The following is a 144,179-nucleotide window of genomic DNA, read 5'->3' on the forward strand; positions in this document are numbered from 1 at the left end:
AAACGGGGTCAAATAATTAATTAATAAATCAAGTTCCTTTCTACCTGTATTAGCCGCTGGCGGCTAGAGATATCGATCGCTGGATATGTCGATCGCGTGCACGCTTGGTGCATCTGCTTCATGTAACTCGATCGATCTCTGACGACGACACGCGTACTCTATGGCCAGCCGTGCCGTACTTACGATTATTATTCAGGCTAGGTTCGGTTCCCACAAATTTTTAGAGAGATGTCACCACAAATTTTTAGAGAGATGTCACATCGACGCATACAGTAACATATTTGAAATATTAAACGTAGTCTAATTATAAAATAAATTTTAGATTTCATCTGAAAACCACGAGACGAATCTTGTGAGTATAATTAATCCGTCATTAGCACATGTTGGTTAATGTAGTACTTATAGTTAATCATATACTAATTAGGCTTAAAAGATATGTCTCACGATTTTTCTCCATAATTATATAATTAGTTTTAATATTCATGTATATTTAATACTTTATTTAGGTGACCAAAGATTTGATGTGATGTTTTAGAAAAAGTTTTCGACAACTGCCTCAGTTTGAATGTTCCATCGCGTCGTTGTTCATGGGAGAAACGAATATATCTCGGCGCTTTGACGAAGGTAGTTGTAGCTAGCTAGCAGAAAGCCTAACTAAAAACCTCTTCCAAATACCTACCGTGTGCCGCCACATCGATATATCGATCTGCATCGCAGGTTTGCAGTGCAGCTGGCCGGGGGCCCTGCCATGAAACGCGCGCACGCAGGAGAGACGGTCAAGAGATCAGCATACGTGTGCGTGCGTGCGTGCGTCCAACCTAAACTTAATCTAATTTACTCGTGGGTTCCCGCAGTTGTTCGGTGAGCCGACCTCCGGTTGGCTGCCGGCCGGAGACTGTCCTAAAGTAACGTTACTATCACATGTGTCGATGGATTTATTAGAGCATCTTTACGAGAACGGCTGAATTTTAACTCTTCAAATCAAAATTTAGTTATTTATTTTAGTTTTGGCAACTCGAATTCTAAGGTCATCTGCAAGAGACTCTTAATCCTCACTTTCCAAATACTGACAAGTGGAGGATGACAAGAGGATCCACGCACGTGGGACTCACGGATAACAATTTTGCTAGTGGGTGAATGAGTTGCCAGATTTGATCATGGAGGACTCAAGTTTAGCTATTAAAGTAGCATGGCAAGTCAAATAGTCACTCTTTTAGAGGATATTTTTTTTTGCAAAATTATCAAATTTAAGTATGACAAGTGAGATTGCCATTCTCTTCGAGATGCTCTTAGGGTATGTTTAATGGTAGAGCCCATTACCTCAAGCCACGTCAGCAACAAGAGTCTATTTTATAATGATACGTACAAAGGTAGAATCATGTATGGTTTCTTCATTAATGCAATAAAATATTTTTTTATTTCGCTAGTTTTCTTATTATACACCCTCATGCCTAGTTCCCTTTAATAAATGCTAAGAGTCAACTCTAAGCTGTTATCATGTATGACAACAACATTTCTATCTCATTTCCTCTCTTTCCTCCACATCACCAAATTTACTTACATAACGATTAGGAGAATCATCTAATAAGTATCTTTATACGTGCCCTTAGCTACTAAATTGATCGGCATATTAGCGGATATATAGCAAGCCAGAATAATATATTGCTCTGTAGAGGATGCCAAGTCGCATGCAGTTCGGTACTTATGTGTACCTTGACACTTAACTCTTTAAGCATTGGGGTTTACAAATATATTTTAATTACATTAAAGAAACATGTGAATGCCTCATGCCAACCATGCTCTATAGTGGAATTAATCTAGATCGTTTATTTTTCTTTTCTAATTCAATGGATCATATCTTACACCGTCACAAACTCATCAATTAATAAATCAATGATTGATATTACTTATAATACGATAGTACTAGAAAGAAAATACCGAACATAGAGAGCAACCATAAAGTACGTATACTTAACAAAAAAAACACTACCGATGGTCTTAAGAGCATCTCCAAAAGATGCCTAATATAATTCCTAAAATACAAATTTTGGCATTAGAGGCTAAAAGTATTCCTCCAACAATTACCCAAATCAGCTCCCAAATTTTTAGTAATCCCAAACACTGATCTGTTTTGACCCAAATTTTGGCCTTCTTGTACGTTGCGCTAAAATTTTCAGCTGGTGCTAAATTTTTTCATCTCTGTCCCGTCACCCTCAAGCGTCCTCCCCACCGCCGCGCCATCAGGCGTCCTCCCCACGCCGCGCAAGCCGGCCTACTCCCTGGCCCCACAGCCGTCGAGTGTCCTCCCCACTGTCGTGCCCTCGGGCTCCCCGCGCCACGCCAGCTGGCCTATTCCCCAGCACCGCGCGCTGCGGCGCCCTCTTTCACGCCGTCCTCTAGTCTCCTCCCTGGCCCCATGGCCCTCCGGCCTCCTCGCCGGCCTCGACGTCCTCCGGTCTCCTCCCCAACCCCGCCGCTCTTCGGCCTCCTCCCTGCTGCCGCGCGCTGTGGCCTCCTCTCCTTTGTCAGTATTTTGGTAGAGTGATGTAGTTTCGATTACTTCTCTTTCCATGAATCTGAAAGATGCAATGAATGTTTCTAACACCTTTTTGTGTAATCCTTAAGCACACGTTCAAGCCACCAAAGATATGTGGACTAATTGTGTTGCTTCTCCTCTACCCACGAGAGATTTTATAGAATACTCTATTTGTTCTAATCTGTTTTACTTTGACAAAAGAAAACATAGTATATAAAAAATAATGACACTAGGGTTACATTTGCTACATGAATTGTCTGAGTATATGAAGAGCCATTTCTGGTGTCTGGTATGCCAAATTGACAAGATTATGGATTTAAAATGTGTTTAGGGTAAAACCATTCATGCATTTGTTGTAAGACTACTAAGTTGCCAAGTGAATATGTATCATTAGTGACTATGCTGTTGTTATTTGGGTGGTAATTTCTCAACATTTTGTGTGGGATAGTGCTAATTTTGTCTTCTGGACAGTCCAGTTGAGCTGAGTGGAAATATCAAATATACTGTGTTTGTGACTTTTCACAATGTCTTCCCTTTCTCTAATATACTGCTCTGCATCTAGTTGCTACCTGACTGTGCACCCCATTATGTGGATTACTTCATTGAGGTTCTGGGCTTGCGAAATGTGCTGGATGCAGATTTTATCGAGCAAAATATATGTGAATTCATCAATTAATTAATGATGTGGCAAATTTAAAGTTTTTAGGACACTTTTTTAGGTAACTCTTGGAGAATTCAGTGATTTTGATGCCCAATAATTATTGGGGTGTTCCCAAAACATGAATTTTGGGACTCTAGTTTTGGACATCTATTGGAGATGCTCTAAGACAGTTTACTGAGAAGGTTGCGAATGTTGGAAACAATAATTAGATATAATCTTAGGCTATGCATGATCACCTAGTTTTTATGCAGAATTAGGGTGCTACTGACCGGTGACACTTGATGAAGTCATATATACACCGATTAGATGATGTCATGTAATTTGTAATCTTAAGTGAGGATGATTGGAGAATGAAGGTTCTAGAATACAGAGGTCCTGGTGAAATGGGTGATTTCAAAATTGAGTTCGTTTTCAAATATTTAGTCCATTTTGGACCTTTTTGCCCTCATGCATGCATAGACGTTTCGATATTTCCAAGGCTATGCAAAAAAAAAGTCACAAAGCGCTAGACTCAAACCCACGACCTCAGCCATTCAGCCATATTGCGCTAGACAATCAAGTGAATGGAGGTGCTACGCTGTAGTAGTTCCGAGATATATTTAATATAGACAAAGATAAAAAACTAAGGTCGAATTAATGATTTTTAATATACTAAACCTGATCCTAAACGCTCTGTATTCCAAGACGAGAGGGAGTACTTTTTTTTCGTAGGCTAGTCACGTGATCGTTACCGGGAACGAAGCCCCGGTGTTGAGGGGATCGAGGAATCGGCGTGTCCGATCATAGCACCAAGGGAAAAAAAACGTGGGTACGAGTTCCTCGCCGTTATAAGCGTACGGGCCAAGAATGGACTGAGCCCTTTCGACACCGGCGCGCCGCAACCGGCTAACGAATCTACGTGTTGTACCTACACTTACAAGCTAAAACAGTAAGGCATGCGCACGAGATCGAGTAGCGCGAGGATGGATCAGTCCATTTGCAAAGCCTAATTATGTATTCGTGAGATATTTCGAAAAGCTTGGTCACTTTCGCATCGATCGTGCATGCATCCATGCATGCTTATCGCGATCTTGAGTTCTCGGATTAACATTCAGCCGACAAAAGCTTGAATTGACGTTCGAATCGATCTGGCACACCATGCATGGATGCATGCCCACTGTTAACCTTGTTTAGGGTACAACTTCAAATGAGAGCAAGTTAATTCTTTGCTCTTTTATGCTAAGTTTGTGACGGAGGGAAATAAGAAAAGCAAGATACGCAACGCAAAACATACATTAACACATAATTAATTTATTTTTTGTTAATTTAAAATTTAAAATAAGTTAATATGATTTTAAAACATCTTTGTATATATTTTTAAGGTCACCGTATAACTGGTCGATAAACGTACTTATTATACTTATTACAGGAGTTTTCACTCCACTTGCCAAACGAACGCCATGCACGGAAATATTTGATAACCAAAACCGTACGATTAAAGCATCTACCAGTCACACGCATACGTGCAAAAAAAAATGATACCCTATTTTTGGCTTCAAAATTTAAATTTATAATCTTAAATTTAGAGTTGATTTTAAGGTTTTTACAATATATATACTTCATTTTCAGCCTTATCTTCTAGATCTCTATAAAGACGTATATAAAGTTTTATTTATAAATTATTTTTCATTTACAAATATGTATTTGATATTTTTCTTTGAAAAGCCAAAAGATGAGCCCTTGATGGATCAAATCAAACAGCTAAATAAGAAGCCCATCCGGCAGCCGGCCGGTCAATGTAGGTATGGACAGCACAAATGTTCCCCTTGACAAATCTGGGAGCTCGGTTAGGCGCGTACGCGTACGTGTGCGTATTGCGGCTGGATCGTGGCATGGGTGCCGTAATGTTTGAGTGAGACTTGACCCAGTGAAAATTAAGCACGGTTGCAGCAAAAACGAGCGACAGACAGTCTGTCTGATTCTTCTGTCTCTTTTGATTAATTCCGGCATCTGAATACCTTGACTCGGCTTGATTACCGTACGTACGTCCCATATAGGTTCGGAATACTGGCCGGAATTTTGATTAGTACAAATAAACACTGCACGCCTAGAATATATGATTTTTTTAACTGTGGTAATTTTAATTACTTTGCTTTACCGGCCGACAATTGTCTGGAATTAACACTTCTAAGCTTAGATTTTAAGTTGGAAACATAAATTCAATTTAAATTACATCCCTTTGGTCGCGGTAACCCTCCCTATAAATATTTCATCTCTGAGGAAATACTAATACTTCACTTCCCAAAATCTTATCTTGGGTTCATCAGAAAATATTGGACATGAAAATTACATCATCCTCCAACGGAAGCCCCAAATTGAGTAGCTTGTATTAGAAACACGTATCTTTGCCTTAAATTTAAGATATGGGAGGGTTGATTTTAGGCATAAATAAATATCGAGAATAGACTTAGGAACCTATTTTTGATATGTTTATAGCATAGAATTTAGTTTTAGGGATCTTAGACACCTCTTAGAGATACTCTCCTGGCGGGAACTCTTCTTTTTGGCATGGCTACAATTGGTTGAGTTTACGGGTTAGATAAATAGATAAAGTAACAAAAAATAATATATGTTTTTCATTTTACATATGTATTATTCGTGGTTTAAGTAATTACCATTGCTCTCCACGTAGTAATATATGGTTTTCATTTTAAATAATATATGGCCCTAAATTCCCCTGGCTTGTTGACTACGTAATTAAGTACTTACCATTGCTCTCCACGTAGTTCCTTCTCCAAGAAGTTCAAGTTAAAGTGAAGTGAAGATTAGGATCTCGTTTTGGCTCCTAGCTGTTGCATGTGCTCTTGGTGTTAGTTCGTTGGTTTCGCAGCCGCTGCTTCTGAGCTATTGGTTGCACCATTAGGTAGACTCGAAGCTGTAATCTATGGCAAGTTAAGGTATAAGTTCTATTATCTAAGTTAAGGTTTGCAACAATTCCTAAATATTACTATTGATACCAATGCCACGTGCTGAGATTGGTATCTGTGTTAACCGGTCTATGGGAGATGGTTTGTGTCATTCTTCTACTACATACCCTGTCTGGTGCCGTTGTATGAAAATACTGGATTAGGGTGTGATGGATTTCAGCGGAATCTCGATCAATTAGCTGGCCACTGTTTTCAGAAATTTGTTTCCCGGTTCGAGGAAGACAAGAACCACATATAACTACAAGCCGATGGAGAAACAACGGGTATGCAATCTCTCACCAAGTCTAGTTGAAAGTGCATGTTACCTCAGTCTTTAGACCGGTTTCCTAAGTAGTTTATCTTAGTCAAATCATAAGAGGAATTTTACAGTCATTAAGTAGTTACCGAGAGACAATATTAATGCAAAATTTGGTAGCTTCTAGTACCAAAGGTACAAAAAGATATCAAATTTTACACTAAAATTTTGGTACATCTCGATACTTTCTCAAGGACTGTAAAATTGCTTAAGCCATAATTTTGTTAGATCAAAGTCATTGCTTTTTAAAGCAAAGACCAGAATTAATTCTATTATCTTTTAAAAAATACCTCGATTCTCATATTTATTCGACCCAAGTACGCCATGCATGTGTCCTCTTCATGCAACAACGTACAGCCACACGTACTGCACGCAGCCACGCAGGAAAACATCATAGAAATTAACAACAATTTATTCAGCTAGCTGGAAACATATACAGAAAAAACGAAACAACAAAACCAATCCAAGTTACAATAAACACACGCAATCGACCATGCATGATGCATGCATGGCATTCTAAACACACCGGCCGCCGGCCGGCCGGCCGTGCTATCCGTCTTGCTCGCTGCCGGCGAGCATCCCGCGGTGCACCCTGTCGATGTACTCGGAGGCCCTCCGGTTGATGTCGCGGTCGGCGTACCAGTTCCGGCCGTAGTAGTCGTAGCCGTCGTCATCGCTCGGCCGCACCTTCCTCCCCCGCGCCTGCTGCTGGTACCCGTAGTACCTCTGCTGCTGCTGCCTCCCCGCCGCCGCCTCTTCCTCCTCCTCCTCCTGCCGCCGCCTTCCGCCGTCGCCGCCATTGCATTTGCTCTTGAACCCGAACAAGGACGCGAGCACCGACCTCTTCCCTCTCCCCATCACACACGATCTTATAATATCTATCGATCCCTAGCTCAATCTATCGCTTCGAAACACAAGATTTGTTTGGTTTGGTTGCGAGGAGACAAGGTGCGGCCATGGCGTATTTGTAGTGGGGCGCCGGCCATTGCCGGTCGGCCACACGCACGCGCGGGCGTTAGGCGTATAGTTCAATTAGGGTTTGGTTAGGCAGCTTCAGCTAACTTACCGCCGCTTTGTATGATTAATTGCAGGGTCTCCTCTCTCAGTCTCTCTCTGGCTAATTAATTTGCTCTTTTTGACTGGCCCATACGCTGTTCGGACCGTGTAATCAATCCAATCAGACCCGTTGTTTGTTTAACCCTCTGGTGATTATTTGCATGAATGTGATCGATCTCAAGTGTGTAAATGAAGACTACAGAAAGCAATCAATCAAATGATGGAAAAGTGTAGCAGTCGAGGTCTCTAGCTGTCAGTTGGAACAGCCATCTCTTCCATGGAGAACGGGTGAAATGAGAAGCACACGCAACTGTATATATATATTGAGCGCATGTCAGGACCACACGGTGGCCATGGCAAACAGAAACCATGCGAAGATCGAGTTGTAGAGCACAAACTACTTCAGCTGAAACGAGGACGAAGAACTAGCTAATTATAAATACAGCGCTCAAGTTTCTGAATTTGACACTTGTCTGAGAGGACTCGATAATCAATTAGTAGTAGTAAGTCAATGGGAAACAGTTTTTAGCACACGGGTGTATGTACACCCATGTGTTTGTATGTCATCTAAATAGTCATTAAAAATATGAAAAAAAATTGACTAGATTAATATGAGTTATATCACTTCACAAACATGCAAATTTAAATTGAACTTCTACAAGTTGTAGCAAAAAAAACAAACAAAACTGAAACTAAGTATACCCATATTCATAATTGTTTTGTTATTTTTGCTACAACTTGTAGAAGTTAAATTTAAACTTGCATGTTGGTGGAGTGATATAACTCATATAAAACTATCTTGTTAATTTTTTTCATATGTTTTGATGACTATTTAGATTACATGCAAGCAACGGGTGTATATACGCCCCTGTGTGCTAAGAAGCTTCTTCCGTAAGTCAATTTGGACTGCACAAAACATTTGTAAATTAAAGACAAGAAGATGATGAATGGAAAACCAGGTAAGGTTCAAACTTGAAATTTCGGCGCTGAAAAGATGTGGAATAGAAAAGAAACAGCTTCTTGATCCAGTCAGTCCGTTGTGCAAGATGAGACGACATATATAGTCAAGAAAGCATCAGAAAAAGCATGCATCAAGTACTCAAGTTTAATTGCCCGTGGCTGGATTCCTCGAGCTGTTGGACCAATTAAGACGATCGAACTCCCGGTTGGTTAGTTAATTAGCTCCTGCATTGCAGCAGAAATTTCCAAAAGCTAGCTGATCGAATGTACGCATGCATACTCTCCCTATTAATTAACTAGCTATAACTTATAGACAGCATATACTAACCATCATGATAGTATTATCCTGCTATTAAGTAAACCCTCCGTATTTTTATGTATGACACAGTTAACTTTTAGAATTACGTTTGACCATTCGTCTTATTTAAAATTTATATTCAAATATACAAAATTATAATGCATACTTAAAGTTCCTATAATAATAAATCATATTATAACAAAATAATTAATAATTATATAATTTTTTTAATAAGACGAATGGTCAAACATAGACTTAAAAGTCAACAGCGTTATATAAAAAAATTACTTTAGTTTAAGTATCACGAATAAACTACATGCATTCAATTAGCAGATTCGATTAGGGGGGGCTTCGATCGGAAGTCGTGGTTAATTCGGTACGTGTGGATCTAGTGTAGTGCACGTTCAGAAAGGAGCGCGACGTGCAGCTGGGAGGAATCAATCAGCTGAAAAGGGAGACATCCTTTTTACGATCGATCGATCGATCGAGGAGATAGAGCAAAGTCCACACATATCTGTCTGCCTCTTCAGTATAACAGAACATATGCCCTGATTAATTAATATATTAATCCCCAGAGTGTTTCTTTTAATTGTCAATCACTTACTACTATGACTGCAGTAGGCTGGCAACTGTACAGACTAGCTAGTTCCATCAGTACTACCGTATTAATTTACTGGTACATTGACGCACTGTTCCTTCGCCTCGAGCTTCCTTTTCTCGGGGTGTTAGGCACCGCATGGCAAATTTAATAATCTCACTTCAAAATTCTTTGCATTTTATCCGTACATACTCTCTTACTCCGATCCATTCCTTATATATTAAAAAAAACTATATTTTTCTTCTTCTCGACCTTAATTTTTGCAAAACAATCTAAAAAATCTTATATTTTAGAACAAATACCTTATATACCAAAACTTAATCACCAAGTTACCAACAGTAGGTTAGCTAGAGACTCTAATTTTCTAAGGCATGCATAGCTGTTGTTGTGTTGGTAGGACTCATATATATATATATATATATATATGTTCTTGATGATTAGTCGTGATAAAAATTTGTAAAAGGCGATGGGCTTTAATTAAAGAACGTTTATTCAACAAGCGGTAGTGGTGGAATCGTAAGACAAATAAAACCAAAAGTACAAGGAATTGAAGACAACTTCAGTAAAAAAAAAACGTTCTTAGATGCTCCTTCGTTCTTATCTAGTTACATAGGTGACATACTAAACTACTCTATATGATTCCAAATGTGAGTTGCTTTAGACTCGTACAAAGATTAAGAAAATATCCCAAACAACAAGAAGATTTGTCATCGCATCGAGCACAAAAAAGGCCGTGACCTCATCAGAGCCCACGGTTCGCAGGACGAAGCCCACCAAGCGGGCGCTCGTAGGCTGACGGGCCCTCGTGAGGAGACTCTGGGCCTGTATTTGCGCGAAAGCCCACAACCGTGATAGGCCGGCACTTGTAGCCTCTCTACCTTTTTAGGTGTGGATGCTGATGGCCCGGGAGGTTCGTCCCCGGGCCTAGTTTTTATGGGCCAAATGTCATCATTGCGAAGTAAACTTCCGGCCCGTTGAGATGGGATCACCAGCCCCCCCCAATGGGAATAATTAACTTTTTGCCACTCTTAAAATTGGTGCTATCATATTTGCCACTAGACCCATATGCCATAGACACGTGAGGGCCCACATGTCATAGACAGCGGGTGGCAAATATGTTAGGTGCCATTTCTAAGAGTGGCAAAAAGTTAAATGCCCCGCCGCGATGGCTCCAGTAGCTGCATATGATGGTGTGAGGAATCCCTGAGCCTCTCAGAGCTCGCCGAACTCGTAGCTTGGCTCCCAATATGCTTCTTGCCAGCTCCACCATCTGCCCCGCTAACTCCACGTCGCAGCCGTACTCGGATGGCAAGAATCGGTTGTTTTTCGTTTACACCGCTCATTATCGTAAAATATCTCTATATTCACGGGTTATTTGTTTTCTAGCTTTATTTTAACACAATCATGTTATATTTTTGAAACTTTGGCTATCAGTAACTTAATTTTGAAGTTATTACCTTGACATTGCCGGCATCCTGGATGGTCGCCATGATGTTAACACTGCGCCAGAACGCCACACCTATGACAGGATACCACTGACGGGCCAATGGCCCGGTCAGTACCATCCCTCACCTCTGATGGGTTGTAACCACATCTGTCACAAGTGTGGCATCCTACCTCGGCCTAGCAGCGGCCCGTCACTGGTGTTCGATACCACTGACGGGTCAACTTGAAAAGCCGTCACAGGTGATATCCCATCAGCTGTGACGGGCCGCGTAGAATAAGCCGTTTCTGGTATGCCGTCACCTATGACGGCTTTTCCAGTTGCAAACCGTCACAGTTAACCTCCCACCACCTTTGGCGGGTATTTCTTTAAATCCGTCTAAGGCGTGTGTTCGTGCTATAAATACCCCTAACTGCCAACTGTTTTCTGTCCCGACCAGTGCATTGTTCACAGTTGGGTTGGGAGGATAAAGGGGGTGGATTTTTGCAAAAAATAGAGGTAAAAATAAGATGTTTGACTTTTTTTTCTTTCAATGTTTGACCATTCATTTGTCTTATTCCAAAAATAATGGACATATTCTATAATATTTTTTCAATCAAACATCATATAATATTTCTTTATGTTATTTATTGCAGATTCAAAAGTGGATGTATCATGTTCATCGTTCATCCACGGAGTATAGGGAGGAGGTCACTGAATTTGTTAAATTTGCGGACAATGACAGGAAAAGCAGGATGAGCCTGTATATATCGTGTCCATGTAATGATTGTAGGAATGAAAGGATGATCCCTGATAGTTCAGAAGTGCATTCTCATTTGATAAGGAGAGGATTCATGGAGAATTATACATGTTGGAGCAAGCATGGAGAGCAAGAGGCAACTGATGTTGATGCTGATGAAGAAGTGTCGGATCAAAATACAGTGAACGTCGCCGCAGCTCCAGAAAACATGTTTGCACCGTCTCCGTTAGGCGGAGATACCATTGATTTCGACACTGAATGTCTATCTCAAATGTTGCATGACATTGAAGACGCAGATGACAACGACAGAGACTTTGAGAAGTTTAGTAAGTTGGTGGAAGATTGTCAGATGCCCTTGTATGATGGATGTAAGTCGAAGCACACCAAGTTGTCCTGCGTGTTGGAACTCATGAAGCTTAAGGCAAATAATGGATGGTCCGACAAGAGTCTTACAAAACTTCTTGAGCTGTTAAAAGACATGTTGCCAGAGGGGAACAAATTACCCCAGACGACATACGAAGCTAAGCAAATGTTATGTCCGTTGGGCCTGGAAGTTAGAAGAATTCATGCTGACCTGGATGCTTGCCCTATATGTGGGGCTTGTAGATACAAACGAGCAAAAAGTGCAGGTGAAGGAAGTAAGTCAAAGAGGGGAGGACCGGCAAAGGTTGTATGGTATCTCCTAACTGCAGAGCGCATGAAGAGAACATTTGCGAATAAGGAACAAGCAAAGCTCGTGCATTGGCATGCCGAAGAACGAAAAGTCGATGGCAAGCTTAGACACCCAGCAGATTCAGTACAATGGCGAAGAATCGATAGGATTTACCAGGAATTCTTAGAGGATCCAAGAAACATGCATTTTGCCATGTGTACAGATGGAATTAATCCATTTGGTGATTTGAGCAGCCGTCATAGTACATGACCAGTTCTTCTTGTAAACTACAACCTTCCTTCTTTGGTTTGCTTCAAAAGAAAGTATATTATGCTTGCCATGCTAGTTCAAGGACCAAGACAACCGGGCAATGATATTGATGTGTTCATTGAACCAATAATCGATGACTTCGCGACACTTTGGAATGAGGGCACACGTACATGGGACGCATATGCACAGGAGTATTTCAACCTCCATGCAATGGTTTTTAATACCATCAACGATTATCCAGCCCTTGACAATCTTTCTGGCCAAACAGTCAAAGGGAAATAGGCGTGTTTGGAGTGTATGGACGAAACAAGAAGTAAATGGTTGAAGCATTCACACAAGATGGTCTACATGGGTCACAGGAGATTTCTCCCACGGTATCACCCTTATAGGATGAAAAAAAATTTTAATGGCCATAGAGATACAGCCAGACCCCCAGAACACCTAACAGGGTCATATGTGCATAACTTAGTGATGAGAATAACCAACGAGTTTGGAAAAAATAGAAAAGCTGTAAAGGCAAAAGATAAGAGCATGTGGAAGAAAAAGTCAATATTTTGGAGACTACCATACTGAAAGGATCTTGAGGTTTGCCACTGCATAGATCTGATGCATGTTGAGAAGAATGTATGTGAGAGTTTGATGGGGCTACTGCTTAACCCAGGTATTACAAAGGATGGTCTAAACGCTCGACGAGATCTGCAAGACATGGGTGTTCGTCCGGAGCTACATCCCGTTACCACAGAGTCCGGCAGGGTGTACCTTCCTACAGCCTGCTACACTCTATCGAAAGATGAGAAGATGAATTTGTTGACATGTCTTAGTGGTATAAAGGTTCCATCTGGTTACTCGTCAAGAATTAGTAGGTTCGTTTCACTGTAAGACCTTAAGCTGGTAGGAATGAAGTCGCATGATTGTCACGTTCTTATAACACAATTGTTGCCCGTTGCAATAAGGAATATTTTGCCTCTTAAGGTGCGACACACGATAATGCGTTTGTGCTCCTTCTTTTATGCTATCGGCCAGAAGATCATTGATCCTGAGGAACTAGATGAACTACAGGCAGAAATTGTGAGAACGCTATGTCATTTGGAGATGTACTTTCCTCCAACTTTTTTTGATATGATGGTACATCTTCCAGTGCATCTTGTTAGACAAACAAAGTGTTGTGGACCTGCTTTCATGACGCAAATGTATCCTTGCGAAAGGTATATGGGGATCTTAAAGGGTTTTGTACGGAACCGATCCCACCTCGAGGGAAGCATCATTGAGAGTTACACCAGCGAAGAGGTCATCGATTTTTGTATGAACTACATGTCGGAAACCTCTTCAGTTGGATTACCACGATCTCATCACGAGGGGAGGCTTGATGGTGTGGGTACTGTTGGACGGAAAATAGTAAGGATGGATCGAAAGGTGCATGATCAGGCTCATTTCACGATACTCACGCATATGATCGAGGTAGTGCCGTATGTTGATAAACACTTGGGATTTCTCTGACATGAGAACCCAGGCCGATCAGATAGTTGGGTTAGAAACAAGCACATGTCTTCCTTCAACGAGTGGTTCAAGAATAGAATTGCGAACGAGCAGAACTTGTCCAGTGAAACATTGAAGTGGTTGTCACAGGGTCCTGAATAGAGTGCCACAACTTGGCAAGGATATGACATAAATGGATACACTTTTCACACGATCAAGCAAGACAGTAAATGCACAGTGCAGAACAGTGGGTTGCGCATTGAGGCTGGTACCGACGACGGTGGTCGCCGTGATCAGTACTACGCTAGAGTAGAGCAAATATTGGAGCTAGACCACTTGAAGTTCAAAGTCCCGTTGTTTCGCTGTCGATGGGTCGATCTTCGCAATGTAAAAGTTGATACGGAAGGTTTCACCACTGTCAATTTGGCTAACAATGCCTACAAGGATGAACCTTTCGTTCTTGCCAAACAAGTTGTTCAAATCTTCTACATACTTGATCTGTGTAACAAGAAGCTGCATGTTGTTCGTGAAGACAAAAGAAGAATATTTGGATTGAACAATATCCCAAACAGAGGAGTCACTAGGGGTAGAGCACAACAGCTGCAGTGAAGAAATGAAGCTGCAATGGCAGCAACAAGGTGAGAGTGTATGTATGTGAGAGAGAGAGCAGACAGGAGGAAGAAGAAGATAGAAAGAGGCAGAACGATCGATGCAGTAGGTGAGAGGTGCAGTGAGCATTCACTACTAAGTTAATTAGTGCTTTGGCTTAAAGAAATTGATTCCAGAAATTAGAGTTTTAAAACTTGAGTAGTTGAATTGGTTCAGTTTTCCAAACTATAATTTGTAAGTTATATACTGTACTATTCAATTATTTAAATTCTTAATTTCATCATATTGTTGATTAAATAAAGTCTATTTTTAAGTATTATTCAATAAATCACTTAAGCATCATAATTTAAATATCTTAGAGTATACATTTTAAATTAACAATCTGAAACAAGGTTTACTTAATAAAATATATTGGGTTTAATATTCATAAGACACTGTTCATGTGCATTGCATGCGTGTATATCATACGTTCGGAATACGTTTTTATTTGGTCTTTCGTATTTTTAGAAGTTCGAGTTCCCGAGGAATCAATCATTTCGACTGAATCCGGAGGCACTCTTGGTGTTTTCTATCCAGGCAAGTCCATCTCTTGATCATATTGCTTAGTTATTTCAAGTATTTACAACCTATATAACCCTCACCATTGCATAGAAAACCAGAAGTTTACTTTTAAATGTTAATTATGTGCATGGATATATATGTGGATCAGTTCCTTGATGATCTTATTTGTTGGCAACTGGTACTTGTGTGTTGTGGAGTATATCATAAGGTTAACTAACAACTGCCATCTGGTATGCAAGCGTCGTAACGATCGTGTCGACCACATGACCTGGAATGGGACGGGCTGGCTTAGTAATGCTTTCTTAATGGCTTTATCCTGTGGGCTAAGGACTTCCGTGAACCCCGTGAGCGTGGGCTAGCGATGAGGATTGCTGTTGTTGTAGGATCCGACTAGATGATGTGGATTGCCGTTGTTGCGGGATCCGATGATTGATCTGCTGTTGTTGCGGGGATCACCCACAGAGATAACTGACAGATGGGATTGATGAAAGCTTGTGATCTTAACCTTGCCGGCATACAACGTGCAGTGTGTTTAAAGCGCCGACGGGCGTGGGCATTAAAAGGTTTAAGACGTCTGTGGGTACAGCGACACACCTCTGCAGAGTATATTGAATTGTGATGTGTCACTCCCTGTTTCGGGTAGAAACTGCAAACGCGGCAGGAAAGGAACCTATTGGAGGTTCTACCCTATGGTACCTCATGTGCAGTAGATTTTCAAATTAAAATTGGAGATTTTCAAAGAAAGAGTTGCCAAAATTATTAGGAATTCCTTGGAGGATCTTGGATACTATATTATTGCATTCAAACACTTCATTGCTATTGATGGTCTTGTTGAGTACCTTTCGTACTCATCCCTATGTTAATTCCTTGGATATAGATGTTGAACCATTAGATACAAATGAAGAAAAAGATTATACTGAAGGAGCGGAAGAAAAGCAGGCGATGGATGAGAACCCTGAAGGTCTCTATGATGACGTCGGGGTCGACGAGCAGTAGTGTGTGATGCGTTGTCACAGTAGGGGTAGTAGTAGTAGTAGAACATTAGTTTTTCTAATACCGGTAGTTGTACGAGTAGTTGGAGTGCTTTTGTTGTTTATATTTCTAGCTTCTACCTTGTATCTTTTGTTGTCATTGCTTGAGTTCGGTGTTGAGCTAAGCTTTTAGGGTATTGTAATAATCGGAACCATCGTAAAGTTTCTGCTATGCTACTCTGATGGATATATTTCTTGATGAACGGAGTTTATTGAGTAATGTGTCATAGACCGGTATTCTACCTCGGGAGTGGAATACGTGGGTCGCTTCAGTTGGGAATTACTAGTATATGTGAAGTTGGACAATATGTCAAGTTGGAGAGAATATGTAAAGTTGGGCAATATTTGAGTATTTGTGACTTACCTGTGATTTTTACTGCTATGTATATGTCTATTCTTCAGAGGGCATGGCTAGCGAATCCTGAGGCTAGCCAACTTTTAGCATTTATTTTTTATTTCTAAATTTAACTTATCACTGACGGGTTAGAACTAAAATCCGTTATAGGTAGTAACTCCTCTGATGTGTTCTCGCTAACGAACTGTCAGAGGTAACTTGTCTATGACGGTCACTACCCTTTGGGCCCGTCACAGGTGTGTTATCTATGACGGGTCCTAACTGGCTGAAGGGTACGGGCGATCAACACCTTTGATGGGCCGGAAGGTATGTCCGTCAGAGGTGTGAATCACTTTGGACGACTTTCCACCCTTCAGAGGTGACTCCACTTACCAGTGACTACTGATCACTGACCATGGCAGCATCCACATGTATGCGGCCGTATTCCAATTAACGATAAGATCAGGGGCAAGTTTTGGATCATATATCTCTTCACGTACTCTTATCCATTGACTAATCACGAACGCGTTCCACTACTAGCTAGCAGAGAGATTCGGTATTATAGCAATTAATTATATAATTCCATCGTGTAACTCTACAGTACCCTATGCATGATGTGTAGATGTCGTCATCGATCTCTGTCGTAACGTCATCACACGACTGGCTGACGAACGTCACCCCCCCCCCCCCCCGGGGCCATGCATGACAAATTGCTGCCGGCCTGGCACAAAGACCGCACGCATGCGTACGGCCGTTTTGCACGTGCACATACAATAATCGGTCACATATATAAATATATAAAATATGGCCTGATATATATAATGTACGAACTTGGTTTAGGCAGCGTTTAGTTACCAAAAAATTTGGATAAAAACGTCAAATCGAACGTTTGATTGAAAGAGATTTTTAGACACGAATGAAAAAATAAATTTTAGATTTCGCGTAGAAACCGCGAGACGAATCTTTTGAGTCTAATTAATCCCTCATTAGCACATATTGGTTAATGTAGCACTTATGGCTAATTATGTCCTAATTAGGCTCAAAAGATTCATCTCATGATTTCTCCCATAACTGTGTAATTAGTTTTAATGTTCACGTATATTTAATGTTTCATTTAGGTGTCTAAAAATTCGATGTGATATTTTTAAGAAAAGTTTTTGGTAACTAAACAGGGGCTTAGAGCAGGTACAATAGCAGGCTATAAGCATATTTTAAAGAGATAAGAGCAAAGATAAGAGGAGAGAGAAAAGATGTTGGCTACTAATTTGTAACCAGCTGCACATAGACTTCAAGATAAAATATGTGTATGATATGTGGGACCATGTATTGATGTTTTGTAGATAACTATTATATGAATTAGTTATTAGATTGAATATAAATAAATTAGAGCTAATAGTTGACTATACTATTAAACTTGCTAAGTAGGTACATGAATACGACCATGCATGGATGGATCAATCGATGCGACTACATCTGCAGTGGTTAGTTAGTCAGTCCATCCATACAAACACCTAGGGCCAATTTTTTAAAAAACAAATGATATATTTATAAACGAAAAATAATTTATAAATAATACTTTTATATGTGTTGCTATCAATTTAAAATTAAAAGTGGCAAAATAAAATACGATAAAAAACACTAAAATCAACGCTAAATATGTATAAACCTGAAAATTCAAATTTAACTAATAAAAAAAAACAAAAAGAAAAGGATGGGACTGATAACATATATTATATATATCTGCACAAATCAAACGTCGATCGATCGAGCAAGCTACACCATACATATATACACAGTATTACACACATATGTCCATACTTGCTACCTACCAATAATGTATATCTACGTCTACTACAAACCTAGACAAGAAAGTCAAGACGAGATCAATCGAGATTCCAGACCCATCAACGAAAGGTCAGGCCGAAGCATAATCGTCACGTGTTTGTTTGGGAAGCATAACGATGCTGAGATTTTGTTCGTATATTTCTCTTAAAGCATCCCAACAGTTCATCTATCTCATCTTTTATATCTAAAAATAGAGGATGAAAGGTAAAGATTGAACTCCAGCAGAATATTCATCTCATTCTCTATTTTTAAATGCCATCCATATTTGGAGAGAGAAACTCCATATTTAGATGTTCTTTCTCCATCCTCCAAAGAAATATAGAGGATGTCATATATGGATGATCGGCTGGAGTCCAAAGAGATATAAAGAATAAAACTATTTTAGATGATCATCTAAATGAAGATATAGATGACCAAATTTAGATGATCTGTTAAGGATGCTCTTACTCTGCCACCACAAATGCTTATAAGTAAGGTAAAAAACAATCTAAATTAACTGTCCAGTGGAATTGAAGGTTCTAAGAGAAGCTACCCACAGTCAATAGATGCTCTGTCAAATAGACCTCCAGCTAGCCGGCCGGTGACCTAAACGTAACGTAACTGCACCGTGCCAACGAGATGGTGGTCGCTGACGACTGCGACGGTGACGACGCGCGCGCGTTGACGTTCGACGTGGGGGATCCGTATTGAGTTATGATTCAAATCCCTAGCAGAAAGGCCGACTTCGATGGAGCGAAGCGGAGGCCCGTCACCGGGAGGCTTAGGCCGGAGCGGTGCGGTGTTGTAACCTCATCTTGATATAGTGAAGATATTTGCTGGCTGACGTCCGTGATTTTTTCTCTCCTATTTTAGAAAGGTTTTCCACGTTAAATCTCATCTTCTATTATTGTACGTGTTCGTTGTTTATTTGCCTATGGTTTCCTAACAACCAGAGACACGGCTCTCGCTCGCGTGCGTCCAATATTGGCCAAAGAGCAGACGTAACGTTGGATCGATGGATGGATCGGTAGGTAGGATCGATCGAGGAGAGGAGGAGGGGTTAGGTCCGAGGTCGTTGCTCCACAGATAGGTTTCTCTGCGAGTCTCTCCTCATCCATCATATCCCGTCGTCTTCGTGGGAAAACTTTTCTCGCGCGCCGGACGAAGACATGAGCTATCGAGCTTGGACGGAGATCGATCGATGATATCGACGGGGATTCAATTCTGGACAAGAGGATCAAGATCGAGACCACAGGTCCACACATGCATTGGCCCAGCTAGCTTTTTGGGCATATATAGATCGATATGATCTTCTGCATGCAATAGAAGGCCGAACTTATATATGCATGGAATACAGGAATAGTATGCTCGTGCTAGCTGTGGCTACAGTCTCTCGCTGTACAGTATTTACTAGTGGCATTCAGTCATCGGTTCTTGATTGTATGGTTCCGCTCTGTTCTTTTAAAAATATTAGTGTTTCTAAATTGTTTACTGATTAAGATCGATAAGAAAAGATTATTATGCTCCCTCGGTAAATGATGAATTAATGCAACGATAGGTCAGGATAAAATGAATTTTTATTTGAATGAGAAGTGATTGATGTGGAAAATTATACTATGAATAGCGCGAAAAACGCTTACATAATTATGGTATAAGATTTAAATCCTACGAATATGTACATCAACCATCTATATTTTAAATTTAGACACGCGAGTGCCGAATTTGATCATCAACCATCTATATTTTGACCTCACCTTCATCTTCATATTCGTTAGAGATGAAGATGACACGGAATTAATTGTGGAGTACATTTCAAGGTATAGTGATGTTTCCTAACATTTTTTCTATCGATTTTTCTTAACTATAGTTATGTATGGGCCCCACGCACCTAAATGGAGCATTAATCATAGATGAAACAAAAAAACTAATTGCATAGTTATATAAATCGTAAGACGAATCTTTTAATCCTAAATTAGTCTAGGATTAGCCATAAGTACTACAGTAACCTACATATGCTAATGACAGATTAATTAGTATCAAAAGATTCGTCTCGCGATTTATAGGCTACCTGTGAAATTCGTTTTTTCATTCGTGTCTAGAAACCTCTTCCAACATCCGATCAAACGTTTGACGTAACATCCAAAAATTTTTATTTCACCAACTAAACACCCCCCTAAATATGGTCGCCACTATTTCAAACACTCGTGGAAAAGAAGATCCAACAAAATAGATGCAGCACGTACCACGTTGGCGAGCAGTCATGTGGTCGTACTTTCAATCTGAATGAACCGGCCGGCCGGCGAGATCGCGTGACTCTCGCCGGTTGGTTGTTGCACTGTCGATCGCTTGCTTCTACCAGTGGGGGTTGATCCATTTGGAGATGATCGATCGATGTGCGTGGTGACCAGTGTGCAACTGTGCATGCTCGATCGTCGATCGAGATGGATGGATCGACATGCATGCACAAATCAATCGAATTGTTTATTTTGATTGTTTGTTGTCTCAACATATAGATATATTGAACGAAGCAGATTAAAAAGCTCTGCATTCTAAAACAACGGGGAGGCGTAAAATTTCGAGGAACGATTTTCTTTTGGTTTCTTTAGGCAAATGATATATTTGTAAATAAAAAATAATTTATAAATAAAACTTTTGTATACATGTCCTAAGTGATCTAAAAGCAAATGTTGAAAATAAACTACAGCGACCTCAAAATCATCTCTAAATTTAAGGTTAAAAATTTAAATTTTAGCTTATAAACATAAGAAAAATCAAAAAAATAGTGCTGAAAGCACACTGTGCATGTGGAGGTATCTGTCTTTCGTTTTGCAGACCCATACCAGTCGACACCAATATGTCTTGGCCCACTGTGTCATCATCATCGATTTCTCTCTTAGGAGAGGTGACCTCAATCACTAGTTTGTATTGGAAGACTGTAGGATAGAAATATAAGACACAAACCTGTCATAAGAAGATGAATGGTAATAAAAAGCAACAAATTAAAACTTGTAGTGAAAATAAAAGAATCCCAAAATTAATACACTAATATATCAATAGTGACCATCATTATGTCGTTGGTCCGACCGCTAAAAAAACAAGGTAATATAACTGGATAATATATCAACTTTATTGCACCAATATAATTTTACAAAGTGCATACAATGTACTCCTCACAAATCCAATTTTTCTTTCTTACAAATAGTGGCGGATCCACCCAAAAAAGATCTAATATAAGTATATATGTATGTGAAAAAAATAACTCTTATGAAGAGAAAAAAAGAGGAATACTCTCTTCGTCATATGTGATAGTGATTTTTTTAATTTTAAACTTGTATATTATATTTTATATGATACATTTATGGTATTTAAACAAGACCACCCAAACTTGAAATCCTAGATGCGCCACTACTTACGAGGGTTATACATACAGAATCTCAACCACTCATCTATTTATATCATTTTTACCTGAATAATATATGTCCATTCATCTTTTTTTACCTAAATAATATAATAATTTAGGTATTAGGCCCTATAAAAAAATGAATGGATATATATTATTCAGGTAAACCCGGTCTTCTCCTCCAGACATTAGATGACGATGAGTCAGCCGCATTAGCCATGGAAGACGCACCTCGCTGCCACCCTCCAAGCACCTCGCCGCCACCCTCCGTCGCACCCCACGAATTGCTTCTGGATAAGCTCACAGCTGGTAAGCCTTAGGAGCAATGGTGGAGAATAATAAGGTTTGGTAGCCTGTGGTGGAGAATAATAAGGTTTGGTAGCCTGTGCAGTTAGGGTGTGAGAGAGGGATTAAATGGCAAACTCAAGGGAAAATGCAAGAATCATGCCCGCGTGCCATGCCATATCGGCGCCTAGACTGAGTCAAACGAGTTTTGGACCGCGATGATATATTGAAACAAAATTTTAGACCTCAATGTGCATTTTGGAATATCATGGATCTACGTGATACCTCGCTGCAACTTTAAGGACCGGCTATAAACATTACTCTATTTATAAATTCTATGATAAATGTGTAGTTCAATGATACAATAGCTTAAATCTATAGTACTATAACATTTTTGCCAAAATACTTGTATGTTTGCAAGATTTTATTCAATAAATTAAGATTTAGTTGTATAATACCCATGTATTGCAAGGTTATATATATTATTACTGAAGAAGGACTAAAGTATTGTTTTCCAAATGTAACGTCACATTGACATGCAGGTCATCTAGTATTGATCTCTATCAAAATAAACTCGACGATTGTAATTAAAGTGTATATATGTCCTTCTGTAATTTGTGCAGTATGGGTATACAATATAGGACAAGGGATTAAGTTTGGAGTATGGGCAAACAATTCTATTGTAGAAACAAGATTAATTAAGTTATCAGTTTTTCATGACCTAATAATCAATACATGCATATATAGTTTGTGGGAACCGAACTAAATTTTGGTTCTACAGGCCATATATATAGAACAAGAAAGAAAGTAAATCTGTGGCACAAATAAGCTCAGTTCTGTGATGTCATGACACATTTAGTAAATTGTACTATTGGTTCTGATCTCCATCTGTCGTACACACGAGTATAATAATCTCCCCTCTCCATTCTGAATAAATCCAAAACCAAGGCATAGAAGTACGCAAAGACAAGTAACTTACGTACTCCTTTGACACTAGCTACATGTACAAATCCGCTTAATTAATTGGCCGGGAGCAAGACAAATCTGCAATCCTTTTCATATTTTCTCTAATTTCTGACCTAGCTACATGTTGTTCTTCCAATTCAATGTAGCATAAGAGTTTTGGATTGTGAAGTATCTGCTGGAATTTTTAGCACAGCTGCATGAAGGTACTTCTCTTAATATAATCAGAGCTAGGGAGATCAGATCGATCCCACCGTCAACATTTTCAATTAATTGATGCCTCCAGAGAACCTCTTCTCGCTCAGCATTTTTTTCAAGCAATTTTACGGCCCTTAAAAATGTACCGAGAGTTACTAAAATTTTACGCTGAAATTTTGGTACCTTTTGTTACCTAGGTACTGGGAGGTACCAAATTATACACTTGTACTAAAATTTTGGTACCTCTGAGTATCCACTTAAGGATTATAAAATTGCTCTTTTTTTTAACATCTTCTTTGAGAAAAAATCGACACCGATCAACCTCAATTCTTCAAACATCAAGGGACGTTACGTAACGCGCAGCACTAGAGGTCATGGTCAGAATATATGCTTTGCCTTGTTGCTTTGTTTCATTGTTTGGTTGGTTGCTACAGCGTAAGTTGTGACTCATACTCTATCTGGACAAATCAAAGGCTGTGCAACCTAACCCTTTCTCTTATCAATATGCCATTGACAAATTTCGTCGTGAGGGAAAAAACACAGGCCGGGAAGGAGACATCAACAACAGGCCAAAGCTGTCAGTGTTACTCAACCGAATGGAGGAGTTAATACCGGGGACCAACAATTAATCCCACGCACTAAACTATACTTGAAAAAAAATACTTGGTTTATATTTTATAATGTAAATTTTTTAAGTATTATATAGATTTATACAGATGTTAACTCATTTAGATATATGTATATATAATCTATATACATTATATACATCGATCAGTAAATGAATATATGTAAGACTACGAGGCCCCGTGATATAAAACGGAAGTATTTAATTTATACAAGTAGCTCGAGAGCCGACAAGGTCGCTGAGAGATGGCGTTTTGCTCTCACAGGCATAACATGTATACACATCTAACGACGGTGCCTTTCTTGTAGAATTAAGCAAGCTAAGCTAAGCTAGCCTACACCTACGTACACACATGGTCGATCTACATGTGAAATAATCAACGTCGATCCAGTCGCATTCCATAGCCAAGACCGTCGTCTCTCGGTTGGTTAACCATCTTTCAGATCTTTTTTTTTTTTCAAAACAATCTGTTCATGTGTTGGTAAGATGTTGACAATTATTAGCATGGGTACGGTTGATTAGCCAAGGTCTCTTCCATCTTCCATCTTGTCTTCTGTGTCTTGATTTCAACACCTTTCCACATCCACTAATGAAGGATAATGTGAAGTAAGCAGCGTGTGGCAGATGAAGTACGTGGGTTTCATCCATGGAGAGATAGCTACTACATCCGTTCCAAAATAAGATCAACTTTTAGTTTTTTATATGTTTTGACTCTTTGTCTTATTTAAAATTTTTTGTGATTAATATTTTTATTCTTACAAGATGATAAAACATGAATAGTAATTTATACGTCACTAATTTTTTTAAGTTTTTATAAATTTTTTAAATAACACAAATGGTCAAATGTTGGACATAAAGAAAAAAAATAAAATTATTATAGGACGAAAGCAGTAGTTCCCATGTTTTGATTGTGGTTGTACCATGCAACGTGCGCCCTCGGGTGTTGGGAACACGTCAAATAATTAAACGAGCACTACATGTATATGCCTTCGATGGGAAAAGAGAGGCCAAGTTGTTAACACAGACTGTCGATAAAACGGCTGCTAGCTTTTGAAGAAGCCAATTATTGTAAAATAAACTCAGTGTTACTCCCTCCATTTTAAAATATTATCTGTATTTTATTGTATTAAGATAATAGTTTGATCAAATATTACTCTGTTAGTATAATATTACTTATGTGACACAGAAGTGTATATAGTCATCAGATTTTTTAATATGAATATAATAATATTAATTTTGTATTATAAAACTTATATCCTAACAAAATAATCTTTGGTTAAATATTTATCCGAACGAAAAAATACATCATGTCATATATTTTAAAACAGAGGCAGCAAGTCCCAAGGTGACATGTAACCGTAGCTTCTATATTTCTACTCCTTAATAGAGCTTATTTTCTATTATACTTGAGATTGTATCTTAAGATACACTATTTTCTATTGTAAAAAATTAGTATTTTAAGTACTACGTGTCTTAAGTGCCAAAATTTTGCTCTAAAAGTTTGGTACTTCTAAATACTTTCTTAAAGGACTTAAAAAATTCTTTCTTAATAACCTCGATGTTTGAGTACAAATGACATGGTACCACAAGTTTTTTTTCCACGTCATACAGGCTTACCTATTAAAAAAACTTTACCCTAAGTTGTTTTACATCCTTGAATGATACTTAATGTACCACATCTTCTAATATAAAAATATGATACCTTCAGGTCCTAGGTATCTTGAGGTGCTTTCTTAATTACCCTTAAATTCTCTTTTTCATCCTTAAAAAGATAAGTTGAGGTATCACATATTCTAGTGTACAAAGTTAGTATCTCCAAATATATTAGATACCTTGAGGTACTAAAATTTTACGCTATAATTTTAGTATATAACTAGCACTTTCTTAAGATCCATAAAATTTCTTTTGAGAAAAAACAAGTGACTTTAATTACTTAGGATTAATTCTTATAAATATCATTCGATTTGTAGTAAGGAAATATAGGAAAAATAAAGAAAAAATATTTTTTTCTACAATTTGTAGAGAGAAAATAATACGTTCACTCTTAATCTTGGAAAATTTTCTACAAATTAGTGCGTAGATGAATTTCCATTATTCTATTTTTCTATTTGTATGGGTAGAAAATCCTTTTAACCTAAGGAACCTAAGTAAATGATCCGTTAGGTTTGTATTATAGTCAACAGAGGCATCCCCTTATATGAGATGGTTTCTGGTGATGATCACGTAGGGCAAGTACAACGGTGTAGATAGGTGTTGTCTATTTGATACACATGGACAGTTGAATAGATAACTTGTACAATGACTTGTCTATTTGTTTGTCTGCAAAACATTTAATTTATTCTTTGACACATAAATCAAGGTAATTAATAGTACTAGCAAATAGACGAGACGCATCGTACAACAGTGCTAATGGTGTCGGTTTGGCATTAGAGCATGCACCCCTACCGTCTCTTCTCGAAGAGATGCTGTGGTCGTCTGTTAGATAGAGAGGGTTTTTTTTTTGCAAATTCCGTAACATACATATGGCTTAAAAGACAGGCGTTGTACATGCCCTTAGCTGCTCGCGTGCAGGGAAGAAGACATGCTGCAGCCGCTTCAAATCCCCCTGCGTAAGCTCATCTTAATAAGGCCGTGTTCGTTTGCCCCCGTTAAGTTAACTTACCCCCTCATTTTTCACGTGCACGCTTTCCAAACTGCTAAACGGTGTATTTTTTAAAAAAATTTCTACAGAAAAGTTATTTTAAAAAATAATATTAATCTATTTTATTTTTTTAATAATTAATAATTAATTAATTATATACTAATCTATTACTACGTTTTTTTACCTAACTTATCCTCAAGCCGAACGCGGCCTAAGTCAGGTGCTTGACCTAGCTAGTATGTTAGCCCAAGTGACGTGGAGAGATTATTGCCATGTATTGTGCTAATTCCACAAATTTAATTAAAATCTATGGTGATGTGTTATCTGCATGAAATTTTGTACCAACCGTAAGAATTTACATTAAAATATCATATTTACAGTGTAAAAGATTGATACGTTAACATAAGTAGATGTATCAAAATTTACGTAAATTTTGGTACTACTTTTTCAAGGAACATAAAACATATCTATCTCGATATACTCAACACAGGGTAATAGCTTAAAAGAATAAAAAAACACACACGTTCGCACACATATACCCACGGTTATGTATTACATTGGCTCTAAACATAGTGTTAAGGTTTTTACGGTTTACTCTTTTCTCTACTCTAAAATATAATATTAATTAAGGTTTGTACAATCTATTATATATATAAAGTAATAAAAAAAATGAGTCGTCATGTCGTCTTTCATGGCTAAAAATTACCACGTTAATCGGAGAAAAAAGAGAAAAATACACACCGTTAGATAATGATGGGTCCAGATTATAACGGTATAGATTGATACTAGGAATTCTAAATTAATCGAAGAAAAATAAGAAAAAAAGGTATACTTTCTCAATCGGACATCTACAAGAGAGTGAAAAAAAAGTGAAAAAAAAGAAAGGAGAAGAAAACTGCCATCCGTGGACGGACGGACGATGAGCTCCTCCTCCTCGCCTCACCCCGCCTGCGTGCGTGCCTGCCGCCTTGGCTTGGCCACGGCCAATAATAATAATAATAAAAAGGCAGAAAGAGCTATCATCACAATTCACACTATAATTACAATTTAGAAACATACAAAATTTCGATTAAAAAGAATCAGATTAAAAGCACAATTTAGAAATTAAAAATAAAGAAGAGTTCATGTGTAAGTATAGTTAAAAAAAATCAAATCTTGATTAAAATTTTTAAAATAATTGAGGTTGAGGGAAGAACCCATCTATAAATAATTTGAAAAGATCTAAAACTTTAAAAGAACCAGATTAGAAATACAATTTAGGAATTAAAAATAAAGAAAAAAGTCCATGTGTTAATATAGTTTAGAAAAATTCAAATCTCGATTAAAAATTTTAAAATAATTGATATTGAGGTAAGGTTCCATCTATAATACAATTTAGATATAAAATTTTAAAAGAACCAGATTAGAACTATAATTTAGGAACTAAAAAATAAAGAAAAATAAAAAGAGTCCATGCGTAAATACAGTCTAGAAAAATTCAGATCCTGATTAAAAAATTAAAATAATTGATATTGAGGAGAAAGTCTATGTATAAATATAATTTAAAAATTCTGTTTAAAAAGAATTGGATTAGAAATACAATAAAGAAAAACAAAAGAGTCTATGCTTAAATAAATCTCAGATTAAAAATTTTAAAATAATTGATAATGAGGGATGAGTCCATCTATAAATACAATTTAAAAAGATCTAAAATTTCAAATCAACAATTAAAAAGTAATAACTATCAAGGTAAAAGACCCTGTACAGCTAAAATTTATAATGATGCTAGTCGCGCAATATGCGCGGGCCACCATACTAGTATCTAGATAAAGGAAACCATTACATAGTAATTATTACAATAAAAGATACCGTAACATTGTCCTTGTCTTTACCTAATAAAAACCCTTTTTTTTAGGAAATGTACGGTAGGAGATGAACAAAATCCTCTTGACGTGTTTGGTTTCCTGCATCGAGACTGGGTCGCATCCACGCAGGCAAGCGAGCGTTGTTTGGTTGCCTGGATCGACGGCGCGTCCTGGATCCGCTCATGCAAATCGAGCCCCCAAGCCAGGCCTGCTGGAAACGCAAGATTCGACCTTCGCTCCTGATCTAAGCTGAGCTCGTGCAGCCGCGGGGACGAGCGGGTGCAGCCGTGCAGGAGGCCCGATGCGATTCGCCGCCCTCGACGCCAAGCCGCCGCCGCTTGATGCCGGGCCGCCGCCGCCGCTCGACGCCGCGCCAAATCCGTCGCCACTCGACGCTGCACCAGGTCCGCCGCCGCCGCTCGACGGCGCACCAGATACACCGCGACTGCTCGACGGCGCACCAGATCCGCCGGCGCTGCTCGACTATTCGTCTCCGCCACCGCCGCAGCTGCTCGACGATTCGTCTCCACCGCTACCGTAGTTGCTCGACGCCGCACCGCGCCAGATCCACCTCCGCTGCGCCTAGATCCGCCTTCGCCGCCGCTTGATGCCGGTGGACGCAGGTCGAGCTCCCCCACGCGCGCGCGACCGTCGTTGCTGCCGTCCTTGCCGTCGCCGAGCTTCGCCGACTCCGAGCTCAACTCCTGTATCGTCTCCGGGCTTGTTTCCGACGCAGCTGTTGCTGTTGCGCTTCAACATCGCTTTTTCTCTTTTTTTTAGCGTCAGTTTGTTGTTTAAAAATATTATGTTGCATGTATATAGTACACTGTGAACAATGCTACATCGATTTTTCTAGTTAATTTTACCATTTGAATTTGGTAGTGAATGATAAAAAAATACATAGATTTAATTAAATGATATGTCCATTAATGTCATTTTCATATGTGTACTTTTCTCTATGATATAAATTTTTCCTTCATAAATTAATCATTAACCAGTAGTATACAATAGTTACACATGAAATCCATATATCCGATACAAGTAACCAAACACAATCCTGTGTCAGTCAGGCTAACTGATATAAGCAACCAAATAACAGCATACGTATCCTCACAGGCAGGCTGCACTTAGCCTGCATAAGTGAGATGAGCCAGACTCAGACGATGCATAATCAAACACACCCCTTAGCTCTGACCATAGATATGTAAATTGACTTGCATTTGAGATCAGGGAGTACTTAACTCTACTACGTACCATGGAATATATTTCGAGTTCCACGTGAGATGTCGACATAGTCGACTCGCCAAGCAATAAATCAAGCCACTAATCGCACTAGAGCCCCTTACCAAAAACGAAAAATATATTAAAACTTAACCATCCAACAAGTAAACCATAGAGTAGGTGAAGACTAAATGTACCTTCTCGAAGAAACAAAGTCATCATGGAATAAAGCACACAAAGAAAGAATCAAGACGCTACGTTAAGCTAGCTTAATTCTTCTCTTTGCAGAAGAAAACCCATGCATATCATATCCTGCAGGAAAAAAGATGGATCGAGCATGTCACATAAACCTGTCCTGTGTGGACCAGCGTAGTTAGAACGTTCGCATCAGTGCGATATATACCGGTTTGAATCATCTGAAGGTCCTTGTACCGTGTGTTAGTTGCACAAGAAAAATACACAAGATAACAACGGGTGAGCGTGTAGACTCGTGTAGAAGTGATTTTGTGGTATTAGCTAGGCGCGTTTATATATTACTAGCTAAATATCCATACTTTGCTATGGAGAAATATGAATTATACGTATGTTAGTATTGTTTGGAACTTGTATTTTAGAGATGAAAAATAGAACCAACATATAGGATTATTTTTAAATACTTTATATACGTACAGAACTAATTGGTATGACAATATATAAAATATAGTTGATGGATGGTAGATTCAATGCCACCACTGTTACCTTCTTTTAGAGTAGTATAGATTAAGGAAAATATAGATTTATTTTCATGCATGTTTCATACTGTGAATTAGGGGTGGGTGAACACCAAGGATTGCTTATTGTTTTTTTATTTTGTTACATGAGATGTTTTTTAATAAAATCCTCCTATAAGAGCATGCATCTGCATATGTGAAATAATAGTGGACGTCAAAATTTGAACCATAACGGATAGAGCAGCGCACTCGTCATTTAGCTACCACACCACCAACTACATAATGTGTGTGTAATACAAAAGGTGATTTTAAAACTATATATTTTACCAATTCTAGACAAATGAAACTTCCAATATTCTAGAGTTATCTATTTGTGATATTATTATTAAATTATAGAAATCAGCCAATTAATTCGCTCCCAACCAAATTATTAATACAAAATACATACACTGATTGACCATGGAAAAGATATGTTATTTTGAATTCTAAATTCCAATTATTCCAAAAGTTTCGACCAAGGCTTGAAACTAAGTATTCAACAAGCAAGAATGTTAACGTATAAAAACTTAATACCAATAACCAGACAATACATCGACCGACGATCATTAATCAATACATTTTTCTATCATTAAAGAGTTATTATGAGGTATCACTGTTTTCTAAGTAAAATTTGATATATTCTAATATCTAAGGTACTAAGGTACCAAGAGGTACCAAATTTTATATAGAAAACAATAGTATCTCCTGGTACTTTGTTAAGAATGGTAAAATTGCTTTTAAATAATCTATATGATGTAATGTACAAGTTATGACGAGTAACACTAATAATATATAATGATCTATATAGATCGAGGGTAATTGTTTGGCTGTTTTCTGGTGGAGAGTAATTTATGAACTAAGAATAATTTGTTGATAAAACTTTTATATATGTATTTCTAGCGATCTAAAAGGTAAGGCTGAAAAATAAATTATGATGAACAAAATCTTAAAAACTCTAAATTTAAGGTTTAAATTTTAGCTTATAAGCATAAACAGTGGGTGACAAATTTGTTAACATAAAATTATCAAACTTTATGGCACTAATATACATGGCAAAGAGGTGATCAAACACAGAATTAAGGAGCTAGGCCCGCGCAACAGCCTGAGATAATTGACCACCACCGTAAACCAAAACCACAGAAACAAAATATTCACGGGCCTGATGAGATTAAGAAGTCATCGTCGTGTCGTCCTCCGGCGGCAACTTGATCCCAACTGAAATTGACTTCCTTGACCCAACCAAACCCTGACCTGACCACCTCCCTCCAATCCCATCTCGTCTCTCGCTTACGTACGTGGCCACGTGGAATTACCGGCCTACCCCTCTCGTGCACACGTCACGGCGCGGCCCGCCCGGGCCGGCCCACCTGTCATGCTGACGTAGCCCCCCGGCGTGGCCCACCGCCCCTCCAGCGCTTCCCATTGGTCCACGTGTGCACGTGATTTTTTTTATTGTTTTCGTGGGGGTGCAGTCCAAAGTCCAAGTCCTCAGCTCAGCTTTTTGGCGAAACTTTGACCTCCTAACTGATAAAGCCCGTAGCTTTGATTGATCCATCTTTGCCTTTTGGAGTGGTGCAACTTTTGCAATGGAGCTGAGGCCGCCGCCGCCGAAGCAGCACCACCACCACCGCCGTCGCGGCCCCGGCGAGGAGGTGGAGGAGGAGGAGGAGCACGGCGGCCGCCTGTCGCTGCGCTCCGGCACCTTCTGGCGGCAGGCGGACGGCGAGGAGAAGGGCGGGAGGAGGGGCGAGATCAAGGAGGTGGACTTCTTCTTGGCCAGCCGCGACGCCGCCGCTGCCCGGCGGCACGACGACGGCTTCCGCGGGACGCACGGCGGTGGCGGTGGCGGTGGTGGCCGTGACGACGTCAACGTAAGTCGCCGCCGGGCGTTGATTTGGGCCGTATCGATTCGAGCGTACGTTGCTGAAACTTGAGCTTGATTGATTGCTGGATTGATGCGTCTGCAGATCGGGCTAGACTTGTTGACCACCGCGACTGGTGGGGCAGCTCCGGCCGTCTCAGGCGAGGGTGACGCGGCGGAGAATCATAGAGTTAGTTAATTCTGTCGATACCCTTTTGTACTCCTCCTCCATTTCTCTCGATTCTTTTGGTTCTTTCTGCAGCTAACTAGCTACAAATTAAGCTATATATTATTGATGTGTTTCCCTGATTGCTGACACGCGTCTATATACACATCCGTATGGCGTAGAAGGAGGCGGCAACGGCGGCGGTGGATGCGGAGCTCCGGCGAGTGGTGGAGGAGAACCGGCGGCTGCGGGGCATGCTGGACGAGCTCACTCGGAGCTACAGCGCGCTGTACCATCAGTGGCTGCAGGCCACGCAGCAGCAGAACCATCGCCATCCTGACCTGATCATGAGCAACAACCGTTCATCACTGTCCCAAGTGAGCGCCTCTTCTTGATCGATCGAATTGCATGCTGTTATCACGCACATGATACATGTTTGCCTTGATCCTTTTCGATCGATCTCCTGCGTGCTGCAGAGATCGATTTCCTTGTATCCCTTGGTTTGGATCTCTTAATTGATTTCTCGAGATATGTTAGTAACTGTTTGTATGCCTTTCTTTGATTTTCAAAGAATGAATTTATTCTTTGCCTCGCTTGTTTTTCTGTTGGTCTTTCAGATTCAATTCTAAAGGTTGCCAGTGATTTTCTAATTACACGTGTTATCTACTTACGGTGGTCTCGATTTAAACTTTTTTTTCCAGCTGGTTCATTGTATTTTCAGAATTTGAACGTTTAATTTCTCGATACATACATGAGTTTAAGAATTGCCGATCTGGCTGCAATAATAGGAGGGCCAGATTTACCCCATGATCATCAAGATCAGTGCAACAATATTGTACTGGTCATCACTAAGAAGGCACGCATGCCGAGGTGAAAGATTCTGCAGAGATCAAAACGAGCTTTTGTCAATGCCTCGGTCTGCTAATTAACTGATTAAATCTTATAAAAACCTGACATTTTCAAAATCGAATAATCTTTGAAGAACATGGTGGAGTAGTATTAGATAGCATGAAAGGGCATAGTACTAGAAACGTAGGAGCATGGGCATAGCATGGCTTCAAACTTTGCTGCTCACTTGCAAGTATACTTTAGTACATAGTAGTATAATACATAATTTCCTCCGAAACTTTGGGGATCTTCCCAAAGAGACCCATTGTTCTAGTCATCATTGTTTAAAACTAGTACCGTGCTATCACAATTAATCGTGTGAACAATGTTTCCAAAAGTCTCCTGCGTTAGATCCTCCTCCTCCTCAACTGCTAAGCTAGCAATTTGCTTTGCATAGGAAAGTACGTACGGGCATAGTCACAAAGGTACAGACATGTACTGTACAGTGACACACTAACACGATCGATCGAGAGCTAGCTAGCTAGCTAACAAGCAATCTGATCTCTGCTTATAACTGTAGGAGTACTGGAGGAGTAGTAGTTAGCGTGTGCTAATCTCATGCACGTAATTTTCATTGGCTTTAGCTTTTTTTTTCTTTGACTAACGAACACGTACCACCACACGTACTCACTTCGTCTTCCCGATCCTACCAAACCTGGACGCAGACGCACCGGACCGCGGCCGCACTGATGAACCCGTCCACGGCGACGGCGACGACGCAGCAGTTCCTGGAGCCGCGCGCGTCGTCCACGGGGCAGCAGATGGTGCCCGTGGCCGACGCGGACGCCGCGGCGGCGTCCGACGACGAGGCCGGCGGCGGCGCCGGGGATGATGCGTCTCCTTCGCTGAGCAATGCCGCCGGGGGCGGCGGCAGCAAGAGAAGGGCTGGTGGAGACGAGACGGCGCCGGCGAGGGAGAACGGCGATCAGGCGGCGGCGGAGCTGCCGTGCCGGAAACCGAGGGTGTCCGTGCGCGCTCGATCCGAAGCACCAATGGTATGTACCAGTGCATAACTGTTTTTGACCGAGATGATCTAGCTAGCTATCATGTTATGGCAACATTATTTTGTTTAATTTGTGCATTACCTTCGATTTAATTAACTATTGAGTCAAATACAAAACTAAACAAAAGTATAGAGAACAGTCAGTGATCGACAATTAATATTACTTTTAGGACTGCATATGAAACAATTTGGCATATGTATATATATTGCCCATCGACTGTGATCTTTAATTGTACTGTTGCTGTTACTGTATTTGCAGTTACAATTATTCTGAAGATGGGATGTTTCTAGCTTAATTATTTTGACCTTTCTTGCGTTCAATTAATGGTGATCGATCAACAACTTAATTACTACCATATATACTCCAGATTAGTGATGGGTGTCAATGGAGGAAGTACGGGCAGAAGATGGCAAAGGGGAATCCATGCCCACGAGCGTACTACCGATGCACAATGGCTAACGGATGCCCAGTCAGGAAGCAGGTAATTCATTATTTACTCTCATAATTTGCATTTTCTTGTGTACGTTTTAACATCATAAGTGCGGAGCTAATTGAAAACCAGCGAATTATATATCATTGCAAGATTTTTAATTGAAAATTAAAAATGTTGATCTAGTAAATTGATGTGTGATCCAATTTTTTGGAACATTGAGACACACGTTAAATTTATATATTAGTTACATACATATTTTTATTGCGTTTGTGTTAAGAAAATGTCGATCTCACTATATTAATGTCCCTTGCCATACACTATCTGCTTCACTAGGAAAAAGAATCTAATTATGTATTAATTCTTTTGGTAACGGATTTCTAATCTTTTGGATAGATAAAATCGTTAACTATGGGTATATATGTGTTTCCATTGCTTTACAAACTAATATATCTGGGCATATCAGTTATTCAGGCGGGAAAATATAACTAAGGTCCTGTTTCGCCGGTCCAGCTGGACACCTTACTGGAAAAAAAAGGAATAATTGGAATATATTCAATGTGAATATCATATAAATATATATTCCCTCACCTAATAATTAAAATATAACGGAACAAAAAGAAGCAAGCAATATAATCAAGAACCTACTGATTGAGTCAATATAATTACTAGCTAGCCGGTATTATGTACACGATGACTACATGCATTATTGACTTTCAACAATTAAATGAAATTAATAAGAAGATGGTCTATCGGCACTGAGAAGAAAACCAGTAGTTATGACATTCCTAGTCAAAATTAAGCTTCAATTTCATGGTTCAGTGCATAATATGTTAAGCTTCCATAGTCATGGGCATGTCTTTAATTCATTGTGTTACGTACGTTAGACTTTCTTTTTTACACGGGAAAGCCCATTTCCATTTGATCAAGAACTTACAATAAATTGTATATATAGGAGTATAAAGTACATACCGCTTGAGTTTTTTAGATAATAATGGAATTGGTATCCCAGCCTTTGCACAAAGAAGCTATATATAGAACCAATTATACACAGTTTATACAAAACTAAAACCACAATCCGCAAGGAGACAAGATACTGATATATTGATGGCCAACATAAAGTCAGAGATAATAACATTAAAAATATACCATATTGCTAAATCTCCGTCCATGATTAGTGAAGATGTGTGTGACCGTTTGTTTCCAAATATCACGCTCTGTACAAAAAGTCCTTGTCCTCCTCATGACTTTGAAACATGCCCATTGACGAAGCCAGTGCTTTCTTGTACAATATCCTATATATAAGATTAAGATGTAGTAATCTAAATAGTACTGGACGACGAACTGAGATTACATATTGTATATATTTGATCTCCTATGATCTTGTGTACTGTCACATACAAGTACCTGTTATCTGACACATGTATGTAAATTAACTAAGAACAAGGAATCATGATACAGTTGACTTTCAACACGTATAGTAAATTATCCTGTAAATATCAGTTCATATACACATCTATATATTGTAGGATACTCCATTAATTCTGATCATTGCATCCAGTGAAAACTCCGCAGCTGCATCTCCTTGCACTGTTGCACACGCTATATATGACTTCTATCATTGATGCTCCATACATGTGTTACCATCTGTTTCTCCATACGTCCATCCAGCTAGCTAGGAGTATACTATAGCAATTAGCAATACATACACGCACACAAATACTATGAGCTGTGCACACAATATATATATGCTGCGAGGAGAAACTTAAGTTCCTGTTGTTTTCCGTGCTGACATGACAAGATAGAACGGATACATGGAATGTTCACCCGTTGCTTATATGTCATTTAAATAATCATAAAAAATATATAAAAATTAACAAAATAGAGTTATATCACTGTGCAAACATGTGAGTTCAAATTTAACTTCTATATGTTGTAACAAAAATAATTATAAATGTGTGTATACTAGTTTCAGTTTAATTTGTTTTATACAAACTTGCAGAAGTTGAATTTAAACTTGTATATTGTGGAGTACTATAGCTCATACTAATCTATCTTGTTAAAAAAATTATATTTTTAATAACTATTTAGATAACATGAAAGCAATAAGAGTTTCCTGAGATAAAACACCAAATGAAGCATTAGCAGTTGGAGCCAAAGATACAAGTGCTTGTGAGAGTATTCACCCACTATATGTATTAATTCGTGGTAGCATCTTATCAAGATCAATTGGCCAATTAAGAGCGGAACACCCATTAGAGGTCTATACATGCCTAGATCAAATTTGGGTTTGAAATTTTTCTGAGTTGGTAGATATGGTTTGGTATTAACTATATCAAGACGTTAATATTATGTTTATAATTGCATGCTTCATTAACAGTGGAAATGAGAACACACCTGCCCTTACAGTATGAAATTAAATCCACCTCCAGAATAGTAACATGATTGCATGCAGGTGCAACGGTGTGCCGAGGACAAGACCGTCTTGATCACGACCTACGAGGGCAACCACAACCACCACCTGCCGCCGGCGGCCACCACCATGGCCAACACCACCTCCGCCGCCGCGGCCATGCTCCTCTCCGGCCCGGCGGCCAGCCGCGACTGCGGCGCGCTGCTCGGGCACCACCACCCGGCGGCGATGTTCCACCAGTCCTTCCCCTACGCCTCCACCATGGCGACGCTCTCCACGTCCGCGCCGTTCCCAACCATCACCCTCGACCTGACGCAGACGCCCGCGGGAGGCGCCGGCGGCGCCGCGGGCTTGCTGCACGCGCTCCACCGCCCGCCGCCGGCCATCCACCCTGCCGCGGCAGCCTCGGCGATGCCGTTCGCGGTGCCGCCGCAGCTGGCGATGTACCTCCCGCAGAGGACTGCGCCGGGGATGATGCCAGCGGCCGCCGGGCTGGGCCTGGGCGCGCGGCAGCCGTCGGTGATGGAGACGGTGACCGCGGCGCTCGCGGCCGACCCCAACTTCACGACGGCGTTGGCGGCGGCGATCTCCTCGGTCGTGGCAGGAGGAGCTCATCAGGCTCTGTCCACTACTCCCCGTGGCAGTGCCGGTGCCGGTGCCGGTGCCGTTGCCGGAGATGGCAACGCAAACGGGAGCTCCGGTGCCGCCGCCTCACCATCGCCGCCGACGGCCGAAGCACCTGCGACGTCCGGATCACCTCCTCGGCTGGCGACGCAGTCCTGCACCACGTCAACTTGATCACAGAAATATATGGAGTATACATGACATATATGATGCATGATGAGTGCAAGATGTTGACACATACATGACATATCCATACTTTTTTTTTGAGATTTGAGATACACACTTCTTGTATTATGTACAGTATATTATATAATGCAATACTAGATGAATTGCATATACACAGACACAGAGTTAATCCTGATCGATATAACTGTCTTATGTTCATTGTTCATTTCATTAATTCATTGCGAAATTTAATTCCTGCAACACCAAGCATTGCACGCTGTAATGAAGTAATGAACTCGACAATTCTTCCCCGATCAAACTATTAAATGGTCTGGGCCATCTTCAGTTTCGGCCCACTAGGAACAAGAACAAACGTGCGTCCAACTAAGAGCATTTTTTATTCAAGCTTGGGATTATTGTTATCTGGATTATTGAACCAAGTTACTATAATATATAGATTAGTGTAAGTTGAGGTAGAATAATTTATGAGCTATTTATTTTTCTGCATTAGTGGAGTCCTAGATTAGTGGGTTTGTAAGGCTAATGTCCAGAATGCCCTCTAATTTGATATACATTGTTTATTCTTTAGTGACTTTATACAACAAACCCACTGTCCCGTGCCCAATATGCAGCCGCCACTCACCGTGTATGTCGCTGTAGCCCGATATGTTGTACATGCCCTTATTATGTGTTTGGCTGGAGGGTTTTGGTGGGTTAAGTTAGGGTCATCCTATTTTTACTGGTGTTTGGTTGAAGAATGAAGTGGGTTGGGTTGGGTTCAAAAAGCAATATACTCTCAATATTCAGGTTGGCTTGGCCCATGAAAAAGGTGGCGGACTACTCCGTCCCACCTCCAGAGTCGAGTGCGAGAGAAGGTAACCCTATCTCTGTTCTCGTTCCCTTCACCGTATCGTGAGAAAAAAAGAAGGCGGCGGCGGCGGCGGCATCGCACTCAGCAGCAGCAAGGCGGCAACGCCGTGCGGCTGACGGGGCCAGCGGCGCCTAGGCCGTCCTCTCTTCTCCGCCCTCCGCTCTCTCGTACCCCCTTCCTTAGCATCTCACATCCGGCAGCGGCGACAGGAACGGAAGACTGTGGTGGCGGTGGGAGGAAGAAAAAATCGGTTCCCGGAGCATACTGCAGCATCCTAGGGCCCTCCTCTCTCATCTGCTGCTGCTGCTGCTTGCATCTTCCGTCAGCCTCCACAGCCAAGGTAAGGAACCGTAGCACACTAGCAGTGTGTATGATTTTTTATTTTGTTTCCAATGCCAGATCTGTGTGATTCAATTTGCATGAGATGAATGTACATTGCTTTCAATAACATATGTTCAAGCACCACTGCAATATTTTTTGTTTCATCAATTTTTACACGGTAGACAGTATCCTAATGTTAACAAAAATTACTATGTGATGTGGGCATGTATTTTATGATGAGATGATTTATGCTTAAGAATGACATGGCAACCTGTTTATTTTTTCTTTAATTGTTGTATTGTAGATGGATAAGAGGATCAAGCTTTTATTTTTTGTTGCTGCTGCCAATCTTTTGTTGTCAATGATGGCCATGATGATTCAGTCTAGGAAAAGAAAGAGTTGTGCTAGGAGAGAAGGTGTTAAATATGTTCCAATGGTTGAAAGGGATAGGATAAGAATTGAGTATCAAGCCTCAAAAATCTAGAGGAATGATACCACCTGTGTGAACATGCTTAGACTTAGAAAAGATTCTTTTTTTCGGTTTTGTAAGTTCTTTAGAAATCGTGGGCTGCTTGAAGATACCATCCACATGTGTGTTGAGGAACAAGTAGCTATGTTTCTAAATACCGTAGGGCACAACCTTAGAAATAGATTAGTTGGCACTAATTTTGATAGGTCCGGAGAGACAGTTAGTCGTTATTTCAACAAAGTGCTTCATGCTGTTCGTGAGCTGCGAGATGAACTAATCAAGCCACCCTCATTGGACACCCCAACTAAAATTGCCGGGAACCCTAGGTGGGATCCTTACTTTAAGGTGTGAGATTCATCCATGTCTCATTTTCAATTTTATATTTGAACAATTCTCAATTGCCCCTAATCTTTTATGGTGTTGAATATAAAATAGGATTGTATTGGAGCTATTGATGGCACACATATTAGAGCCTCTGTTCGGAAGAATATGGAGTCCTCTTTTCGTGGTAGGAAGACTCATGCCACCCAAAATGTTATGGCGGCGGTAGATTTTGATCTTCGATTCACTTACATCTTGGCTGGTTGGGAGGAGACAGCACATGATGCTGTAGTTTTAAGAGATGCATTGGACCGTGAAAATGGCCTTGTTGTTCCCCAAGGTAATAGATTAATTTAGTTCATCAATTCTCCATCTCAATAGAAATGTGACCAACTTGTCCATCATATGATAGGAAAATTCTACCTAGTTGATGCTGGATATGGAGCCAAACCAGGATTCCTCCCCCCTTTTCGTGTTGTTCGGTACCACTTGAATGAGTGGGGGAATAACCCGGTGCAAAATGAGAAGAAGTTATTCAACTTTAGGCATTCATCCCTTCGTGTCACAGTTGAACGTGCATTTGGGGCACTAAAGAGGAGGTTCAAAATTCTAGATGATGCCACCCCGTTCTTCCCTTTTCCAACTCAAGTAGATATTGTGGTAGCTTGTTGCATTATTCATAATTGGGTCATAAATGATGGAATTGATCAGTTCATTACAGATCCATCAGATTGGACAAGTGAACCCACAATAGAGCCATTCGAGGAAGCAAACGACCATGCATGGATGGTTCAATTCAGACAAGCACTTGCTGATGATATGTGGGCTGACTGTCAAAACCATCATGGGAACTAATACATAGCTGTACTATTTGTATTCCTAGTCATTTGTGTGCTGAATTTTAGTTGTAAGGTCCATTTGTGTGGTGAATTTTATTTGTAAGGACATTTCTGTGCGGTTTTTTTATTGTTGATGCACACCATGTGTGCTGAATTGTATCTTGTATGCAGATGCAGCCCCTTGTGCTGAATTTTATTTGTATGAACACCTTGTGTGCTGATTTCTCTTGGTTATGGACACCTTGTTCGCTGAATATTATTTGCATGAAAACCATGTGTGCTTTTTTTATTTGTATGGATATCTAGGAAGGTATACTATGATAAACCACATTGCTGAATTTTTATTGTTGTATGAAATTTTTGCACTGATATATTATGATATGTAGGAAATGGATAGCAGCAATGGAAAAGGAGGAAGCACTCATGCTTCCTGGACATCAACAATGTCCTCTTTTATGCTATCTCATCTAGCTAATCTTGTGGCTAGTGGCATTAGGACTTCATCATGCTTCAAACAAGTCCATCTCAATGCATGTGCGAGGGCTCTCAACGAGATGTTCTGCACTACTCTCACAGGTGATCAAATTAAGAATCATTTGAAGACATGGCAAAAAAAAGTTTGGCAAGATAAATAGGCTAAGGAAAGTGAGTGCTGCTGGTTGGGATGAAGAAAAATTCATTATTACTCTTGATGCTGAGCATTACAATGACTATATCAAGGTCTGCTTTATCTTGGTCTTTCAATTTTATATTGCAAATGCATGATTTTGTAAATTTTGTTTCAATGGTAGGATCACAAATCTGATGCTGACTATTTTAACAAACCTCTTGTGCACTATGGTGAGATGCTTACAATATTTGGGAGCACAATGGCTACGGGAAAATTTGCAAAGGACTCAAGTTCCGTTCTTGGCATTGAAGATGTTGAAACTGAAAATGAAGAGGTCAATTATGGTGCTGCCACTAATGATCCTGATGCTAAAACATCATCTGCAAGCAAGCCAAAGAAGGCGAAGGTGAAGATGATGGGCTGATTAGCGCATTCACTAGCGTTGGTGACAAACTTGATGCTGCTATAGTAAAGGCTTGTGAGCCTGACAATAAACTACCTGAAGGTTTATTTGATACCCTGAAAAGCCTTCCTGGTTTAGATGAAATAGACAGATCTTTGTACTATGCTCATTTGGTGGCCAACCCTCACATTGCTAGAGCTTTTGATGGACTTCCACTTGAAAACAAATTGCATTGGGTTGGCATGTTCATTAGTGAGAAATTCTCTGGATCAATGTAGGGTTGTTGGACGTGTTGGGTAGTTACTTTACTATTATGAACCATGTTGCTTTGACGGTAAGGTTTCAACTTTTGCTACTATGAACTGTATTGCTTAAACTAAGGTGATAAACTTGCTATCATCTACAAAACTTCCATTTGCTACTTTGTGTAAGACTTTAATTTGACTTGAACTCCTTATTATGTATGGCTTGAACTTAATATGCATACAATGATGCAATGATTGATTTATGCTAACTATTGGTATTTTGCTTTGGTTTTTGGTTGGCTATACGATATGAATGTATTTTATTTCCAAGTATAGTTATATGAATGTATTTTATTTCCAAGTATAGTCATATGAATATATTTTATTTTCAAATAAATGTGGTCTTCATGTTCAATTTTTATTTTGCAATGTGTATGATATGTGAGAGGTAACCTTACCGATTAATATGAGGAGGTAACTCTATCTAGGTAACCCATCTACCTCCCTCCAACCAAACAAGGGATAGAACCATTCCAACCCATCATATTCTTCAAACCAAACAGAAAACTGGGTTCGTTCCATTCCTATAACCAAATAGAAACTAGGTTCATCCCATCCTAAAAAAACAGGAATGAACCTAACCCATCCCACTTCATCCCCAAACCAAACACATGATTAGTTTCATGATTCATCCCCAACAAAGTGGGATTGTGTGTGGCCACTGCCAAACATTCTTAGTTGTAAGACTTTGCTACCACCTCTTGCTAGCGCTTTAACGCAACCAACAGATTATCAGTGAAGCACTCTAATCAGTTTGACTAAACACATTATTGAGATGCCCTGTTAGATAGGGCATAGGAGTAATATATTAAGCTAGACTGTACTTCTATATTTCAATAGATGACATGTTGATTAATCAACGTGTTTGATCATTCAAATTTGTTTTATTAAAAACATTTAGTTTGTTTATTTAATAAAATGAATTATCAAATATATATAGAAAGTCAATAACATTATCTATTAAAATACGAAGAGAATATTTCGTTTTTGTTATCTGTCTTAAGAAAAATCAAATGATACCCAATGTTTCCCATTGAACACATTTACATGTCACCAATCAAGAAGTTGTGACCTGAACGCCGGACCATGTGCTCCGGGCGGAGACACGCCGAGACATGCATGCTCGCCTCCTTCCTCCCGCCGGTCACCACCACCATGCCCTCGGGCGTGCTCTCTGACACGAACTCCACCGGCGTCGTAGGGCCGGAACCGCGGCGAGGCGGTCACCGCCACGAACCCCGGCTGCCGGAGCATGGCGCCGACGGCGTCGAGCCACGTGTCGAACGCCTCCATCGGCCGCTCGGCGAACCCGTCGACTGCGCTCCGGATCGCGTCGCGCACGCGCAGGACGCCCCGCGGGGCCTCGGCCAGCTCCCGCGCGGCCGCCGAGGCAGCGCAGCCCCGGACGCAGTTGCCGAAGTAGGCCACGTCGACCGGCGGGTCCAGCCGCGGGCGGCAGTCGGCAGGGAAGACGAGGTGCGTGCTCGCGTCGCCGGCGCCGGCACCTGCGCCGTCGTCCCGCTGGGGCGGCGACCTGGCCCGGACGACGGACGACCAGACGACGGCGGAGACGGCGACAAACGTGGATGGGAGCAGGCGGCGCTCCCTCCCGGGGCTCGTCGTTGTGGCTGCCTCCTCGTCGAGCTCCGCGATGCGGTTCTTGATGTCGGCGATGCGGTGGCTGTCGAGCTCTAGAGTGGTTGTGTCGTGATGTTGCTACGTTCGCCTCAACAAATTTGCGGTGGGGAGCTACGAATTTCGATGAAATTTTACTTGATCAGGCAAAAATCACATATTTTGATGAGATTTTTTATCGGAAAGGAAACACATAAATTGCATTACTAGTGGTAGATCAGGTGGAAAAAAATTAGGTGGGCCGGGGGCTCACGCCCACCTCCCTGCACTCTGCCTCCCGATGGCGGACACGTGAGCAGTCCACGGATCAGATGACGACACGCGCTCAGCTCCCCATCGCACACGGTTGCGCTCGGCTCCTCTTCGCATAGCGTCGGCTCGCCTCACCGCAACGCGTCAGCTCGCCCATCGCCCGACTCACCCATCACCCACGTCGGCTTGCTCAAAAACATCTCGCATCGTTTTCTTTCTTGGTGCGATCACTTCCCGTCCCATATCCCGGATACTATCGTCGCCCATGGCGGAAGGGCGACACGGCGAGGCCCTAGCCGGCGATGGCCACGACAACGTCGGTAAAGGTGAACAAACGGCAGTTCACATCACGGCGCCCGGGATGAAAGGCGACGCGGCAAAGCCCTGCCCGACGACGTCGGTGGAAGCCCTAATGGATCGCATGTACGTTGCTCCATCGTCGTCGGTCCTCAGGTAACTGCTACCGCTGCTCCTCGTTTGATCATGATCGTCGCCATGTTGAGGACCAGCCGGCTGATTGGTCACCACATGATCTCTTCTTGATGTAGATTACATGCTTCGTCTGTGAATGATGCTATTGGTTGTGATCATGGAGAAGAGGGACAACAAATGACACATGTTGGATCGGTGGAGAATGAAGTGCCTAATGTGGTAAAAAAATATAAGTAACAAACTTGACAGAATATATATATTTTTATTTGTTGTAGTATAAATTTAATTGATAATTCATATGTATAGGAGGTGGTTGATAAATCTGGACAAAATTTGATCACACCTAAAGTTGGAATGACTTTGAATCCGAGGAAAAGGCTTATGAGATGTACAACACCTATGCTGGACAAGTTGGGTTCAGTGTTAGAAAGAGCAAGACGAAGCACCGCCAAGATGGTAGTTTATGTCAGAAACATCTAGTTTGCAGTAGCCAAGGATATCGAGAAAATGAGTCATCACAAAAGGATATTACAAGGACCAGTTGTGATGCTCGTGTTCAATTTAGTATCAGCAAAGAGAGGGTTTGGACAGTGTAAAAAGTCATACTAGAGCACAACCATTATCTTGCTAGTCCAAATAAGCCACATAAGTTGAGGTCCCAGCGAGAGATTATAGAGGCAGATAGAAAATTAATTGGGCATATACGACGGGCTGGAATGAAGCCAGCCCAAGTTTTTGATTTCATGAAGGAGCATTATGGAGGGGAAGACAAAGTACCATTTTCTAAGTTGGATTGGATTGCTATAATGAGATTGGTCGCGAGCGCAGACAGTACTTAGAAGCCAATGATGCACAAACATTATCTGAATACCTAAGAAATAAACAGTTACAGGATCCAACATTTTTTTATGCGGTTCAGGTGGACAAGGAAGATGGTCGTATAGCAAATTTCTTTTGGGCAGATGGCCAATCTATCATGGATTACAAATGCTTTGGTGACGCTGTGTGCTTTGACACCACATTTCAAACTAATAAGTTTGAAATGTCTTTTGCTCCGATTCTTGGCACCAACCATCACAAGCAAACAATAATTTTTGGGTGTGCACTTATATTCAATGAGACCATTGAATCATTTGTTTGGCTCTTTGAGACCTTTCTAGCAGCAATGTCTGGAAAGCACCCAAGCACAATTTTCACAGATCAAGATGCGGCAATGACAGCAGCAATTGCTTATGTATTCACAAATACAACCCACCACCTTTGTTTGTGGCATATTTGCCTAAATGCTGCTAAACATCTTGGTCATGTAATTCATGCGTCGGAAAACAAGTCAGAGGACAAGTCAGATAACAAGTTCTGGGCAGATTTCAGAAGATGTATCTACGAAGACAGGGAAGAGATTTACTTCATACAGAATTGGCATGAATTGTTGGCTAAATACAACCTTGAGAATAACTCATGGATGGAAAACCTATATGGTTTGAGGGCAAAATGGGCTACGGTATACCGTGACTCTTTTACAGCAGACATGAACTCGACCCAAAGGAGTGAAGGTATGAATAATGTCTTCAAGAAAAGATTTCATAGGAAATTGGGTCTTTCTGAACTCCTCGTAGAATGTGAGAACATTGCAGTTAGTCTAAGGTCGAATGAGTTGGAGGCTGATTTTAAGTCACGTCGAAAGACCCCAGTTTTCTACATTCCAAATCTACCTATGTTAAAAACTGCAGCTGAATCATATACAAAGAGAATGTATTCAGAGTTTGAGGAAGAATTTAAAAAACAATTTACATTGTCTTGTGAATTGTTGGAAGCTACGGGGACAAACTCTACATTCTTTGTTTGTTAAGTATATGCAATCTGATCGTGGAGCAACAGTAATATTGAATACTGAGAATTCAACCATTTCGTGCACTTGTCGGATGTTTGAATGCATAGGTATATTTACTATTATCTTACGTGTCGCTTAAATTGTATTTTGTATCCTTTAATATAGGTTGTTTAAACTGGCAACTATATCTTACAGGTTTATTGTGTAAACATACTCTTAGAGTCTATAATATGAATGGAGTATATAATTTGCCAGCGCAATATATACTGCCTAGATGGACAAAATATGCTAAAAGTGGATTTTATATTTAAAAACCAGGAACTGAAGAGGCAGATTTGAAAACACAGGCAGCACTTATATCTAGACAGGCCACATCACTTGCATTGAAGTGTTCATCGTCAAAATAACTTCTGAATAAATTGCAGAAAACCATGCATGACTTCAACTTGGAAGCGGATACTTATCTAAGTGAGATGCATAAAAAATTCAATGAGATTCCTCCTATTCCTAATAAATGTGTCTGAGAACCATTAAATGGTGTAATATCATTCAAAATTCCTCAAGTAATAAAAGGTCCAAAGAAGACACGTAGTAAAAATATTGTTGAAAAGAACACGGGGAAGAAGAAGGGTGCCCAGAAGAAAGGTAGTGACCAGTCCAATAACTTTTGCTTATGTGTGTAAAATTTCTTTTAAATATTCTGTTATTATATATATTGCATTGTAGGTGAAGATCTGAAACATAATAATGTAGAAACAAGAGATGAACGTGCTGAGCCAAACCAAATAATTGTAAGACATTAGCTACTTTCACAATTCATTCCATTACAAGCATGATTTGTGAACACTTTCTTGTGATATGACACAGGAATTTAATGTTGGGGCATCTTCAAACATAGATGTTCCTTTCGTTGAAGGTGGATATGCTAATTCCACGATGCCACACTTCAATTTTTTAGCAAATCCTTCTGCAATGGTTGCTCCATACATACCAGGAGGATACACAAGTCTCTTAATGGGAGTTGGTCAAGATGCCACAACTCAAACAACTGTTAGGAAGTTGCATTTTGATGGGGTGCAAAATCATGAATCTTAGAAAGTTACATTTTATTTTTTTTTACTGGACATGTTCGAAGGCTTTGGATTATACAACTGGCTGACAATAAAATTATTAGTGTCGTGGGTGATTTTGGTGCACTCAACAGGTTAATCCCAAATTATATTTCTTGTTCAGGTCAACTCATCATAAGAAAGTTCACTTATTACAGACTTTACTCCAGATTACACTACAGTTCAGATTTAACCAAATTGGTACATGTGTGCTATTATACATGGAGATCATAATTTGTCTGGTTACTCCAAATATACTTGCAGTTTAGATCAACCCGTCCCCTTCTAGATTTTAACCCAGATTACATGGTATTTAGACAATCACATTTTGTTTAACACATCCATCATATTGCATATTCCAGAACAACAAACATACCATATGTATTTCAGATAAAAATGTACAGATTACAGAAGTATATGAGTTTGTGTCCAAGCTCCAAAACCTCAACAAACTACTCTGATATAAAAAAAAATATACATATTACAAAAGGATCTGAATTTGGATCCAAGCTTCAAAGACCATACAACAGAGTACTCTCATCAATCAAGGCAATTCTAAACAATGCCCAGTAAATACATTCATCACTGGTTTGCTGACAATACCCAGTAAATATGACTTCATCTGCAAACAAAATTCCACCCTCACCACCCATCCGTACAGTAGATACCACATTATCATCTATTTTGTTGACAGACTTCATCCACAGTCAAATTTCCACCCTCAGCATCATGTATCTGTATAATAGAGACCATGTTATGATGTCAGTTCATTAAGTACAATGACACATTTTATCATAACTCCAAAGTAATCTACTAGTGTATATGTTCCATAAGCACAAAATTTTGCCTCTGTTAATTGAAAACTGAGTCATTTTGACCAAAGCAAGCATTTACAAAACATAAGAATCCAAATATTAAATTTGTTTTCTAACATATGAATCCAAATATTAAATTTGTTTTCTAACATATGAATCCAAATATTAAATTTGTTTTCTAGTTTTTCTGTAACAATTTTGGAGCATATATCACTAGTTAATACAATAGAACTAGTAAACAAATATACCATAGTTTCAATCCAAGCTGTAAATGTTGGAGCATATATTTCATTAAGGAAAAAGGATAGTAAGTACAGGTCTGATCGAGAAGATCAGTAGTACAATTGACAGGAAGCTGTCAATCGGTGATTTCAGGCATTCCCAAAACCGGACCATGACTGAAAAAAGAACAGGAAAAAGGCTAGCCCTCCCTTTCTCTGAATATTCCTGCTTCGTTGTAGATTATGACCTCTGCCCGGATATCATTGAAAAACTCCACCTCTAAGTTTGATTTGTTCTAAAAAATCCTCAGGTTTCTCTGTTTCCAAATCATCCAAGTGAGAAGCATAAGAAGTGAATCAAACGCCTTACTGTGCAGGCCATCTTCTCTTCACAAGATTATCAGCAGCTTGGCCCTTATTTTTGACTGATGCTACTAGCACATAAGCACATTTGGAAAGGCAGAAAGCAACAGAAACAAGCATCTCGAAAGCAGCAGGAAACATATTACTACGAGTAGCTTCCTACAAAATTGAACACGCCAACATCTTCATCGACAAGGCAAATATGATGAGCAACTCTGTGGACGTCGATCGATCAGATATATGTGGGCGGTCCTCACCATCTCCACCGTTGCCGATAGCGTCCTTGGCAGGGGAACACCGCAGGAGAAGGGATGAGGCGCGGCCGCATCGACGGGTGGGGGAGTGAAGCGCGGCGGCGCTTCTGTTCGATGGCAGGTGGGGGAGGGGTAGCATGGCGGCGCTTCTGTTGGATGACGGAGGGGATGCGCTTTCCACCCCGAATCGAATCGGGAGAACGATAAAAGGAATCGAGTCTGGAGGAGAAGAGCCGAGCGCGATGGGCGATGGCGAGCCGACGCGGTGTGAAGTGGAGCCGAGCGCAACCATGTGCGATGGGGAGCCGAGCGCGTGTCGCCGTCCGATCCGTGGACTGCTCATGTGTTCGCCATCGGGAGGCGGAGTGCAGGGAGGTGGGCGTGAGCCCCTCGCCCACCAAATTTTTTTCCGATCAGGTGTCACCTTCCGGAGGATGCGCCGTGCCACGTCGGCAGCCATGGGGTGAACGATCGCCGACCGGTCAAACGCCGGCGCAGCTGGGAATGGACGTCCGCGCGCCGCCGCCGACCACGCGTCCATGAACCTCCAGAAGCTGTGGCCGTCCACCACGGCGTGGTGCATGGCCACCCCGACCGCAACGCCACGGCCGTGGACGAACCGCGTCGCCTGCACGGCGAGCACCGGCGCGGGGAGCTCGGGGGACTCCAGGCTGGGCACGAGCCGCAAGAACGCGGGGACGTCATGCCTCTCGGCGGCCGACAGCACCCGCGCGTCGCCGTCGGCCTCGGCCTCCAGGAACGCGACCCCGTCCCCGACGGCGGGCGGCGAGCAGTCGACGACGACGTCGCCCGTGGAGGACAGGTGCGTGAGCTTCCCGGCGAGCGGGAAGAAGATGGCGATGGCGTGGGCGAGGGACGACTTGAGCGACGCGTAGTCGGCGCCGTCGTCGTAGAGGAAGAGGCGCTGTATCGGCGGCTGCGGCAAGAACCAGACGTCGAAGAGGGAGAGCGGGACCTGCTCGAGGTGCGGCGGCGGCCGGCGCAGGAGAGGGACGCGGGTGGTGGCGACGACTCTCACCACTTCGTTGCCGGAGGCCATTGATGATCCGAATCCGATCGATCTAAGCTAGCGGAGTAGGAAGCTGATTGGTTGAGCAAGCTACTCGTGTGTGGTGTGGATGTGCAGAGTAGCAATGGTGGCTCAAATTTGTCGCTGTGATCTTGTCGCGTTGCCTGCCTCGATGTCTGTACGGAGCCAGCATTATTTTGCAGTTGGGGATACAATAATCCAAAATCCCATTATAACATAGTAGTAATAAGTTATCTTGTTGACGTTAACATTCTATCTGGGGTGCTAGAATCTTTAAGTTATGTTGATAAAAATAGGTAGGCAAAAAGAAAAGACCGAACCAAAAAATCACCGAGAAATTCGGTTATCAATTTGGTCCTCTATAATAAATAACCAAACTTTATTCGGTTAATTTGGTTAGCCTCCTCGATTAACCAAAAAGACCGAGTTAACAAAAAGATGTCCAGATGCGACATATCATTAACTAAGTTCAATAGGATTAAACTTTAATTTTTCACATTTCTACTCGCATGCAACCCAATAAGAGGCTTTACTCACACGTGGTTACGATTTTTTTATGATTTTTGTGTTGAAAATTTCTATGATTTATTTACATACGTGAAGTTGTTGCTAAATTTTGATCATGACCGAAACCAAATTGACTGGTTCTTTTTTTTTTCAAGACCGGCAATTCTGAGTTTCTAGTAAACATAATTTAGTTGAAGACCAAAGATCAAAACCGAATTAGGTGAATTAATCGAATATTTACCCCTATTTATAAAGACAACATTATGTATATGTACTACAACCTATATTAATGTATAGTACTTACGGTATTAAGTATGGTTCCACAGGTATCATATCGTTCTGAGCGGGTGATAGGTTTGGTATACCAGGTGGAACAAACTAACTTAAGACCTTGAGTTTCGTGTGAATTATATATTCCTCTTATTAACTGCATCCATCACAATTTGTTTAAAGGGGAAAGATGGCCTCCTCATACTAAGATACATAAACAGTCAGCACAACCATTGTTAAAATCATCAAAAGTTGTACAGCTCATCATTATATATCTATATGCCAAATAAACCATCCATTATATATATATGTGTGTGTGTGATGAGATCAGATGAAAAGGCCTAATTCTCATCATGCTCCATTTGTTCATTACATCTGCATTGTATCATCCAGATCCATATCGAGCCATAGCTGATAAAGCTCATCGTGAAAGCATTTTATTCCTTCACAAGATTCGCTATAGACATCCCAGCTTACAATACCGTGGAGACAAGCTTCCTAACAAACATTACAGTACAAGCTATATGTTGCATGATCCTCAAGCAGATTCAGCGAACCCAATCCTGTTCTCGCCGAAGTCGAAGACAATGTGGTATGCACCCATAAACACATCTCCAAGTATCCTGCAAAACACAAAATGCAACAAGATGGGTCAAACGTCAAAGAACCTATCAACATGGAGCTTCGCTATTTAGGGCTTATTCGTTTTGGAGGAAAAAAAACAAAGGATTGAAGCCATTTGGTTTATAGGAATGAAGTATATTAAAATCAATGGAAATTGTCCTTTCTTACATGATGTTGTAGAGGAAAAACATAAGAAAATTTTCATCCACTCGAACCTTTTGAAAAAATTCATATGAATTAATGTGGGCATGTGTTTCTAATCCTACACTTTTCCTATTCCTACAGGTTAAAATTCCTCCAAACCGAATGTCAGTGTAATTTGCCTACCAGAGAGGGCCGCGAGGTGGTGGCACATCGAATGCCATGAACCCGCTGATGCAAATGGTTTGGCCTTGCTGCTCCAGCTTCACTATGTACTGCATCACAGAAGAAGGCAAGATTTAAGAAAGCATGATGTGCACAGCATAGAGGATAAGCCCAAGTGTGTCACTGAGGAGCCACCTGCTCTGGTGTCAAGGTGAAGGTCTTGTTCGCTATGGTGAACGCAAGGTTTGGCATCTTTGAGATCTCATCGCAGTCGACTGCTGATTCACCATTGGGGCTTGGGAGATGCTCGCAGAGCTGCATGATAAATTGGAATGGGAATGTTATGCTTCGCAATCAAGAAAGCCTGGTGTGACGGAGCAAAGGATGTAATAACCACTACTAACCTGGTTAGCATACTGCAGAATGACATCTCTTGTTTTGTTATGTCGGAGTTGATTCTGTATCCAGACAACAGCCATCTCACAGGCAGTACAGGAAAGATCTGAACCCACCTTTTCTTTATCAATGACGGACTCTATATTGTTGCTGCATATATATTCACGGAACAGGTTTGTCATGAAAAGGGGAAAAACACAAATATATTAAGATGGCAATTAAATGCCATGTATGTGTTGTGCTGACCTGACCAATCGTGTACCATCAAATTCACAAAGTCCGATCTGAGAGCACAATCTCAGAGGGTTTGCCTGGCCAGCCATAAAAAGGTTTATATTTGGTCAGAGAATTCAAGATCAATTAAAAAACATTAAGCATCACAAAAACATTCAATCCAATGTTCAGACAAGTGGCAAACCTGTTCTATGAGCATCTCAAGGATCATATCCCATACTCCCGCACAACTTCTTTACATTCCATACTAACAATTCCTTCAGCCCCAATTGCATGGTTAATTTGAGCAACAATAGTCTGTTAGCAGTAGAAAAGGTAAATACGTAAGCTGTACTGCCATTGCGAAACAATTTTTCTGATGTGTATTCCACCAGCTAGGAACATAGGATATATTTTTTAAGTCCTTAAGGAGATACTGCAAGGTACCAATTTTTTAATGTTAATTTGTAGTACCTCCTAGTGCATACTCAAGGACCATAACATCAGTTAGAGATTCAAGGGTACATACCGTTGGGCCACCGAGCAATGAAGTGCCTGAATCCGCAATCGCGGCGCAACCACCAGCACAGAACCCAGTTGAGTAGTCATCAATAAGAAGATCCCCCATCTCAAACTGCCAGTAGCCCTTACGGGTAACAGGAACATATGTATGGTTCCCCTTGTAATGATTTGGGTCTACACCACCAAAGATGAGCTCACCCCCTGTCGGTGCATCAGGATCACGGTTAAGCCAGAAGGAGAAGATGTCCTTTGCAATCAGTTTCTGCTCTTTCATTCCCTCCCTGTTTTTTTTTCCATACCACATAGAAGAGTGTTAAAAGAAAACTATCACTTAGCTTGTGAAGTAATCACAATTTATAATAATAGCCTGAGTAGGTACCAAATTGGAGGGGCTCCTCCCACAGAGATTTCCGGAAATCCAAGTCCAAGAATTCCATCAAACTTTCCAATGATGAAAGTAAGGCTTGGTTCCCTGGTTGTCTCAATGAACTTCTGAAAGAAAAATGGAACTGCAGCATTAGCAATGATGCATAGAAATGGTTTACCAAGACAACTGTGTAATAACTGACCTGGTTTTTTACAACAAGATCCCCAACTAACACGCTATCCTCACTGAAGAAACCAGCAATTGATCCAGAGCCATAGGAAATGGTGCAAGATTCTCCTGAAAAAAAATTCGAATAACAGTATAAGTGTTTTAACAGATTGTTTTACTTTCCGAAAGGATCTATAATATTGAGATGCAGCCGGATCGACCATACCATTCTTTTTGTAACTGCTTGACCCTTTTGACTTGTACCTGTGGTGTAAGTAGCATGCTATCTGGAAAGCATAGACATCAAAACATCAAACGTTCTTCCTTACGGAAAGAGAGTCATTTTCTACTGTAAACGTGTATGTCTTTTAGGTAATAAACCTACCGAAAAATAGCATTTCGTCGATGGAACCCACAAGTTCGAGCTTCCAGTGTCAAAGATCACTGTGAAGTTCTGTGGCGGCGTGCCAATACCGATTTCTCCAAAGTACTGAGTGTCCAGGTAGTTGTCCAAAGGAACTGTGTCGTCACCTAAACCGTCGACTCTCAGACGATGGCTCTCCCCCCTTGCCAATTTTGCACCGTCCAAGGTTTTCTTGTCCAATTTCTTCTTACTTAGGTTAATTCTTACCAATCCATCAGAAGAAGCATGAAGCAGAACAGCGCAGGACAGAATCCACAAGCAAGTCACCAGCAAAAGATTTTTCTGTCCCATCGTACTAGAACAGAACTACCCTGAGGTTAGAAATTAAAAAGATGATTCTGACCATAGTTTATCCATTAGATAATAGATAGAAGGGATCATGGATATATTCTTGAAACTGTAACCTAGTATCATTTAGAACTTCGAAAGAGTTCCTCTCTCGGACTGTTTGACTAGCAGTGCAGCCATGAGAAGAAATTGAACATGTGATTAACTAGTTGACATGTAAAAACAGAACTGCGATTTTCAGAATCCTTGGAGACACGGAGAAAGGCATCAAACTGCACAAGAACACAGCAAGAGAATCGAAGAGCTGCTATGTCATGGTCAATACTGACGCATCACAGCAGATACTCCATTATGCAAGGCTGCTTAAGTACTACTACTACAGAGTGATAGGATCTCAATTAACTTAACTGCAGACCAATAGCAAGTAATTTAAGCAGCTAGTAGGTATGTAATCGTACCTTTCTTGCACAAAGAGGTTAGCTGCTTCCCGGTCCAGAGAGGAGGGAGGGGAAAGCCCGGTGGAGAAGAACTCGAGGAGAAAGAGTGGCCTCTGTCTCACTGCCGGTGAGATGAATTCATAAAAGCGTTGGTCGCATGGCCCTGTCCAGAAGAAACCAACCGGAAGATATTTATTTTAGACTTTTTCGAGCGCACCAACTCGCGACTTCCCAGGTTCCACTGGCATCTGGGCTCCAAATGCAACCTGCCGTCCTGGCCTACATGTCAATGACAAGAATTTGTCTTTATGAGAACCATGGAGGTGAAAAAGATTGTCATTGCTGATTGTTAATTAAGAGGCAGAAAAAAGGACGTGCTTTGGAAAGGGATGCCGAGTAAATAAATTTCTTTTAAGTGGGGGTGCCAGCAAAATTTGAGAAAGCGGCAGGGAGTTGAGATCACTGTGACTTGGTTGAATAGTTGATGCCTTGATGGCTTGATGGCATAGTGCAGGCACTTTATTTTGCAATGACTACAGAGGCTGGCGACTGATCGGATAGACCAAGGAAGAATATCATATCCACCCGATGTTTTTAGCTTATTATTATTATTATTTTGCTGGGAAATAAGAATACAGGCGAACGGAACGTCCAATGACAGCAAAACCAGGAAACGTGTTCTATTATTTTAGTCGTCTCTGCAGTGTAAGTAAATAGTCGGTGTTCCCTGGATTTCCTTCGATTTACCCCCTTCGGTTCCAAAAAAATAATAATAATTTCATAGTAGTTATATCTAGATCAAGATTTATATATTTTATGACAAACAGAGAACTCTTCAGGACTAAAGATATCTAACACTCTTATTTCACTTTTGCTTATGAATATAAGTCCAAATTTAAATTTATAACCTTAAATTTAAAGTTAAATTTAGGGTTCTTTTACTGAAATTTATTTTCTAACCTAGGCTCTTAGATCGCTAAGAATACGTATATAAAGATTTTATTCATAGATTATTTTTTATTTATAAATATGTCGTTTGCATGAAAAAACCAAACAATCACTATCTAAATCTTTGGAAAAGCTACTTTTTAAGTCGAGCGATTTGGCAACATATCATTTAGTTACTTACTACCTACAATTTTTTACTTGACACACTTAACTCTTGACACACTTAACTTTTGGATCGAGTTATCATGGTCTTATTAAAAAAACTCGTAACTATTAATCATTTTAGTGTAAATATTTTATTATTAAATGTATTTTTAGAATGACCTATAATTTTATGTATTTTAAAAAAATGAATGAGACAAGTCAAACTTAAAGGACCTTAAATAGAAAAACAGAGAGTATAATCTAATTTTAGAGCCCCTTTCCTTTTCCGGATTCCGGAAGGACTTAGGATAACACGTGCTTACTTTGGTGCGATCGAACAAGTCCTCTTCCGCGGCCTGGTCGCCGGCTCGCCGGAGAGCAGGCTGCTTGCCGGCAGAGGAAAATCACTTTCACATATCACAACTTCATAAACCCATGGCAAACTCATCCAAATCGAGTTATTAGTGACTGACCCTAAGGACCAGAAAGCAGCACCATGAAAATGAACTGGGACGTCAACCCGTCCCCAAGAGATCACCACAGGCCACAGTAGAAGAAGACATCAACTCCCAGCAATGGTGACACCCCAACGCTAATCTTTTACATGAGAGCTCCAGGCCTGAAAATGTTACATGTCTCTGCATCTGCATTCTGAAGTTCTGGAGACTTTTTATCCTTGAAGATGGTTCACTGTCAATTCGCTGCTATTTGACGAAGACACCATCGATAGCTAGCAGTCAATTCAATCTACAGCGGCTGCAATTCTTCTTGGATTCAGATTATTATTGTTTTTACATTACAGCTGGAAAATGAGGGAAAGGGGGGAAGACATGCCAGTGCATTATTGTGACGGACGAATTGCAAATACAACACTTCTGTCAGTTTCTGGAAGTACACTACATGAACTGGCGACGCCATTGGGTGAGACTACAGTAGGGAACTAGACCTCACTGCAGCACTGGCTGTGACAGCGATCCACATCTAAGTAGTCGGCCACAACATCTTCCAACAGAGTGCTGGTTGGTTGTAATGTCATCACACAATTGTTTCCTGCGGCAACCATAAACATCAATTTTAAGATCAAAACATAGCTTGTCTGAAAACTATAACCGAATGAACTATTAAGTACTTCTCACAAATCAACGACTACAAACAACTGCATAAAAAATAATAGCTCAAGATATACAGCAAGTTTGGTAAAAAAATGGATAAAACCGAATACGATCTATGGACTATTGTTATCAACAAATTATGGAATATTTCACCCTCATGACCAGACATGAATTTCATTCATGGAAAACAAGACTTACTGGACCAATTTACACCAAGTTTAAACCGTTTTAATTAGGGAAACTTCCATGATCATAACACACAATAACACAAACTTTTGCTTCTAAGCACAACTCCCTTACAGGTGCTAGCAAAATTGCTAATGTAACAAATGAACCAACTATCCTAACTTGAGTAGAACACATGGTCTCAAAGAGGACTTCAAAAGGTGAATAAGAATTACTGCGTATGCAATATACCTCAACATATTCCTGCAAATAGAAACATTTTTTTGCTAATTTCCAGTAATAAAACTACAAAGGTTATGCATGCACAAAACAATGTCCAAACACAATAACTGTTTTTCTATGAGTAAATGTAATCCTCTTTAAGATCAATATGCAATAATCAAAAGCAAGAATAAGCCATCACAATTTGCAAAAGTATGCTTTTGATGTTCTGTTTATCAAAACTGAATGATATCAGGAGTAGAATATTATTCTAGGACAAGTAATATTTAACTACAACATTATTATTATGACATCACGATCAACATATAGTCAGTGTGAATGCCCAATGTAGTAAATATTGCTAGCCTCCACCGTAAATTTCTTTTTCCAATGATGTTATGCTTCACATGAGGAATAAGCTTCTATACAATCAGGAGTAAAATAAGGTTACTGCATAAATGGTATATGTGGGAGATCATTCATTAGTAAGTAGTAGTACAACCAAACACACAATCAGTTCTAGCAATTAAGATCAATTGTATTTTCTATAAGATGGTTAAAGTCAATTGTTCAGTCTCAGATACATCAATGCCTCCTTAAAGTTCCAAAAAGACTTGTTCATTTTGATTCTGCAAACATTACACTAATGGGTAAAAACATACTTATGCTTCACAAGGAAATCTAGCAAATGCCATGTACTTTCAAGTCAATGTGTTTAAAATGACTTGAACAAATCTAGTAAGAACTATGTACTTTTGTAGTATTGCAGCACCTCTTTTGTCCGTTTTGATTTACTAGAATGCTAATACATAATACAGAAAATATTGTCACTCTAATCATGCATAGAACAATTCCCGGACAAAGTTTTCCACATTCTATCGACATAGAGAAACGGTGCATAGCATTGGAAGTTCATAATCCATGCATAGCCATACCCATGCTATTGTAGATCATCATATAAATGCATAAGATCAAGTACTGATGAGACATCAAATATAGTGAAGGTTAGTACCAACAATGAAACCTCAGTTATTTATCATTTAGTTGTTCTGTTGCCGTGTCAAACAACAATGTTGTACACTAAAGGCTCAACGATTATTGTAATCTTGGTTGGTGCAACTACTTTTAGACATTTTGGCATTTGGTAAACTTCTTTTCTTTTAAAATAAGTTGCAAACGAGTTGTGTTCCAAAAAAAATGGAACAAGGCGTGAGGACAAGACATGAGGTTTGGATAACATATTTCATCCAACCTTAAATTGATTTGTAAAGCAAATTAGAATAACCAGTAGATTTATGTTTCTATATCAGCTTAAAAAATGACATAGCACAAGACAGCAACCACAAACTGGGCCTATATCTGCACCATCAAATATAATAATGGTTGTATAATCTGGAAACGTTGAATGCAGTTAAACCAATAAGCAAATAATGTAAATGGATTGTAAAAACATGACTGCTCAGTGGCAATTATATCCAATATACGAAGTTACCAACTGACAAAACAACCATGGTTTTGCAGTTTCATCTATCAAATTCTACACTAGTAAGGGCAATCATCAATGGATAACCAGAGTTAGCAAACAAATAAAAAGAAATAATTGAAGAAAAGACTATTATAATGAGATGGTACCTTCTCCGAAGGTCGCAACTTGCTGCTGGTGAATCCATCAGCAACAAGCTTATTGACAGCATCTCTCAGCTGCTCGTAATTCTCCCTTACATTGTAAACTTGGTGTGAGATCCTAACATACCCTGTCACTGCATCACCATTCTTATCCTTCGCCATTTCTTGGCCTTCCACTCTTCTTGAATTGTAGTATATTGGTACCTCCACCATAAAATCCTTCCTCAGCATAGTTCTCACTCTCATCGCATCATCATCACTTTCAACACCAAGACAACCGGGCAGGCCGACCATAACCATGCTACCACACAATTCTGGTGGTGTGCCAAGAAAAGTCCCCCATGCCTCGGCAAGCATCCTACCCATCTCAATCACTTTTACATGGTTACGGCTGCGTATTCCCTCAATGCCACCCTCAAACCGGTTAACAAAATCAATAGATTCAGGCACTACAAGCTGTGCACTGTAATCCCTTGTCCCAATCCATCCACTCTCCATGGGAAGGCCATTGCCATACTCGTGCGATACAACAGGATGGTGGAGCTGGGAGGCTATCGGATCATCCTTGCGGGTGTGCAAAAAAGCCACCGCAGGTGGGCAGAAGAACCACTTGTGGAGATTGCTGGTGTAAAAATCGGCCCCAATGTCACGCACATCAACGGGGACTTGCCCAATGGAGTGCGCGGCATCAATAAACACCTTATCAACACCCTCTTGTCGGCAGATGGCAACGAGCTCCTTCACCGGGATGACAACACTTGGCATCGAGGTGATGTGGTCGATGACCGCGAGGCGGACCTTGCGTCCCCCGTCCTTGGCCAAGGCGAGTGCAACTCGAAACTCGTGAATAATGGCGTCGGCGGACGCAACAGGGAACGGGAGCGGCACCTCAACGACGGTGGCCCCCGCGCGGGCGACGTAGGCGTGGATGGACTTCTTGACGGCGCCGTACGCGTAGTGGAGCATCAGCACGGCGTCCCCGCGGGAGAACCGGCCCTCGGCGAAGCTCCACGCGGCGTGCTGCAGCACGATGGCGGCCGCGGTGGTGGCGTTGTCGACGAGTGACACCTCCGCGACGTCCCCGGCGTTGACGAGCGCGGCGACGGCGGCCCGGGAGCGGCGGAGCCCCGGCTGGAGGGCGTGGAAGTAGAAGTCGTCGGGCTGCGCGACGAATCGCCGCTGCCACCGCGCCTGCGCGTCGAGCAGCGACGCCGGGCAGCACCCGAAGCTGCCGTTGTTGACGCGCGCCACCCCGGCCTCGTGGTGCCCGAACTCGGCGCGGATCTCCTCCTCCGAGATCACCGACCTCGCCCGCTTCGCCGGGGGAGGGCACGGCCCGTTCCCGTTCTCGTTCCCGTTCCCGTTCCCGTGGCCGTTCTCGGCCGCCGCCTCTTCGTCCGGCGGGATCGACGCCATCGCCGCCCTCCGCCGCCGCCCGCGCACGCTAGGGTTCGGTTGGTTGGTTCGTTTGGATTGGGGAGCAGGAGGTGGAGATTGGGGGGAGAGAGAGAGAGAGAGAGAGAGAGAGAGAGAGGAGAGGAGAGGAATGAGTTGCGGATTGGGAATGGGGGCCTCGCGTTCGCGTCGAGCCGAGCCGAGCCGCGACGACGCGCCGACCGACCGCGCGGGCGCGGGGCGCGGTTTTCGTGTGGTGCGGCGATGCTTACGTGGACGGGCTGCGGGGCTGGGCCCCACTGGGCAGCGACTCGTCAAGCGACCGAACGGTGGGCTTGGGACACCCCGGAGAAAGCGACGGCGGGATGCTTACGTGCCACGTCGGAAAGGTGGGCAAAATAGCCGTCGTTTTGAACTGTTGATAGTGTAGTAGTAATTAATTTATTAACTAATCACTCATCGTCCACACAGCAGCGGGCAGATAAAACCTGTTGAGTTCAACACGACTGTCTAATCTAACATTCTAACCTCTACTCCCGGTTGGTATAGATTGCAATCCACAGCGTACACGGACAGTCTGATCAATGGGCTCATCAGCTCTACGTCCGGAATTAACAATCTTAAATTCTTAATCAATGTTCTCCTAATCCAAAGTTAAATCATTGTTTAGAGGACGGTCGTGCGCACTAAACGCCTTCCCATACATCACTATCACAACAATTTTAAGTTTACGCTCATCTTAGCTTCTACTTTACTTTCCATTTGGCATGGAGTGGTTACCCCCTTCATACGGGGGTCGGCTCCGATGCATTCTACTGCTACTGCTAGAGAATTTAATTCACACCGTTGATCTGTCTTTTCGGACGGTTGTGACTAAATTATATTACCAACAATATTATATGTACTAGAAATTTAAAGAGATAATATCGTCTTTTTATTGTGATTTTTATTGCCAAAAAACAAAATTATAAAATACTACTAATCAATTAATTAACAAAGTACCAGAATACAATTTTAAATCAACGGATGAGATTAGTTCTACTGATAGTATAATACTACCAGTAAAATACACCGAAGAGTGACCCCTTCATATATTTATATATAATTTTCAAGTTAACTGTTTTTATCTCCCTTATAATACTACCTACTCAAGGAATGTCTTGCAGTAATACGACAAAAAATTTTGTGGATATATAAACTTGACAAGTAGATACATTTTAAGTGTATTAAAAATTATGACTATAGACACAAGTATAGGTTCAAGTGTTAATAATTTAGTTTTGGTGATGAATGGTAAATCTAATTTTATAAGATTAATATTTTATTGAGTATATTCTTGTTTAGGCTCATTTGGATATGGAAATAAAAAATATGAGGTATTACACTTCACATATTCTAAATTGGTCTCTCTCGTGTATCTAAAATATATAAAGTGAACACTGCTACCACAAAAGATATTTTTACTTGTGGCTAAATCATGTCTTTTCTAGTGGCTAGACGTCTCGTTAGTGACTAAAGGTAAGTGGAAATCAACTATCTTCGCTAGCAGCATCTAACTACCAGAGCAAAACACTTTCTACTGGATGGCGACATAACACAATCGCCAATAAAAATTGATTTCCACATTTTGATTTTTTAGGTATAAAAATAAAATCAAATAATATTTTGATTTTTAGCGGGCATCTATAACACGGTTGTACATTCTAATTAGAAATTTAGCCAATTTATTTTGGATTAAATTTACAAGCATGTGATTAGTAGGATTCGAACACATAACTTTCTCTTCACACACATCACATAACCATATCAGTATGAAGCATTTGTTGTTTATATTCAGAATGTTATTGTTTTGATTTCCATGTGTTTCTTTATATTTATATGTATAGATGAGCTCAACATATATTTTGTTTCTTACATTGTTGATGGTGGTTACTTTCATACACATTGAAATATTTATGATCAAATCATTTGAGTAATTGTTGTTTTGGTGGTTTGTGACTAATCGACTTTTTTGGTCTAATCTCTTTTTTTATGAGTTGGTAAATAGGTTTATCCCAAACTCAATACGAGTGATATATTCATTGATGATGGATCATAAACACAATGATGAACCATAAGGAGAACAAGCTATATGTAACATTCTCTCTCCATTTGTATTGATATATTTGTGATCTCCATGTCATTGCTATATGCAAGCTTAATAGGAAAGTGGATTTTCTAGGGTTTTAGATAGCAGCAAAAAATACAACAAATATGAAGGACTTTATAGGACCCTAAACCCTAATGGATTTATGAAAAGTTTAAATTATCAAACCCAAACCTTGGTACTGATTAGGTGAGATGAACCACAAACATCATAAGTTCCCTTTCTTTTGCAAACTTACGTGTTTTTTCTCTTTAACAACTTGTAATGACTAATGAGAGAGTGGTTTGGTAAACTAGTACTATTCATTTGATAAGTTCTCTTTAGCATGATCAACTACATCGTCATGAACCTTGGATGTCATATTCCCTTTTCATAGTAGTCCATTCCATGTCAATAGGCCCATGGATCTAGGTTCGTTAAGCCCCCGAGCTCGCATTGTCGAGTTCCACATCTTTTTAAATACTTTTTAGATCATCCTGCATAATTTCACCCCTTTCTCGAGTACTTGACTTGGATTGATCTTCAAATATTCTTCACCAAAGCTACAACAAGGCTACGATGTGCTCAAGCCCCATTCTTTGGATCTTACGATCCTTGTTTTTGAAATTCTTACTAACTATGTCCGTAAATCATGCACTATTCTCGTAGTTGCGCTAGTAAAGCATCAATATCTAAGTTCTGACATGTCGCCGAGCTCAATCTACTACATCTTGGAGATTCTCGGAGCTTGTTGAGTACTCCCTTTATCTTAAAATATAGCTACCTATGCCACAAATATGACTTAAAATATAACTACCCATCTCTCCTCATCTCAACCGATCACAGCTAACTTCCTTTGGCCTATTGAGGTCTTTTTTACCATTTGGTCATGATCAACTCTTAGGTCCACGATAGATGTTCTCGCAACAGCCTGTAGGGTGTTGCGGAAGCCTTCTGCACTACTACTGCTGCTAGTAGGGTGGTGTGCAAGCCTTGGTTGGGCATGTGGCTACTGCTATGTGCAAGCTTTTTCTCCTCACTAGTCTTACTTCTAATAATGGCCACACCTTTTCTTAGCAATGGATCACTTCCTAACTATGTAGGGGTGAAAACGGGGCGGGTATTTCCCGACCGCCCGCCCGCCCATATTAATTTGGGACAAATTCGGGTCATGTATTCGGGTACCCGGGATTTTACACGGATTTGGAGCCGAATATGGGTATTTTTTTTGGCGGATATGAGATCGGGTTCAGGAGAACAGTACCCGGACGGATACGGATTATCCGGGATATATTGCGGATAATACCCGGATATGTATCCGGATAATTACCCGGTTTAACATGCAGCATTTCTTTTCAGCTTTCAAACTTTCAAGGCCCAAGCCCAACAAGGCGTCACGGACTTAGGGTTTCTCTCACGGTCACGGACTCACGGACTCACGGTCTCTCTCTGCACGCGCTTGGGCGCACAAGCCGACGCAGCGACGCCCGACAGGCGGACTGGCACCGCACACAGAAGCCGCTCGCTGCCGTCCAGCCTCCAGCCCTCGGTCCAGCCTCCGCCTCCCACCGCCGAGGCGCTGTCCTCCTTCGCCCCACCATCGAGTCAGCCACACCTTAATTTCTACTTTAGCTAGAAAAAGAATGTTACACAAATGCAACATTGCATCCCCTAATTAATCAGATCTAAAGCTTATCATATCTACTAACACAGAGAAGAGTAAGTGATCACCTAGTAGCATGCAGCAGCCAGCAGTGTGTTTGCTCTTTCCATTTAGTATTAGAAGTTAGAATATCTGAATATGATTTAAGCACATATTTGTTGTTTTGACTTGATATCCGCATAAATATTCCATGTTAGATCCGAACCCGATTGCAAAATGTGGGTTAGGATATAGGAAAGACGAAATCCAACCGAACCCGACCCGTTTTCACCCCTATAACTATGTGTACTCGTAGTTAACTATCACGTACCCTGAACGGAGCACCGTAATAGATTTGGCACTTTAAAGGAATGATGAAAGTAATTACAGAAAGACTAAGCAATGTCCTCCCGTCCAGACGGGAGGAGTTATGCACAAAACAAAACATCTTCACGCACCCCCACTGCTCCTTCTTCAACCACTTCCGTGAGGACGATGACGTCGCCCGGAGGCTTGCCGCCAACTGCTCCAACAACAGCACACTCGCCTGTACAAACTTGACGTCGCCTCTTCCATGCTCGCGTCGCCGCACACCGTATCCCGTGTGCCGCACCGCTTCCCTCCACCGACGCCGATCTCCACGCCTCGACGCCGCCGGGGCTGACCTTCGTCCACTCTACTCCCCTCCTCTGCCGGCCTCATGGCCAACACCGATCTCTAGCCACCCTCCGTGCCTTTTCAGACTTCACCGCGCTATCTGTTTTTGCCTTGTCGCCCGGCGACGCTCATACGAGATGATACCAGATGATATCAACTAGTATCATGTGGTACCAAATGATATCGGGATGCAACGTGGAGTTTGGTATCCGGTGTGCGAGGTAGTACGGAGGAGCAGCGGCGTGCGGCAAGGTATCGGCGCGAGGCACAACAGAGCAAGGAGGCACAATGGCGAGAGGCGCGGGGTAGGCGTGTGGCACACGACGACGCCCGGAGACGGATGGACATGAGGAGGTGCAGACGCACAGAAGCAGCAGAGGCGCGTGAAACGTAGAGATGCTTTAATATGTCATATTCATTAATCATCCCGTTGCAACGAAATGCCGTGCTGTAGCTAGACTCAAGTAATTAAGCTTCCACGAAAACACTGGATAATCCCATCCAACATGTCGCCCCCACCCCTTGATGGTCGCACGTACGCAAAACCCAACCCGTACCCGACACCTCTAACGGCTCCAAACTCTCAAGTCAACCTCTCCGCTCTACCCCCGCGATCCTTGCCCCTGCCCCCTAACTGCCGATGGCATCCATCCCATCCGGCGGCGGCGGCGGCGGGGGCGCGCACGGCGTCGTCGACGGCGCATCCCCACCCGCGGCGAAGCGGCCCCGCGCGGCGGTGATCACCGACGCCGAGGTCCGCACCGAGTTCGCGCACCACGACCGCGCCGTGGCGCGCCTCAACAACGGCAGCTTCGGCTGCTGCCCGGCGTCCGTGCTCGCGGCGCGGGCGCGGTGGCAGCGCCTCTTCCTGGCGCAGCCCGACGCCTTCTACTTCCACCACCTCCAGCCGGGCCTCGCCCGCTCCCGCGCCGCGGTCGCCGCGGCCGTCGGCGCCGGGGACGCCTCCGAGGTCTCCCTCGTCGACAACGTCACCACGGCCGCCGCCATCGTCATGCAGCACGTCGCCTGGAGCTTCGCGGAGGGGGACTTCGCGCGCGGCGACGTGGTGCTCATGTTCCTCTACACTTACTGCTCCGTCAAGAACTCCATCCACGCCTACGTCGCCCGCGCCGGCGCCGCCGTCGTCGAGGTGCGCCTCCCCTTCCCCGTGGCCTCCGCGGACGCCATCGTCGCCGAGTTCCGCGCGGCGCTCGCGGTGGCCAAGGACGGCGGGCGCCGACGCGTCCGGCTCGCCGTCATCGACCACATCACCTCCATGCCCACCGTCCTCATCCCGGTGAAGGAGCTCGTCGCCATCTGCCGCGAGGAGGGCGTCGACAAGGTGTTCGTCGACGCGGCCCACGCCATAGGGCAGGTGCCCATCGACGTGAACAACATCGGCGCGGATTTCTACGCCAGCAACCTCCACAAGTGGTTCTTCTGCCCCTCAGCCGTCGCCTTCATCCACACCCGCAAGGACGACCCGGTGGCCTCCCAGCTCCACCACCCCGTCGTCTCCAGCGAGTACGGCAACGGCCTCCCGATGGAGAGCGCCTGGATCGGGGTGCGCGACTACAGCGCGCAGCTCGTCGTGCCCGACGTCATCGACTTCGTCAACCGCTTCGAGGGCGGCCTCGAGGGGATCCGCACACGGAACCACGACAAGGTGGTCGAGATGGGCACGATGCTCGCCGACGCATGGGGCACGTTCCTCGGCACGCCGCCGGAGATGTGCGGGAGCATGATCATGGTGGGGTTGCCCGGCGCCCTGGGCATCGGGAGCGAGGACGACGCCGACAGGCTGAGGACGATGCTGAGGAAGCAGTTCAAGGTGGAGGTGCCGCTCTACTACAATTCCAGGGCGGCGGAGGCGCCGCCGGAGATGGTGAAGGACAGCAACGGCGATCCGGTGACGGGGTACGTGAGGATCTCGCACCAGGTGTACAACGTCCGGGAGGACTACGAGGCACTCAGAGACGCCGTCGCTAAGCTCGTCGCCGACGGCTTCACCTGCAGAAAGTTACGGCCTTCTGAGAAGGTACGGTGATCATCTCGCTGAAACATTCCGTTTCGCTGCTTATTGGTTAATTTACTTCTGGTTTTTTTTATTGCTGTGTAATTTACTTTGGTAAAAATTTGCCTGCAACACATTGCGTGTTCTTTGTTGATATGATTGATGTGGTAGCCACTTGCCTGTGCTTAGACATTCATGTTTCTTGAATAATGGGAATGTTTAAACCAAGATTATACAAAACTGTTGGCCGGAAAAGTAGAAGTTACCAATTGAGACATTCAATAATTGCAACTAAAGTAATGCAATTTGAAGTTAACTATACAAGTACTTGATATACAATTAGCAATGTTCCATTTGGTTTTGTCCATCTCTTCAATAAATTATTTGGGGAGCTAGTTCGTTTTCACTTCATCTGCGTCTAGATAATTGTCAAATTCCCATCATATAAAATGATTGCCTTGAAACCACAGCGTGGTTCGTTTTTCCATTTAAACTTGTTAACATCACATCAGGTTATTTTTTGTGGGGTGCATGCACAGCACAATTCCATAATCTACTTGAGAGCCCATTGATCTATCTGTAGACACTGAACAAGAAGTACAGAACATGTGGGTTTGTCAGCACATTTGTATTTACATGCCTGAAAGCATAATTTACTTTACTTTGGTGATAATTGCATTATACTATACTTCCAGGAGATCAGAAATATGGTTTCTAGAATAATGAATACAGTGACACTTATAAGGTACGACTCTGAAGTTCTTCAGTATCGAGTTTAACAAACGATAGCTGACTTTTGATATAGTTACACAATCTGTTCTACCTATCCGTCCGTATATATACTGTGTTTGGGAACAAGACTTCACACATCCCACACTAGCGTTTCTGTACCTCTGATGGAAAGATGCCCTGGACTTCCACTAGCGATACTTGGTGTTCAGTTTTCTGTCCAAAAGCATCTGTTCGTGCCTGATGATAAGGTCGCCACGAATATGGAGATTGCTCGATGCATTCTTGAAAGCATTTTTTGTCCTCTCAGTAGTGCTCACGGCATGGGGGCGTTAAAACTTTTTTCTGCTTTTGCCTGTTGCTTTGCAAATGGAGGGTACCAAAAGGTGCTAATAGTAGAAAGTCGAATGCTTTTGTGTTAGGAGTTTTGGTTACATTGTGTTTGTTGGGCTGCGTATGTATGAAGACGTGTGCGTGACCACTGGCCCAGGCCCATACATTCCTATGGAATTATGCGTTCAAAATTCCCCACGATAGTTCTTCATCACCATTACCCAATACACAATTTTCTGATTCGTCGATTTGAAATTTTCCGATTCATTGATTTCAAATCTCGCCTTTTACTCAAGTTAGAAAAATGAATTCATTTGCTGTACATCATGGATTCATGTTGCAGAGCAAGATAGAACTTTACTGTTCGTTGTAATTATGAAATGCTTCCCGCTTGAACGGGGAAAGGCCACAATTTTTCATGCCACTAAGTCGGCTGCTCATTCAGATCATCAAGGATATTACCCTCTCCTCTAGTCATCTTCTGTATGCATTTCCTAGATTTTTTTCCTTTTGCAAGATTAGTTAAGTCATTTTACTGTTTGTTAATACAACAAAGTAATGGCAGAAGTACTGTTTTAACCCTCATGAAAGCAGTTTCTGAGTTCTAACAGCAAAAACCATGTTTCTGTGATTGTTCTCGTAGCTAACCCTTACTCTAGCCATTGACATACGCATAATGCAAGTGGTTGAAACAAAATATTTGTGCCTAATCACACTGTAGTGAGTAGTACTGACTTTCATGTGCCTATCGGTTGTTGCAGCAAGAAACTCTGCCACATGAGGAATTGACATCCAGCCAGGCAGCCAGCTCTCGCAATGGAAGGCTTCATCACTGAATTGCAATTCTCCATGTACAATTGTCATCTCCTCCTTCAGTTGATTTATTGGGTACATTCTGGAACTGAAAGTCCTGCCGATAACACGCGTTCACGCTGTTCCTCCTCATTTTTGACTTTTTGAGCTGCAAGAATGTAAGAATAACCATAGAGCTTTGCGGCTGTTGTACTTGTTGCAGTGACTGTTGTATTGTTGAGCTTCAGCCCCTGTGAACTCTTTGGGCAAGAATAATAGATCAAACGGGCCAGATCCTATGGCTACTTTACTTGTACAGATGTAATTGGCATTCTTCCATTTTGCATAGAATGGATATCAAAGAACTGTGTTATTTCACTAAGGCAAGTGTCAGGGAAATAGACGTATAACCAAGAATCAGATTTAACGTGGAAAATCCTTTCGGAAAAAAATCACGGCCGCTAACTGACAATATCCACTATGAGGTGATGATTACGATAGCAGGAGAATACACCGGGCCGTCGCACCCTTCCCGTGCAGCTTACAAGGGATATATAAGGGGAAATCAAGGAGTCCTAATAGAAAAAGGCTAACAGAATCCTATTAGAAAACTAATCATATTCATACTCCAAGTAGGAAACGGTTAGGAGAAACCTAGTAGGAAACGAGTAATATAATCCAAATACATTATAGATAATAATTCGGATCATATCTCTAACAATCTTCACCTTGAGACGAATTCCCTTGTAGCATAAAAATTAAAATCACCAAAAACCTCATGTAGATAAAATCACCTTGCGATAAATAGTCTTTTGGACTATACTAAGCACAAACCAAACTTGTGGACAACGAGAACCTCGTTTGTTTTGAATAGGAGCAATGAACCATACTTCAAACTCGCAATGAGAATAAAACTCTAAGCCCGTTGGTATAAATTGATAGAACTCAACAGAGATGCAAAACAAAGCGAAGTACTTGAATCTCCTGATAAACCTCATGAAAAATTAGTCATATGCTCGTAGCAGTTCCTCTGAAATCACGTGATTAAAACATGAGCATTGAGTAATACTTCAAAACTCACCGTAGAATCAAATCCTAAAGTTATTGGTATAAATTGGGGGAACCCAACAGAACAGCGAAACGAAGTATCGAAATCTCCTGGGAAATTTGATCAAAGTGATAAACAGGAACCAAAATCTTCTCGATGAATTGTTTTTCCCTTGCAAACACCAGCTCGTAGAAGAAAACTTTCATCTGAACTTATCATATGTTGAAATTGATCTTGCCATCAAACTTCTCAATGTCTAATTTGGTGAAAAACTTTGAGAAAAATTATAGATCAAAAAATATGATAGAATAAAGAAAGTTCCTTGATACGAAGGCTGATGTGCACGTAGAAAATTCTGGCAAAAATCCTTTTCACTTAAACCAAAACAGGCTTGTTGCTCTCCTTTTCTTCTCGAGAACTGGGCGATGGCAGATCAAAAATTGGCTGCTGTTGCTTCACCAATTTTTGCTTTACACGCATGAGTACACATGCAAAAGGCAAGAAGCAGGAGGTGCCATATGCGACTTGCTGATGTCTTGCTGCCGCTACCGCGCCATACGCGACGATGCGACGAGATGCTGCTGGCCGAAGACGCGCGAGGAGGAACGCATCGGCAGGGTAGATCGGATCGTAGATCGGATCGTGCCCCCGCCTGATAGATCAGATCTTCCAACCGATAGCTCTGATACCACTTGTTAGGGAAATAAACGTATAACCGAGAATCAGATTTAACGTGAAAAACCCTTGCGGGAAAAAACCACGGGTGCCACCCGGCAATATCCACTATGAGCTAATGATTACAATAGCTGAAGAATACACCGGGCCGTCGCACCCTTCCCATACAGCTTACAAGGGATATATATAAGGGAAAATCAAGGAGTCCTAATAGGAATAGACTAATAGTATCCTGCCGTGCGAGGAGGAAGGATAGGTGGCTGCATTTTGAAGTGGAAGAGACGTTTATAACTTACTCCTTTCGTCCTAAAATATAACTATTTTTATTTTTTACTATAATTTTTAACTCTTCGTCTTATTTTTAAAAAAATTACGATTAATATTTTTATTGTTATTAGATGATAAAATATAAATAATATTTTATGTGTGACTGAGAAAGTACAAATAAATACTGCTTCATATAACACATGTTACATATACAAGACAACAAAGTCAGCTGTGCAAATCGGTACATATAGGGTTTTAGTATAAAGACACTTGCCAATAAAACCACACACACACAAGAAGTTGGCCGGCCTAAACGAGAGTTTTGTCCACACAAAAAGGCCCGCCTGACCAAATCCTCCCTGACAAGGAGATCGACCCAACAAAACCAACGAACCCTGCAGCTGCGAACCGCCTCGGTTAACACTAGAGACGAGTAGAGCAAAAATGTCAACGGGTTTGGGTTTTTTTTTTTTGGCACATTCCCCGATGCTTCTCTTCACCCCCGCCGCCTCTATCGCCCTACCCTAGCTAGCCGCGCAAGGATTTCTCCCATGTCTTCAAACCCCTGAGGGTGGTATAGCAACCGATCGAGAGGGAGGGGGACGCGCTGGCCGGAGTAGCAGAAGGCTGTTGATCGCCGGAGGGTGGCCGCGGGGGTGGGGAGCTAGGGTTGGTGGGATCATGAAGGTCGGTCGATCGGATCGATCAATCCCCCGGTGGCCGTGGTGTGTTGATTTCCTTCCTCCTCCTCCTCCTCCTGTTTCCTTTTTCATGTTTCCTGTTCTGAACTTGTGGTGTGGGCGGGAGAGAGCTTTCGGGGGTTTTCAACTTTCATGAGCCTCCGCCATAATAAATCTTATGGTGAGGTTCGGTTTTGGAATCGTGGGATCTCGAATCATCATGCCCACTGTGATCTCTCCGAATCGTAAGATACCTAAGATCCACGTAGAGCTTGCTTATCTCGGCTATACCACCATTGGATTTTTGACAAAATTTCCTGCTAGATTCTAGAAGGGAATATAGTACGTATGTGCTTTTCGCGATGACCAAGGTTTTCAGCAACAGTAGCTCGCTTTGAAATTGGGTCTGTACTTTTTTGTTGTCACCCTGAAGTTTAGGGTTAGGTCCTGAAAGTTACTTGCGTTAATAACCCGGGCAACCTCAGCGTTCATGACAGTGACAAAAGCTGATAAATTCAGAGAGCCAGTAGGTTTTTTCTAGATTGTCATGAGCGATTCTGTCGACAGAGTTGGCGCTTCTTGGTCACCTAATAAACAGCACAGGTGTTTTTTGAATCAGATCTTTCAACCAGCACAGCTTCAAGCAGGTCGGCAGGTCACCAAGAAAATTATATGCTCCTGCCGATGCTTCCTTCAGCTCTGCTCTTTCAGACATGAGGTTTGTTATATCAGTATTTCTATCTATGAAGTTCAATCAAGTTTCTTTCATCTTGCTAGCTGAGGATGACATATTAACATGGCATGATGAGATTTGAGTTCCACGGTGCATCTTTCTGATGGGTTCATCCTTTCTTGTGCAGTTCCACCTTCAGTAGTTACTTGCAAGGTAGAAAAATGGATCTCCATGGAAAAGGAAAAACAGGGGCAACCACATGAGAGGTATCATAATCATCATCTATTTGGTATCTATGATCCGTGTTACATATATATATATATATTTATGAATTAAATATATATGTTAAGGACCAACTTGTTGCATTTACATTTGGTCCTTACTATTCTGTATATCCATTCCCTCTTGGCTATAAGCAGTTATGTATGCCATCAAAAGAGGAACAAAGACTAGCACCTGCAGTATTACACAGCGTGCCAGTTCTGTTAATATATATTCAGCAGACACTTTGCAGGAGCCTTACTACCTGCTATGAAGAGGCTGCTGAATGAAGGGCGACGAGGGAGGCGTAGGCGCCATCCTTGATGTTCATCAAGGTATCGTGCTTTCCCTTCTCGATGATCACTCCATTCTTGACGACCGCGATCAAATCTGCGTTTTGTATCGTGGTCAAACGGTGAGCCACGATCACGGTTGTCCGGTTGACCATCACTCTGTCCAGTGCGTCTTGAACCACCCTCTCGGATTCGGCATCCAGTGCACTGGTTGCTTCATCCAGCAGAAGGATCTTAGGATTCTTCACAATTGCGCGCGCGATTGCAATACGCTGCTTTTGGCCTCCAGACAACTGAGCTCCCCGCTCTCCAACCATTGTGTCATACCCCTGCAAATTTCAGGTAACACAAATCTTTAAGAAAAAAAAGTTTCTGGTACTTAATCAGATAGCTAAACTAGTGGAATAGATAGTAACCTGATGCGAAGAACTAATGAACTTGTGAGCGTTTGCCAATTTGGCGGCTTCAATGATTTCCGACTCTGTTGCTTGTCCCTCCTTCCCATAAGCAATATTTGCTCGTACAGTGTCGTTGAAGAGGGCTGGTTCTTGACTCACCAGGCCCATTTGTTGCCTCAACCACTTTAGCTGAAACTTCTGAATGTCCACACCATCTAGCAGTATATGCCCTACGTCAGGATCATAAAACCTCTGAAGCAATGAAATTGCCGTTGATTTTCCACTGCCACTCTCCCCAACAAGTGCAACAGTCTGATGGAAATGATTCAGATAGTTAGCTTTAGTGAGCATAAACACTTTGAATCTAAAGAGGTTCTTGTATGTTTGGACGATTTCTTACCTTCCCAGAATGAATTGTCAAGCACAAGTCTCGGAATATCTCAACATCTGGCCTGGTAGGATACCTGAAGCTAACATGCTGGAACTCAATATTGCCGTGCAGTGTTTCGACAGTTACCCCTGCATCCTCACTTGGGTCTATCCTAGACTTACGATCCACAATTGCAAATATCGAAGATACAGCTGATTTTGCTTTGGAAGAATCCGATGTAAGTGTACTTGATTGTGACACCCCAATTGCTGCCATAGCAAGAGCAAGAAAAACCTGCAATCAGATGGAAAAATCATAAGATTTCTTCATTTCAAAACTATGTGAGCAGTGTTAAAAGTTTAAATCTTAAGCAGCTGAAGTTCAAGTTCTAGCAATACCGCCATGGTACATAATACTTACCCTGAAAACTTTAGGAAACGTTGTCTTGTTTTCCTCAACAAGCCGAGCGCCAGCATAAAAGCTAGCTGCATATACACCAAATAGCAAGAAAAAGGAAACACCAAACCCAATCCCACTTATAATCCCTGTTCTAATTCCTGTCCTTAAGGGACCTTCACATTTCTTCTTATACAAATCCATAACCTTTTCTTCTGCTGAGAAGGAGACTACGGTTCTTATACTGCTTACTGCATCATTTGCCACTTGACTTGCCTCCTCATACATCATCTGCATATAAAGGTATCCAAGTCAATTTTTGCAGAAATAATCAGCAATCAAAATAAACATTCTAGTAGAGTACAAACCTTCGCATCTGCACTGAAACCCTGAATGAACTTCATCTGGATCCATCCATTTAGACCAATGAGTGGTATTAAAGCTAAGATGATGAGTGATAATTCCCAGTTTGATACAAAGGCAATGACTAAACCAGCTATCAAAGTTGTTGTGTTTTGTACAACTAATTGAAGTGCATCACCCACAAGTCCCCTAACTTTAGCTGCATCAGCTGATAGCCTTGCACCAATTGCTCCACTTGAGTTTTCTGGGTGATCAAACCATTCGATCTCCATATTTACCACCTTCTCAAATGTCATCAGTCTTATCCTTTTGATCAACCTGCAACCAGCTATAGAGAAAAGGTACGAACTGACTGGAAGTGACAAAAAGTATACTGCGCCAAACACCAAGAACATGGATGACCAGAACTGTGAATCTTTCCTCAGCAGATGAGGGGGCTCATAGAATGCTTTGATCACATTTGACAGTAGTATAGCAAAGATAGGGAAGATTACTCCACTGATGACTGATGCAACAGAACCCAGTATGAGGACTGGAATTTCTGGTTTGTTCAGAGAGGCAAGACGACTTAGAGGCACATCCTGTGGCATCTCATCACATAGTTTATCAGATGAACCATCCTGAATATCGATCCCTAAGGGCATACCAAATGGTACAGAGAATGAATGGTGGCTGTTATCACGGGATGACCTCCGACTGCGGCTAGCAGACTGATTTATAGACAATTGTTTGCCTGAACGAGCTCCAGAGTCACCCTTCCGGTCAGATTTGTCCTGCCGATTTGCTTCCTGCAGCCTTATCAGTTGGCTGTAAGCTCCCTCAGGATCCTTTAGAAGCTCATGGTGTGGACCTGAACAAAATGTGAAATGTTTAATTAAATATGCAACAAGCAACTGGGAACTAAAAAAAAACTGATGCTTTTGATAATTGGTATGAGTCTGTTTTGAGAATTTTACCCTTTTCCACTAATGTTCCTTGATGAATGACAGCAATGGTGTCAGCATTTCTAACTGTGCTCAAACGGTGTGCAACTATGACAGTTGTTCTGTTAGTCATGACCCTGTCAAGAGCTTCTTGCACAATCCTCTCAGACTCAGCATCCAGAGCGCTTGTAGCTTCATCCAACAGTAGGATCCTTGGATCTTTTAAGATTGCTCTTGCTATGGCAATTCTTTGCTTCTGCCCACCAGAAAGCTGTGTCCCATGCTCACCAACTGAAGTATCAAGACCCTGTGAATATCGGCAGGGAAAAGGATCAATATGTTATGCCCAATGATCTACAGTTCTGAATATGGAAAATGAAAAACTTGCAAGAGTAGACTTCTGACCTGAGGCATTTTATCTATGAATTTAGAGGCATTAGCAAGCTCAGCTACAGCCCTAATTTCTTGATCGGTCGCGTTGTCTTTGCCATAAGCTATGTTTTCCTTTATGCTAGCAGCAAATAGGACTGGTTCTTGGCTGACAAGGCCGATTTTACTTCTGATCCACCTAAGCTGGAATTCTTTGAGATTCACACCATCTATGAGAACATTACCAAGCTGTGGGTCGTAAAACCTTTCAATTAGGCTGATAACTGTTGATTTACCACTCCCACTCTGACCAACCAATGCAACTGTTGTGCCACTAGGTATTGAAAGGGAGAAACCTCTGAATATTTGCTCATCAGGCCTAGTTGGGTAGGAGAAATATACATCCCTAAACTCAATATCCCCTCGAATGTCATCGAGCTTCATTCCTGTTGTGCTGTATGCATCGATCTCTGGTTTTCTGTTTATTGTCTCAAACATTTTGTACGCAGCAGCCTGCCCACCTGCAAAAGCTTTCATGCTTGGTGATGCCTGCCCCAGTGCTCTGTTGAATACAGCAACAAAATAGTCAGCCTCTGGCACCATATAATCACTATGCTTGGTCAATTTAAACTTAAGCACAAACTGGGTGCCATCAATAAAAATGAAAGTGAAAAGTACAAAAATCACCAAAAAAGCAGTACATGAACCAATGAATTTTTACAGCAGAAAACTATTTAATGTACTTTATCAACCGGATATATTCTTCAAGTTCCTTTAGCATCATCTATTTTGCTGAACATGTAAATCATATTGGATAATGCTGGTGGGAGTTGGTAGTTAGGTAGTACGAGACTTGAAACAAAAGGGAGATAAGTCTACTAATCACTTGCTATTGGTCAAACACCCAAAGTCCGTTAACCTATTTACCCAAGATAAAGTGCGATCACCATCTCCAAAAAAAAGGTATGTACTGTAGTTTGTGCTTGTGGCCTAACACGTCGAAATCATCATAATCACAAAACTTTAGCTGTTGTAACTTCCCTTGTGTCCATTCCTAAAAGAGGAATTTGGAACTTGGAAGTACATGTTTGGACTAAACATTCTGATCACTTCCACATCCACCAAGTGATTTAGGAGGATACCCTGGAAGATAGGAACCATAATTTTAACTAATTTCTAAAAAACCGAAACTGGTGGCAAAGTACAAATTTCAACCATGGTCAAACTATGTCTGCATTTCAGGGATGGTTTTCCAAGCATTTGGACAAGATCACTCAGCAAGGACGCACAGCAAGAAAGATCACCGAGACTATTTTCAGCAACAACTGAATCAGAAACTTACAGAGAGCCGGTTAGCACTGCGAAGATGACATTCATGACCTTGGCGCCGGTGTACCCCTTGAGCAAGATGAGCTTGGCACCGTACCATATCCCCAGCGAGTAGCCGCAGAAGAGGAGCACCATGACCGTGCCCATGCCGAGCCCCGCGGCGAGGCCCTCCCGGACGCCGGACTTGTAGGCGCTTTTCAGGGACTTGCTGTACTTCTCCACCGCCTGCTTCTCCCCCGTGAAGGATGCAACCTGCGGTGGTGCCCCAAGCTTTGCCGCATTAGTGGGGAGAGCTTCATCACAATCACAATCCGGTGTGCACCTTTTTCGCTTTGGATGCTGTGATGCATACCGTTCTGATGGAGCCGATGGTCTGCTCCACCACCACCGACGACTCGGCGTAGGCCGCCTGGCCGAGGGACGCCATCTTGGCCACGACGTTGGACATGACGGCCCCCGCGACGACGAGCGGCGGGATGGTCGCCATCATGACCAGGGTGAGGAGCCAGCCCTGGGCGAAGGCGACGATGAACCCGCCCAAGAACGTCACCACCAGCTGAATGAACTTGCCAACCTGCAACCCAAACCAAAACCAATCAGCTCGTGAGCACCCAAGGGCGGAGAGCGAGCGTGTGTGTGGTAGTGCCATGGCCATGGTGGTGGTGGTGGCTGACCTTCTCGCCCATGGCGTCCTGGATGAGCACCGTGTCGCCGGACATCCTGCCGACGACCTCGCCGGTGCTGGTGTACTTGTCGAAGAAGGCGATCTCCTGCCTCAGGATGGTCTTGAGGTACAGGTTCCGTATCCGCGCCGCCTGCCGCTCGCCGGTGATCATCCAGCACGTCACCTCTGGCACCAAACCCGACACGGTCAGCCTCGGCGGTGATCTTTTCCGGCGACCGGAGGTCGCAAGCGTAGAGGAGCAAGTTTTCTACTTACGGACGAAGGAGGCGACGGCGGAGGCGATGGCGAGGTAGATGAACTCGAGCGAGACCATGGAGACCCGCTCGACGACGTCGTGGATGCCGAGCGCGCCGCCGAAGGCGTCGATGAGGTTGCCGAACAGCACCGTCATGAACGGCATCGCGGCGCCATTGGCCACGGCCCCCAGCGTCCCCAGCAGCATCAGCGCCGCGTCCGCCTTGTCCGCGAACGCGAACAGCTTGTGGAACGGCACCCGCGACGCCGTCGCCTTCGCCGCCGCCCCCGCCCGCTCTCCCCTCGCCGCGCCATTGCCGCCCTTGCCGCCGCCATTCCCCGGGGGGCTCGAGTCCGACGGGCCGACGGCGGCCGACGCGCTCGCCTCTGCGTCTCTCCAAGACTCCGGCATGGCCACCGTCCCCCCAAGATTCGCAGCTACCTCTCCCTCCTCCTCCACCGCCGCCGCCGCTGCTAGATTGGGCACAGCAACAGCAACCGGAGCGCCGAGCTGCTCTTCTTCAACCGCCGGCTAATCCCACCTAGCTCCTGCATACCAGCACCTCACCTGCCATGCCACAGCCCAATAAATGCTCCCACATTAGCCGGATTCATCCATCCATCCACCACAACTGTAACCACAACAAGAACAAGAACACCAACCCAAGCCTACAAATCTGAATCTAGCAACCGAGCCGATCAGTTCAGATCAACACCCCCAATCTACTACTAGTAACCAAGAAACCACAAGCAGCTGATTTTATAGCAGGAGGTGGATGGAGGAGGTGATTGGGAGTAGCTAAGCTGGAGAAGAAACAGCACCAGCAGCAGCAGCAACCAACCGAGTGCAAAAGTTGGCAGCTTTCGCATTTGCCGCCGCACAAAGAAGCAGCAGATGCCACTATACGGCAAGCAGGGTAAAGGAAGAAGGAAAAGAAAAAGGGAGCCGGTGAAAAAGGTGAAGAAACTGAAAAAAAAACCCGGAAAATATCCAGAGAGTGGGAGCAGGAAGGAAGGAGCTCGGCAACTACTACTCTGTACTCCACTACTGCACAACACTGAACACGCCTACTACTCCAACTGCACGAAGAGGCGACGAGCAGCTGTACAAAGAAGATGTGCTCGTCTCAGCTCTCATGGCTCACCATGGCAGGCAGCGAAAGAATCAGCATCCGTCCATCGAGTGCTCGCCAGCAAGAGGACCAGGGACAGGCAGTGGTGGTTGCCCTGCGTATTATGATGATGGCTGTGACTGGGGTTCCTTCCGGGTATATATAGATACTGGGGATTTTTAGGGAGTTTCAAGGCCACATGACTCACTGTCATCAACAAAATCCCACATTTTTATACTGTACTCCATAGTAGAGAGAGAAAACAAAAGGCTCCCAGAACTTGTAGGTTAAAACGTACGTATACGTTGGTACTACACAGTTACTACACGCACGGGCACACAAAAGGACAGTATCTGCAATTCTGATTGAAAATGACCCATGCATGCGAGCTTATCTTTAGATTAAATCGTAGTAGCAGTACTTACGACGTCGTCTTTTAGCTGGGTGTAATGTACTTAACAATCTTGGAAACACGGTGGTACAATCAAGATAAGACGGCAGTGGAGCAGTAATCTCGCCATTTTTTACTTAACGTCATTAATTTTATGCCATGTAGAATTATTTATCTTATTTTAAAAATTATATAATTATAGTTATTTTGCTATGATTTAATTTATTACTATAAAAACTTTAAATGTGACTTAAAATTTTACATAATTAAACACAATCAACGGCAACCAAATAGATAATTGAACCGAGGAGAGTAGTATTAATCAGCGCACGCATGCTGGCGTGCAGTAGTAACTAGTAAGCCGTCATGAGCCGCGCGTGTGTGTCGGTCCGAAAGACGTACTACGTACGAGTAGAGTAGAGTGGTGGTACTGTACAGGTAGTTGCCAGTTGGGGACCTGGGAGCGTCGCAATTAGTAGTAGCAGTACGAGTATATGGATGCGTAGCTGTGCCGGTTGATACAAGAACCCGTAGCACGCCCCCCTGAGTAACCAGTACACTGACGACGATATACACATACACAAACAAATACGAACACGAAAACGGATGGATGGATTTTTTCGTTAGGCAATCTGATGAGTGAGTGACATGAGTCCCCGTTAAAATCACGTGGCGGAGGAGGCGGCGTCTCCATCTCCATCTCCCTACCCCCCACCACATGGAGCCCATCCCATCCAAAACCGGCCCCGGCCGATCGATCCGCCGGTAGCCGAAGCCGCCGAACCCAAAACACCGCCCGCCCGCGTGCGTGCGCGACATGGCACAAATCCACCGCACCACGCGGGTTCTGGCGGATGGATTGCTTGCTTGCACTCCTTTTTTTTTTTTTTTTTTGGTTCTCGCTTCGGGGTCACGCACCCGTGGACCTCCCCTCCCCGGCCGCCGCGGCGTCGCGTTTGTCTTTTTTTTTTTCCACGGGAGTCAAACGCGCGCGCGCCGTGGCGGGGAGGACGCAGCGGCGCTGCGTTACACGGTTGGACCGTCGTTTCGCCGTCCAGACACCGACCCCGACCCCTCCTTTGTCCTCTCCTCTGGCCGTTTCGCCTCGCGACCCAACCACACACACACAGTGCTCGATCTAGCTAACACTACTTGAGTGGCAGCTACTTAGTGCCTCATATTTTCAAAATATTTAATTATTTGCTATCGTCAGATTTGGCCATTACTCGATGTGTCTATGATATATAGGTCTTAGGCTCATATATTATAGACACATTAAGTGTTAAATAGTTAAACGTAATATTGTAGCAGTGACAAAAATTAAATGTCTCATTTTTTTCACCGACGTTTATTTTCTGGCCCTTAATTGTTTGACCACTGAGAATATATATATAAAATTTTTATTAATAAATTATTTTTATTTGTAAATATGCATACTTTTCATATAAAAAAACCAACGAATCACCAATCTGCTACGTTGGGAGTTGCTTCGCTGCACCGTTGTCTTTCACAAATCTTACATGTCTCCAACCAACGAAAGTAGTACGCACAGAGGGAGAGCCAGTCAATTAATTAACCGTGCGTCACACCACGACACACCCTTTCCTCCCCAGCAACCGAACGTACGCTTGTCAGAATCAGAGAGAGGGAATTTACCCGGAGGAGGAAACATCCAAGGAGAGAGGCAGTCGGCCTAAGGCCCCGTTTAGTTCCTAAAAATTTTCACCCAAAAACATCACATCAAATCTTTAGATATCTAAATAAAGTATTAAACATAGATAAATCAAAAAACTAATTACACAGTCATGTGATAAATTGTGAGACGAATCTTTTGAGCCTAATTAGCACATGATTAGCCATAAGTGCTACAGTAACCCACATACGCTAATGACGGATTAATTAGGCTCAAAAGATTCGTCTCGTGGTTTCCACGCCAGCCATAAATTTGTTTTTTTATTCGTGTCCAAAAACCCTTCCGACATCTGGTAAAACGTCTGATATAACATAAAGAAATTTTCATTTCACAGCCATCTCTGCTAAAACTTGGGTAACTGAAAAGCCACCAACTTTGGTTCCCCCATCGATCGGTGACCATCTTCTCCACAGCAATCTCTCTTCCCTTTGCAATAACATCTCCGAACCACCGCTGGTACGCACGTACCACAACAGTACCCTTTTCTTACTATCTTTCAGGTACTCTACGTGGTCCAAATCAACGCCTGATCATCGTTAGGTGCTACCCCTTGCTTCCAAAATATAAATATTTATAGATTATTTGTATGTTCTAAAATATAAATGTATATAGGTTATTTAGTATAGATTAAAAAAATATCAAAAGATTCATTTTTAAGTTACTTCAATGATTAATTTTTAAATTTTGAATCGATTAAATTCTCTTTTTAAGCATCTAATTGATTAGCTATAGATCTAAAGATTAAAACTATAGGAATTAGTACACAAATGTTTATATTATGGTACATAATGTGAATCCTACAAATGCTTATGGGTGAAAAAGTCAAATGCCATATTTACAAATAAAAACTAACTTACGAATAAAACTTTTATATACGTGTTCTTGGTGATCTAAAAGTTAAGACAAAAAATTAACCATGATAAAAAATCTTAAAATCAACACCAACTTTAAAGTTAATAATTTAAATTTTGGCTTATAAGAAACATAAAAGATATGGGTGTATGTTGTCAAACGGATGAAGTACTATCTGGTCACTGTATGTACCCGCAGTGTACAACTGCCCCTGGCGTTACCATGTATCCATCCATGCATTATCGTTGCTCGTTTTCTTGGCCTCAAAAGCCAAGCTCCAAAAGGACGAGCAGAACCAGCTGCGACCACCACTGGTTCACATCACTGATCCATCAGAGTGGTTGGTCAACAGGAGCCTGCACTGCATCGATCGAATTGGTTGGTGTCAATTAGGGTGAAGTATATTATAAGGGTCACATAACTCCATATGATAAATGCTTATTCCACTTGTTGGAATTCTTAATTACGCATGCATGCACACATCCCTGTGCTTATTTGTTAATTTACGGTTTGATTTGGCTTTTGCTAGCTGCTACCTCTAGCTAGCTCCATGATCGATCGATCGATGATGCAGCTGCAGCTCAGCCAGAGATAAAGTGTGCCCGGGAAACAATATTGTGTGGTTCGTTGTATCGATCGTTAGGCAATCCCCTGTCTCACAATTATTAGCGACAGCTCGAAATTGCACAAAACTATGGTACGTTGCTCTTTCTTTTCCTCTCGTCCCGGGTACGAGATCATCATCAAAGATCGAATTTTTGGGGCTTGGGCCTTTAATCAATTTCCTTAAATTTCCGTCGCTTTTGTGCATGAACTAAAGCCGTTTTAAACAAACAGTGATGGATTAGCTAACTCAAATCAATCATTCGGTCGATTGATCCCTGTCCTTCAAAGTCGTTGCATGCATGCAAGGAAAAAAGTCCATCATATGCACGCAAAGCTAAGCTAAATGTAAGCATCGCTGTTTCGCTACCACTGCACTACTACTACTATATTCGAATAGTTGAAAATGATTCAACTTTTGTCAAAAAAAAAATCAAATTCGTTCCGGCCTCGAGTTGGTCTCTGACTGAGTGATGACAGTCGAGATACTCGGCGGCGACCCTATCCAAGTCCACGTCACCATATATGTTTGGATCGAGCGAGCCTTCTTGTATATACTCCCTCCATCCATAAGTTGTTTGATGCCGTTAATTTTTTTATATACGTTTGATCATTCGCTTTATTTAATTTTTTAAAATATATAAGGTTATATATATATATAAGTATACTCAACAATAAATAAAATGATCTAAAAATAATTAGTAATTATGTAGATTTTTTAAATAAGACGAATGGTCAAACATATGTTAAAAAATTAATGACGTTAAACATTAAATATTTAGAGGGGTAGTATATAAAAAATGTTTTTTATACCTACTGATTGAAATTGGATCGAGCTAACCATGCGTGTACAGATGCTTGCTGTAGCGACACGACCACGAGATTCCAACGCGAATTAATAAGCTCGTCAACTGCTTCCTACTCCCCTCTCAGTCACTCATTGAGCTTGCATCAGCGAATTCAACATCCAGATTATCTATACCTAAAAAGAACTGATCACATCTCTTCGTCTACAGAAAAGAGTATCTATACCCATTTAATAAGGTGAAAAGAGTATCGATACTTGTATACCTTCATCCTACCTAATTTCCTGAATATTTTAAAACTTTACTTCTTAAACTTTTTAATATTAAGAAACAATCAATAAATAAATAATCCATATAAAAAATTAAATTAAATATTGCATATAGAAAAAAATAAATAATATGTTTAATGTAAAAAATGTTTTAGAGAAGTTTTACCATGACTACGAGGTATGAAGAGATGGTATAACATCGGCCGTTGATCAAGAGGGGGCCAGGTAAGAAATAAAATTATTGTAATAGTTAGTAGTGGTGTAATTAAATAGGTAATTTAGTGGTTATTATGTATAATATGAATACTTTCACGGTTGAAAACATTATCGATCGGTGCTTTGCATTCAGCCGGTAGGAGGATGGACAGTTATATATGGTTGTTTTTCTTCTATGTAAATATTCTTTTTCTAGGGTTCCATGATATCTAAATGAATAGGTGCTTATAAAATCAAATTAAGTTGAATTCCACATAGAAAAAACAAACAACTTATTTAACAGAAAAATATTGTATCTATTTTATATAATATTATAATATTTTCATCCATAGTAAAAAAGGGCATTTAATTAGCTAATACTCGCAAATTCAACCGCCATGGTAGCTAGCTAGGTTCCTCTGGTTCAGATGCATATATGCAGTAATACAGATGCAGATCAACTGGCTGTAACAAGTTACTTGATTCGGTTAAAAATATTTATCGCTTAGAATATATTTTAATTAAACTTTTAAATTTTTTATAAGTTATTTGTGTGTTATAGTAAATGTATAAAATCTGATAAATTTATGATACTAAGTATTTTTCGATGAAAATCATTATTTCACTAGTAAATTTTCAATTGTTAAAATTAAAATTATAGAAGTTTGATCAAATCTTAGCCTAAACGATTCTGACCGGAGTGAGTATGTACCTAACATGGTGAACCAGTCAGCAAGCAGCAAAGCAACTCGATCGGTCGTATAAGATATGATATCGATAGATACCTGGACCTGGACGATCGATCGATCGATCGACGTTGGCGAAGAAGAACGAACGTGACCATTTTCTAATCTTATCTATCTGTCTCCACTGAGCGTCCGTCCAGACGGAAACACATCTCGTGTGTGTGTGTGTGTTAGTGTATGCTGCCTTTTCAGGTTTCAAACACGAGTGAACAAAAAAAGCAGCAAATGCGAAACATTTTCAACGATTTTTCAGTTCACGCTTGTAGTTTATTTTGTATTGTGGGGGGTGGAGGCGTACCAGAAATATGATGATTGTGCCGCTTTGGCCACCACCCCCCACTTCTCCCCGCGCCTTTTCTCCCCTCGTCCGTCACCGTCCCCGACGGGTGGGCCCGGGATCGGGCGGGACCAGCGTGGCAGGGTAGGTGGTGGCCTCACGTGACCCGGTGACTGTGAGTGCTGCTTATCAGTGCCTTTTTTGTGGGAGAAAACCAGTAATTCTTCGGTTTTTGAACTCTATTAATTTTTATACGTTGCAACGTTCATCTCGTTTAAAACTTTTATATAAATATATAAAAATTTAAGTGGTAAATCAAATCAAAACATATATATATATATATAAGGCGAATAGTCAAATACCTCTCTATATTTCAGCAGGTAACGTCGTTAATTTTTGACATATATTTAATCATTCCTTTATCAAAAAAAACTTATGTAACATTATGTGGCGATTGATTTACTATTAAATATATTTTAATTTTCCATTCACATTTTCACATATTTGCATAAAATTTTTTAATAAGGCAAATACTTAAATGTGTAAAGTCAATAATATCGACTATTAAAATAAAGAATAAATGCTAATAAATGCTAATGATTTTAAGTATTTGATTTTCTAGCATTGTCTAGATTTATATGAATAGTAATAAATTCAGATATTTGTATAAATAATGAGCTTGTTACCAAAAAAAATTTAGTATTTTGAGGTACCGATATTCTATACTAAAATTTTTTGATCATTGAGGTACTTATCAAGAATGGTTAAAAAACCCATAAATAATAGGGTTAATTAGAGCCATGTCATTATAAATTTATCAAATTTGAGGACCATATTGCTCTTCTGTCATTCACTACACCTTTTGTAAATGCAAAGAGCAATTTAGTCCAATTTTTTTCTAATGACATATCTTAAATAGTTCTAAAATTATAATGGCATCTTTATAGTTTGTCGAATAGTACTGACATATTTTAAAGTGGACAATTTTATATTGACACGGATCGAATTAAACCTAAATAATATACGTTGATTAATAAAAAATCTAGATATAGCAGGTGGAGAAATGGAAAAGAGACGACGAAGAAATTAAATAGTACTCGATTCATTCCATATCATAAGCTTTTCTGAGTTTATTTAGATTCATCCACGTATCAATGCATATGTTTTAAATACATGTATAGATTTATCAGTACACATGTAAATTTGGACAATGATAAAAAAAAAGTCTTATACATAAAGGGGGAAAAATAAGCGGCAAATGTGGTAAAGTTAGGAGGGCGATGAGAGATGAGCCACGCTCCCCACTTGCAGGCAGCACGAAGTAGCCGCCGGGAGCGGGAGGCACGTGCATGCACTGAATCGATCCCTCGCCGGAAACGTGAGATCCTACGGGGATTTCGTACGTCGCCGCCGGCTTCTCCCCCACCACCCACCAGGCAAGGCAGATGGTGAGTGCGCGCACGTATGCATGCATGGGCGACCGATCGATCGGTTCAAATTCGGTTCTCACTTTAATTCGATTCTCGTCGATCCATCGGTTGCCCAACCAACCATTGGGTCGATGTCTCTTACTAATTTGGATTGGATGCATGGTGCTCTCGATCGGATCATCATCCACTTCCACTAGATAGCAAGATCGAAAGGGTGCGTCGAACGAACGAGATATTTCTGATTTAATTATCTTTGATTAGATTATTATATTACTACCTGCACCTGTCATTTCGCTGCCAGGGTGCCAGGGTATTAATAAGTTAATAAAAGGTGATTGTTTGCGTTTTTCTATGAAAAAACATAACGATATATTCAAACGTAAAACAATTTATAAATAAAAATTATATATATATATATTCTTAGCAGTCTAGCTAAAAGCCAACGCCGAAAAAAATAGATGAAAAAACCTCAAAAACAACTCCAAATTTAAAATTAAAAATTCAAATTTTGGCTTATAATAAGCAAAAACAAAACAAAAGCAAAAATTTAGAGATATTATTTTGTTTTAGGATAAATTTCGAAAGCTAAAATTTGCTGTATTTTAGGACGACAGGGAAGTACGTTGAACAATTCTCGAGTCTTCATGTTGGTTGATCACGGGTTGTTTTGTATAGGCGGGAGGATTTGCGCATGTATGCAGCGTTTAATTTGAGTCCAGATTAATCGTATATATCGCTAACTGATGTGAATGTGTGCTAGCCGGCTTCTTTTAATCGTTTTTAACTTAGTCAGATTAATTATAATCCGACGAGGGCCTCACCGTTATTCTGATGAAAATGAGACGCCCTCTCGATCGCTAGCTGCGCACCCACGATCGAGTTAATTGCACATGGACATCCCACTATTTACCACTAATAATATACTATACTAGTAGTATTAATAGGCTGCGTTTTTAAAGATTATTTCCGTACTTTCCTTCAACTGTTAAACGATAAATTTGTTGTAAAAAAATGTTTTAGATAGAAGTTCACGATCTCACCTTTATAATTAGATTATAATTTAGTAATTAATTTCATCATATATATTATTAAGTAATAATAAAAAAACCAGATTATCATTTATCTTTTGTACCACCAATTGAACGCCATAATCTTGCTGCGCTGCACCGGCATAAAGGGTAGGACGGTCAGGTTTAGTACCCGTACGCGTCTCGTGTGTTTTCACTTGGTGCGTTAATTATCGTTTCAGTCGTGATCAATAGCACATGCAAATTTCTACTGACGTACGTGCCTCTTGCAAGATTGAACACTCTTCTCCTGCTTTATAATTGGAGAGACTGGGAGTTGACCGTTCACAATGTGAAGTGTATAATTTTACGTCCGTCACTGTCTTCGGAGGGTATGTCTAGGTATTTTATGAAAAAGCCAAACGACATATTTATAAGTAAAAAATAATTTATAAGTAAAATTTTTATATGTGTATTTTTAGCGATCTAAAATCCAACATGAAAAAACCCTAAAATCAAATCTAAATCTAAGGTTAAAATCTAAATTTTTGCTTATAAGCATCTTTCGGAGGAAGGACTCACTTCTTACAAAATTATATAAAACTTCCGTGTTTCAAACTACCACAAAGTTAAAAACATAACAAATTCATAATGTTCATCTATTTCTACTGTTGTCTTCTTATTTTTTATTAACCGTAATCAAATTTAAATTTAAAAACTTAATTCTAGAATTGACTATAGGGTTTGTTTAGTGCGGTGCGGTATATTTTTCAAGCTTAACTTTTAAACTATTAAGATATATAGTTTTGGTTATTTTTCCGATACTTATTAGCCGTACCTTAAATATCAACCACCCCCCACACACACATATATATAGGAAGCTTCTATCCTACTAGCAGGTGTAGCTACTCCCTTCACGTCTACACCTGGTAGTAGATCTAATTTTCATATATATATATATATATATATATATATATATATATATATAGAGTTTAGCTACGGTGAGTTACAACTCACGGGCTGCTCCGTGAGTCGGGGTCAATATTAATTAGTATCAAACTTGATAGAGCTTAGGCCATATTCGAATGTAGAGTCTAGTATGAACTCTTGTCTGATACACGTCAGTAACAATAAACTATTTTATAATGGTACATGTAAAATTAGAGTATAATTTCTTAATTAATATATATAGCAAAAAAAATTATTACCGTAATTTCCTTTTTATCTACCCTTAAACAATAAAATTTTCTTTAATAATGCTAAGAGTCGACTCTAAATCGTTGTCATTCATAAACACTGCATTTTTCTGCTCCTTCGCTTTTTTTCTCTATGTCATCAAATTTACTCGTGTGGTAACGAAAAGAGACGGTCAATAAACGCATTTGTACATGTGTGCTAGATGAGTTCACTATTTTCTGAGTCATGATCCCCGGAGATGTTATGTTTAGACGGAACCCAAGCTTGTTTTGACCGGTGCATGATTGGTAATGACACGGATTCAACGAGTTTATAACATCAAATTTGCCGACAGCTAAAGTTTGACGTTGCCATAGACCAGACAACTTTAAACACAACGCACCGGATCATACCGGTTTATGACAAAGCTCAATCAAAGCTCAACCAGAGAAAGAAATTAAGAAACCAGTCTGTTTTTTTTGTGTGTTAGCATATGCTCTGATAAACTTGACATTGTACCTAATCGTGCTGACTTATGTTGCCACCAATCATCGTCGTTGCCATGATCAAGGGGAAACGAATCTCTAACAAGGACCTTCGATCATCGTCGCCGTCGGATGGCGATCCAAGGGCAGGATCCCAAGCACCAGTTACCACCACTGGAGAGGAAAACAAAATATTAAAGTGAACAGCAAAGTACATGTTGATAAGCAGACACGTAACCTCTTTTCACTTCTGTTTATATGACAATATTTTAACTTTCGATCTTTAATTTAGAGTTGATTTTAGAGTTTTTTTATTCTATTTTATTTTTCGATCTTGACTTTTAGGTTGATAAATAAATAAATAAATAAATATATATATATATATAATTTTTATTTATAAATTATTTTTCGTTTGCAAATATATCGTTTCCTCACGTTAAGTGGGAACCGATGGAATGAACAATGTCTAATCTAGTCTACCCTAATGTGATTAGCATCGATCGAAGTGATCACAAGGTGATGACACCTTTTCAGGACGTCATTTTCTGCTCTAACCGTGTGCTGTTTTTCTAGTTAACCACGATATCATATCTCTCATAGGAGGGTGCAGTTGCACGTTCACAAGTGCATATGAATGTGTCCAAAAACAGTTCGCGTGTTAGGTGGAGAGGGAATGGAGAAGATGACACCTTACGTTGTTGCATTGCACCCGTGAGTCAAAGTAGCTTTCCTATCAATTCTAGCTTGGATGGATTCATGGATAGGAAACCTTACTTTATATATATTCCCATTGTTTTACGGGATAATAGTATATATACATACATACATACTATACCCTATCTGTCCTTACATATTGGCAATTAATTCTTAGGTCTAAAATTTGTTTTTCCTCGATTTCATATTATAAGTCAATAATGATAGATTTAATTAAACTATTTGGTGTCACAGACGTTAGTATAAATTTTATATAAATTTGGTCATAAAGCATTCTCTTACTTTTAACCACCTCTTTCAAATAGGACATCATAGTTTTTTTATTGTCAAACACAATTTGTGCTAAACAAACCTAAACACCATGTTTATATTTGAAAACAAAGAGAGTAGTAGTGGATATATTATTGCTTACACTTTGTGCTAAAGTTCCGACCTTGATCTCTGACTTATAAGCTATATTTGATTTCGAATTTAAATATTAGTTTAAGCATATCTTAAGAGTTTCAATCAATACATATACCAATCGGACATTCCAAGCGAGCACCCAAATTAACCAAAAAATCTTACTGATTTTGATGTATTGTAATCGTGTTGAGAGTCCATGTTACATAAATCATGCAACTAACAATAGTATGGACTATAATGCTACAAATCTAAAATTATTCATTAATAAATACGAAACAGTACACATCTTGTTATCTATTAATTTAATAATAAAAATAAAAAATAATTATTAAGTTGTGATGTTGATTCTTTTTTTAAAAATCTGAGCAGCTATAATTTACAAGCTATGCAACCAATATATTGATTATAACACTAGAATTTTAATATTTATTTTACTTATAATAATAGAAGTCCATGCATGTAACATATATACATGTCGACGACTAGTATAATAATGTTTAGTGACGAAAGGTACTGTGAAACGGAAAGAGCAGCAGATTTTGAGGGCTTAGCTTAAGTACTTAGTACTAGCTTTATGCATGCCAAACAAAAAATCGGCGCCAAATGAGTACCATTACTAGATAGTGAGGTTGGTACTATACTACTAACACATGGGTTCATCGTTCGCCTTAAAAAACGAAACAGTATATTTACAGTAAAAATAATTTATAAATAAAATATATATATATATATATATGTTTTTAGTGATTTAAAGATAAAACAAAAATAAAATACGATAAATATTATAAAATTTTATTTTATAAGTATAAATATAAGCGGCAATGCTGACTGTTTGGTACCCCATGAAAGCGTGCGAGCCTAGAGCGCCACGAAGTTCACCACTGTATCAGCAGTATTCATCAAATTGTTTGCTGCTGCTCCCTACTACTGGCCAGTTGCTATATGTATCGTGCATCACGCAACTAGGCTAAATATGCATCCTCGTCAACCACGCATGTACTTCGATATTTCCGGCGTTATTCAAATCCCCTGGAGTTGGCTGCAACCCCACCAGATGAATTTGGCATAATATCTGTCTTTTCTACGGCCAGATAAGGCATCTCAATATCTCCTAACGAACTTTGTCAAACTATTTTTTTAACCCCTAGCAGCTAGAGTTCCGAGCAACAAAATTAATAGATGATATTGCTATTTCTTTTGCATACATTTGGCTATTCTTGTTATTTAAAAATTTGTTGCAAGTATGCGAATACGTAATTTATAATAAACTATATTTAGTAATAAATTCAATTACAACAAAATAAATAATGATTGTATAGCTTTTATTAAATAAGGTGAATGGTCAAACTTCTGATAAAAAGTAAATGATATCATCTATTAAAATATACAGAGAGTAAAAAAATAATATAGTGAGAAGCAAAATGCATTTTGTTTGCAATGTTAATTAGTGGCTACTTATAGTTGAGATTATTTCTAAACGAAATTCAAATTAAGTTGGCTTTAATAGATGACAGAGATTAAACCAAATCTACCCGCTGGAGTTACAGCCAACTCTAGGGGATCCGGACCACCGTGAGCCATCGACAAAAACTATTATCCATATCTTTTTTTTCTCATTATACTTATAATTTAAAATCTAAAATTTTAACTTTCAATTTAAACTTAATTTTAGAATTATTTGTATCATTATCTATTTTTTAGTCAATGTTTTTTATCGTCAAATATACGTACATGAAAATTTTACTCGTAAAATATTTTTATAAGTTGTTTTGCCTTTTCACTTAACAAAAGCCCCACATATGGGCAGGAGAAAGACACAGGCGCCGGCTTAGGTGGTGTTTAGTTATCAAATTTTTTGGCAAAAACATCACATCAAATGTTTGACCGGATGTCGGAACGAGTTTTCGGATATGAATGAAAAAACAAATTTTACGGCTAGTCTAGAAACCGCGAGACGAATCTTTTGAGCCTAATTATTCCGGCATTAGCACATGTTGGTTACTGTAGCACTTATGGCTAATCATGAACTAATTAGGCTCAAAAGATTCGTCTCAAGATTTCTTCCATAACTGTGCAATTAGTTTTTTGGTTCATCTATGTTAATGCTTTATTTAGGTGTTCAAAAATTCGATGCGATGTTTTGGAAAAAAAATTTAGTAACTAAACCAGGCCTTAGCTAGAGATTGGATCGAGATAGATGATTTTGCTAGCTGCGGCTGTACAGTTCTACGGGATATACTACTACTATTATTATTACTATTATTATTACTAGTATATGCCAGATCCGATCTAGTAGTAGCAATATTGTGTAAGACACACGTCAGGAAGGCATAAAAAACTCGTACGGCTATGACCAATTATCTTGGTTGGTGAGACATGTTTCTTCTCCGGTCATCTGATGACGAGACGATTGGATCGACCGTGCATCTATCTTATCTACACACTCTAGAGTCAACTCTTCCCATTTTATACTAGTACGAGTGTACGTCTTGGTTTCAGTGTGCAGTTGAATACGGGGCACCTTATTAAGATTTTCATTATGCTTAAAATTTTTCACTTAATTATATATTAGTAATACACTAATTATTAATTTTGAGTGGGTTCTAGGACCCGTCCCCACAACGTACTTCTGTCCCTGAATACGGACTGCAGCTTGCAGATGATCACTCTCTCCGCTTTTTTCTTAAGCTTCTAAATTAAAATTTAATTTTTTAATCTTAGATTTAGAATTAATTATAGGGTTTTTTTATCATAGTTTATTTTTTAGCTAAGTTAAATCACTCAGAATACATATATAAAAATTTTATTCATAAATTATTTTTCGTTTATAAATACGTTGTAACCCAATCAATCACCCCTGGATGTGAAATCCTGAGCTGCTAGCTGCCACTAGAGCACACAGCTTTCTGAACTAGATGAGCTTCATTGTACAAGGGAACCGGCATGACCAATCGATCGGTGTGTGCTGTCTTTCACTAAACTTAGAATGTAATACATGGCGATAACGTGACAATGTTAATATTTATTTTACTTATAATAATAAAAGTCCATACATGTAACATATATACATGTCGACGACTAGTATAATAACGTTTAGTGATAAAAGATAATGTGAAACGGAAAGAGCAGCAGAATTTGTGGGCTTAGTGGCGTGGGTAGGTGGTCAATTAGCTTAAGTGCCTAGTACTTAGGTGAAAAATCGTAAATTCAGGGTTCTGTCGAACTGATGTTCGATAGGACCTCTATCGATCCACCAATAGTCGATTAGGGCTTGTCAAACTACCCTGTTCGACAGGGGGCATGTCAAACAACCAGTTTGACCAGCCCCTGTCGAATTGCGTCAATTTGATAGACCCGGCTGGCTCATCAGTCGAACGGGTTATGGATCCTGTTGAACTTTCTCCGTTCAAGAGGCCCGTTCGATAAACCTCTAAATTCGTGATTTCTCTCGAATAGGCTCTAATTTTACTATTTTCTATTAAAATAATATTAATTCTAAAAAATATTCTCGACGCGGGTGTAACGTCAGGTTTGGCGTTTTGTAGTGTTCAAAATCGACTGGTCCGAGTCCCCGGACGGTCATCGTAGTCAGCGATTTACTAGTCGAGAACCTTCCTCTCCAATCATTATCACCAGATTTTCAGATTAGATTCTGATAGGCATGGCCCATGATATGCGTTCGTTCGTGGTAGGTGAGTACATGTTTCCCATACGGAAAGGACAAGTTCTACTTCCTACACCTTTGATTTCAGAGCTTTAGTCCCTGGTTAGTTCCTAAATTTTTTTTCCTAAAAACATTATATCGAATTTTTGGACACCAAAATAAAGCATTAAATATACATAAACATTAAAACTAATTATACAGTTATGGAGAAAATTGTGAGATGAATCTTTTGAGCCTAATTAGGACATGATTAGTCATAAGTGCTACAGTAACCAACATGTGCTAATAATGGATTAATTAGACTAAAAAAATTCGTTCGCGGTTTCCAAGCGGAATCTGAAATTTGTTTTGTAATTAGACTACGTTTAATAATTTAAATATATAACCGTACGCGTTGATATGACCTCTCTTCAAAAAAAAAAAATTTCTCCAACTAAACGCTGCCTTCCTTCCATTCTTGCTTTTGGGGTTGTTTAGGATAAGGGGCTAAAGTTTAGCCCCTTGTCCCATCGAATATTTGGACGCTTATTATAAATAGTAAACGTAGACTATTAATAAAACTCATCCATAATCTTGGACTAATTTGCGAGATGAATCTATTGAGCCTAATTAATCCATGATTAGTCTATGTGATGCTACATTAAACATACTCTAATTATGGATTAATTAGGCTTAACAAATTTGTCTCGCGGATTACCACTCATTTATGAAGTTAGTTTTTTTATTAGTCTATGATTAATACTTCAAATTAGTGTCCAAACATCCGATGTGACATGGGGCTAAAAAGTTTAGCCCCATCTAACAACCCCTTTGTACCGCGAGGTCCTACTAATTAAAATTCTCACTCGTGTTATCTACCTCATGATCAAGTTGGTACTAAAATCCTGATCGTTGGTGATGATAGATCGAACAGTCAAAATTGCATAGTACCTCGAGGTACCAGCTTGGTCGTGAGGTTGATAACACGAGTGAGGATATTAGTACATCATGGTACAAAAGGAAGTATGAGAGTAAAGCTCTTGATTTTATTATGAGATTTGCTCCGGTCAAAAAAAATACCTCAGGTACCGGTATTCCGAGGTACCAAATCATTTTCTATTATTGGATCTAGCTTAGCCAAGCAGGATGTGCACTGTTAGATTCAACGACAATAAATGATTTAGTATCGCGAGGTACCGGTACCTAGAGGTAATTTTTATTAGACTGAAGCAAATCTCTAGGAAAAATATAACAAATAATAATGTAGGATTTGAATTCTTATATAAATATTTTCTGTTTGGGGTCTTTAGACGTCGTTTCAACCAAATAATTTGTGAATAAATTTTTGTAAGGTTTAAATTCTGCAGAAATTTCAGCCAAATATATGATCATTTGAAACAAAAGACTTGAATTTACCAAATCATTTGAAATCCTTGCTCTATGGAAAATTGTCCGCAATTTATTCATTTACATTACTCAGGTTACGATACGTTTCTAGAACGAATAAAATTAGCAGCCTTGATTGGAACCGAAAACCATATAGAAAGGCATTCACTCGAGCAGCAGTCATTGGCTTACATATGAGCTATCTTGTTCGCTGGTCTAATCTTATACTCCCTTTTTTCCTAAATATTTAACATCATTAATTTTTTTATACACGTTTGACTATTTGTCGCATTCAAAAAATTTACATAACTATTAATTATTTTTATATCATTTTATTTATTGTTAAATATATCTTTATGTATATATATAACTTTACATATTTGATTAAAACATTTAAATAATATGAATAATCAAACGTTTATAAAAAAGTCAACGACGTGTTAGGGACGGAGGTAGTAAAATTTATAACAAAGGGCTCCACGTAGAGTTTAGTGGAAAGAGAGCGAAAGCTCCAACCTATTAAAATATTTCATTTGAGTCTATTATCCTCATCCAAATTCAAACCACCATTCTTTTAGAAGTGTTTTTTACCATCGTTAAAAAGTAACTTAAGATAACAAAAATTTTAGTATAAAATTATAGCATCTCAAGGCACATATATTATACCTCAAGGTACCAAGATTTTACATTAAAAATAATATGAAAAAAGCTCATCCGTTCCTTTAGTATACTCGTGTTCGCAATCCTCTATTTTACACTTGCATTTCTATTAAAATCCTATGTTTTTCTTACTTCTATATTATTTTCTCTTCCGTGTTTCAAATGAGAACTCACAGTTTTAGGCCAGGTGAATTCTTACTATCCAACAGATAAATGAATTATTCATGTCATGCTTCCAATTACACTTTTTTTGGAAAAATATGCATTTATTATTGATTGCATAACATTTTCTTTATTAGCTTCATACTCCCTCCGTTATTTCCTAATGTAAGATGTTTGACTTTTAGTTGCAATGTTTGACCATTTGTCTTATTTAAAAAATTATAAAAATATTATTTATTTTGCTTGTGATGTACTTTTATTATCAAAAGAACTTTAAATACAACTTGTTATTTTTTATATTTATACTAAATTTTTAAATAAGATGAATGGTAAAATGTTAAAAAAAAAAGTAACGGAGCGAGTAATATCTAATGTATTAAAACATAAACAGTTTTTTATCCCTACCTCGTCCAATCATAGAATTATTAGAACGCGCGTCCCGACAGAACATGAAAGGTACGTATGTATAGATAGATATACATTTGGGGTGAAGTGAACTGATGTGGTAGCTGCTGATTGACTGGCGTGCACGTCAACGTTTTGAGCATGAGCGTCAAAAGCGAGCGGACCTGAGGAGAATGCATACGGCTCGCCTTACTGGAAAGGAAAACGACTTGGAATGCATCATTTGGGATTTAATTAGATGATGATTAGAACCATGCCATGTTACGTTTATACGTTTGGGCTTTCCCAAGCCCATCTGGATCCCTGGAGGCTGGAGCATCTGTTCCCAGTTAGATCTACGTCCACGTGACATATGCATAAAGATGGTTGGGTGTATTATTCAACACGGAAAATATAGTAATGTATACTATTAATTAATTATTAATTATATAAAAAATATAATAGATTGATATGATTTTTAAAGCAACTTTTCTGTAAAAAAATTTCGCAGAAAATACATCATTTAGCAGTTTAGGAAACATGCGCGCGGAAAATGAGGGAAACCGGATAACTTATCTGGGTGCCGAACGGGGCCCTAGTCATTTTTTCTACTATTTTTCATCTATTCTAAAATATAGGCAAGCATAAAATTTAAATTTTACATTAGGTCGATTTACATGATTTCTCTGATTCCGATAATTTACAATTACTTGGAAAGTTATTCTAAGCAATTCAAAATATAATCATTAAAGTGAGACTACAAAGAATTAATATTTTGACCAGGAACTACTATTTATTAATTATGTAGAAATGCTTATTTTTAGAACGAAGGTATTACAACTTTTGCAATTTTCTAACAGGATTAAGATTAAGATAGGAAATAGTTGCTATGAGAAAGCAGACAAAAAGGTTAAATTGAAATGACTATTATTGGTTGAGGTAAGGAACCAGACGAAGAATCAGTATCATTTTATGATAAATACTCTCTCTATATTTTTAATATGACGCAGTTGAGTTTTAGATTTATGTTTGACCATTCGTCTTATTCAAAATTTATATCCAAATATGCAAAATTATAAGCATACTTAAAGTTTCTATAATAATAAATCATATTATAACAAAATACTTAATAATTATATAATTTTTTAAATAAGATGAATGGTCAAACGTGGACCTCAAAGTTAACGCCGTCATATAGAAAAATATGGAGGAAGTATTGGGCAATAGATACTTAGTAACATTATGTAACAACAAAAAGAATAGTAGTTAGAGCAGGTACAATAGCAGGCTATAAGCATATTTTAAAGAGATAAGAGGGGAGAGAGAAGGAGGTGGACTACTAATTTGTAGCCAGCTGTACACGGGCTTCAAGACAAAATATGTGTGACATGTGGGACCATGTATTAATGTTTTATAGATAACTATTATATGAATTGGCTATTAATTAACTATATATGAATTAGAGCTACTAGTTGGCTATACTATTGAACTTGCTCTTAGAGACCCTGTTTGAATGAACATAATATTCTAACAAAAGACCCTGTTTGAATGAACATAATATTCTAACAAACAAGCAGCACGCGAGAAGACTTGAAAAAACTGTGTTTTCTGAATTACACAACAGCAGATGATTCTGATCAGAAGCTAAACGAGAACCTTGACTGCTGGAGGAGCTTCCCAAACCGAGCCAAAGTTTTTTTTTCATTTTTCACGATAATGGGTAAAACCGAGAGCGTCCGCGCCAACAAGAATATGCACACGGACAGAACACAAGCAGGGTATAGTCGCCAATCGTCGTAAAGCAGGAAGTGTTGTCGAAAACAAAAACACTCTGTTAATAGGTTTGCTCGGTTCAACAAAAAATATCTTAAGATATCGGAACCTGTAGTTACTGGATCGTTTTTTACGGATGTGATACGTACTGATCCAACGATCAGAAATAATTTGGTATTTTAAGATACTTTTTGTCGTTGGCGATGGATGAACTCGTGGAGACCATTGCTGACTGCTAAGCCATTGTCGGCATCGTACGTACGCCTCGTGCTTGCCGTCGGTGAGGTGATAGAGCTCCAACCCGTTCATGTCCAAGAACGACCATGCTGTATGTATGCATGCTTGTTCACTTCTTTCCTTGGATCAATGCCCAGCACGATTGTTTGGAACTTCACGTAAAATCCGGTCGAACTTGCTGAAACGCATTTAATTTCTCGGGCTCCAAGCCTGAAATTCGTCGTTAACTCTTTTGTCTTACAAAAGAAAAAAGAACAAGTTGTTATATCAACTTGCAGGAGCCTGCTAAAACTTCCCAGTTCCAAGTAAAGCTTCGACCCTTGAAAGTTGAAACCTGAAAATTCTAATCTCGTGACTGAAATTTTCACTTATGACAGCTTCAAATCATGGACAAAACCCCACAAATCCATCACCAACTTTTTCCTCGCACGCACACAGCTTCCGCTGACGACTACCTACTGCTTGCTCCAATCGAGTCTCTGCAAGCTGAAAATGAGGTGTCCACAATTTGGCACGGATCGATGACCTGCATTCATATATAGCTACTGATCGATCGATTACTAATTCAAAAGTCTCATAATTTGTATGAACCGCTTGTCCAACCATCCATCCAAGATCAATCCAACCAAACAATCGCCGGTCTTCCTGCAGAAACACATGAATTTTCCTGTTTGCGAGGGCGACATCCATGGATCGATCGATCGGAGCCTACCTACCTACCTATCACTGTTGTCTCTACCCTCTCTGGACTGTCGTCTGGCCACTGTGTGTTTGTGTGTTTAGTCCACAAAGTTGAAGCTACTTTTCTGGGGACCAGGAACAAAATAAACGGTCACTGCTCAGGATTGACCTAAACTAGTTGTTGTGCATCAGCTTCTGCATCGTCTGAACTCTGATAAGCTAAGCTTGGAATGAGTGCGCTACTCGTCTAGGTAGGCGAAAGCCATTAACCTGAATGAGATTAGCAGCAACTGCGACCTGTGACTGTGACTTAAAGCTGCAAAGTTTGTGCTGCGAGCCGGCCAAGAGCTGATCTTTTTGGGCGATCGAAGAATGGTGAAATGGAGAGCTGTGACTCTTAACAGTGAATCCACCAACCACTCTGAGATAATCTGTGCAAGTTATAGCAACTTAGCAGCTGCCTTTCCTCATCTGCCCGATGATACCTGCACACCATTTTCTTCAGTGTCTGCTCTGCGTTAGGTACAGTATATGTATATAGCCTGGACGATGCAGGGTGGTTGGTTTAATTTGGTCGCTGCATGCATATGCAGTAGTGCAGTGCAGCTAGTGTGGGTGCAGTGGACCAAGCATGCACGCGCAACAGAAAGGCAACGCACGAACATGCCTACCTGCTAGGGGTGGACAGAAAACTTATGGCTTATTAGCTCGCTCGACTTGTGACAAACTCGGCTCGGCTCGGCTCGTTTCATTTTTCTAACGAGCCGAGCTAGCATTTTAGCTCGTTAGAGATAACGAGCCAGCTCGAGTTGGCTCGTGAGCTGCTCGTGAGCCTAACGAGCTAGACCAAAGATACACGATTTGCCGGCATTCATTGATTCCACCCCAAAAAGCATATGTTCAATACTTTATAGGTTCGTCATGTGATTTGTTGGCTCAAACTTTAATATTTAGATACAATTTCATATGATTTGCATGTTTGAACTGAAAATTTGCTTGTATAATCTATTGAAAAATTATTTAAGTTAACTTTTCATGCACGGCTCGCGAGCCTAACGAGCCAGCTTGAGCTTTGTAACGAGCCAAGTCGAGCTGGGTTTTTAGCTCGTTACGATAACGAGCCGAGCCGAACTCGTTATCTTAATGAGTCAGATCGAGCCGAGCCGAGTTGGCTAGTTATCCACCCCTACTGCCTGCCGATCGATCGATCGATCAGCCATGCAATCAGTGGTTGCGTTGCATGCATGCATGGCCAGTGGTACCATTGATGGTTGCTTCAGAGCAACTCAAGCTGCAAAACGGCCGGTGATCATCATTTCATTCCATTCATGCTGAGAAACTTCAGCAGCAAAACACGTACCGGACGGACGCTGTCATATATAGCTGCGATTAGTTGTAGCGAAGACAGGGGAAAGAAGCGATATTAATCCTGAAACTGACAGCGGATGCGATTAACACGATCAGTTGTCGTCGTGAGCACCGTCGTGCAGGTCGTTTTCGTTTGTCCCGTCACCGCGTCGTCCTGATCAATTTGATCGGTTCCACGCCCACAGATTGTGGTTAAGTGGAAGCCGAATCGTCGACGATGCATGCATGGAGGTGCAAAGTAACGGAACTGATACCAAATGCTATATATGAATTTTCATTATTGCGTCTAGCTATATATGCACAATAGATAAAGGATAAAGATCTGATCTTTACTTTAGAGGAAACTAGAGATTGCCTCACATAGTTTTATGCGCATAATTCACGTAGAGTTAGATTTAATATACAATTCCAGAATTATATTTCTATAAACACAATTTTGTATAAGTATATATTTGGATTTCATATACAATTTTTAGCTTCTATTTCTATCATATTTAGATTTTATATATAACTCTTAACTTATATTTCTATAAGATTCAGATTTCATATACAACTTTATTTATATAGGTTTTGATTATATATATATAATAACTCTTAGCTTCTACTTCAATAAGGTTTAAATTTCACATATTTGGATTTTTGTAAACTATATTTACACGGGGACTCTTTTATATTATTTTTCTTTATTTAAATTCTGAAATTATATTTCTAATTGGATTCTAGATGTTTCTAAATTGTATTTATTGATGGACTCTTCCCTCAATATAAATTATATTAAATGTTTTAATCGGAAATTATATTTTTGTAAACTATATTTACACGTGGACTCTTTTATATTATTTTAATTTTTTATTCTGAAATTGTATTTTTAATTGGTCTGTATATTCATATGAAATCTATGATATATATCTATATGTATATATATATATTATTTTTAATTCCAAATTTTATTTCTAATTTTTTTTGTTTTTGATTAATGTGGGATTTTCTAGGCCGTGAGAGTTAATGTTGTGACTTTTTCCTATTAATTTATATGTATATATATATAATAGATTGAAATTTGTATATGACTATATCAATTAATCTATACCATTACAATCAAGACCCGCCATGGTTTAGCGGTTATAATTTTTTTCTTAGATCAATTTGGTAATTTTTAACCTCTAGAAGAAACATGATTTCTTATTTTTGAGCTGTCTATTTAGATAAATAGATAGATTACAACCACTTATTACAAAACTATACGTACATGTTAGCTTTCTTTGATCAATACTAGGATTGTAAACAGGTTGGATATTATCAAAAATGATTAGGCAAGTTATTCGGTGGAAACGGATATAGAATCTTATAATAGTTGCTGGATACAGACATAAATTCAACATTTTGGCTAACCTATCCGAGATTTTGAGTCGACAGAGAAGAATCTATTCGGATATTCTAAAGCATGAAGCATCAAAGCCCATCTGGGCTGCTGGGTTGCGCTCTTAGCTGCTGCCCTAGTTGCCCTGTAGATAAAAGTCCACTTAAGATCCTTCAAATTGGCCGAATTTAATTTGCACCCCTGAACATACAGCCGTATGGTGCATCCCCTAAATATACCAGGGCAAATCAAGTATTTTCAGTTTGGTATTGAGAGCGGTTTTAAAAAAAATCAAGTACTTTCAGTTTGGTATTGAGAGCCGTATTTGACGTAAGCCCCGTTCGGTAGCTGTTGTTAACCGGCGTAAAAAAAATATTAATATATTAGTATATGATTAATTAATTATTAATTACAAAAATAGAAAATAAGTTAATTTGAATTTTTAAATCAACTTCAATATATAACTTTTAAAAAAAATAACAGTTTAAAATATGTACGTACGGAAAGGAGAAAATATGAGTTAGCAATATCTGTTGCCGAACGCGGCGGCCCTTTTATCCTTGTGGTGTTGATTTGATGTTTGCTAGGCCCTAGATAAAATTTTAAAATAAAATGGCTAAATCAATTACGTTGGCCGCATGTGTTAAGATAAACAAAAATATAAAACTATAGTGGCCCCACAACCACCTTAACCCCTTGTGTACTGGTCCTCTCCGTCTCCGACGTCTCATGCGCCGTCGTTCCTGCCAGCCCGGGCGGGCCCGACTCGGAACCTCAACCTCCACCGCCTGGATACCGGCGAGGCCCTACGGGATGGCACCGGAGTTGGCGTTGGAGGCTAGCTGCAGAGAAGATGGTCACTAGGCGAGCTCGATCAAGCCATGGTTGGCTGGCACAACGATAGTGCTAGCTAGTCGTCGGACTTGTTGGCCAGCCATGCCTGGCGCCGGAGAACAAGATGGTGCACGCGAGAGCCGGCTGAGCGTGGCCGGCGGCCGGGGCGGGGTGGAAGAATCGACATCAGCAGAAAACAAAAGGGCATAATAACATTTCATGATCATTAACCAAACACTATTGTGCTACCATCGAAGCAACTTTCTTGTATGAATAATAAGTGTAGCCCCACGTTCTCGAGAGATCACCGATCGATTGATCTGCTTTACACGAAAACCCGACGGAGAAATGGAGGTTCTCACACATATATAAAAGACCTACGCATACTGTCTGCATGGGCTCCCAGTTTTATACATGGCACGGCCCATGGTTCATCTCACCCCTAAGAGTGCCAATGGATTTGGATCCACTCCAATCCATCTCTTTACTGCCCAGTCTACCAAACCAACCCACCTCAGTTATTTTTCATTAGAATCCAATTCAAACCAATCCAACTTTAATTTTAGTCCAATCTGCACTAAACCATTTAGTTAAAATGGATCCAACCCACTTTAGTAGAATATATGTATCCATTTAGTACGTATAAACTCGGACCTAAAATTTTAAAACTCGCGTTCACACTATAAAAATTTATCAAATTTGATCGAAATTTGGTGGGATAATTTATTATGTGTAAGAGCAACTTTGTGCAAATTTTGATCAATTTCTACATGTGGGTCCCACGTATGTCTATTCTCTTATCCATTAGCTACCCAATTAAAGGATTCATTTGTCCTCCACGGGTTAAATCCATTTAAAACCTAAAATCACCTAACCAAACCTAGCCCATACGAATCCATCTCTCTCTGTAACCCAACCCAATCCGATCCATTTAAAATAACAATCCATTTACACCCAACCAAAAACAATCCAAATTAAAATCCAACCCATTTAATCCATTTTCATCCAACCCATTAGTAGGCCTACTCACCCCAGCCTACTGGACCTTTTTGCATGGGCCGGAGGCCTAATATTATATGGGCCTCATGAGCAGCTGGGAGGGCTCAAAGGATTGGAAAAGGTCCACCATAGGTCCCTTAATTATAGACTTTTAATCGAAATACCAGAAATGTGTACCCCTAAACTCGTATAGTCCATTCAAATAAGGTTACTGGGCAGTTTTGACTTATTTTTTCACTGGTTTTACTGATATAGCGTTCGGAGGGTCCCACATATTATTTTTTTAGTTTTTTCCTATCCTCTCTCTCTTCTTCATCTCTTCTCTATGCTTCTCCAGAGCGCGGCCGGTGGGGGACCGGGGCTGTGTCGGCCAGGCTGGCGGCGACTGTCGTACAACTCGTTCGGCACGCCGTTTGGCGTCGGTCTCGTGGATGATGATGGCGTCGCACAACGGCATGAAGGCGGCGGCGGCGCGTGCCAGCAGCGCGCGCAGCAGGTTGTGCGCCTCCAGCGGAGGAATTCACGCACCGCCGTGCACACCAGCACAGCAGTGGCGAAGAGCGAGCCCCACGTCAACTTCAGATATGGCGAGCGCAGGGTTGATGTCGGAGTTGGAGAAGTTGAGGGCTTGAGGCGGTCAGAGAAGAAGAAGTAGGGGGGGCCTGTCTACAGTGTGCGCGCCGGAGAGCACGATGAGGTCGCCGACGACGAGCCCTTTGGCGACGAAGCTGGAGGTGAGGTCAGAGAGGTTGGAGGTCGGCGGCGAAGGAAGTCGAGCGCCTCGGTGGCGAGCGACACGCGGCCGTTGAGCCACCCCACCGTCATGGCGAACTCAGTCCGCCGCCCGTCCGACCGCCACAGCCCTCGCCCCCACCGGCCGCGATCTGAAGAAGCAGGGAGAAGAGACGAAGAAGAGAGAAGGAGAGGAAAAAAAATAAAAAAAATAATATGTGGGACCCACCGAACGCTATATCAGCAAAACCAATGAAGAATGAGTCAAAACTGGCCAGGGGCCATTTTTGAACGGATTATTCGAGTTTAGGGGTACACATTGATGTTATTTCGGTTAAGCGATGAAAAACAAACTCGCCTATAATTGAAGGGACCTATGATGGACTTTTTCTCAAAGGATTTAAAGAGCTTCCGCTTAAGAAATCCGTAACCACTTTTACTAATCCACAATGACGATTGTCTTATTACAAGTGGGCCTCCACTAAATTCTTTTGCTAATCGTGTCGGCCCAACCCAACAAAAAATAAAGCCCATTAAACACGTAACAGTAGCTTTTTTTTTCACAGTTCACGTTCCATGCATGACAAGCACAATTACACAAAGCAGATGAATCGATGGATGGATGGATTAGAACTTGTCGAACGCCTTGATCTCGTCCATGAAGGCCGGCAGGTGGTCGTCCTCGACGCACTGCGTCATGATCCTGGCGCCGGACTTGGGCGCCGGCGGCGCGCCGATGATGGCGACGGCCATGAACGGGTGGTAGGCGAACGGCACGACGTGCGACGGCGCCCCCCACCCGTAGTCCGCCTCCAGGAACCCCAGCCGCGTCCAGTCCGACACGAACAGGGAGTCGTACGTGAAGCTCAGCTCGTAGGGGTCGTCGCGGAAGTCGCCCACCGCCCACCGCGCGAACTCCGCCGGCAGCCTCGCCTTCGCCTCCCGGATCATCCCCACCACCCCCGCCACGTCCGCCGCCTCCACCGCCCCGCTCTCCGCCACCACCGACACCGGGTAGAAGCAGTTGCCGTAGAACCCGGCTCCGCCGCCATTGCCATTGCCGGCGGCGGCGTCCTTGGGCCAGGCGGCGGCGTGCATGAGGTGGCGGGTGTTGGCGAAGAAGCAGAGGTTGACGCGGGAGGAAGGGTCGGGGAGGCGGAGCGACCGGGTGCGGGCCTGCCACGTCCTGGCGATGGCGACGTCGAAGGTGGAGCAGCGCTGGCCGGTGGAGGCGAAGTAGGAGGACTTGGCCTTGTTGATGGTGTCGAGGCTCAGGTCGACGGTGACGTGCCGGAGCTGGAACATCGTCAGATCCGGCGGCGGGCCGGGGGGCAGCTTGGGCGGGCTCGGGATGGCCTCGCGGGCCCAGATCGGGCTCACCCTGGGCCTGTCCAGCCCGCGGGCGTAGTCGCCCACGGCGTTGATGAACTGCCCGGCGCCCAGCCCGTCCGCCAGCGTGTGCACCGAGATCAGCCCCACCACGAACCCACCGCACGTGAACTCCGTCACCTGTTCATTAACATCACAATCACTAAATTAAAGGGGGCATATTTATAAATAAAAAATAATTTATTAATAAAAATTTTATACATATCTCTAAGCCAACGCTAAAAAATAAACTCGATGAAAAACCCTAAAATTAACTCTAAATTTAAAATTTAATATTCAAATTTTAAGTTATAATTATAAACGAAAACGAAAAGATTTGAGCGAAAATGATTAGAGCAATTTTACCATGTTGAAAAGGTATCAAGAAGTTTTCTATGTAAAATTTAGTACTTCTTACCTTAAATACTAGAAGGTATAAATTTTACGTATAGAATAGTGATACCTATTAAAGGATGTGTTAAAGGATGGTAATAAATTTTCCCAAATGATTAACTTTAAGCTTTTGTACGTGGAGACATATATTATATTATTATTATTATTTAAGCGAATATATTTTAGTTAGATTCTAAGCTGGTGTGAGTAGCTAGCAAGTCGTGGTAATTAAGGTTACTTGCGCTGTTGACCAGGGGAAATGGTCACTTGCACCATAAGCGCAATGATTAGCTATGTCTGTGAGGGGATTGCATCCATGATCGACCTGATGCTGATGCAGATATTTGGTCCCTTATTTAATTAAACCCTATGTACTGGGTTTGGTCAAGTGACTCAAGTCAATCATATCCAATGGGCAAAATGGAGCAGGGTCGACGTCAACTGCCATCTCAGAGCTAACAACTATCGATGATGTACGTGTCAAACATTAGTGTGAGATTAGGCAAGATCAGACTCGGAAAGCATGATGTGCTCGACAGAAATTAGTGACCTCCTAGCCCTATTATATGCCTAATCGCCTAAAATGACGTGCGCATCCCGTCGTGCTGTCGTCCATGCATCATGAACTCGAGTATATATGTATATGGACATGGCTAAAAAAATGCACATACATGGAAAACTCCAATATAGTTCTGGAACAGTATAATGAAATTTCTTAGAAACTGGATAATACGGTTGGAATATATATCTACGGTGGTTTCATTTTTTTAAAAAAAGGAACAAAAGAAAACAAAAAACCCAAGTGAGCCTGCACTGCACTACCCACTGATGTATTGTGTTCAGATTTACAAAATTTTAACGGTTTCATGGATGTATATATATACACCAATACATATAAGTCCATATCATCAAATTTTTATTTTTTTTATCATCACTACATTGAATTATTTGAGGGGAATATGGAAATTAAGACTATATGCCCTTAAAATGATCAAAATCCAGTGTATATATAATCTACAATTCAGAGTGTCATGCTGTAGAGTGATATGAGTTCTCTGCTTAATGTGTGGTCCTACGTCAACGCAACTGATCTCACATCCCCTGACAACTTCGACTCATAATCTCACCAATTTTGAGAGTGGTTCGGCTTACCTACCTGATAGCCTCAACTTCACCTAGCTAATTAGTGCAATTAACTTTTAGTTTTCAGGTGCACGCTTCAACTAGTTTATATTGATCAGCACTAGCTTGCTAGCTCATCATTCTGTCTAGCTCAGTCTTATCTTGAATCTTACTTATATACTACTACTAATTAGTAAAATAAACAGTGCGATTGTGTTAATTGCATGCTAATTTATACACACCACTACATGAAAGTAACTAGAAAAATGCCCCATGTCAATGCAGGATTAATAGTGTACATGACGCATGCACGTTCCATCATGTATGTGTGTTTTGTTCATATATATTACTCTTAATTAGTTTTATAATTCCGTGAGCACTTTTGTAATTAATCCGTGAGCAAGAGTACCAGCGTATGGTTCGTCCATATATTCAAAAACTTCACGTTTGAATTGTTCGTACTCGAAAGCGTGTGCACATATTATGCACAAATGAAATCATCTGAGGACAGCATTCTCCGTCCGTACGTGAAGTTGGTACCTTGGATGTACCAACATCTTGATTTGCAATTTACTCGGAAAAATGTTAATTATAGTTACATATATAAATGAGTTGTAATCATCTATGGATTGCTCATACTTACTATTACTAGTACTAGTCCTTTAGTTGTTTTATTAGACTTTCCAAAGCGAACACTATATAATTTTGATTATCTAGGCAAGTTGAAAAAAAGTTTACACAAGTTATCAGGGTCATCCATGAAAAAAAAACAGATGACATATTTAAAAATAAAGATAATTTATAAATACAAATTTTATATATGTGTTTAAAACGATCTAACAACAATGACTAAAAATAAACCACGATAAAAAACCTTAAAATCATCTCGAACAATATCAAATACACATGTGTATTATAACCGATATATCATCAGGTCAATATTGTTCGAACATTATACCGTTCCGTAGTCTCTTTCAATTGTAAAATCTCATGTTATGTCATTTTCAAAAACCAAAATTTTTTTCTTAAATAGTTTTTATATTATGGTTAAAGTTAACTCAACGTTATTAATTCTTCAACCGAAGGGATTATTGTTATTACTGTATTTTGAATGCTCGCTTGTACTATATACTAGGCTATACCTGCATCATAAGGGGGAGGTCGAGCGGCTGCACGCCGGGGGCGGCGTCGGGGAGGAGGTCGTCCTCGGGGATCATGAGCGGGTGGTCGAGCCGGTTCACGTCGTCGAGGCTGCAGCCGGCGACGGCCTCCACGAACCACGCGCCCTCGCCGGTGCACTCCACGCGCGCGCTCCCGGGCCCGCCGGCGCCGTCCGCGAACCGCCCGGCGAACGGGTAGTAGTCCACCAGCGCCTTCCCCAGCGCCTCCTTAATCACGCGCGCCGGCGACGCCGACGTCGGAGCCGGCCTGCCGTCTCCGCCGGCGGCGCCGGTGAAGATGTGCAGCGAGCGCACCAGGTGGCGCAGCCCCACCACGCGGTCGATGATGGACAGCTCCAGCTCGCCTGACGGCGTCGCCGCGCTCGGCTGCACGTACTCCCGGCTCGTCCTCAGCACCGTGAACCCCATGCTACGTAGCTCGTCGTCGTCGCCCTCGCCGGAGAATATATCGGTGGCCGCGCCGGCTGGGTTGGCTAACGTGCAGGCTGCAGCTTAACACCTTTTGTGGTGGTGGTGGTGCGTGCAGGCGGCCGGGTTTATATAGCCTCGAGATGGAGCTAGCTGCTAATTACTATTATTAATCACCGGGTCGCGGTTAATTGTTTGGTGGCTAGCGACTCGATCAGTGACCCAATTATCAAGTTAATTTTTTTCGTCGGGAGAGTCTCTTTCGAGCTAGCTAGTAGTACATACTATATTTACTTACATAGTTGGGAGGGATTAGGTATATGGCCGTGTTACTTTTATTTTATATGCATATATACGAACAGTACATGCATTCATACACATAAATCGAAGTGTCAATGATTTTAATTCTAAAGAGACTATAACTTTGCCGGTTTACCGGGGATTGCAGTTGATTACGACAAAACGCCCACCTATACTTACGCAGTTGATGCAGAGAGCTCGGTAGATTAATGAGAGTGTTTGGGCGATCGATGCCAGGCCAGCTGCAGTGATCTCTGCAGGCCCAATGATCGAGCTGAGATGCCTTTATATTCTCCGGCATGACGCACGCACTGAAGAATAAGCATCTTGGACTAAGTACTTGTTTAACTACACATTCAGGAGCAAATTGATATGGAGTATATGGCTTTGCCTGATTGCATGCCTCGTTGGTGCCTAATTACCGCTGTGTCTCTGAATGAGACTCATCGACTCTTTAGCAGTCTAATTAATCTTCTGGTCTCAAACCAAATTCATATATCATTTTTTTACTTCTGTTTATAGTTATAAGTTAAAATTTAATTTTTTAACTTTAAGTTTAAAGTTGATTTTAGTATTTCTTTTCACCAAATCTTTCACATCGCTAAGAATGTATATATAAAATTTTTATTAATAAATTATATTTTTTTATGAAAAAAACCAAACAGTCACGTACCCGTGGTAGGTGATGCTTCCTGTACCAGTGGGATATGTATGATTTTCGCTTCTTCCATTTCTCTTTTGTTCAGCTTCGATCTGTTCACAGTCATCGTCGTCGTTTGGGTGCCCATGACCGTAACGTTTTTTTTTTTTTTGAGAAAAACGCATGACCGTAACGTTAAGTGGTCCTCTCTCCTCCGTGGCTTCCTTCCCTCAAGTGGATGTCAGCGTCCACTCATCCAATTAAGCAGCAACATGCTCCCTCCAGTTCAGTGACGACTTTTATATACGTTTAACTATTTATCTTATTTTAAAAATTTATATAATTTATATATTTTTTTATGATTTGGTTTTGAGTACCCATAAGAAAACTTTAAAAATAGTTTATAATTTTACATATTTTAAAAATAAAAAAGATAACATATAAAAACATTAATCTAAAAGTTAAACGTGTCACTGAAAAACAGAAAGAGTAATATAATAACAGTCTTGGACGATCGCAACTCCTTTTGATGGCTAGGAAAGCAAGCCGGCCGGCCGGCCGGCATGCTCATGACAGAAATGCCCTCCAGTAATATTCGATTTATCGTGTTTGAAGTCACTATTCGATTTCTCCAGTAATATTTGATTTCCTTTTGTACGACTCTATATGGTCTTTGGAATTTGGGAAGTTTGTGGTGTTTTTTTTTACTCTCTTTTCTGTATTCCTTATGAATCTTGTCTTATTGTCCTACAGGGCCGTTGCTTCTGCGAAAGTAAAAATTTCTGTCCTATGTAAGATCGTTTCAAGTATATATTTAGGTGAGTATGTAATTTGACCTCTCTTGGTTACCGGCTAAAAACTAATTGTAACCAGATCTAGCGTCAACAACGGTGGTCAAAATCTACGTAACCAAGTGGATCGGGATGTCCTTTTGGCACGAGGTAAACATAGGAGAGGTCTTAATTAATTTGTATGAGGTGTTAAGCAGTAGTGCGTGCAAACACACGACATGTGACTGTGTGAGCGCCGTTCGCGATCGAAGGTGAAAAAACGTGTCTTATAACCTAAAACATAGATAATAATAAACATGAAACACAACGGTTGTTTTCCCGCACTTAATGAGAGAGACTATGAAACGGTATCCTATTTTAAAATTATATAGGTATGACACCTAGGTGTTAGTGTTATTGGAATCATGTCCCCACTCTAGTAGCATACAGGGCATATGGACCGAGGCTCTGGCTCTTTTCGGAGGTCTTGGGCCACCTGACCAAATCCCTATTTCTAGGGAGCAGATGGGTATCCTCCTCCGGGGACATTGAGCCATAGTAGGGGAGGGTTGTCTTGGAGGGTCTTTTGCACCCTGATCTTATGCGAATGAGCAAACAATCTCTTGGATAAGTGTGCACCCCTTTGGGGCTCGAGCATCCCAACCCTCTAAAGGACAAGTCAGTGTCGAGCAGCCCGGCGCCTGATAGTGTGGTTGGGAGTTTGTTTTCCCTCGAAGGACTTAGGTGTGCTCGAACTCGACACCGCTTGCGCGAGGCAGTACCTAGATCCTAATAGATAGTGACATTTTGTTGGAACATATGGGACCCTTAATGTGCTACCTCTACGAAATTCTACGGAATTAGTACTGTACTTACCACATTTATAACACACGGGCAACATATCAAACACACTATCTAATACGCATTTTTTCCTATACCGTGTAAAACAACGGGTCAGTCCTGTGCAATCATGTCATGACTGAAACACTTTTTAATGTGTGGTAAAGACAATGGAACATCCATATCCAACCACATCAATCCCATTAAATATACTTTCTCGTCACATAATCATGACTATTATAGCTCTCCCTTTCTATACACTTAGTACCACCTGAGACTATAAATGTAGGGCCATATGTAGATGGGAGGGAGGACAGGCAGAGATACTCTCAAACGGGAAAAATGAGGAAAACTTCTCGAGAAGCACCCAAACCAAAAAGAGCCATGCTCGAGAGAAGGGGAGCTTAGGCTCGAGCTCCATTCCACCTGCATTTCACTCCCTCCGTTTCATATTTATAAGTTATTTGACTTTTTTCTAGTCAAACTTTGTTAAGTTTGAGCAAGTTCGTAGGAAAATTTAACAATATTTAAAATACTCAATTAGTTTTATTAAATATATTTTTATAATATGATTGTCTTGTGTTGAAAATACTAAACTTGGTCAAACCTAAAAGAAGTTTGACTAGGAAAAAGTGAAACGATTTATATTCATAAGATTTCTTTCACGCATCCTCCTTCTCTCCCATCTCTACGCAACGCTTCATTCATAGCCCATGGCTTCGCTCGCGCTCCCTTGGCCAAATATGAAAAAGGTGGTCCACAGACCTCTTGCTCAAGGAGATTTCTCTGACACTAGGTATCAGGTCTAATACACATGTGTATTAGATTTGATAGCTAGGTATACCGTTTTCTAACATTTCTATACTTAATTTGGGTAATATTAGCTTGAGGAATATTAGTAGGTGTGCACCAATGAATTGTTATGCTCGTGAGCTTGCCCTGTCACTGCATCTATAAGAGGTTAGATACTTAGGGGGGGTGATTGTTTGATTTTTTATATAAAAAGCCAAACGATATATTTGTAAATAAAAAATAATTTATGAATAAAAATTTTATATAATATTCTTAACGATGTAAAGTCAAGGTTGGAAAATAAACTTCAGTGAAAAAACCTCAAAATTAACTTTGAATTTAAGGTTAAAAATTCAAATTTTGGCTTATAAGAATAATCAAAGCGAAGTGATGTGTGTTACTTTGTAGGTAAAGAGGAAATAATAATAATATAATAATAAACAAATAATGTAATTAACATTTGCTACACATGTGAACTGCTCTCTCCGTTTGAAGATACAAATATTCATATTATTTAAATTTTATAACAAGGGGTATTGATTCTAATAGTGCATAATAGAACTTGCATACATTTTCATTAATCAATCTAGTGCTTAGAAAGAGATTCTAAATAATAAAAGAATTAAAATTTACTCCATCCGTTTCGCAATGTAAGTCTTTCTAGCATTGTCTAGATTCATATGGATGCTAATAAATTAGACAAGTATATAAATTATATATATTCATCAATGAATCAATTTAGGCAAATCTAAAAAACCTACAATATAAAACGGAGGTGGTAACCAATAAGTGAACCAAATGGAATCGTTAATTCATTTATCCTAATATTGTCTAGGTAAACAAAAAATACTTTTCTTTTGGAACACGGACAGTAGTTTGGCTCAAATTTGTATGCGACCGCGCATGTTTGCAGCAATTTGAAGTTTCTATGATGGAATCCGTCGTTACCAACTACAATTAAGTTGACTAGAATATTTAATCACCAGATCAGCACAAAATACCGTTCGTGCTCATGAATGTCCAGTTTCAAAGCGGGCGTTCTTGCCGGCATCCGTGGTCTGAATTGAACCAGCATTATTGTTGGTTTTAGAATAAATGAAATGGATGCTCGATAACGACGACAAGGACCAGCGGTGAAGCCGTGATAATTACTTATACAAGGAAAAAAAAAACAGAGAGAGAACGAGTCAGCATATGGTTAGGAATGTGTGTGGGTCGTCGGTAATCTGTTTCCGTCTTTCGAAAATAACTTAATCCATTTGGTTGAATCAGAGACGGTCACGTGGGCCTAACCGTGTCAATTCCTAATATGGCCCAGCTCCCTATTGTCACCGATTCATGATGCATTAGGCTTCTTGAGGTGGTGAAACCTACGTCTTTTAAACATGCAATCCGTATAGCTCAAGAAAACGAAAAGCATCACAAAACAAATTTGTCGTTCAGTACCTTTGAGCACTCTCCCTTCCAAGTGACTCCTTTAATTTGGAGATGAATCACAATTCGGTGACAAGAAATAAAAGATATCCACTTCATTCTAAAATAACTTTATTTTTTTTAATTCTCTCACAGATAAAAAAATAAAAACAAAAAGAATATAATACCGTCCACTTTATGAAACCTCAATGCAATTTATCAATTTATTCCATGCCTTCACAAATTTCTTCACTCTAGCTATCTACTTCCTATACATTTATTCCGTACTTTTATAAATTTTGATACAATGATTGCTTAAAAATAAATTTATTTTAAAAAATAGAATAAAAATAATCATATTTTAGGATAGATGTAGTAGTTCTAAAAAGTAAGAATAACTAAGCTAATGTAAGATAAAGTACGTGTACATAATAATGACCAGCAGTGAAAAATTTTCATTTCTAACGTAACTTAATTAGTTTATTGAGTTGAATTAGAGCCGGAGTGGATGCGTAACCCAAAATATGTACAGTACATACATATTTGTTGGCTAGCTATCGGTACAGTTAGAGAGTCCCCGCCGATCGATCGTGCCCTCGAGCCGTCCCGTTCCCGTATCTTTTCTTCAGCCGTCGGCTTCACATGAGATTGGGATCAACGCGCGCGTACGCATATTAATTAATCGTGGTTAGTTGTTCACCGCGCTGTGCAAATTGTACGTGCATGAGACACCGATGAAACAGATCTGCGATCCTCCGTGCATGGTTGGTTGATATATATACATATATATATATATATACATATATATATATATATACATAGATATATATACCATTAATTTGAAATATATAGTGCACACAGGATTCCGTCCCTAAAGTGACACCGATTCGAGCCAGCAAATTCGCGATTAAGATATGGTGTTCATCGTAAAAATACATATATTTGGTGCCAGTTCAACTTCAAGTTGCGGATTAGGTAATAATAATTAATAAAGGTAGCTGATCCATCGATCCAACCCACAATTTTGGTTTGTCTGAAACAAGATCGCGTGCATACTTTTGGGGTGGCACAATACTAATTAAACTCGAAATTCGTAAAAGTAAATAATACTCCATCTCCCAGTCTCCCCTATGTTTTAACACGTACGGCATGCATTTATTTTGACTAAAGATTTGATTATTTATATATCTTAATAAAAAACAGTACAAATATTAAAACAAGTTACAAAAGAAGTGATGTTTTTCCAAATTGAAGAAGACTAATGGTTAAACTTTAATGTCCAAAAATCAAACCACCATATATACATTTAAATATGAGAAGGTATATATGTACTTCCTGTCGGATACAGCAAAATTAACCATCAATTTGATGCATGTACAAAAAATCCATTATAGATAAAAATACACTATTTGTCAACCCGTTTACTATTGGTTCAATGGGCTTTTAGTAATAAAAATCCATTATAGATAAAAAAATTTTGCCCGGTGGTTTAGTAATAAAATTACTTGCTAAAAATGTTTATTTAATAAAAAATTCCGGGGGGGGAGGAGGGGCGGGGGGCTAAGTAGTACGTGGACTTAAAAAGTTAAACATGCAAAAATTGTATTTCAATTGGAGTGTTGCTCAGATCACATCATCATCATTTGATGATATGTCCACGCGAAGTTAGATTGCTTGTCAGCTTTTACACACAGTAAGTGTGGTTAATTAAATTGAAGTGCACACAACAAATACTTGATGATGTCTACGCGAAGTCAGTTAACTAATTAGCTTGCTTAATTGTTGTATCACTTCAATTCGTCCGGTGGTAGGCCATAATTAATCTGCAGTTTAGTTCGATGGCTGTCTAACTATATATGTGAAGGGGTGAGTGCATGAATACTTCAAACACACGTAGGAATGAAGTACATCAGATAACCCTGGGTCACCTACATAAAGCTAGGTGCCTACATAAGTGTAAAATGAAACATAAAGCGTTAATATATCAAACTAAAGGATGATGTAATGATTGAGCCAATGGCGTCATTGATTTACGTTACTACTTATAGATAGGTATAATACTATTTTTATTTCATACAATGTTAATTAGTTGGATATACAGCCAATTTCCATAATGTGTTTTTGACCAAATATATAGTTCTGGTTTTGTAAACTTACTACCATAAAATTTATAGTCAATAGAATTATTGCGAAAATGTGCATCGGTCAATGCTTACGTGTTTGCAGATTGACCTTATGACTCTAGTATTTTTTGAAAGGCTTACCGCGTACACAATCTACATTGACGGTTGGTTTGAAGTATTTGACTGGAGGCATCTTGATAGATACTACCTACAAAACACATCACGAGCACCCCTTTCGCTTCTGTTTATGTTTATAAGACAAAATTTAAATTTTTAATTTTAAGATTTTTTCGACATACTTTATTTTCAGGCTTGGCTTTAGATTGTCAGAAAATATATATATATAAGTTATATTCATAAATTATTTCTTTGTTTATAAATATGCTGCAAAAAGATCACTCTCGAGGCGTCTGCTTGCGAAAAACATGCATGATCACCAGATGACTAGTTCCAACGACTTTATGAAATTTGAAAATACATTCACTTGTACAATACCATCAAATATTCCATGGATTCGATATGTTCGTGTTAATAAAGAACTTTGAATTGTTGTGCGCCCAATCGATCACATATAAAATTATCAGTGAGCTGATTATATTAGTTGAAGAGTATCAAATTGCATTAGACGGTAGTTTGTACGTACGTCCTCCTCCTCAGAGGCAAACAATCCTGAAAACAAACAAAAAAAAACAATGAATAAACAAAAGAGGAGAATGCAATTGGTTTAATGCTGTTAGGTCAATCAGGACGACACGGTGTACACTGTCATAACATTATCCATTTGGCGTCACCATGACCTATAATGTACTATAATTAAGCATGATTAGTCGTTAGTAATACCTAACCCGTTCAGTTCATATATATAGGCTTATATTAATTTGGAATGTGTGGTGTTAGAGAGGGGTCAGCGGTATGGTTAGCTAAGTTAAGAGGCCAAATCCGGAGTGAATTCAACCGAACATATATATTGTCTGCAGGTTCTACCCTATTCTGTCGACGATGGAATTAATAATAGAACCGTCTGCAGAATGCCATATACGTACGAAACTGAACAATCTGTGAAATACCATCCATTAAGCACGAGAAAAAAGATGAGGTGTTGCACACCAGAAGCAAAATAAATATGCTGATATGCATATTGATGCTATATTTTGAAATCATTAGTTAAAAATCTCTTCTTCCCTTCGGTTGCGAAGGGGTGATTATAACGCCATATTTATAAAAAAAAGATAATATCTACAAATAAAACTTTTATATGTGTATTTGTAGCGATATTAAATTCAATACTGGAAAATAAACTTCGATAAAAAAAACCTCAAATGCAACTCAAATTTAAGGTTAAAAATTATATTTTAACTTATAAATATTATAAATATAAACAGAAGCGAAAAGAGGCGTGTGAAAAATGTGGTATTCTGGACATAATCACACGTACTGAGTAGTGAATAGTATTAGAATAATACGTATTTCCTGATTTGCGCCCTTTAGCTGATTACAACCAATGAATTGATGTGACTTGTATGCATGCATGGATAAAACAGTCCACATTAAGTGATCATTTAGAATTTCAGACAATGAATCCAAACCTCAAACGTCAATACCGTTGGAACCAGAGGGAGTATTTCATCATGTTTAGCATAATAATATATAGACGTGTACATGTTAGAATCTTTATGGTTTTTCTAACCTTCATATGGGTAGATGGGAATCTGTCCCACCAAACTTTTTACTCCTAAATTAATCATCATATAAGAGAAAAAAAGAAATCCAAAATTAATCATCTTACTATATATTACTTGTAGTATAAAAACACCTTTGATTCACATGCACATTAAATGCTTACATGCAACTATCCAATCAGATCTAGTGTGATTTGTAAATTCCAATTTTGCATATAGGTATGTAGCTTGGGATGTATGACTCTAGCTTTTTAATGCTGATTAAATAGACTAGCTTTTTTAATGCTTACATGCAACTATCCAATTAGATTTGGTGTGATTCTTGGTGCATGATCAATTTAGGATGGAGTGAGTATTTTTTAATTAAAAACTTAATATTGGCTGTGCGTTTGTCTTTATGGCAGAGACAGGGTAAATACGTAAAAATATTTTCATTATGACAAAAAATAATATGTATTGAGATGGTTGCAAAACCGTTGGTAATTTGGGTTTTTGCGACCTGCAAACCGCCAGTATTCAGCCGTTGTATTGTATACGCAGAGAAGGAGAGGTGAGACCACCACACGTCATGCATATGCGTCCACAGATGTACTGGGGCAAGACAAAAAAAAATTAAGAGGGAAATTAATTAATTAATTAAGAGAGAAATTGAAGAAGAGAATCCCTTAGGTAACTAGTCAAACCCAACTGTTCCCAAACAACAGGCCGGCCAACTGGTTTGTTTGATTATTGCCGAATTAAGTGTGTACAAAGCCAATCAAACTTTCATGCTCTGAAGGCAACCAGTTACACTATCTTATAAATGTAATCAGGCCAGAAGTTGGACAGTAACCTTCTCCAATCTTCACTGGTTACGTCCTAATTAACAAAGTGATCAGACTGTTGGGATATGCAGTTCCCTAATTTTCAAATGCCCTTAGCTATGGAGTCATCTTCCTCCTGTCCAAAAGAAGCTGTTAAGTCTCTTGATGTGATTTAATTAACATGTAAATGTTCACAAAGAGATCGATGGATCGATGCAGACGTGTGGTTGGTAAGGGATGGGATCCCCTCTCCTGCAATCCTATACGCACATTTCTTTATAGGACACTTTGACGTGGTCTCTTGATCTTGATCAGATCCATCGTTATTCTTAATTAAACTTGGATAAGGGACTGGCCGTTACAACCTATCTACTCCACAAAGATTGAATCCATGATTAAGTATATTCATTCATAAGTATCTTTCACTAAATCATGTCGCATCGATCCCTAGCTAGCTGTGCTCTCCTAGCTAGTGTTCATATATAGATTCCCACTTGCATAGTTGCATATTGTGCCAACTTTGATCTTATTTATATTTAAGTATTAATAATTAGGAGACAATTTCGTTTTTGCCCCTATTACGGGTTCTAATACTTATTTTATCCCTCTTTTTTAGGATTTTCGTATTTGACCATACTTTTTTAACTGAATGAATTGGTTACCCCTCATTTGCATGGAAGTACTAATGGTGTTAACTCAACGGCTAAAAATTCTATTTTACCCTTTCTCGAAATTTTATTTTTATCCCTATTTATTAGTCATTTATGTTGTTACCCTCCATTCTAAATCATAACAATATATATACAACAACAAAAGCAATATTATTGTTAATTAATCTTTAGTTTAATAGAACACCTAATTTTCTTAAAAAAAGAATTGACATTGCTTTATCAGAAATTGGATATAAATTTAACAATTACATATAGCTCATCATGTCAAACTTTATCACATGTTACAAGTTCAGAATATCCCAGCAAACACCTAAAATCAGTATTAGACTCGAAAATAACGTTAAAAACAAAATTGTCCCTAATAATTAATAGTAGTCTACCATCGGAGTAGCTTGTTTTGAAGATGCGTGCACCATTGCCGTAACCATGTGTTTAGAATCTTTGACTGCAGACAACTTTGTGATAATATAGTAATGGATAATTAATTCAATTGTAATGTACAACGAGGTGATATAATATTAGTCAATAGTGCATTATATTTGTTTGATAAGAATACCTACCAAAAATATGACAGCGTGCATAATTTAGACGATAGTCAATAATGTTGCATTCTACTAGCTAGCTTAAACACTTATAATAATGTTCAGAACACCACCAAATCTCTCTACCTCTCAACGACACTTAGGTGGTGGGGACGTGTTCAACAACACTCCATTTTCTATATACTCCCTTCGTCCCTAAATGTTTAACGCCGTTGACTTTTTTATACATGTTTGACTATTCGTCTTATTAAAAAAATTATAAAATACGTAAAGCTATATATATACATAAAAGTATATTTAACAATAAATTAAATGATATAAAAATAATTAACAATTATGTAAATGTTTGAATAAGACAAATAGTCAAACATGCATAAAAAAGTCAACGTCGTCAAACATTTAGGAACACGGATGTAGTATATTCGAGGAGGAATCACGTGCAACATTTAGGAACACGGATGTAGTATATTCGAGGAGGAATCACGCGCCCATAGATAGCCTCACAATATATGTTGGGCGGTTTGATAGGAAGTTTAATAATAAATGCCATATAAAGTTTTATGATTTATGTCTTTTTATTGAAATTTTCTACGCATTAAGTTTTTACATAAAAAGTTTTAGTTTAAGTGGATTTGTTGTCAATCTTTTGATAGAAAGTTGTGTTTTTAATTTAACAAAAGCTCATTTAAAAAAACCAAAACATCTAAGACCCAACATAGAAGGTGGGCTACACGAGAATTGTTATTATTTTTGTGAATACTTTAAAAACTAAACCCCTCTCAAATTTGTCTGAAAATAAGATAAGGAACCCCACGAGAGACACTGAATTCAAGATTTGAACCTAGGTGGACCAGGTAAACATTATCAGACCGCACCTTCTTAGCTTTGAAAAGCTCAATTCTGTAGAAAGTCCATTTGAATAAAATGTTTATGTAATTGCAAATAGAATGCAGTCCATAGTTTGAAAAGTCTCTTCCATAATATTTACTTTTTCTAACAAAACATACAACAGCTAAGTAAACTTTTGATGTATGTCTGCCAACAAATTAAAACATGCGAGCCTAGTCATATAGGCGCATAAACACACGCTTATTAGACGGGGCATTTAACTATTTGCCACCTTTACGAGTGATCTTAATTTTTTGCCACTCTCATGTGTCTATGACATGTGGATCTGGACCCACATGTCATAGATATATGAGATTAAGACCACTCGTAAGAGTGGCAAATGGTTAAATTTCCCTTATTAGACATGTCTACCCTTCTTCACGCCCATCAAACATGCAAGTTGGCACACGTTTACCGTAATACCCTTAATTTCGATTCATTTACATACTAATGTACTAGATCATCTCACTCCGCCTTGCAAGTTCATACACCGCAATTATAGTTTACTGTTCCCAAATTTACTTCACATAACCACTCCACTTAATTTGTCACTAAAGCAAAGCAATTAATTTTGCTTCCTGTCGTACTTGCTCTGATTTGATCGAACTGAACAAGCAAAATGACAGCCCAGCATGGCTCTTGTTGTTTAGCATATTTGCAAATGACAAATAATTTGTAAATCAAAATTTTATATATGTGTTTTTTGCGATCTAAAAAAGCTGAGGCTAAAAGATAAACTTTGATTAAAAACCTAAAGATCATCTCCAAATTTAATACTATCTCTGTTCCTAAATGTTTGACGCCGTTAATTTTTTATATACGTTTGACCATTCGTCCTATTTAATTTTTAAAAAAAATATGTAAAACTATATATATATGTATAAAAGTATATTTAACAATAAATAAAATGATATAAAAATAATAAATAATTATGTAATTTTTTTAAATAAGACGAATAGTCAAGTAAATGTCGTCAAGCATTTAGGGACGATGGAAGTATTAAAAATTTAAATTTTGACTTATATAAATCTAAGAAAAACGAAAAGAGATCCAAATAATCGTGCGTGGGAGTTTTCCTATGATACGTCGATTGATCGACGCGTACATCTGACCAAAGTGTAGGCGCAGCAGGTGAGCCCATGAAAGCTAGTTTGATGGTACTGATCGACACTGCAGATCATATCTCGAGGCAGATATCTAGCTAATTAATCTAAGTACACATATATGCAGGCCGGCCGGTGATCGCTGGCCTAACCCCGATCGGTCGATTAAGTAATTAAAGTCCCACGACGATCTGTCGTCGATATCAGCTTGTTGCAACGGCACTCGATCACGGCAGCATGCGATTTTTTTTTCTAATATAATAGCCCGCGTTAGAGTTGTGGGTTGGCATGGCTGCATCTGGTAGGATTATGGGTAGGACGGAACATTTTGGTATTGATATTTTAGTGTTTGAAGCATGTAGTGGCAAGCGGTTTTGAGGTCGATGGCCTGCATAGACGATGTTCTCGGTCCAGAAATTTAACGAGGGGCCGAACGTGACAGCTAGAGTGATTTGTCCGAGTGGCGTGGAGGAGATGCCGGGGATGACGCCGTGAAAACGGCGACGTCTTTGGCCCAGTGAATGGCGAGGCAACTTTATATTCTTCAATGTCCTAGAAAATGCAATGTTGATAGTGTTGCCTCCATCGATGAGTACTCGCTTTACTCGGATGCCATGTTCTGTGGTGGCTAGGATGAGTGGATATCGAACTAGGTGAGGTACTCGGTCCGAGTGTCAAAATGATGGAAGGTTATTGGGACCATCGAAGACATTGCCGGGTGTCCATGGCAACTGCCGTGATCTCACGTGCGGTCAGCATATGCTTCCATCTTGACTCGTATGCATTGGGGTCACTGTAGATGGAACGACGCTATATGTACGACGCTTGGCGTACGAGCTGTGTACAAAGTGACGGTCCGGAGCGCGCTTCCGTCCGCGGCCACGGCCACGCGCCTTCGTATGAGCTGCTTCCGTCTGCGCGTCATACCACGGATCATACGACGGACATCGTATGTAACGTATTTTCCCTGTAGATGTGGTTGAGCTTAGAGTAAAAGTGTCGAGGGTCGGTGTGGCTGTCATCACCCTCCTTATCCTTGATCTTGTCTTTGTTGATGGTTCCTTAGGTGCCGGACTTATCGAACAAGTGCCAAGCTAAAATGTTCAACAAGTAATTCCTTCACTGAGTGGTTGGGCTTAGGATGATAGATGCATTGGTTATCCAACATATTTTGGAGTTTGTCAAAGAGAGGCAGACGCGAGCAACAATCTCGACTGTGGTTGTCATGTTTAGTGACAATAACAACTTCTTCCTCTTCCTCTCCTAATCCTTTTACTTGGAGGAGTCAGTTTGCTCAATGGCTTTTGGTTGGCTTTGCGAGGTGGGTGGCTAGGGTCGCCTTCGAGTTGACGTATCTTTTATGCCATCAAATATTTGGTAGACGTCTTGGGAAAGCTTGCATGACTATTTGTTGATGAAATATGCATTTTCTCTCCTCGATAGAAGGTGGGCATTAGTTTATCACCTTTGGTGTTTGGAATGATGCTACTCTTATCCATGAAGCACCGGATGTAGTTGGAGAAGGACTTGGTATTACCTTGGACAATCTGGTAGAGGTCTGGTGTGGTCTTGGACCTAGGTATTAGCGATAAAAAATAATTTATGTTTAAAACATTTATATTTTTATTTTAGTGACTTAAATATTAATACTAAAAAGAAACTACAATGGAAAAACATAAAAGCAATTACAAAATTAAGTTTTAGAATTTAAATTTTGACAGCAGTATATAAGTTGTAAGACAAATGATGGGACCCTCATTATTCAATGGTCCTAATATGCCAAAACATGCTAGAATAGCAAATAGTTTTTGCCTATAACCAGTCCAATCCAAGCCCAAAAGAAGTACACCCTTCGTCCCAAAATAAATCAATATTTCACTTTTTACCGATAATGTTTGACTCTTCGTTTTATTTGAAAAAATTACGATTAATATTTTTGTTTTTATTGGATGATAAATTATAAATAGTACTTTAAGTGTGACTAATATTTTAGAAAAATTTAAATTTTTCTAAATAAGACGGACGGTCAAACGCTGGATACGAAAATAAAAAAATTGGTTTTTTTTTTTTACAGAGGGAGCAAGCTTAGGCGTAGGTATATCGAGGAAATACGCGGGACCTTGATCCAAGTCATAAGCGCTGTTCAGCATCGTAAAAAGTCCATTTTAGGTCCATTTTAGGTCGAGTTTAGTTCGAGACCCATAGATGAGGGACCCAAAGTGGGCCTTTTTCTTCTGCATCCAAGGATTCGCCGATGGGCTACCAAGACCAATTTTAGGTGACAAATGGGCCCTAAGTTGCCAAACACACAAACAAACCAAAAAACCTAGTGGATCTCTCCCGGCCACCCTGACCGTGACGGACTGACCTAAATTAGGCCCATTCGTACATACACATGAACCAATCTACGCCAGCCACGCATGCATTTCACTACCCAAGTCCAATAGCGCTGTAGGAATTGTTGGGATTTTTTTATTTTTAATTTTTTTAATAAATAATTTACAAAACTATATTTTTATTTTCAAAATTTTTAAATCTAACCTCCTGGCGCCGATGACTTGGCGGACGACGATAGAGGTTAGATTTGTAAATTTTGAAAATAAAAATATAGTTTTATAAATTATTTATTAAATAAAATTAAAAATAAAAAAGTTCGGAATTGTTGAGCATTGTATTATGCCAGTGGCAAGCGGTAATCATGTCTAGGGATGGCAATTATATCTGTTTACCTGCGGCGGGTAAAAACCCTAATAAGGTCGGATTTGTTTCCTATTTAATACTCACAGGTATTTAATCGGATCAAAAGTAATACCCAATGGGTAAACGGGTAGGGTAGACACTACCTATACCCATTCACCCGTTTATATCATGCTGACAGGTGGGATCATCTATCCACATATATATCCGAAGCAGCCGCCCCTCGATGTTGCCAGCTCCAACGCCTCGTCGCCGCCCGCATCCCCTCGACGACGCCTCCGCTGATGCCGGCCGAGGCAGCCACCCCGTCCCTGTCCCCACCGACGCCGGCGAGGCTGCGCCGCCCCCACGGGCATAAATTTTCTCACGGGTTCGGGTATAGGTATGTAGTAGTGCCCGTACACGCCATACCCTGTCTGATCCGACATGGTAATTTTAGGTAATCTTTGTCTGTGGCCCATTGTCATCCTGATTGCAATCACTATTTGTTGGCCGGACATACTATTGGAAGCAGGGGTAGAAGGCATGTGGGCCGGCCCTTGTTTATCTGGGCTGGGAGGCCCATATGGTTACCAAAATGAGCTTAGCTTTCTGGGAAATGACGTGTTGATTTGTGGCCCAACTGAACTAGGCCGAAACAAAAATGCAAGCCTAAAGTTTTATTGGCTTTTTTTTTATTTTATTTTGTTGAAAAGAGATGGAGTGATCAAATTATTTGGCTTAGTTGAGCACCTAAATGCAACTTTAGGGGCAAACCAAACAAAAGCCTAGCTAATTTCCAACTAAAACTCGACAAAGTTACAATTAGCAAAGAACCAAAAAAGCCCGGTAATCTTTTCACCAAAAAATTGACACGGTATAGAGTAGGGGGGCCGAAAATCGTCGCGTATTCATCTACCGATCCACTCCAGCCTACCTGTATTTCTGGGTACACATGCTTAAATTTACAGAAATATTATTATATCGGGGTTATTTTACTTTGTGAATACAAACAAGTACGCACAATTATTGATGATGATGGTGCACATGCCCCAACCCAATATACATACAAAACCTGAACATGCTCTATGTATCCTGGCCGGATAAACCTATTTCGGCCGCAACATATAGTATTCCTTATCAGCTGAGACTCTTTAATATATTCTGATCATTGTATCCAAAAGATCATGCAGTACTACCCAAAAAAATACTCTTTATGAGATCATGTATGTAGTACAGGTTTGCCTATTACTTTGTTTGGTCAAAAATATTTATTATTTACAATAAAATTTTGATTAAACTTATAATATTTAGATCATTGATAATTTTGTAAATAATTAGTTCAAAAACAAGACAAATGATATACATAGATTTTATTCAAAATTATTATTATTATATCATAAACTTATTAGATTTTATAAATTTATTTTAATACAAATTTGTTTGTCAGAATTCTAAATGTTTGACCAAATCTTATCATAAAAGACAAATATTTTTGAATGGATGGGACTAGTATTATAAACATAACATCATATGACACAGTTATAATATTCAACTTGATTAGCGAGACAATTATTTTAAGCTAGGGATGACAAATTAAGGACCAACCGTACATGACACAGGTATGCACACCTGGGTTGGACGGCAGGCTCATGGGCCCACACATGCATGGAGGCATCGATCAATAGTACGTACGTATACGTCGATCGGCCATGTACACCGAGCACAATTACATTAGCATGGATCATTATTATTCGTTCCATTGCAGCAAAAGCTAACTCGATGGATCAGATCAGTACAGTTGTTGACCATAAGCAAGTAGTCTTTTGTCTCTTTATCTTTCGTGTATACTTATATTTATAAGTTAAAATATATTTAAATTTTAAAACATAAATTTGATAATGATTTTAAGGTTTTTTACTATTGTTTATTTTTTAGACTTTATTTTTTAGATCATAACACTTACATAATAAAAGTTTAACTTATAAATTACTCTCTTCTTCCCTAAATGTTTAACGTCGTTGACATTTTTATATATTTTTGACTATTCGTCTTATTTAAAAAATTTATACAATTATTATTTATTTTTATATCATTTCATTTGTTGTTATATATACTTTTCTGCATATATATATAGCTTTATATATCTGATAAAAAAATTTGAATAAGACGAACAGTCAAATATTTTTAAAAAAATTTAATGGTGCCAAACATCTATAGACGGAGTTATTATTTTTCAATAGTTGATAACTCATTCCGCATGCGCTCATATTAAGCAACAAGCAGCTGCTGCCATGGCATAATTTTAGGTACCGTACCATGTACTTATGCAAACCAATTGATTTTTTTTTTTTAAGATTTGGTAGTGCTAGCGTAGGCACGTTGCGGTTCCTACGGCTTTTCTTACAGAGAACATGAAACTGGTCAGTCGTGGAATGAAAGGGGACAGCTACGCAACTCACCCCGGTGTGTATGCTAGCATGCGGAGGTGATTATTTGGTTTTTTATTATATTGTAAACAAAAATAATTTGTGAATAATTTTTATGTAACTATTAGCAATCTATAAAAGATGATTAAGTCCATACATGAGTTTTACTGGGAAATTTAAAACCATAGTTAATTTTATTTCTCTTAAATTTTGGTGAAAATATTGTCCTGATCTCATCAAATTTGGTTTGAGATATAATTTAAATTTCTAAATTTCAGTTTTCAAATTTCTGGTTAGTAAATTCTACCCTAGTAATTCACCACATAAGAACTAGATATAAATACTACAATTGTGGTCAGGTAATGAAGTGGGTACAGAAGGAGTCAAGATGAAAACTCGAGCAAGTAAGAGAGGAGGCAAAAATTAAGGTGTACAGAAGGGATTAAGGAAAAATCATGTGCACGTTAGGAATTTTCTCAATAATCTATGTGGTTTGCTAGCTTATCATGCTCATCGTTTGTCTTATAACCAGCATAAGTGAAAGAAAATATCAGTAATTAAAAAATAATCTGTGGCCAAACTTTTACATATATATTGTTATCATTCTAACTATGGTGAAAAACTCTAAATTTAAGCTCTAGAATTAAAATTTCAGTGTATATTTATACGAAGTTGCCAAATGTTGAGGTCCTATTATAACTAAAAAAACTATTTTCAAATATATCCAACTGAGCCATAACCTAAACGCCTCTCTCCATGTTCTCTACCTAATATTTCTCTCGAGAATTACTCTCGGGTTTTATAGTATGTTTGTTAGCTTATCACGCGGCTAATATTTAAATTTTAAAACTTTGTTTTTTTACTGTGTTTTTTTTCATCACGGTCTATTTCTCGGCTTTTGGTTTCGAAACTATTAGTAACACAACCATGAACATATTTATTCATGAGCTAATACAGTTTGTTGATAAGTAGCTTAAACGATTAGAAGGGCCAAATTGCTTCTTTTTTTTAGCGTATAAATTCCACCCGATAGTAGTTTGCGCAATTAAGTCTCCATGACACGCTAGCTAGCTAGAGGTTGCGAACACACTTTCGTGCGACTTTTATATCGGAAAAAATCTCCTCCCATCCAGAAGGCGTGTCATCAGGACAAACAACACGTACTTACGTCTGCAGATAAGTACCATGGACTATATGGTTATAAGATAATTCATCTTCCACTAATTCTGCCCTGCCTGTCGAGCAGCTGGCATGCGTGCTCCAACGCAGAAACGTACCTATGTACGCAGTGCCTGACCATGGTGACTTTCACGTAAAGTTGTCCGGCTTAATTTCCTGCCGATTATATTAATTAGGCCCTTTTTAGTTCGTAAAAATTTACCCGTCACGCCGAATCTTATATGTATAGAGTATTAAATAGAGTTAAAAAATCAACTAATTATACAGTTTGGAAGAAATTTGCAAGATAAACTTTTGAGCCTAATTAGTCCATGATTAGTCATAACTACTGCAGCAACTCACATGTGCTATTACAGATTAATTGGGATTTAAAAATTCGTCTTGTGATTTCCTAATACCCTATGCAATTAGTTTTTTAATTAGTCACCGAAATAGTCTGCCAATATCCGATCAAACATTCGATGTGACATCCAACCGAAAAATTTTCGCGAACTAAACATGCACTTAGTATATGCTCCCTTCTTCCAAGGATATATAAGATCATCAAGTCTTGTTTTAAAAAGACTATGGTTAAGATGACTAATGTTTGCAATTAATTGAGGTGGAGAGGTACTGGGCAAATAAATGGATCAATAATTGAGAAATGGTTGAGATCGAGCAGGATGGAAATTAATGTCCTTATTTATTTTGGATAAATTTCAAGCTCCATATGTGTTCTTACAAGGGACCGTGGATTGTGCTCTCAAGCAACGCATGGTGACTTTCGTGCCACTAGCTAACAAGCTTGACCCGTGAAAGAAGACTAAAGGCCCTTTGAAATGAACGATTGCCATATGAATTCTGGAGCGTTTAACTTTTTAAGGATTTTTTTCTATGAAACCCTTTCATTTGTTGAAAATGGTACTCCCTCCGTTTCACAACGTAAGACTTTCTAGCATTGTCTAGATTTATTATGGATACTAGTAAATCTAGACATATATATAAATTATATACATTCATCAATTGGTAGATTAGACAAGGCTAGAAAGTCTTACAATATGAAACGGAGTTAGTAGGATTTTTTATTAATTTATTATTTTTTGCAAAAATAACAGGCAGTCAAAGTTCCAAAGTGAATATATAGTATACAGTGACAATTATTTAAAACCACAGGGAGTATAAAAATAAAAAAAATGTTTTGATTCTATTAAAATATATTCTCTAGACCAATCTATATATGTTGTCCTAACTTTTCAAACTAAATACTTTATAAGTTATTAATAGTCAAAGTTTTAAAAGTTTGATCTTAACCTTTTAAAAAACAACTGAAATTATAGAAATGGTGGGAGTACTTGGGTAACATGAAAACTTTGGTCTATCTCCATGGTTGTGTTTGAGATAGTTGGAGGATGGAAGAATTTCTAATTTCTTTTCTGTGATAGCTAGTTAATGGTATAAACGATGGGATAAACTAATACAAAATTTAAAATCTACTTTAGAAAAGTGGGATGATAAACTTTTTCCAAAAAAACATATCGTTTATTGGTTTAGGAAGTGTGAGTGTGCAAAAGACAAGTAAAAAAGCTGAGAGAAACAGTCATATATGCACAAAAGTATATACGGAACCATCCAAAGCATGTTTAGTGGAAAAATAATCAAAGTTGTCATTTACCCCCACATGGTGCCAACTACGCGTGGAAAAACTTTTTTATATGCTACGGAAGATACATATGCGCCGTAGCGCATGCTAAGGAGATGGAAACTATTGACAACTCTGTAGACTCGCTGAAATTTTATTAAAAACATGCCTTGCGTATAATATTCATGGACACTATAGCATTTGAGAACTTTTCCAAATGTCCTTCAACAACCTGAAACTGCAAATGCAAATTATTAATGCAAGTTGAAACTTTGTTTTTTCTGTTTGAAAGAGTCCGGAAAAAACTTAAATATAATAAATGTTTTTTCTTTGTTCTTGCATAAAGAAAAAACAAGATATACAATGGCAGACGCATGGGTGCTTCCACGTTGGATCGATCCAGATTCACACAGCAAATAAAAAGACTTGATGGTATGATATGATGACAAAATTTAGTCAAAGGTGGCAAATTTTGTTTCAGCTAATTAGCTAGCCTGCCTCAAAAGTTGACCACGAATTCAAATAATCCTAAATATTTGACTGGTTAATTAGGGAATGTAACTCTATGGGCAGGCACATGGCCGCCTGAATCACCTTAACCCTAATTAAGTCCATGGTGGCAATTAATATAGATACCGCCCACTATAATTAATCATCAACCACTCGCAACGTACCAACCGACATTGCTATATATTTCGCGTACGCACGGTTCGAATCAACGTTTTTACATGCTTGCATTATCATTTCTGGTTCAGCGTGTTTCTCGTTTTCTCGTCAATTAGGTGACGTGGTTTGCCTCGCTTCTTCCGGTGATATGACCAGCTGCACGCAAATGGGGGCCATAGTGGATGGCCCTTTTGTAAGGAAAAAAGCTTTGAATTTATATTTGAATAGATTTCAAAGTATCAAAATTTTGGTTTAAAAAGTTTCACTTAGAGAGCTGAAACATTGGTTGAAAGTTATACAAATACTAGCTTTTTATGAAGAAGAGGCGTGTTTAGTTCGTGAAAATATTTTTTTTGTCACATTAAATGTTTGACTGGATGCTAAAATTAAGGGGTTTTGGACCCGAATGGAAAAACGAATTTCATAGCACGCCTAGAAACCGCGATTAGTCATAAGTGCTACGGTAACCAACATATGCTAATGACGTATTAATTAAGCTCAAAAGATTCATCTCGCGGTTTCCAGGCTAGCCGTGAAATTCGTTTTTTCGTTCGTGTCCGAAAACTCCTTCCGACGTCCGATCAAACATTTGACGTGACACTTCTCCTAAAAAATTTCTCAATCTAAGGTGGTGTTTAGATTGAGAAAATTTTTGGGAGAAGTGTCACGTCAAATGTTTGACCGGATGTCGGAAGGGGTTTTCGGACACGAATAGAAAAACGAATTTCATAGCACGCCTAGAAACCGCGAGATGAATCTTGTGAGCCTAATTAATCCGTATTAGCACATGTGGATTCTATAGCACTTATGGCTAATCATAGACTAATTATGCTCAAAAGATTCATCTCACAATTTTTCTCCCTAACTGTGCAATTAATTCTTTTTATCTCTGTTTAATACTCTATTTATGTGTTTAAAGATTCGTTGTGATGTCTTTGAAAAAAATTTAGGAACTAAGGCCTTGTTTAGTTTCCAAAATTTTTTTCCAAAAACATCACATCGAATTTTTGGACATTTAAATAAAGCATTAAACATAGATAAACCAAAAAACTAATTGCACAGTTACGGAAGAAATGTTGAGACAAATCTTTTGAGCCTAATTAGTCCATGATTAATCATAAGTGCTATAGTAATCAACATGTGCTAATGACGGATTAATTAAGCTCAAAAGATTCGTCTCGCGGTTTCCAGCCTAGCCGTGAAATTCTTTTTTTCGTTCGTGTCCGAAAACTCCTTCCGACATCCGGTCAAACATTTGACGTGACACTTCTCCCAAAAATTTCTCAATCTAAGGTGGTGTTTAGATTGAGAAAATTTTTGGGAGAAGTGTCACGTCAAATGTTTGACCGGATGTCGGAAGAGGTTTTCGGACATGAATGAAAAAACGAATTTCATGGCTAGCCTAGAAACCACGAGATGAATCTTTTGAGCTTAATTAATCCATCGTTAGCACATGTTGGTTACTGTAGCACTTATGGCTAATCATGGACTAATTAGGCTCAAAAGATTTGTCTCAATATTTCTTACATAACTGTGCAATTAGTTTTTTGGTTCATCTATGTTTAATGCTTTTTTAGATGTCCAAAAATTTAATGTGATGTTTTTAGAAAAAAATTTTGGGAGGCCTAAACACCCCCTAAACGAGCCATTAGTACTATCTATTCTAACGTGAGAACGGAATATGTGTGTGTACAGTTGCCCTGAAAGAATATTTTGACTTTTCAGCTAATATCCAACATATTTGTACAGTTCAGTCTCTATTTAGGCCTTGTTCCTAAAATTTTTTTTTCAAAAACATCATATCGAATTTTTGACACCTAAATAAAACATTAAATATAGATGAACCAAAAAACTAATTACACAGTTACGGAATAAATCTTGAGACGAATCTTTTGAGCATAATTAGTCTATGATTAGCCATAAGTGCTACAGTAGCCAACATGTGCTAACGATAGATTAATTAAGCTCAAAAGATTCGTCTCGTGGTTTCTAGGCTAGCTGTGAACTTCGTTTTTTCATTCATGTCCGAAAACCCCCTCCGGATTAATTAGGTTCAAAAGATTCGTCTCGCGGTTTCTAGGCTAGCCGTGAACTTCGTTTTTTCATTCATGTCCGAAAACCCCCTCCAACATCCGGTCAAATATTTGACGTGACACTCTCCTAAAAATTTTCACAACCTAAACACTCCCTTAGGTAATCCATTCATACACGTGGGAGCTGGGACAGATGGTGAAATGAACAATATTAGCTAAATTAGGACGATACGTAATGTGACTTTGGTAACCTTAATTATTAATTTATCTTAGTTTGTATTTTTTTCCCATTTCGCCCAGTAGTATACTCATCGTTAGAGTTTATATATCACGCGCAGAAGTTGGACGCACGATTAGTAGTTCCAGTAACTAACCCATGTACTATATAGAACTTCCGAAATTAGAAGAGAGGCAAGTAGTATTGAGATGTTAATTAACTAATCTACTACTAATATGATAGACTGACGTTATACGGACTTACATATATAAGAGAGGCATGTATGCATGCATGAAATGAATCATGCGTGCGTGGGACATGTCTACCACTTAATTAATCTGAAAAGGAACGTTCTTTTGGGTACAGAGATTGCGATTAATTGGTCCCATTGAAAATGAATATGCTCTACCTACCGTCATCTCGACGCATGTCAATTGAATTCATTAAATCTGCGAGAGCAGGTACAGTAGTAGAGACTATAAATAGCTATATTCTAAGTGGTATCAAAAGAAAGAGAAGAGCAGCGAGCTACAGATTTATAAATTTATAGTCAGCTACAATATGGACTCTAAGATATATATATGTATGACATGTGAGACTGATATTAATTGTTTAGTATATGATTATTGTATGAATTAGCTATTAAGCTGGCTATATATAATTTATAGCCAACAATTGGATATAATATTGAACTTGCTCTAAGGCAACGATTAAGAAAAAATGGCATCCGGCTGGGTTGACAACGTATTTAAATATACATACGGATGAGACCGACCTACAACTAAGGATATAATAATAAGAGTATACACATTAACAAATGAAACTATACGTATGAATCTAGTGGACATGAAACGGTCTATCTAGTAGGTATCTTGATCCCAACTTCCATAGCTGTGCATACGTGTATGAGAGATTGAGATCGAGAGGCGTTGGCACTTACTCCCTCCGTCCAAAAATAAACCAATTTTTTACTTTTTACCTATAATTTTTTATTATTCGTCTTATTTTAATTTTTTTTGTAATTGATATTTTTATTTTTATTAGATGATAAATCATGAATAGTTCTTTATGTGTGACTAATTTTTTCCTAATTTCCTGAAAATTTTTCAAATAAAACGGATGATCAAACGTTGGACACGGAAACCGGAGAATTGGTTTTTTTGGGACAGAGGGAGTACGTGGCACGCGCCGACCTAATTATTAACGAATTGATAATTTTCATCAGGTCATGTGTCAAGCTAATTAAGTTAATTTGCCGCCTATATAGCTTGCAGTGCAAAATAAAACTTGCCTACATGTACGCGTACGTACAATTAATTAATGAATACGTGTGTATTTATACTTTTGTCATCTGCTAATCGAAAAGTCAAACAGGGAAAGGAAAAAAAAAAAAGGAGACAATGCATGTGTTGCACGCGGTGGCCTTCCTGGTCTCGGAATTATCGTCCGTCGGTCTGGTTGCAGAAAAGAAACAAACAAAGAAACCGCGGGGCACGTCTCAGCTGCTCCACGAAGGAGAAAAAGATCTCTAGTCTAGCGTGGATCACGCCCCGGCTACTACTGGCCTGTACTCCGTAGTACAGTATATATACTCGATGTATATATGTGCATAAAGCCACAAAAAAAAGTATGAACAAGACATGCATGTATATATGAAGAATACTACTGAGTGTTATAGAGTTTTACTAAAATAAATATCGTAACATGTTATTGATATTATAGTTTATACGTATCATTTAATAATAATTGTATATACTATTTGTTATTGTAAACCTTCATAATCATTTAAAAAATTTAAATCTGAAAGCAAAGTGAGTGGTATATTCACCATTCATTAACATATCACTATGGAGTACAGATATATCAGATTTGTTTCTGTCTATAGCTTTCGGTTAATCCCATGGATGTATCCGTGTCCACAGGAAATGGGCAGATAGTAACAACTTAGTACAACCGTATATTAATCGGTCGTGTCGAGTCGAGAATCGAAAGGCATGTGTGGCCGGATATTTCCCTAGTGTGTGCTAGCTATCACACGGAATTCCTGTGGACGCGCTCGCTGCGAGATACGAACGTGAAGTGAACCAACTCCATCGATACGAGATCACGACATGGATCCAAACCTATGGCCGGTGCGGGCGCGCCGGAACGCTCCAAACTACACCACGTACGCACGCAGCAGCTAGCAGCGGACTCCATCGAGATTTTTTTTTTTTAGCAGCAGCTGGTGGTGCGTTACATATGACTGTCAGTTTTTCTCTTCACGATTTATAGGCACGTAAATCGTGAAGTGCTGAATGATATATAATTTTAAAATAAACTTATTTTGAAGCTTATTTTCTAATTTTATAATGGTTAAGTTCATATGAATACTATTTCAATAGTATACATGAATAGCTATAAATAAAATGACATTACCGTTCATCATTCGCCAGAGAAAAAGAAAACACTTGCTGTGGCGACGAGAGCGACGTAAATACGTGTCTGGACTGCGCCAGGTAGCCGCGATTTAACGTACGCGCCGCGCGCGCGCGCATCGTGGATGTGCTGCGTGAGGGCGAGGGCGAGGCGAGAGAGACACCGACCGTGCACGTGGGGGTGCTGCGCGCCCAGCGGCCCGGCCGGTGGAGACTGGAGTGGAGAGGCTAGGTGGGGTGTGGTGTGAGGTTGCGGCTGTGGGTTGATCTCGGCGCGCGGCGCGGGGACATCCATGTCAGCGTACGTGGCCATGTGGACATGTCAGCGCGCGTATACGTCTCCGTCGCCACACCGGGAAATGTCGTGCAATGATTGGAACCCACGTACCCAAGGAGATGGAGATGGATGGATGCGGTGCATTCCGGGGGCGGTCAGGCCCAGGGGAGGGAATTGGCGGGACGGAAACTGCAGCATGCATGCGACCCTAACGTACGCCGGCAACGCCCCCGCCCGTGAGCGTGAGCATGCTGCGCACAAGACAATCGGACTAGACCGATCGAGACGGGGGGGATTCAGTAATAATATGTTGGTCTCAGCTGGTATTGAAAACATTGAATTTAGTTCGATCAATTCGGTTACTACGCTTGGTTAATAGAAAATCAATAAAAAACATGAATTAGCTCAAGAAACCGATAAACAATGTAGCCTCAAGCCTCACTCCTCATCCAGCCTTCCATCTCTTCCTCCCCTCGCCGACCTGGGAACCTTGTGTACTACCGACACCACCTCGCCCTCCACTCGATCGCTCTACCAGACACACTTCATCTCATAGTATATACTGCCAACTACGCTGGTGGTTCTTCTGATCTAGCCACGGCTCACCTCCTCTCTAGATCTGATGGTGGTTGATGAACACACCTTCTACTTCTCTAGATTGGCCATGCCTCTCCCTTCAAGATGCGGCGACGGTGGCTAAAGGATACGCCCCCTTCACTCTAGTCGGCGGTTACACTGTCAGGAATCATCTCCTTATTTAGATATAATATAACAACACCTGTAAGCGATCGAGAACAGCCTCCATAGATCTAGTCGATGGTGGCCATGCCTAACTTTTTGTTGTGTTTTTATAATTTTTTTGGCAAATCTAAAATGGTTGAAATATTGTGTGGTTTTTTAATATGTGATCGCTGCTAATTTTTTTTCTCATGATCGAGACCAATGCCGATGTGATCGGTCTTCATTCCTTCCGGGGACCGATCGGTCTTGAGTTGGTGATGAACGAAATTTACTCAAAGACCCAAACCAAAATTTTTTTGGTCCAATCAAATGTCCACCGCTGCCCATGATGAATGGGATTTTGTGACATCCATATTCACACCGATGCTGTGACTGATACGTGGGCCTCACTCACGACAGGGAAAGTCACGCGAGAGAATCTCCATTCCCCGCCGATCAGCACACACATGAAGGAATTAATCAATCAATCAATTAATTAATTAATTAATTATATTAGACGATGCGCGCGGTGAGGCGTCGCCGTCTTGTTACGCTGGCGATTCGTCCTCTCATGTGTGGCCGTCGTCACTCCTCGAGTAACTTGATGGATCGTTTGCTCTCGCGCGCGAGGAGCGAGCGATCCTAGCCTGTAACAGCCGGTCAGTAGCGACGAGACGACGTTGCGAGCAAGTTTAATAGTATAGCTAACTACCAGCTTCAATATATCTATAGTCAATCTAATAGTCAATTTTCATATAATAGTTATCTATTAAATATCAATACATGGTCTCACATGTCATACATATATTTTGTTTTGAAGCCCGTGTGCAGCTGGCTATAAATTAATAGCCCGTCTCTCTTGTCTCTTTCCCTGTTATCTCTTTAAAATATGCTTACACCTGGCTTATAGTGTACTACTGTACCGGCTCGACTGCAGCAAGCGCGCGTGATGAACTAATTAGCGTGATGACGGACGGGCGCACCTAGCCTGTAAGATGCACACACGCGTCCGTGACGACGAGACCGGCCGGGCTACCCTTTTCGCGGGACCAGCCCTGCCGCTGACTGTGTCTGTCATCTTGCGATAATAATAGAGCTATGTACGAGTAATTGTCAAAAAAACAGTACTGTGATGTGTCGAGAGAGCAACATTGCTGGTAAAGTATTCTAACCTCTTAAAGAAAACGTCGGCTCCTCGTCTATTGTCCGTCAACTGAACAGTTGTTAATTTATTTTTAAAAAAAATTATAAAAATAGATTAATACTAAATATATAACTTCAAGTTTAATCTATAATAAAAATAACAAATATGACTTTGAGTATATGTCTGCTATTTAGAGTTTAATTTATTATTTTTGTTATGCATGGTAAAAGTCATATTTTAACTTACATGTTTGTGAAATGATATATTCACGATATAAGACTATCCAGTATTGACTAGATTCATATATGATTGCTAATGAATCTAGACATATATTTATATATAAATTATATATATTCATCAATTGATTAATTTAAATAAGGTTATAAAATCTTACGACATGAAACCGATGTAGTATTATATTAGTCTATAATAGTTGAGGAAATGTTCGCCCAAGAGTTTAAAATCAACTCCCAGCTAGCTATTGAACGAGCAACGCTGTCGCTATGTCGCATGCATGCACTAGTGAAGAGTACGACGGAAGGGGAATTTCTTTGGCTAGGTATGCACGCACAGACACTTGGTCGGACAAGTAATTAATTACCAGTCAGCATCACCAAGTAATTAGGGCTAGTTACCCGTCGATCAACACCACAAAATTTCGTTCCAAAATTAATGCAGCTATATAATTAATCTATCGATCGACACCACAAACCAGGTAGCAGCCTATGTATATATATTATATATAAAATGCATCGAACGATCGAGGATGGAGACATGAGAGGCCCTGAGAGCAAGCAAGGCAGCCGAATCGTCAGCGTGGAGCTACGACGGCACGTGCAGGCGACGGTTAGTTGCACCTAATCGCACGCACGCACGCACGCGCGCGTCTCACGCGTACAACTCCTCGTACGTGCTAGCTGAATGCCGATCGATCTCCGTTTGCGTTTAATTAATTACCCATCTTAACTTTCAGTATTGTTTTAACTCTGATCACTAAGAGCTAGCACAATATGTCAGTTAAACGGGCTCTAAAAATTATCCCATCGTATTTATGTTTATATGGATGGGAGATGAACGGATACTAAGAAAAACGGTAGATAGATTTACAGCCAGCTACAGCAAAGCTCCAAAGATTTTATATATGTATGATAAGTGTATCATACTTTGATGTTGTAGCATATATTTGTATGCCACTGTTATACAAGTTAGTTTTTATTGACATGGAAAGATTTTGAAGCTAGTAATTAGCTCTTCCATTGACCTGCTCTTATACATGAACATAAGTTTAATTTTACGCATGCTTATGTTTAGGACGCTATTCACTACAGAAGCACGCCATCCTTTCAAGTATTTACATTCTTTTAAAAAAAAACTATAATTGTCAAGTTTGTATACGAATATTATATAGTGATAAATATTTATAAGCGGACATATACAAGTTCCACGGATCTAACATGGAGACAGTGGGTTCGAGCCCCACTGCCCCGTTAAAACCATAGGAGCCCCACTAAAACCCCTTTAAAATTTGATGTTAAAGATCAATGGAAAGAGAGACTAAACATCTATCTAATTCGTTCAGACCCCTCTAGCATCTTTGGTTAGATCCACCATTGATCCTATAGTAAAGATATTACTCTCCATATTTCAAAATATAATCATTTATAAGTTGTTTCGTAAATGCTCAGCTTAAATCACTCTTGTAGTTACTTTAGTTGCCATTTGTTTTTAATTTTGAACGGATTATGATTCCCTTTAGAAGTATATAATTGGCTTAGCAATTGTTGAAATGGTTATGATCAAGAAAATCAGTGCATAAATGTGTGTGTGTATATATATATATATAATAAAATTTGAATTCTACAAATGTTTATATTTCGGACTGGATATAATAAATGATTATGATACTCTCCATTGCATCAAAAATATGAGTCATAAGAGGGGGGAACCATGCTGCTATTTATATATTATATTATTAAAATAGTTCAAAAGAAGCTACCATGTTTGCTCGATCTAGAGTCTAGAAATTATCATATTAATTGAAAAAAAACTTAACTATTGGATTTTAGTTGGTCCAAATTATAGTGGTGTAGAATGATCGATGCACGCACGTAGTTGGATAGAAATACAAAAGCATCTATTAAATAAGCTAAGAGTTGTATATTAGATCTAATTTCACTTTTGTATACATCATGCATGAAAACATAAACTAAAGTGTATGTGTATATATATATTGAAATTCAATTATATTGTCAGTTTTACATCGAAATTATAATTGCATTTATAGAAATATAATTTATGGATGATAACATATCAATCTAACTGTATTTTTATCTAATAACTCGGCGCAAATCTATGTTAGGAATCCGCTAATTTATTTGATATGAACAGATATAAAAGAAAACTAAATCAAGAGGAGTATGATTGTAGCTGTATTCCCTACCCATATCACTCGTCGATGAGTCTGGAGAGTGGGTTAGTCTAGTTATGAGCACAAAGCTAATAAGCTCAACGTATGGATAGACATGGGCTGACGTATGGATAATCTATGGTCGGCACGAGTTCAATTAACTCTTAATTAAGCTTTTATTTAGAAGATATAAAACAAATAAGAACTAGTTTATTAATTAAACTAGAGTCAGCCATAAATTACCCATGGATCGACCCATGCACATCCCTAGCTCAAAGAAAAAAAGAGTGAAGTGCACCAGCAGTCCCTAAACTTGTGTGCATGTATCATCTAGGTCCCTGAACTCTCAAAATATATTTTTGGATCTCTGAACTTGTCCGGAGGTATCATATAGATCCAAACGGGCTCCGATCCGCTCCATCCGCTGACGTGCCATGCCACGGTGACGCCTACATGTTAGTGGGGCCATATGGGTCCCACATGTTAGTATCTCTCTCCTCCTTATTCTTTTCTCTCCCTTCTCGTAGACGCCACCATTGCATACCACGTCAGCGGATAGAGCGGGTCGGAACCCGTTTGGACCTGTATGACACCCCCGGATAAATTTGGGAACCTAAAAATGCATTTTAAGAGTTCAAGAACCTAAATGACACATGCACACAAGTTTAGAGACCGATAGTGCAATTCACTTAAAAATAAAAAGAAAAAATTACATCACCAAATATGCTTGAAGAGTAGGTAGGTAGGGTGGTGTGCGAGGAAAGAACTGCTACAATGCGACGGTGCGCACGTGCAACAGAGAGTTAGCTGCACCTAATCGATCAGCATGCAAGTTTGGACTTTACATGAGCGCGTCTTGTGTGTGCACCACATGAATGTCAAATACTACTGTATCCATCCTAAAAAATTATTTTATTTTATACCTATCCTTACATATACCGATGCAAAATTAAAAAGACTATAATATTTTTTACTTTAGCAAACTCAAATGTGTGTGTCTTTTATTTTATCAAACTCTAAATACATATGTCACTCACTTTGGTTGCTCGAATATATGTCTCCACTTTAGCAAACTTTGCATTGATTGTTTTAAAAGTAAAGCTCTTACGGGATAAATGAAGAGTGAAAAAAAATGAAGTCTTTCTAAGGATGGATGGAGTATGGTTCTAAATTAAGTCATTTCAAAATTTGTACACAAGAATTAAGAAAAAAACTAAAATAACTTTGTTGTCTCTTATTTATACTACATCGAAAACGATGATATATTTATTTTTGAGAGGGACGTAGATACACGGTAAAACTCCTCGCTGAAACGAGAGTGATGGGTCATTTATTTACGAGGGGTACCGTACAGCTATTTGACATGAATAAATGAACGAAATATGAACAAGAGGAGCTTAATGCTAGCTGTAGTGACTAGGGTTGTCGATCATTGATCAGTCTGGAGAGCAAGGTAGTCTAATCATGCCCACCAAGCTAATATATATGCTTGAAGGATGTGGGTCAATTTATAGTAATCCATAACTAGCTTTGGTTTACTTAAATGAATCAAGTTTTTTATTTTAAGATATGAAAATAAAACTTAATTATTTAGTTGAAATAGACTCGACCATAGATTATCTGCAGGTTTACTTGTGTTCATCTCTACCTCTAAGCCAAAAAAAAGTTAGATAACCATACCCTTGAAAGTAAATAGCTAGGGCGGTGGGATAGGAAGGAGTTGCTGCAATGTTACGACGAGCATGTACATCAGAGGGTTAGCTACACCTAATCGATCGACACATGTGTTTGAAGGAGCGTGTTTGTTTTGTGTGTAACATATGAATGATGAGTACCAATTACTTCTTACTATATTTGTCATTTTTATAACTTCATTTTAACCTATGTTACACCTATCAATACAAATTTAAAAAGATTACAATGATATTCACTTTAGCAAATTGAAATGCGTTTGTTTCCAAATCAGATTCCAATACAACCAATATATGTCCCTCACTTTGCAACACCAATATATTTACCCCATGTTAGCAATCTCCAATGCAGGGGTGGATCTAGCATGGGTTCGGCGGGGGCTAGAGCTCCTGCTACCCTCGTTAAGCCACTGGAGCCCTCTTCAAAGACCCCCATAAAATTTTGGAGCTATTTCGTTCCTGCCCCTGTTTCAGGTTATAATATTGATTTTGCCCCTCTTTTTTAGGGTTTTTGTTTTTACCATTAATTTTTTAATTGAACGAACCAGTTGCCCCTCCTTTGGATGGAAGGACTAACGGTGTTAAATGACATGTTAAAGCACTATTTTACCCCTACAAGATAATATCGTTTTGATCTTTTTTTAGTCATTTGTGTTGTTACCCTCTATTCTAAATCATATAAATATACAAAAGCAATATATTATTAATTCAAGTGACATGTTTAAAAACTTGTAATTTTTTTAAAATATTTGACAGAGTTTCAAAACTATGTCAAAATTTTTTAAAAAATTATAAGTTTCATAGAAATATACAAAAGCAATATATTATTAATTCAAATGACATGTTTAAAAACTTATAATTTTTTAAACAGGGGTAATTTTGTAATTAATTATTTCGGGAATTAAATCTTTTATTTTTTAAACTAAATATGTTGGTCAACTAACGGTCAACATAACTTTCATTCAAAATAGGGGCAAACAGTTCATTCGGTTTAAAAAAGAGGGGCAAAAACGAAAACACTAAAAAGGAGGGTTACAAACTTAAAAATCAGGGCAGCAACGAAATTATCCTTAAAATTTTATAGCAAAGATCAATCGAAATGAGGTTGAAACTATATCTAAAAATTGTTCGGACACTTTTAACCTCCTCGTTGGCTAGATCTGACACTGCTCCAATGCATTTATTGTTTTAAAAATAAAGTTCTTATAGGACAAACGAAGAGGGGAAATGAAGTCTTTATGAAGACGGATGAAGTATGCTTCTAAACTAAGTCATTTCAAACTTCTACATAGGAATTACGAAAATAGTTTAAATGGCTTTGTTATCTCTTATTTATACTACATCGAACAAGATGATATATTTATTTTGTAGAGGGACATTATTGAGTATCTAGAGCAAATAATAAAGAAAGAACGTTTGATTTTTTATATGCTTATTTAAATGGCTTTGTTGTCTCTTATTTATAAATGGCTTTGTTGTCTCTTATTTATAAATGGCTTTGTTGTCTCTTATTTATACTTTTGCTATTGATCAAACGTTTGATTTTTTGTTCTTCTGTCAAATATGCACACAATGCATGGGAGACTGAGAGAGGTCGTGTATGGGATTTTTTTTTAACTTGCGTATATGTCTTCAGATTATCATTCAACGGTATTAAACGGATTTAATGGATGGAATTAAAATTTTTAAACATTTGATTACTCGGCATACCGAAAAAAGAATCCCTATAAGTTCAAAGACGATCTAATGTAGTAAAATTTAGCAGGGCAAAAATAATTTCCCACAAGGACATATTCTCATTTGGAACATAGCTAGCTGCACCATGTTCAAACGTCATACATATGCTTCCTCATTCGGAACATCTCATCAAAACGAAAGATATGACAGGATGTTAATCCATGAGCCACCCCCTAAATTTCCCTAAGTGCAGGATAACAATCATAGTCACACTGTAGTAAAGGATATATCACAATATAAAATTGGGTTAAGAAAAATTCTTACCCGCCCAATTAATTAACTCACGCACGGCCGCACGGGCCTCAGCATCACATCGTAGAGGCAGGCGTGCGTGCGTGGCTGCGCAGCGCCACCAACGGACACGGCGAAAAGGTCACCTTGCGGTCCGACGTGGCCAGAGCACCCGGAGCGGCAGCTTGGAAAAAGAGGAGCCAGCTCAGCGCAGCTAGAAAGGCAAAACCTAGCGGGGCCCCCGCTCGTCAACCTCACAAGTACGTACATACAAAAAAAAATAGTCTAATTGTTAATCACAACGCATTAGGATAAGCAGTCGGTCGTTGTCCTGCATCGTCTCGCCTCTAAGAGCAGGATGCGAGTACTAGGAGAGAGTACTACTAAGATCCCCCTCGATCCCTCTTTTTGGCCTTCACACATGTCACATGGTCGATCGTTGGGCCCACCGACCAATCAAACAAACGACCACTAGCTATGGTTAATGGCGGCCCGGTTAGGCTTATTGGCTAGCTAGCTTAACATCAGCCAGCAAGTAAGCGATCGAACAGGAGCCACTAGAGCAGCACATGGTCTAGTGGGGTGAAAATGATCGTGGAAAATTCTCGTTGATCGAGCGTCATTTTTATAAAAGTATGGTCGTTTATGTTTTTAAGAGCCATGTGAACAAGTTCATCTTCTTTTCTAAAAATTATCTCAGCGTTACGTTACACTCCTTGCTATGTGGTTAAATTGATAAACATGATTGATTTTCGACCAAACAAACGTTGTATCCATAGATATGCTACCAGTTCCGACATTTTTCATCGCTCTAATCCGGAAGCTTGTTCTATTCGATGCATAAATTTGCTCACTCCTCTAGTCCAAAAAAAGATGTCCTATCCGAGCAATAATTTGGCGTACCCGATGCGAAGACAATGGTACCCTCTCCAATCCTATCGTGAACTCCGTGATCGATTATGAGACGATTATCCACAGCCACACATATATACATGCCACTATTTTTCTTCCTGGTTAACTTCAAATTACCTGGACTAATCGTACATAAAGTGTGCACCTAAAATGTTTCGGTAACCGTGCGTTGGCAAGTAAAGTGCACTCGTCGGCCCCACCCATTAACACAATCGAACAAAAACAAGCAATGATTGATGGATCGATGGGTTAGCATGAACATCAAAACCAGCAGCAGCAAACTCAGCGGTCCAACAGTGACACACCGGTACACGATCTAATCCGAAAGCACGTCATGTATATTTTCTCACGTATTGTACCATTGTAAGTACGTGCCCTGAGCTCTAATCTTATCCTGATCATCTCGGTGATCGTCCACAGCCACCCACTGCATGCAGGCCATTTTGTTGTTGATTAACTCCAAAACTAGATCAGGCCTGACTAATCGTACGTGCGCTGTGCACACGGACAGATTAGCGGTTTATTATTGCAGAAATGGTACAGACAGGATGCCATTGAAACCGATCCGGACTCTCTGCCTTTATTAAGAAAAAAAAACACACACTAAAATGAGTCTGGTGCTACAACACACTGTAACTTCAAACATTGTTGATACAGTAAAAATAGTAAAGGTATCGTAGCATACATACTATTCATTGGTACTATAGCGATCGATCTTACCCGTTGATTGCGAATCAAACGACTGAAAATACATCTAACGTCAATGTTCATCTCTAACTTTTCACACCAAGTCAGACAATCTCATTTGCATTGAAACGGGATAAATTGGTACACATGTTCTCTTTTTTTTTTATTTTACGTCATTGACTTTTAAATCTAAATTTAATTGTTTCTTTAATTTAATTTTTTTGTGTAAATATGTAAAGCTATAAGTCATTGTTATCTTTGCTTTAGTAATAAGTTAAATTATAACAAAATATTTACTAATTAATATCAAATCTGGCATGTATGTTTGTCAAGCTGATACCGAAGGAAGTATTATATTATAGTAAATCCAATGATTTAAAACGCTAAGGGCACGTATAAAAGTGTCTATTAGCCGACTCTCTCAATCGTCATGTAAGCAAATT

The 144,179-nt window shown here is 39.9% G+C and overlaps 8 protein-coding genes, 2 long non-coding RNA genes and 2 pseudogenes across 14 annotated transcripts; 4 read left to right on the forward strand and 8 right to left on the reverse strand.

Moving 5' to 3' along the window:
* Positions 1-7,007: 7,007 nt before the first annotated feature.
* LOC102712130 lies at positions 7,008-7,316 on the reverse strand. Its single transcript, XM_006645721.1, has one exon. The coding sequence runs from the start codon at positions 7,314-7,316 to the stop codon at positions 7,008-7,010; it is 309 nt and encodes a 102-aa protein (XP_006645784.1).
* Positions 7,317-31,800: 24,484 nt separating this feature from the next.
* Positions 31,801-38,001, forward strand: LOC107303478 (probable WRKY transcription factor 31). 2 transcript variants are annotated; one of them, XM_040525991.1, is made up of 6 exons: positions 31,801-32,107; positions 32,204-32,287; positions 32,446-32,640; positions 33,817-34,146; positions 34,523-34,636; positions 37,041-38,001. In XM_040525991.1, the coding sequence occupies exons 1-6, from the start codon at positions 31,823-31,825 to the stop codon at positions 37,794-37,796; spliced, it is 1,764 nt and encodes a 587-aa protein (XP_040381925.1). In that variant the 5' UTR covers positions 31,801-31,822; the 3' UTR covers positions 37,797-38,001. The 2 variants fall into 2 exon arrangements, with proteins under 2 accessions (XP_040381925.1, XP_040381927.1); XM_040525993.1 differs by having other exon boundaries at positions 32,449-32,640.
* Positions 38,002-39,283: 1,282 nt separating this feature from the next.
* LOC102712683 lies at positions 39,284-41,642 on the forward strand (annotated as a pseudogene).
* A 1,334-nt stretch (positions 41,643-42,976) lies between these two features.
* LOC102712953 (phenolic glucoside malonyltransferase 2-like) lies at positions 42,977-43,986 on the reverse strand. Its single transcript, XM_040519834.1, has 2 exons — positions 43,983-43,986; positions 42,977-43,617 (listed from the first exon to the last, which is right to left on the reverse strand). Exons 1-2 carry the CDS (start codon positions 43,984-43,986, stop codon positions 42,977-42,979), a joined length of 645 nt encoding a protein of 214 aa, XP_040375768.1.
* Positions 43,987-47,646: 3,660 nt separating this feature from the next.
* LOC121055697 lies at positions 47,647-49,318 on the reverse strand. The gene is made up of 2 exons (XR_005812689.1): positions 48,842-49,318; positions 47,647-47,920 (listed from the first exon to the last, which is right to left on the reverse strand). It is a non-coding gene; the product is annotated as an uncharacterized LOC121055697 (long non-coding RNA).
* Positions 49,319-49,320: 2 nt separating this feature from the next.
* Positions 49,321-49,898, reverse strand: LOC121053231 (malonyl-coenzyme:anthocyanin 5-O-glucoside-6'''-O-malonyltransferase-like). The gene is made up of 2 exons (XM_040519842.1): positions 49,482-49,898; positions 49,321-49,392 (listed from the first exon to the last, which is right to left on the reverse strand). The coding sequence occupies exons 1-2, from the start codon at positions 49,896-49,898 to the stop codon at positions 49,321-49,323; spliced, it is 489 nt and encodes a 162-aa protein (XP_040375776.1).
* Positions 49,899-50,901: 1,003 nt separating this feature from the next.
* Positions 50,902-54,500, reverse strand: LOC102718119 (annotated as a pseudogene). Its single transcript, XR_422989.3, has 12 exons — positions 54,433-54,500; positions 53,648-53,981; positions 53,489-53,549; positions 53,297-53,391; positions 53,107-53,219; positions 52,735-53,008; positions 52,411-52,523; positions 52,239-52,303; positions 52,001-52,142; positions 51,792-51,911; positions 51,618-51,706; positions 50,902-51,289 (listed from the first exon to the last, which is right to left on the reverse strand). The product of XR_422989.3 is annotated as an aspartic proteinase-like (transcript).
* A 1,730-nt stretch (positions 54,501-56,230) lies between these two features.
* On the reverse strand, positions 56,231-60,147 carry LOC102718401 (putative L-cysteine desulfhydrase 1). Its single transcript, XM_006644019.3, has 2 exons — positions 58,635-60,147; positions 56,231-56,553 (listed from the first exon to the last, which is right to left on the reverse strand). The coding sequence occupies exons 1-2, from the start codon at positions 60,042-60,044 to the stop codon at positions 56,539-56,541; spliced, it is 1,425 nt and encodes a 474-aa protein (XP_006644082.1). The 5' UTR covers positions 60,045-60,147; the 3' UTR covers positions 56,231-56,538.
* Positions 60,148-65,130: 4,983 nt separating this feature from the next.
* On the forward strand, positions 65,131-68,631 carry LOC102718687 (putative L-cysteine desulfhydrase 2; the record flags this gene model as incomplete). The annotated part of the gene is given in 3 exon segments (XM_006644020.2): positions 65,131-65,155; positions 65,158-66,485; positions 68,285-68,631. Coding segments are annotated over 3 exon segments (1,428 nt in total), but the record flags the coding sequence as incomplete, so codon positions are not given.
* A 2,050-nt stretch (positions 68,632-70,681) lies between these two features.
* On the forward strand, positions 70,682-76,380 carry LOC107305324. Of its 3 annotated transcripts, none has more exons than XR_005812472.1 (4): positions 70,682-71,030; positions 71,589-71,703; positions 71,846-71,924; positions 72,162-72,253. It is a non-coding gene; the product is annotated as an uncharacterized LOC107305324 (long non-coding RNA). The 3 variants fall into 3 exon arrangements; XR_001551456.2 differs by lacking the exon at positions 72,162-72,253 and adding an exon at positions 76,274-76,380 and having other exon boundaries at positions 70,688-71,030; positions 71,605-71,703; XR_005812469.1 differs by having other exon boundaries at positions 70,688-71,030; positions 71,605-71,703.
* Positions 71,927-77,715, reverse strand: LOC102713229 (ABC transporter B family member 21-like). Its single transcript, XM_015842537.2, has 11 exons — positions 77,301-77,715; positions 77,035-77,210; positions 76,713-76,934; positions 76,374-76,612; positions 75,068-75,593; positions 74,696-74,969; positions 73,745-74,589; positions 73,401-73,667; positions 73,011-73,274; positions 72,629-72,922; positions 71,927-72,541 (listed from the first exon to the last, which is right to left on the reverse strand). The coding sequence occupies exons 1-11, from the start codon at positions 77,689-77,691 to the stop codon at positions 72,188-72,190; spliced, it is 3,852 nt and encodes a 1,283-aa protein (XP_015698023.2). The 5' UTR covers positions 77,692-77,715; the 3' UTR covers positions 71,927-72,187.
* Positions 77,716-104,073: 26,358 nt separating this feature from the next.
* Positions 104,074-108,239, reverse strand: LOC102713506 (acyl transferase 4). The gene is made up of 2 exons (XM_040520210.1): positions 107,685-108,239; positions 104,074-105,168 (listed from the first exon to the last, which is right to left on the reverse strand). Exons 1-2 carry the CDS (start codon positions 108,129-108,131, stop codon positions 104,287-104,289), a joined length of 1,329 nt encoding a protein of 442 aa, XP_040376144.1. The 5' UTR covers positions 108,132-108,239; the 3' UTR covers positions 104,074-104,286.
* Between the last annotated feature and the right edge of the window lie 35,940 nt (positions 108,240-144,179).

Source organism: Oryza brachyantha, chromosome 1 (genome assembly GCF_000231095.2).
Source record: "Oryza brachyantha chromosome 1, ObraRS2, whole genome shotgun sequence".
Lineage (NCBI taxonomy): Eukaryota > Viridiplantae > Streptophyta > Magnoliopsida > Poales > Poaceae > Oryza > Oryza brachyantha.

Bases quoted from the DNA above. Each gene is read 5' to 3' on its own strand.
- LOC102712130 (XM_006645721.1), bottom strand. From the start codon at position 7,316: ATGGGGAGAGGGAAGAGGTCGGTGCTCGCGTCCTTGTTCGGGTTCAAG.
- LOC107303478 (XM_040525991.1), top strand. From the start codon at position 31,823: ATGGAGCTGAGGCCGCCGCCGCCGAAGCAGCACCACCACCACCGCCGT. The intron at 32,108-32,203 runs GTAAGTCGCCGC...ATGCGTCTGCAG, and splicing joins GTGGCCGTGACGACGTCAAC to ATCGGGCTAGACTTGTTGAC. The intron at 32,641-33,816 runs GTGAGCGCCTCT...ACCTGGACGCAG, and splicing joins ACCGTTCATCACTGTCCCAA to ACGCACCGGACCGCGGCCGC.
- LOC121053231 (XM_040519842.1), bottom strand. From the start codon at position 49,898: ATGGCCTCCGGCAACGAAGTGGTGAGAGTCGTCGCCACCACCCGCGTC. The intron at 49,393-49,481 runs GTGCTCGCCGTG...GGACGGCCACAG, and splicing joins CCCCCGAGCTCCCCGCGCCG to CTTCTGGAGGTTCATGGACG.
- LOC102718401 (XM_006644019.3), bottom strand. From the start codon at position 60,044: ATGGCGTCGATCCCGCCGGACGAAGAGGCGGCGGCCGAGAACGGCCAC.
- LOC102713229 (XM_015842537.2), bottom strand. From the start codon at position 77,691: ATGCCGGAGTCTTGGAGAGACGCAGAGGCGAGCGCGTCGGCCGCCGTC. The intron at 77,211-77,300 runs GTAAGTAGAAAA...GTTTGGTGCCAG, and splicing joins CGCCGTCGCCTCCTTCGTCC to AGGTGACGTGCTGGATGATC. The intron at 76,935-77,034 runs GTCAGCCACCAC...TTTGGGTTGCAG, and splicing joins AGGACGCCATGGGCGAGAAG to GTTGGCAAGTTCATTCAGCT.
- LOC102713506 (XM_040520210.1), bottom strand. From the start codon at position 108,131: ATGGGGTTCACGGTGCTGAGGACGAGCCGGGAGTACGTGCAGCCGAGC. The intron at 105,169-107,684 runs GTATAGCCTAGT...GTTAATGAACAG, and splicing joins ACCTCCCCCTTATGATGCAG to GTGACGGAGTTCACGTGCGG.